This window comes from Ornithodoros turicata, chromosome 8 (genome assembly GCF_037126465.1).
Source record: "Ornithodoros turicata isolate Travis chromosome 8, ASM3712646v1, whole genome shotgun sequence".
Classification (NCBI taxonomy): Eukaryota; Metazoa; Arthropoda; class Arachnida; order Ixodida; family Argasidae; genus Ornithodoros; species Ornithodoros turicata.
In genome coordinates this window covers 17,584,033-17,728,211 of record NC_088208.1, presented here as the reverse complement: position 1 = coordinate 17,728,211, position 144,179 = coordinate 17,584,033, and the positions used below count along the sequence as shown (strand labels likewise).

General features: G+C 45.8%; 1 protein-coding gene across 1 annotated transcript; it reads right to left on the bottom strand.

The window, feature by feature from the left end:
* Window positions 1-52,843: 52,843 nt before the first annotated feature.
* Window positions 52,844-139,016, bottom strand: LOC135366568 (integrin alpha-PS2-like). Its single transcript, XM_064599318.1, has 29 exons — window positions 138,834-139,016; window positions 101,803-101,924; window positions 93,979-94,085; window positions 92,168-92,288; window positions 89,333-89,394; window positions 85,633-85,681; window positions 83,241-83,327; window positions 83,029-83,117; window positions 81,052-81,158; window positions 80,869-80,971; window positions 77,412-77,514; window positions 75,935-76,032; window positions 75,712-75,805; window positions 74,047-74,092; window positions 72,679-72,783; window positions 72,510-72,565; window positions 71,494-71,642; window positions 68,916-69,044; window positions 67,642-67,709; window positions 66,002-66,149; window positions 65,829-65,921; window positions 64,962-65,041; window positions 64,173-64,262; window positions 62,308-62,410; window positions 61,718-61,888; window positions 60,334-60,420; window positions 60,007-60,225; window positions 57,488-57,613; window positions 52,844-55,528 (listed from the first exon to the last, which is right to left on the bottom strand). Exons 1-29 carry the CDS (start codon window positions 139,013-139,015, stop codon window positions 55,415-55,417), a joined length of 3,108 nt encoding a protein of 1,035 aa, XP_064455388.1. The 5' UTR covers window position 139,016; the 3' UTR covers window positions 52,844-55,414.
* Window positions 139,017-144,179: the final 5,163 nt, after the last annotated feature.

Sequence of the window (144,179 nt, the reverse complement as noted above, 5' to 3'; positions counted from 1 at the left end):
GTCTGGTTAGCATGGCCCGAATGGAGCGTTTTTTTGCACGCGAAAACGCGGCAGACTCTGTCGCCGACAGCGGGCACAGCACAGCCGGCATCGGGACTCGAACCCGGATACCTCCCAGTCTCGACGTGGCATGGTCAGCACGCTAACCACTCAACCACTCGAGTCTGGTTAGCATGGCCCGAATGGAGCGTTTTTTGCACGCGAAAACGCGGCAGACTCTGTCGCCGGCACCGGGCACAGCACAGCCGGCAGCGGGACTCGAACCCGGATACCTCCCAGTCTCGACGTGGCATGGTCAGCACGCTAACCACTCAACCACTCGAGTCTGGTTAGCATGGCCCGAATGGAGCGTTTTTTGCACGCGAAAACGCAGGAGACTCTGTCGCCGGCAGCGGGCACAGCACAGCCGGCAGCGGGACTCGAACCCGGATACCTCCCAGTCTCGACGTGGAATGGTCAGCACGCTAACCACTCAACCACTCGAGTCTGGTTAGCACGGTCCGAATGGAGCGTTTTTTGCACGCGAAAACGCGGCAGACTCTGTCGCCGGCAGCGGGACTCGAACCCGGATACCTCCCAGTCTCGACGTGGCATGGTCAGCACGCTCACTAATCAACCACGCGAGCTGGTGTCACCCTCACGTTGTAACATGTCGTACTCTCCGACCAATCATGCGGAAGCGTCTCTGAGGCATTCAAGCCCCCTGTCCCTGTCATCTCAACCTGGACACAACCTGTGCTACGTCTACGTCCTGCGGGTGGTTCGACTCAGAGCGAGTCAGGAAATCCCATGAAAGACAAAAGAATTACAGGACGGTTACGACTCGTGTAACGCGAAATTCACCGTCAGCTGTGCGTGTGGTGAAATGAGGCCGGATGAAAGCGTGTAGACAAATTTATTTAAGCGCGATGAATATCGATTTGTGGTCGCTGAAATGGTTGGCGAGTTGAGTGGTGTCCCGAAAGACAGGGCTGTTCTGGAACACCAAGTCTATGCATGAGCCATGTCTAGTTGTGGGCTGGCGGATGTCGGTGCACAGCGTAAGGTCCACTTGTTCGGATGTGTCACTTAGGAAAGTGGTGTTCCTAACCAGCGAAACGTCCACGTTGAAGTCTGCGACGACTAGAAGCTTGTGCGTGCGGTAAGGCGCGAGTACATACACGATAAAGTCGCGGATGCGTTCCGGCGTGGCGCGAGTGGAGAACTAGCACACAGCCACCACGCGCCCTGTGGGAAGCTGCACGGCACAGCTGACGCTGTAAAACTGACGTACTTTGGTTTTTATCTCACTTTCCATCGATAGTGGTTGTAAACTGGCGGGATTCTCCTCCTTACCCCCAGCGCTGAGCGCACATGCGATAAGAGTTTTGTGAGGGACGGGATCATTTCCCACCTGCAACAAGTTGAAGCCGTGGCCAGTGACGATTGACGATCGAGACATGAAACAGTCTTGGATACCAACGGAGACGAAATATCGAGCAATCAGAATAAATACCCAAAACGCACTGACCCAGGATCCAGATAGCGCGCAGTCGTGATTAGGCAGCGACTGTAATCGCCCTCATTTGCCGACAAAGTGAGTCACGGCGACAGAGATCGACAACGCAGACACTTGTCCCTAACGATGAAAGATGAAGGTCACTGAAAAGGTTAGCCAGCTGTAGGACTCGAACCCACATCTTCTGGATTGCCGGTCCAGGGCTCTACCAATTGAGCTAAGCTAACACGCCTTCTCAGCGACTTCCAAGGTGCGTCATCTGAAGGGACAAACCAGCCACTCTCTCTCACTCATCCTCCTTCCACTCTTACATTTTTGCTCACTGACACGCACATTCATACGACGGGATCGACGCAGGCGGCAACTGATGAACATGAAACAACTGGTGTTCTGAGGCTGGAACAACATGTATTTGTCCCTTCTATGTTGTTCCAGCCTCAGAACATCAGTTGTTTCATGTTTCTTGTCCCTTGTTCGCGAACGTGATTACGCACTTGAAGGAGGGTTGGCGCAGGCGCAGTGGCATTCTTTTACCCTCGCTACTCGCACCGCCGGTTCCGGGCTGTCAAGATGGCGGCTGCCCGGACGAAGAAAACAACATGACGAAACGCCGAAATAGCTGAAATAGCATTTGGTTTGGTATGAGCTCAATCGGACATCTTGAACCAATGTTTCCTTTTGATTCGAAACTTGAGCGGGTATTGTTCCAAGCTCTCGCCAGACGGCGTAAGGTGAAAACCTGGATCACTAACGGGAAGTGCGGACAACGCAGGTGTGTCGAGCGGGATTGTAGCGACAAGGATTACTCGCCGATCCAGATTATGTGCGACAGTGCGTTTTCAGTATTCGTCAATATCACTTCCCGGGTGGCTCAAGCGGTTAAAGCGCGATACTTATATTAATCAATATTTCATTTCCCAAAACAAGTGACAGACGGTAGTTTCCTACCAGGCGCTTATTTATTTATTTATTTATTTATTTATTTATTTATTTGTCTATGTTTAGCCACTATGACTGGTCCTCGTAATCTGAAACAGCATATAGCAGCGTTTTCGACAGACGTAGCGATACATTTTCAAGAGAGTGACAGCCCGGCGTGATAGGAGCTCGGTGAGACTGAAATGTTCTGCTCACTTGAGGATGGTGGGGACAGAAATCACCAGCCGCCGAGAGGGGATTCTGAAATGATTTATTTTCATACTTCCTCTTTTTTTTCAGGGTTAGTTTTGAGGGTCTTGTAAACGGAAAATTTATTGCTGCGACAAGGCAACGAAGCTGACGGGCCCCGCCGTGCCATGGGTCCGTGTGGCTGTTCTTTTACCTGTGCCTTGCAACTGTACGATCAGAGTGGCGGTGTGTACTGCGTTTGTGAGATCAACCTATGAGTACATTACTAATGAAACGCAGTCACGGGCAAACCGTATTTTCGTGGAGAGTCCGCAGAGGATTTCGAACGAATGATTGTCAATCATTTCAGTTGTTGAGGAATGTTTCGTTCTTCGTTTTGTCGCTTCAAAACCTCCAACGGCTGGATTCAGCTATGTTTAAGCTGTATTTTCCGTATTTCTTCTTCCTCACTTCAATTTTCATCAGAGGCATTCGCTTATCAGTTACATATTTTTAACATGCTTCTAAATTTCTATCTGTTTTACGTCGGGACTGGGAGGACCCGGATTCGGACCCCGGTGCCGGCTGTGCCATCTGGGTTTTTTTCCTGGGATTTTTCTCAGAAGCTCTCAGACATAGGTTGGCGCAGTTCCCTTAGAAGTTGGCCCAGGATGCACATTGGCCCAGAGCATCAGTCGTGACGTTGCTCACCTCTGTGAGGCTGACAACGGTTAGCTCGCGCAGCAGTACCACCACCACCACCACCACCACCACCTTTATGTTTCACTGTTCATGCAGAATGTAGCAAAGAAAAGTATCGACCTAGCAGTCAACTGGGTCGTTGAAAACACGCACCCTCTAGAACGGGTTTTCCTAGGCAAGCAGATTATACAGAATAAATAAGTGTGAGAAATGACATCCGCTACTTTCATGTCCGTCCCTCCTCCATCATAATGCGTTAGGTAAGAAGACTCTGCTGCATTATAGGAACAAAAAAAAAAAAAAAAAAAGCTATCCAACATGGACATTTTCTCAGTGGTAGCTTGCGGTTAGTTTTATTTTACCGTCGCTTCATTTTATGCCGCGCTTCGTTCTTAATTTATTATCCTTTTCTTAGTCTCTGAAGAAGACACGCACGATATATATGTACTTATTCAGCACTTTTTTAGAGAAGCGTGGCTCGCACATGTGGGCTGGCTATGTACGCTCTCTTTCTTGCCGTCGCTGTTCTCTTAATCAAAGCGGGCTGACACGTCGTCAAATAGTGACCCAACGTGCAGGTCCCGACGCCCTTCGTGCTGAGCCAATTAGCGCGCCCGGAGCAGAATGAACTTTCAAAGGGGGAGGGGAGGAAAGCCACACAAGCAGTTCTCTTCCACATTGCTATATGACCGGTGCGAAATATTGTTGGCTCTTAATTAACTTAACGGTCGTTTACTTACGCGGCGCCTTCGATTTTTGTACCCACTGCGTCTACGGGTCCTTTCCGTTATATGTAAGAGAGAGAGAGAGAAAGAGAGAGTGCGGTACGAGGTATTTGAAAGCCCGCATGGCGCATGACGTGCGTCTCAACGTTTTCTAGGAAATTCTTTATAAGGTTGGTTATACGCCTACCCCGCAATTTATGAAGCGTCAAAAGAGAGAAAGGGTATGTATACCCCTAAAAGACACGCTGACCTCGATAATAAATTGGACCGCAATTAAGTAGCAGCGCGCACACTCTTAATTTTTTTACACCCTTTAGGGTGTATAAAGGGTGTAATCCAAAAATGCGATAACTCACTCCCTTTAGGGTGTAATATAACACCCTAAAGGGAGTGAGTTATCGCACTTTTGGATTACACCCTTTATACACCCTAAAGGGTGTAAAAAAAATTAAGAGTGCAGGGGACGAGCACACGGAAGAAACGTGCGGCATGCACACGTTTCTCTGGCAGTCATTATTTACAGCCAGCCCGTTTTATTCTTAAATTCCTCCACAAGCATGTCCTGCTTACGACACACTTGTCTGAAATCTTCATTCAAAGGTGCTGCGGTCCGTATATTGGCTTGGCCGCCCAGGAAGGACCTGTATACAGTTATAGGAAGGGAGTTTCCTCAGGACAGAAGCCGCCGATATTTCGAACAGAGACTGTTCTTCTTCTTCTTCTGTTCCTCTTCTCTGTTCGAAATATCGGCGGCTTCTGTCCTGAGGCAACTCCCTTCCTACATCTCTACCGGTTCGCGGGATTTCTACCCATCTGTATACAGTTAGGTTTTTCCGCACACAGTCTGTACTTCTTTTTCAAACCATCACGCACGTATTGTGAGACAGATCTTGCGAGCCGAATGCACATCACCATCGTCAGCGCAATAAACGCTCGCATTTCGAATCCCCACAATTTGGTGGAGGTGCGTTCATCGATCCCTTCCTCAAGGCAGCCCTACTACAGCTTAAAGACGCACCCCGGAACTTCTTCCTGGAACTTAACCTGGAACTTCGAAGCCGACGAGTACTGTCCATGGCCACATCACCATCGTCAGCGCAATAAACGCTCGCATTTCGAATCCCCACAGTATCCGGGTTTGGTGTTACGCGTACTGCGTTGGCTTCTGCTTGTTTACTTATGTGCGTAAACAAGACGTAACGTTATTTTTAGTTATGGAGCAAGCATTATGGCCTCTCGTCTGTACGCGGACGAAACATTTTTTTCTTCTACGGGGGGTCACGTCACGCTCGGACGACGAAAGCAGAAGCCACGCTCAGACGACGCCTACTCGAGCTGCGGTGCTGTAGACTTTTCTCTGGCCACTCTCCTCGGCCCAGTGCGACATCCCACACAGCGGTCTGTGACCAAAGCAGTTATAGTTTTGTTGAGCGATACAGATCTCATGAACAGCCTGTGAACTCAAGTCGTGCTTCATTGCATGCTTCCGGTGCCCCACTTTCTCACCATCGACGCATTAACCTCATGTTTTTTTAAGTCATCTTTTTAACCCTTTTTTCACCGTTTCTTAGTCACCCTTTCACCTTCGTCTTTAATCTATCTCGTCCTCATCTCACCGTTTGTTAGTTTGTCCTTTATTTCCTAATTCATTCTTTTCTTTTTATTCATTTTATTTTTCTATTATTTATTTCTCTTTTTTTTCTTTGTGGAATAGCTAGCCGGGGTCCTGTTTGGCTGACCTTTCCTTTTTTTCCCTTTATTCTAATAAATATATCCCCCCTCCCACTATGAGGAGTACGCTGTAACTAGATGTAGCGGAAAATATTGACGAGGTAATGTAACAGATGCATAACTGAAAGATGAATTCTCGTTAGTGTAGTTTCCCTTTCTTTTATTAATAACGCGTCCTGGAGTAGCCAGTCCAGAGTGGCTCGAGACTACCATCTCCATTTTTTTCTTTTAAAATCAATCAATCAATCAATTCTCGTATACCCTAACTTACAACTAAACAAGTACGGTGCATGGTCGCAACGTGCATCCCTTATAAAAATAAATTATGCCGGTCTATTGACATCCTTCTCACACCCCAACTAATTTATATCCTTGTTCTGGACATCGTCATTATTATTATTATTAATTTTATTATTATTATTATTATTATTATTCACTTCCTTTAGGAAAAGGGATGTACATAGGTTATATACAAAAAAAAAAAAAAAAAAAGAAACTCACGCGGTAAGGGAGATTTGTTTAACGTAAGGGGGGTTTGTTTAAGGAAAGTTCATTGCGGTTTCTTCTCTCAACCTCTTTGCTCGCCATATACTTTCTGTTCAAAATGTAAACTCAAAGCTAGGGGATACAGTTATTTCATTTAATTTGATTCCTTTAAGGGCCTGTAAGTCATTTTATAAGAGGGAACGTTATAGTCGGGCTGCAAAAGATAAAAAGTAATGCAAGAAAAATATAAATAAATAGAAAACTGAAATAGGTGCAGTTGATGACACATTTTTACAAAAGTAGGCTGTGCTATCAGGTAAACAACAACATTTAAAGGCGATGAATTCCAATTACGTATGCATGATAACAAAGGAAGATTACCGTAATATTTACTGTCACCTGTGACTAAAAGGAACGAATAATCGGTATGAGTGGTAAATGGGGTGAGACGAGGAATGTGCTGATGGAGTAAGGAACTAATTACTAACTAGTTTAGCCGTTAATTACTGCTGCTATACTAAGGAACTGGTGTTTCTCTTTACAAAGCGTACGTATAAAATTATGCTGCCAGTACAACTGCTGTCCATAGGTAAGCTGTAGTTTTGCTTTTGTTGTTCTTAACGTCATAATTTCAACGCCTCACTAGCCATATGCTTTTACTCTTGTGATCGCTCTGGAGCAGCTAGTTCCATGTGAAGTGCGGCCTACACATACATATTTTTTTTCGGTAATACCACCTCCACCAATCATCATTATTTTCTGTTAAAGGTGCGCTGAAACGTAAAAAATTCAACACGCGGAACGAAAGCCGCCGTTACTTTGACACCAACGCGAAAGGAACAGTATTAATCGGTTGCGTCGTTCGTCATTTATGATCGATAGAAAGAAACGCAATTTACACATTCGCTCTCCTTCTCAGGAAGCACGACAATGCGAGGAGTCCTCCAATTGGTCTGCTCAAACGATCTCCCGCAATGATTGGACAAATCATTTTGAGGAGACCAATGAGATCCCGCTCCGCATCGGCAGCCTTCTTGAGGAGGAGAGGGAAATCGTACTTTTCGTTTCTTTCTCTCATAATTCACGAACGACACGGTGGATGAATCGCGTTCCTTTTGCGTTGATGTTAGAAGTAACGGCATCTTACATTCGGCGAGAGATAAATTTTTGCACCTCATAGTGACCTCTTTATAGGCACTAAGGTTCCTTGGTATGAGGAGAGACAACTCCTAACAACTGCCAATTACCCGAGCTCGAGCACTCAACAAAAGCACATCACACGTATGTGCTAATCACCAGTCATTCAACCACACACACACAGATTGCGGGGCAAACATTCGTCTCGGAACATCGTTAGCTCGATCGTTCGCAATGCATGTCCTGTCTGACAACAACGACTCCATTGAAGGAGAAAAAAAAAAAAGTGCGCTCATTTAATACTTTTTAGCAGTTGATGAAGTGAGTTGATACTGAGAACGAAATCGATTAATGCTCCTCCGACACAACGCTAATGGTGTCGCTTCAACTGGATACTTCGCCGGCAGTGTTGCGCAGCACCCTCTGTTACCGTGAAATGTGTAGTTTAACGGGACACGAAATTGAAACTTGGCTAAGGTAACCTCGAATAACCGAATAGTCCACAAGGTGTTGTTTTATCAGCGGCATATCTGGCGAACTAGGATTTCTCGCCGAAACGACCACGGAAGGAACTACGTAGGATATTCAAAAGCAAACACACGGGGGTGAAAATTTTCGATAATCCTGTCCCAGGCAGCACAATGCACTGAAAGTCGGGTGCAATAGGGGTGGACGGTATGTGTCTTATCAATGTTCCTTAGTCTCAAGAGTCTGTTCAAGGTCTTCCACCTACTCGTCCACCCCTATTGCACTCGACTTTCAGTACATTGTGCTGCTAGGGGTAGATCTGAATAGAGGTATCTGATAGCAGCGCTGCAGTTTGAGGGGCAAGGATGCTCAGCACAAATACTCACGTGGCTAAATGTTCAGGAATTATAGATAAGGTGCGTGATAGATTAGGCAAAAAGAAGAGGCTGCGGAGCATGCATTCTTAAAATATGAGATTACCAGGTAGTTTTAGTAAGTCAGAAGGAACTCTACGAAAACGATACGATAAGTGAGGTTATCAACTCGAAGATTAGCAACGTGATGTCACCACTTCAAAGAAACAGCGCGATTGGCTTATCTTTTGGCTTGCTTTTAGCGGGTTTTAATGCGGAAGGTGTTCACGATAACGGTTTCGAAAACACAACCTTTTTGCGCTATTAGAGAGCTTTAGCAGACCGTTGATAACGTGACTTGCGTCGAAGCGTATCAACCGGAACCAATCAGTGGATAAGATTCTGAGTCACTCACAACTGCGATTGGTTCCGATAGGCACGATAACCTTATCAACGGTATACTAAAACTCACTATTTTCTTTGTGCCGGGTGATATCACAATGCCAAGCTTGGATTTAATAACGTTCTTTATCGTATCATTTTCGTGTAGATGCACTAAACGAGTTTTAGTGCTTCGGAAGAATTCTACGAAAACGATACGATAAAAGAGGTTATCAGATCGAAGCTTAGCAAAGTGATGTCACTTATTCCAAAGATAGAGCTTGATTGGCTTATCATGTTTTTGGAACTGTTATCGTCGACACTTTCTGATGTAACTAAAACTCCCTTAAAGGACCTATGAACTCTGCAAACCTAGCCCGCCGACTGTGTCGGCTCGAAACGGCGATTTTAACTTGTTGGCTGTTACACCTTTCGTATGCATGAATCCGATTGGTCCGTATCTTCACCCCTTACAGCACGCTGCTAGCCAACCATCATCGCGAATGACGACGTTCTCGCCCATGATTTGTTGATAACGAGACGCGGGACCTATTACGCATTCATTATGTACGGCTACCAGATGGGCTTTCCTCCTCCCGTTTTCAACAAATCAGGGATGAGAGCATTATCATTCGGGATGATAGTTGGCTAGGAGCGTGCCATGTGGTGAAGTTCATTTTCACCATCACTATATCACCACCACTACATTTTGAAGAGTGTAGAGCAGAACGTTATGTGTACCTCCGCGTCGGCGTCTGATTGGGTGCTACAATTCTTCAGATGACGTAACAAAGGATAGAGGTATCTGGATGGCGGTACGTCTACTCGCCTGTATACGAAAAAAAAAGTGCATTTTCGTATTAACGCTGCACACGTTATGAAGGAGAAGTATCGAACAATAAATTGTAAATAGAGTTACGAAACGTAGAAGAACAATATTGCACCTATTGCACCCGTAACTAAATACGTGTAGATAGGAGCTCTCGCCTCTTTTAATACTCGCTATTTAGCCGTCGCCACTCGCCAATACAAGCTGACTATGTAAGGGGTACTGAGTTTTCGAAACGAAGTGGGCATCAACTTAGCAGAAAACAACCGAATTAGCACAAACACGAACAGATTAGGACCACAGTTATAATTTGTACGCATATAGTGGGAAAGTCACCCGTCAAACCAATGCACTTAAAGGGGAGTCGCATATAGGAACTCATCTATGACGGAGATGCCACTATTTGTGCGGCGATCCTTGGGTTATTTTATCGGCCGAAAAGTGCTTAGATATTAAATATACTAACTTTAAAGGGACGGCCTCGTATCCCCTGCCCCTCTCATAAAGTGTACGATTTGTTGAAAATGGAATACTGCGAATTTACCCGACAAAGCACGTCACGGTTATTAAATAACCGAATTAAATTGACAAAGATTGCAGAGCATGCCGCGATCTGTGTTGGCAACAATAAGAACGGCTACGTCGCCCTGCGGGAAAGTCCGTGATAGGATACAGAAATCGTCTGTTTTTGCGCGCGCTAGGGCACCGGCGTGAGCACACGACTTTCAAAAGTGACTGGGGACCGCGGCAACTCCCGTACATTTTCTTTCACTTCCCAGGAGAAAAACGCAGGCGGTTTAGAACATGCTGGTTTAGAACAACTATGTTAACCCTCAGAGACAAGTTAAAAGTCCCGGGGCAACCCCACCCACAATCACAAGTCTGAAGTCGCCCGTCATCGGCGCGCGCGGTCGCCATTACAGATGAAAGATGAAAGTCACTGAAAAGGTTAGCCAGCTGTAGGGATCGAACCCACATCTTCTGGATTACCGGTCCAGGGCTCTACCAATTGAGCTAAGCTAACACGCCTCTCCAGCGACTTTCGGGGTGCGTCATCTGAAGGGACGACAAACCAGCCACTCACTCTCACTCACCCTCCTTTCACTCTTACATTTTTTGCTCACTCATACACACATTCATACGACGGAAATCGACGCAAGCGGCACCTGTTGAAAAAGAGAGAAACTGATGTTCTGAGGCTGGAACAACATAGAAGGGACAGATACAAACAAAGCCTCAAATTGCCTAAGAAATCAACGATGAAAGATGAAAGTCACTGAAAAGGTTAGCCAGCTGTAGGGATCGAACCCACATCTTCTGGAATACCGGTAATCCAGAAGATGTGGGTTCGATCCCTACAGCTGGCTAACCTTTTCAGTGACTTTCATCTTTCATCGTTGATTTCTTAGGCAATTTGAGGCTTTGTTTGTATCTGTCCCTTCTATGTTGTTCCAGCCTCAGAACATCAGTTTCTCTCTTGTTCGCCATTACAGCTCCGACCAAAAATGTATTACGCGCGCTTCCGTTACACTCCCCGATGCACACTGATCATGTTTCGAAATGAAGTGTCGCTGACGGCGAACATGGAGAAGGAATGCGTGTTTCTTTAAAAAACAAACAAAAAAAACGCATGAAATACTGGCGGAAAGAAAACACGTGACTTAGCTTCACCGTATCCGATTATGCGCCACATTCTCGGAGACCCCACAATCCATGCACGGGACTACATTCTCAGCTCGCGGAGATATACGTTTGGGCATCCCCATTTCGAAAGGGGATGACTCAGCCCAAGGTCCTTATGCAGCTTGCAACTGCCATGACAACAGCGATTTACCCGCAGGCCGACGTAATGGGTGACGTTGCATGAGAGTGAAGCGCAGGTTTCGTCGTCTGCTATTACGGCACGTTTCGACAAATTCCTCGAAAACGACTTGGTTAGTCTGAATGAAGCCTTGACGGTTATATGTGTACAGTAGTCGTCAAGATAGTTTTGACAAAGTTTCGGAATCGCCCCGGCTGTACGAGACCGTCCTTTTAAATGTCAGTGCTGCTTCCGCAGCTACAGAAGCTCCGGCGGCAACGACATCAGCGTGACGCCCCTCCCTAACAGAAGGAGTGAGAGGGCGGCGCTCAGGGGAGAAAGGCGCCATACCAGGTCCCCCAAACTCACCTTGTAAAAGCGTGCAACGAAGAAGGCCACCAGTAGATACCCCACTGTTGCCGTTCCGGATCACTTCAGCGCGCTAAGTTTAGCGGCAAAGTGTTTTTGTTGTTTCTGCGAATGAATCTAGTCTTTTTATGTCCAAATAAAACGCGTATAACAACTTTCTGTATCATGTTTCACTTTTCGGTCCCGTTTTTAAACGTGTTGAGCGATCGGAAGGATCTAGTGCACGGCTGCGTGCATCACATAGCGTACCTGTCGTACCAGGCGCCGCAGACGCAGTCGTCCATTCCTCCTTCAGTGACTTGGCCTGGCTTGGATTGTGCTTCAACTGGATCTTTACCGCGCTACAATGCAACGCAAGCCAACGTCTGGTAACAATGGGGTATCTAAGGGCGGCCTCCGGTATTGCACGCATCGGGATAGGAACAAATACATGGGAAAATGGCGACCTTGGAGGACCTGCGCCATACAGACGCCGGCACGGCCGCGGCGTGCCTTTTTTCAAAGCCGTGCTCTGGTTGGCAGTGTATGAAGTAACGTTTTTTGCCCTTTTCCAGACAGGGAATTGCGGCACACTCTCCACATCCCCCGTCTGCTCTTGTCATGTATTGCATCGAATGACTGTCGAGCTACGGCATTGTTTTGCGTAGGACTTCAGATGCTATGGTCTGTATAGCCCCTAGAAATGACACCATAGTTTTGAAATCCATTGGAAAGGATGTGACAGTCCCCATAACTCAGTCTAGGTAGCGCGAGCTACGGCCCGTTACAAATGCTAAAGCTACAGCATCCATCCATCAAGCGGCAAAAAGAAAAAATGTTAATAAAAAAAACATATGAAAACTGTCGAAAACCTCAATAACATGCTAATGTGAGGGATACGGTACAACGCGATAGACGACGACACAAAAAAAAAAAAAAATCGCAATGAATAACCTAAGGACGTAAAAACATCAAAAAGTGCGAGACATCCATCGTCGGATTTTGCCGTCAAATTCGTGCGAAACTCCTGGGAGAACCTTCCATATGGAGAAGGAGGTTTTATTTGGTTGCCTAAATGTTGTTTTGCTTAGTGAACACTGCTATACTTACGTGTTTATGCAGATGTGTGTGTGTATGTGTGTCGCCGTCTGCCACCACCGTCGAAAGGTGTTCGGCAATATTAACTAAATTGTATAAGAAGGAATTTTCCTTCCGAGGTTTCTGGGTTTCGGGTCCATGCGACTTCCGTATATCAAAGTCCGCGTTCGTTCCGGGGTTGTTATAGAAACGACGTGAGCCGCGTTCAGCAAGCTCAGAAAAAAATCAAAGAATCCCTATAGTACAGAAGCTCAGAGTGTATACTCTCATGGCGACCTTTTCTTCGGCTAATACGCGAATATGCCGACGTTGTCAGAACGTTCACGCTTGGAAAACACCGCATGGCATCTATAGATGTCGAATTTTTATACGTTATTACTACACGTTCTCTTGAGAGCTCGTCAACACGGATCGTTTGACACCATATACTTGCTTTGACACCTTTGACACCCCTCATGCGCTACACACGGACAGGTTACACGGTGATGTTTGGGCGACTGGCGGAAATTCCTGCCTTCAATTGCGCAACATACACTCTAAAAAAAAAAAAGAGTAAAACGGGGAGCAATTGCAGCTTCTACTCCCCTAGACTGCAATTACTCCCCATTTTAGTTCCCTAACCCGACATTTAGTCCCGACATTTTTCTCCCCAGGACTGCAAATTGTCACTGAACTTCGCGAATGGATCACCTGAGTGCAGCAGTCTACGTAAATATGTGCCCTTGGTCAATTTGATGGCATAAGGCACTATAACTCAGCCAACGTAGCAATTTTCCAGCCACACAGAGTAAGAAAAAGTTAGCGCATCTTTCTTCGCAAATTGTGCCCTATATATGGCGGGAGATTTTATATCACCCTATATATCGCGGTTGACGGTTTGCTTCAAAGTATTTTCATGCATGCACACTAATTATGTGCCTGGGACTCTTACAACAGCCCGTGAAATGCAGTTTCCGCTCTGTGATATTGACTTACTCCCATGCATGTACTCCCGAAAGCGACTATTCTTTGTGGAAATGCCTTTCGTCCTCAAAAGGAATAAAAGCACTCCTTTTTTTTTTTAGAGCGTATCCCCCTTCCTCGCGCCGTTGCCGCTATCATGCGCATTATCCAGTGAAAGATTAATATCCGTTACTGATACAATGCCACCTCATTCATTCCGACATCTTGAATTGTGTCGAAACTATGGGCGTTTTAAATTAGTTCCAGTTTCGTCACGCGGACTCGCCGGTCAGGACATTTTATGCGTATACCGTAAAGAATAGTTCTACATTAAAACTGCTATACGGCATCTGCTAAAAAGGATGCGCGGAAAAATTTCGGGTCAAGGTCACGGCGTCTCCGCTTCATCGGCAATACGGCGTGAGAACTGAGCCAGTAAAATATCCTTTCCATCTCATGGTCTTTCACATTTCAAAGCACATCGTCAAAAGCACCTCTCCCATTTTCGCTCATTTCCCGTCCTTTCCAATTTGAATAAAACAGTAGTATATTCATTCTAACTTCCGCGCTTACCTCGTCGTCCCGGAAATGAGGACTTCTTTCTTTGCTGTTCGTGGCGTACATTTCGTAGCGTTGTGAAACGAACACCTTCCTCGAAGTTTCGAGTTTGTCGACTGCCGACGAAATCGCTTCATGGACAAATTATAAGATGATGGCGATAATAATAATGATGACATTAATGATGATGATGATCAGAAGAAAATGAGATATATGACGTGGGAACGTCGGACTTTCTACCCCAGGTATACCTACTTATATTTAGTGCAGTAGTACTTTTGGGGACACGGTTGTTTAAAATCTCCAGCCCGTGGCGGAGCGATCCCCTATCGGCGATATCGCACACGAAGGAACTACACCAATACCCTCCCCGAGGGGAGGCCGCGCTGAACTGCTCTCCGTAGCAGACGACGCTGAGGATGCGATGGTACTCTCTCCCGACAGGCGGCGCCGCGTGGCTATACCTCGGAGACTGTAATGGTATAGTTCCTTCGTGCGCGACATCGCCGATAGGGGACTGCTCGGCCCAGGTCCCCCAAACTCACCTCGGAAAAGCGTGCAACGAAGAAGGCCGCCACTAGATACCCCACTGTTGCCGTTCCGGATCACTTCAGCGCGCTAAGTTTAGCGGCAAAATGTTTTTGTTGTTTCTGCGAATGAATCTAGTCTTTATATGTCCAAATACAACGCGTATAACAACTTTCTGTGTCGTGTTTCACTTTTTGGTCCCGTTTTTGAACGTATTGAGCGATCGGAAGGATCTAGTGCACGGCTGCGTGCATCACATAGTGTACCTGTCGTACACCAGGCGCCGCAGGCGCAGTCGTCCATTTCTCCTTCGGTGACTTGGCCTGGCTTGGATTGTGCTTCAACTGGATCTTTAGCGCGCTACAATCAAACGCAAGCCAGCGTCTGGTAACAATGGGGTAACTAAGGGCGGCCTCCGGCATTGCACGCATCGGGATAGGAACAAATACATGGGAAAATGGCGACCTTGGGGGACCTGGCTCGGCCACGGGCTGTAGATTTTAGACAACCGTGTCCCCAACAGTACATACGTAGGTAAGTACAGGAGCTGTATGTTGCGACGGAGAAGGAATACAAATACAAATACACATTGGGGCAGCTTCACAACGGTTCTGCGCATGCTCCGTGACCATGACGGCGCTGCAGAGACTCCCTACATATTCGATAGATGGCGCTGGCTGTGTCTTGGCACGCCGAGCGTGTTTCGGTGGACAGCCGCTAGGATACAACGCGAGGGTGAAAAAGGTCCACAAAGTCACATCTTTAACCTTTGGAAAGGGCCAAATGACGCAAACTGAACTAGGCATGGATTGTATCGGATACAACTTGTAACAGATATCTTCACTCTCTCCAGTTACCCAAAACCACGTTCCTTTCCTAATCAGGTTTTCGTGTTTATTTCTCGAAGTACCCATCGGGGAACTAACGCATTTGACCTTGTTCTATTTTACATTGCATGTTTCCACGACATGCTTAGTTCAGTTTGTGTCACTTGGTCCTTTCGAAATGCTTGAAAGTGCGACCGCATTGTGTTTGTCTTTTTATTCGTCTCCGTCGCGGAACAGAGCTCATGTACCAACCAGTTCAATATGTCTCGCAATAGGTAGGTACACCTACACATGCACCTTTGTTTTTTTAAATTCATACATCAGTGATGTGGAGCAGCCAGCTTTTAGGTTTTGGAGCCAGCATTTCAATGTTTTTTTCTTCCTAAAACTTTCCCTATATCTTACGGGCATAATTTGGGACGGCCTCTGCGAACGAGACCGCGCCGCGCTGGTTGACACCACTGTTATCGCATCGTCAGTTGTAGCATAGTTTTCAAACTGCCTGTGCAGAGGTGGACTGAGCGCGCCACCAATATACGCGGCGGCGTTGAAAACGTATCGCCTTCGGCGCCTGTGCGTCCGGACTGGCTGCAAATGCCACGCTATGGCGGCGCATTCAACTATAAACCCGAACTAATCGCTCAACCGGGCGCAAGTGATAAGGAGGCACGACGCTTCCGTTTCACTCGGATATGAATCGAGCGGGAACTCCGCATTCCGGAATTCTCACAGACGCCATCTACAAATCATTGATTATAAATAGGATGTTTTTTTTTTGTATTCGGCATTCATTTTTACGCACATTCAGAGGGTGTGTTTCGACTTCTATTTACGTATAGGAGAAATTGAACTTTTTTTGTGATATTTCGATTAAGAAATAAAGACCAGGAGCACATGCGGTTGTACGTGTACTCCAACGTTATGAAGGAGTCACAGCAGAACACAAATATACGAGAAATAGCTAGGAAAGTACCAAACCTCGTATACAGAATGCGCAGATTTTGTAGCCAGGGTTGCCAGGTCAAAATTCTGAAATGTCGCCAACGCGCAGTAGGAAAGTAGCCAAATTTAGCCAACTTTTCGTGTACGTAGCCAATGTTGCAGCCAGTGGTGTATATGGCATGATATATCGAATGACACACACACACATAAATTTTCATGTAAACCCAGTCTCTTATGTCCAACAAAGAATTCAGCAAAGCAAAACTTTACGTTGAAGCGTTATGTATATTGTGGTCATTATTATGTCATGTGTTTTTATTTTTTCTTGAAACCAACCAACCAATCATGTATGGTCCCTTTAACCGCGGACAGCCTGAAGTAACCGCCAAAAAGTAACTGGATTACGTTTGACAAGTGACTGTAGCTGAACCGCATTTTGCTTTCAATAATTTTTTCTCTGTATCCCACTTACCTGCTACCGAAATTCACTTCTACAACTCTGGTTGTCATATTACTACTAGTTATTGTTACTTCTCGTAGGCGAAGTACTATTGCTACAGCGCGGCGCGATATTGCAAAGATCTATAAAAAGAACACGCCGTTGTTCAAATATGCAGCTTGTGGATTTCTTTTTCTTTTTTTTTTCAAAAGCGCAGCAAATACTCTCCGCCCCGAAATTAGGACGACGCGCAAACAAAATAAGAGCGAAAACGCTACCGTGCATATCTGAAAGGTTGGAAGAAGCCTCAAGGCCACGGGCGCCGAAGAAACGGGCCTCGACCGCTCGCTCGGATGATATAATAAAAGGGCTCGAGGAAGAGAGAGTAAATGTAAAGCACCTGCGAACGTCGGCACGAAAGGGAAACACGTTACGGCAAACGAAAATGACTTCCTGAATTTTGTCGCCGCGAACGCAGTGCTGCGCCGAGCGTAGATAGGAGGAACGAGTAGCCCAATTGGATCACGTGACCAAAAACCGTTAAAGCGAGATTCGTTACCTCGCCTGAAAGGTGCCGTGTGGTTGTGGGGTAGTCCTCTTTTGTTAACAGTCCTCTAGTTCTGATGAGAGTGTCATTTTGATCATGCGCATTAATGATTTTCGCTCGTTCAGCCGGTTGGTCCGATAAGGAGACTGCGACGCCATTTTCGTGCGCCTATTGCGAAGGCAGTCGGAGCGCATACTGCTCCGTGCGTTTGATACGTCGGGTTCAAATCGTGCGATGTTGTGGCCAGCTCTCATAATCTAATCTACTCTTGATCTTATTTGAGCCTCCCTAATTAGTATTTAATCTTTAACAATACCAATCTTATCCTACATCGCCGTGCATTTAACACGTCATGGTCTATCGATGCGATAGCTACTGAATTCTACAACAACTTTGTCTAATATAAGCTGAATTCTTATCTGTTACAAACTGATATCAATGTTATCCCAAATAATGGAAATAGCCTTACTTCTATCTCAAGAAATGCGGTCTCGTGCACGAAAAAGTCTCGTTATTAATTCAATTCAATTTCTACATATTTTTTAAAATTCACTTATCAACTTATCTCTTTATTAATAAACACTCGCTCCTAACCGTTTGTACCGGTTGTCCTAATATAAAATTATCTCAATCTAACCTAGTGGATCCCTAATCTTATCTGAACTAATCCACACACGGCGTCATAATAAAAACCGCACTTGGTACGTTAGAAAGCCTAATGTGCTTATTGAGGGGAGCTATATAGGGCAGTCAGAACATGGCCCTTTATGAAGCAACATCAGTGATCACGAAAGTTAAATGAGCCTGCGGAAAACATATGTTGACGATTGTTTGCCTAATTCCACAAGCCCCTCCACGTTTATAACGTATAAATATGATAAAAATATGATAAACAATAATGATAAACTCGAGCACTATTACCAGAGATGGAGCTGAGTGAATGAATGAGTGAGTGAATGAGTTAGGGAATTAATGAATGAGTGAATGAGTTAGGGAATGAGTTTATTGTGCCCAAGAATGGCCACAGGAACGTACGATTTACAGGAGTAAAATTTCTTCCAGTCTGAGGAACAGTGGTATAAAGCAAGCAGGTCTACATGGGATTCAAAGGAAGGCAAGAGAAGTCGGATTAGGAGGGAGGCCTAATTTGGCTTTGGCTTTGGTTTTGTTCCATATGCTATCTAGTTGGGCTGTCTCGAAGGAGCTAAAACACAGCTTTGGGCTTGTTTGTAATAGCTAGACATACTTAAAAGCGCAAAACAAAAAGAAAAAAAAAGAGAGAGAGAACGAAGGACGGGGAACATGGACAGGCGTGCGGCACTTTCAACTCTAATGGATGAAAGAGCTAAATATGATTATTGAATGCTCCTTGAATCACCGTCGAATGAGACCCTTTGGCAAGCTGGTCGCTTGCTTTGGTCGCTTCGGTCACTCTGCTCCCTCCGTAAAGGTGTATTAAGAATGATTTTGAACGGAACATATGCAGCGGCCAACCGATTATATAAACACTGTAGTGCACCTGTTACACGGCAAATTGAATATCATTCCCAGCGAATGATAGTCTTACTGAATGGCATTCGAAATGTCAATGCATGCGAATGACATTCGCAGCGAATGAGTTCAAAGAGGTTATCCGCTTTTCCGTCTCGCACTCTCGAACAGACTGCGTACACTAGAGTCACTAAATAAGCTACGCTTCAGAGTATCGACACTGAGCCGCCATGTTGTTTCGGATGACCTCCAGCGCCATCCATTTAGCGCTCTTCGAAGTGTTGTCTTCTTCCACTGCTGAACTTCACCTTCTTCTATTTCTACTGCCAAAATAGAGGTGGGGCTGGAGGTCATCCGAAACAACATGGCGGCTCAGTGTCGATACTCTGAAGCGTAGCTTATTTAGTGACTCTAGCGTACACTTGTCGGCAGAGAAGTGGCAAAAAACAACAAAGACAAACCGTTTGGAGAAATCAAACACGAATGAAAAGCTGTACTCCAACATTTTATCACGGATTTAGTGCCTTTTGACACGAACGAAGGAAGGCTTAAACACTGTCTTTCAAAGAACTACCCTCGTTCCAAGTCGCCACGTTTCCAAGTGTGGTCCAAGTCAGGCTTCTTGGCTTGTGATACTTAGCCAACTGAGCGTCGTCCAAAACACGCTGATTTTGTGAAATAATCTAATGGTTCGTTCGTCCCGAGAAAGAGAAACCAAAATATAACGAATATACCTGTAGATTGTATACAAGGCGTTTCATCTGAAGTGATAAAAAATTCTAACTGGCGACCTACTGGCGACGGAGGACTGTGGGACTTTCGGCAATTACCTTCTGGAATCTTTTGCCGCCAGTTAGGAAGGCTTTCGGCAATTTTTTAGGTCAATTTATTTTTTCAGTCGAACTTTGAAAATTCCCAAGCCAACCGCACTTTTATTTTTACAGAACTATAAAGTCCTCCACGTATGACAGCACACCCAACAAGAACTATGCACAGCATAGCAACATAAATGCCGAAAAAATCGTAAAAGTGCTGCTTTAGCTCCGCCTGCTGGATGGTCGCAAAAAGCGCGCGCGGAAGGTGTCACGAGAGGAGGATATGTTCCCGTCTCTCGTTTTACCTTTCTTGCCCCGCTTTGATATTGATGCTGGTGACGGACCGTCTGATCACAATGAAAGCAAAACAACTGACGACGGGGACAACTTTTTAATCAGTGTGTTGGTACGTCGCCGGACCCATTGTTGATGTCAAAAGGAATGCTCTGTCGCTTTATGTTGGGTATTTAACTGTAAATTGAGTCAATTTTGAACTGCTAGTTGATTTGTTTGTATGATAGGCATTATATTTCTTCTTTCCATTTTTCTCACACTCATTTGGTTATTGTTACAATATTGTTTCCCTTTTTTCTGTACGCTATGATCGTTACTGTATTGTTGCTGTAAATAGTGAACTTTGGGGGAGGAGCCGGTGTCTAGCCTCGTGGGCTTTTTGCTGCTCTCCCAACCGCAAGGAAACAAATTGAAATTGAATTGAAATTGAACTTCCTCGCACAATTCCTCCCGAGAAATTGAATTTTTCGAATTAAACACCGCAATTTCCAAAGACAACTCACGTCTTCTTGTTTCTTTTCTTTTTTTTTCTTTACGGGAGGAGAAAGTGCAGCGCAGTGGCGTTACCGCCTGAGTCAAGTTGACTCTCCTCAATGCTGTCACTGCGGTGCTGTAGAAGATCTCGAGCACATTCTTCTTCATTGCCCACACTACCAACCTTCTCGAACCTTACTCTCCGGATCCCTTACCGGGCTGCACTCTCTCCCCCCCTCTCTCTCTCTCACACACAAATTGCTTGGACCCTGGCTAAATCCAGGCCACCAACGCTCTGCCCTCTCTCTGCTCTCTCAAACTCTCTCGACCATTCTGGATACCATAGGTCTTCGATCCTTATTGTGAAGGGGCTCACTATTTCATTCCCCACATCATCACCTTCAATGGGACAGAGTATCGCCCCTGGCGATGAAACTCTCTATTCATCATCTCACCATAAAGTTGTTGTTGATGTTCATTTTGTAATAAACTGGGGCAAATAAGACACGCACTTTGTTTCCGTGAACAAGAGAAAAAGAAAAAGAAAGGAATACGCGAGGTTGATATGGAAAATGGGAGTCCAATTGGGAAATTGAATGTCTCGCGAATTAGATTCCGTAAAAGTGCTGAGAAGTCCTGACGAAATCTCCCTCGAGATAAATAGCGTTGACCGCATAGTGTTCAGAGAAGCAGATTTTTAATATGATTTTTTTGTAGTAGGTAACATTTTCCTTGAGCTTGAGGAAGGACGAGGACGAACAGCAACAAGACAGGACGAGGCTCAGTTTTTCTTTTTTTCTTGTTGTTGTTGTTTCACGATTTTTTTTGTTTCACGTTACGTGTAACGTCCTGTATATTTACGTATCCCATTCAAGACCAGCCACCAATCTATAGTTGGGCCAACTTCTTCATATTTTTCTTTTTATTCCAACCAGCCAGTCACCATGCATGGGCTTCTCTTCTTTCCATATTACCATGTTTCATAGCTTTACATCCTTGAGTGATCAGAAAGAATGAAACACAGATTATGATAATGAGAGATTCTCAGTACATATCGTTCTGTGTTTAAATACATTCTGTTGGCGGTTGCATACGGATGTGTGCGCCCGTGCTAGGGATGTTCCTTCGTTTGTCTTCGTTCGTCTCTTTGTTCGTCCGTCTTTGTCTCCGTGTCTCTGGTTTTCTCGTTATCGTCATCCACCAGCGTGCCTGCACACTCTCCCTTCTCCTGGTTTCCCTTAGTGCTTGGCAGTCGTGCAGGCAAAGCACGATTTACAGGGGTAGTGGTTATCGTCGCGCAGCAGGTGCTAAGATCGCAATGAGGCCTGTGCAGTGACGTCACGTTCGGTCATGTGACATGCCGCACCGAAGTCAGGTATGCGACGGCATGCGTGTGTTATTGCGGTACGCGTGCAAGTGCGAAGAGGAAATTGTAAAAACACAAGCTGCTGCCTCATTCGGCTCGCAGTATGACGGCTACGACGTATCCCTCTGTCTTCCAATGCCACGTGGTTCGAAGGCTGCGCGTGACGTCATGTGTAGGAGCGTCATTTTGCACGACGACGCTCACGGCAAAACGATTCCGAGAGACATTTCAGCTGAGGCACTGCGCAGTATTGATTCCCAAACAACGGAAAAGCAAAGTGGTTTAGATATCCTCGTTGTTTATTCGTCCGCGTTCCTTCTCTTGTGATGTCATTATGGCAACTTTTTCTCACCATCCGTTACCGTTAGAACGCTGCTTGTTCTTCGGGATGCAGCCTTCGCCACTCAAGCACCCCGCGAACTGCTAATCAGCAAATAGTAGGCGAATGCGGACGAGCACGCCGAACGTGGATCTGGCATGAGCAGATGTTGCAGTCTCAATGGGTGTTTACCCTCTCAATACGGGATCACTCTGCGGAACGTGGAGCAATTGGATGCATGGAGGTAGAAATTTCGAATAAGTCGTTCAACGGAACCCCCATTCTGGGAAAGGGGACTCCTTTGTCTGCTGCACGTCTTCTGAGGTACCGCATTCAGTATACTCAACGTGACTCCAAGAAATGGGAGGTTTCTAGACGAGAAGGTCCGATTGGGTATCAGCGTCTTGAGCAGGAACCTGCGGGATACTGCAGAAGTATTTTCCCCTTCCGTACGCGCAATCGTTCCGCTTCCATACAAACCATGAGCGGTCACGCACGCAGATGTACAATTTTTGAAATCATGTGACCTTCTCGGCGCACTGTGAAGTTTCCGTGCATCTCGGCTACGGTCCTATAAGGGAAGAGTACATGGTGCAGCGGTCATTCATTAGTTGTCCCTCATTTATCTTTTGTTATGTCTCTTGCACATCTTGTGGTTACCTTTGTCTTGCTTGTCAACTTTTTTTTTTTTATTTACGTCTACTCGAGTAGCGTGTCCCGACTGTGTCTGGACTCGCATCATCATATTTTTATTTTTCAGTAAACAAATCAATATGTTTTCATCTTTCTTATTTAAAAAAAATATTTTCGCGTTTTCTGGCACGCTTTTCTCGAAAAACCATCCTCTAGAACTCAAGATGATGATAGTAATGTGATAAATAAAAAATGGGGATGTGAGTAGCGACAAAGTCTAGAACCTAAATTCGCGGGAAAACATGTATAGGACGTTTGATTTTGAGCTCATTTCACTTCGGACGTGAACATAATGACAGGTGTCACTAATGGAAGGACGTCAGAAGATTTAATTCCTGCTTTGTAGTGCCCGGACAGTAAGACAAAGTTGACTGGAGCTATGAAAAAAAAAAAGTCTTGTGTTTATGGCTGGCACCCAAGCAGTACATCTTGGTCCTATATTGGCCTAATATTGACAATACCGGCCCAGTATCGGTCCAAGATTGGCACAACATTGGCAATACCGGCCGAATATCGATCCAAGGTTGGACCAGTATTGGCAATACAGGCCGAATATCGGTCCAAGAATGGCACAATATTGGCAATACCGGCCGAACATCAGTCAACGATTGGACCAATATTGGGCCGGTTTTGCCAATATTGGGCCAATAGCGGGCCAAGATGTTGTGCTGCTTGGGCAATATTTGCAGCTAGATGTCTTAGAAGGGCTGTACGAAGCATTTTGCTTGTGTGACTTGTGTTCCTTGATAAGGATTTCCTGTAACTAAACCTACGAGCATACTATCTATCGAAACATTTTGAGTGCTTAACATGGAACGTGTCATGTACTACATTAACGAAAAATTAGACCTCTACTCAAGAAGCGTCACAGTGACATAATCATGACTTTGGTAGACATAGTGAAACCGAAACAACGCGGACGGAGATGACAGCCGTTTCACAGAGCCGTACGCCTTCATGAGGGCCACGGGTCGCCTCTTTGTCTTAATGGTAAAACACCAATGAGGTCACGTTTTTAGACGCTTTGGTGTCTTCGCCAACATGCACTGATCACCGCGGAAAGAATAGAAGGCGTTACATAAAAGGGGCTGCATCGTCTTGAAAGTCAACGCCGTGATCCTGCACCGAATGTGGTTCGTTAGAAAAGCTTAATTCGCGCCTGCTTGGTAGAGAAACGCCACGTGTACTACTAGCCCGGTAGGCGATCTTTAGGAAGACCTACCGAAACGATAGGGCTATCGGTAGACTGGAGCAGAACAAGGCCATACAACTAATAACATGCAACATGCATGCATTCCCATTTGATGTAAGGAATTACATAAAATTCTTAGAATTTACAATGCTCTATTTTAATATGTCTTTCTTGTGGTTTACTGACTTTTTTTTAGTATATTATAGTTCCCGTTTACCAAGTTGGTGGCGCTGTCGTACCATCCCATTGACGCCGACTGATCCGACGTCATTTGTTTCATTGTTTGTCATTTGTCTTCTTAATCGCACCTAATTCATGTCATTACAATCTATTTGTCTCGCACGGTATTTCGCCAAATATTCGGCCTGGTGGCGACCCTCGACTGCTTGATAAATATGCAGAGAGTGTCGTGCAATGCTAACGGTCATTTCATTGTTTCATTGCTCAGGATTCTCTGCATGTTCCTACACCATAACCCGCTCCAAAGGACGACACTGTGACCATAGTTTTCTTAAATATTTTACTCTTTCTACTATACTTACTACTTCCTTACTTTACTGATAATTTCTCTTTATGAACGCCTACGCATACGCTTCATATTCAAGGGAATGCTCAATGAAGGCCATCTTGCTACTTTACGCCTATTTGTGACTGATTGATTTGTTTTATTGTCTCACCCTTTTCTCACATGATATCTTACATGAATCTTGCATGTTTTCTTACACACAAGGTGTCGTGGTTGAGATGATTGAGAGCCTTTTATCGTGATATTTAACTTCGGCCACATCTTGATACATACGACATAACGCGGGTGATCCCTGGAGGATGTGGTATGGGCAAAACGCTGAGCATTTCCTCATGTTTGAGGCAACACACGAAGACAGACAGGAAACATCTTGCCAGTTTCACGAATGCGTCAGGTAGCTACTTGCCTTATCCTATATTGTTCAGCTGACGAAAAATTCAGTATGTCGAATTGGCAGCCTAGGGCCGAATATTTTTCAACACCAAATGCATACATTACGCATGGGTTGTTCTGTTCTTGGGTTGTTCTGTTGGGTTGTTCTTGTTGCATGGGTTGTTCTGTTCGGAAACACGGGATTTAGGTAAAAATAGTGAATTAACAGCTCGCACCGACTATCAAGTCAACATATGTTTTTTTTTTTTTTTTCAGTGCTTTCGAATACGTTAGCGATATTGAGAGAGCACTTCCCCTCCAGAAAGCACTGACCGATCTTCAACTTCTCATTATATCATAACGCCTGGTCGTGATGGTGGTGGTTGTGAAAGGGCTAGCCGTTGTTGGCCTCACAGAGGTGGGAAACGTCACGACTGACGCCCCGGAATATGCGTCCTGGGCCAACTTCTAAGGGAACTGTGCCGACATATGTTCGAAAGCGTCTGAGGAAAACCCAGGAAAAACCCAAGACAGCATAATTGGCACCAGGATTCGAACTCGGGTAACTCCCAGTCTCGACGTGACATGGCCAGCACGCTAACCACTAAGCCACGCGGACTTTTTTTCAAGAACGTTTTATTTCACACTGTTACAATTCAAGACGTAGATGTCATTTACAATGCAAGACGCGGTATGTGATTGAGAGGGATGACACAAGAATACATGCTTGGGATGAAGTATGTACAAAGTGTGGGTGTCATTTGAGGACCATGAGCAGTCCATTAATACTCCGTGGGGCTTGACAGAACAAGCTCAAGTGTTTTGAGCCAGATAGAGACCTCCGCACTACCTGTTTGGGAGAGGAGAAACCTGCACAGTGACGTCACGTACCTCCTGAAGAATGGCCAGGAGCCGACGGGCATTCAGTGCGTTTGTGGAGGTGGTGGTGGTGATGGTGAAAGGGCCCGCCGCAGTCGGCCGTTGTCGCCGTTGTCGCCGACTTCAAATATAATGATAACGCTCGCTATGTGAGAGTTCATGATCCTGGCCCATGATGAGTTCGTAAGCTGATAAGTAAATTTTAAATATATGGAGAAATTGAATACGGCACCCAACCAGTTCTGCGACTCCCATGAGGTACTAGTCGTCCACAAACGTTCCCTCAGGTCGTGTTGTTTATATCTCGGAATTACACCCTATATAATGCAACGCGCGCGCAGATATATGTTTACTAAACATAGCCCATGCAAAAAATGCAAAGCAGCGTGAAACACTGTGATCTGGCCTAAAGGACTCATTATGACCCCAGCAGCGCCCCCGGACATTCCCACCATCACGATCACGTTCAGCATCGCCATCGCCACTTCGATCATTCCCGTCATTACTCATCATTGTCACCACTCATATTAGACCCCTTGCCATGGGGTAGCGTTCCACTCCTAGAGTGGAAAACCTCCCTACTTCATCATCACAATATATGTGTTGTTGTTGTTGTGATCTGGCAAACAACAAGAACTAGCCAACGCGTAAATTGCATGCGCAGTGCCGAATTTCACACCCGTTTCAACCGTCACGAATATATAAATATAGGCATAGTTGAGTCAGGCGGAAATCTAAAAATGGAATTCGTTCATTCAGACAAGTTCAATTTCGCGCGGTACATAATCCGAAATGCTATTCGTTTTTTGTCAAATATTCCCATAAGGCCAGAATGGATGTGTTCGCTCGCTGGCGAAAAAGCCTAAGCCAGTATACGTATAAGCACATACCGTAGAGATCTTTCTTTATGATTTTTTTATTCGCGCGGATTTATCTTTCACTCTCACGTTTCGCGCGATCACCGAAAATCGGCAGGTTCATTTCCCCCGAATATCTTCGCTGCACGGTACGTAGCATTATGCACGTTAAGGGACACTTTCATAGATATGGTTCGTTACATCATGAACGCTTCGTACGCCACAATAGTTAAGAAGGAAGAGTTATTCTTCAACGTGTCTTGCTTAGCGAGATACAAGCCCTCGAACTCATTCCTGAGCAACGCGCCGACGTCAGAGAGCTCAGAGGTGCGTCGATTCCTATTGGCAGCCATAAGCACGTGACTTCTTCGTGCGCCGCCTCACTGGCAGCGCGTGCGCTGCGATGTCAGAGTGGCATGAGTCTCGGTATTCGCGGTGCCCATTTTCTCCGCTTCTATCACTCTTTTCGCTCTGAAACGTTCAATACAGGTTTACGTTGGTGCAAAGAACAGTCTTTTTTTACGTTTTGCTGGGATAACGTGGGAAGACCTGTCCCAACCCATTTAAATGTGGTAAGAACTCCTGTCTGCAAGTGTTTAGTTGCCGGCGCAATTGGTGTAATATTGTTCTTCTGGGCTTCCCAGTTCTATTTACAATTAGTTTTCGATACTTCTCTTTCATAACGGGTGCAGCGTTAATACAAAAACGCACTTTTTTTTCTCGGATACCTCTATCCGTTTTTACGTCATTTGAAGGATTGTAGTACCCAATCAGATGCCAACGCGGAGGTACACATAACGTTCTGCTCTACACTCTTCAAAATGAACTTCGCCACATGACACGCTCCTAGACAACCATCATACCGAATGACAATGTTCTCGTCCGTGATTTGTTCAAAACGGGAGGCGGCGCCTATTTTGTAGCCATAATACAGTACCTAATAGCTTCACATAATAGGCTCCTCCTCCCGTTATCAACGTACGTATCAACGCCCCGGTATCAACGGTCGTATACGCCTTTTTGTGGCAATTCAAATTGACACAAAAGTGCGTACGCCTCCCGTTTTCAACAAATCAGGAAAGCGAAAGATATAATTCCGCATGGCGGAAGATTCGGGGTGTCCTTAGTCGCGGAAGGACCGGAAATTGTGGCGGGGGCTTGTTTACGTTTACGCAAGAATGTCATGTATATTTTTTATGGGTCGCAGGGAGAGTATGGGGAGCACTGCTGTATGTGTTTACCCTTCATTCTCTACACTTTCAGAACAGAACTTCACCGGATAGCACGTTGTGCGCCAACCACACTCTTAAAAATGAACTTCACCGCACAGCACGCTCTTAGCCAACCATCATCTCGAATGATATCGTTACCTGCCCTGATTTGTTGAAAACGGGAGGCGTACGCCATTTCTGTGACAATTATGAACAGCGTAAGTGTCACAAAAAGGCATACGCCTCCCATTCTCAACAAATCGGGGCAGATAACGATATCATTCGAGATGATGGTTGGCTAGGAGCATGCTATGCGGTGAAGTTCATTTTTAAGAGTGCACTGCCACGAATGATAGGGTTATCGCGCTTCTGATTTGAAGAGACAGAGAGCGGCGTGCGCCTTTTTGCAGCAATTTTCATGCATCCAAATTGCTGCAAAAAGGCGTACGCCCCCCTCGCTCTTCGAATCAGAACCGGTAGCCCTGTCATTCGCGGCAATGCTTGGCGGACAACGTGCTATGCGGTGAAGATCTGTTTTGAGAGTGTATAGTACACTCTTAAAAATGGTGGTGGTAGTGACGGTGAAAGGGCTCGCCGTTGTCGGCTTCCCAGATGTGTTCAACATCACGACTGACGCCCTGGGGGAATGTGCGTCCTGGGCAGACTTCTAAGGGAACTGTGCCGACATGTGTCTGAAAAAGCTACTGAGGAAAACCCAGGCAAAATGGACTTCACCGCATAGCACGCTGAAGACCAACCTAGTGCAGAGTGATACCTCTATATCACTGTTGATTCGTAGAAAGCGTGGCGCGTACGCCTTTTTTGTGACAATTAACATTTCTCCGTAAGTGTCACAAAAAAGGCGTACGCCTCCCGTTTTCAACAAATCGTGGAAGAGAACGATGTCATTTCGGGATGATGATTGGCTAGGAGGGTGCTATGTGGTGAAGTTCATTTTTAACCATGCAGGGGGCAGGTCTTGCTCAACGACCCATCTAATACTTTGCTCTCCCCGACGAACACATGCACCCTCTACGCATCTCCACCCTTCATCCTATATCCTCCATCCGGCCGTCCTTCTCTCTCTCTCTCTCTCTTTTTTTCTATAGTCACGTGACGACGCCCACTTCAGTGTGGCCAACAACAGCGAGCCGATCCTGCCATTACCCCCCCCCCCCTTAATTTTAAGAGTGTAGTCAGTAACAAGTACCAAGGCTAAGGGTAAGTATCAATTCTTCGGAATTCGCTGTGACCAGAAGAATAGAGGCATTCGTATTTCGAGGAAAAAAAAAACAAAAAGAAAAATAAATGGCGGGTATCACCCGCGGAGAAAAATTGCCGTATGGGTCGTTCGCGAGACACTTAATTGTTCTCGGCTTTATCGTTCATTCGACGGACGTTGCTCAGTTATTTCCAAGTGAATCATGACGTCAGCTGCTGCTGACGGCCGGGTTGCTGAGAACTAAATTCTAAAATTGCTATCACATTCACTGCCCCACACTGTCCCTAAATTGTGATTGCGAACGTTACTTTACTTGCGGTGAGCTATATACGGGGTGTTTCTTTTTTTATCTGCAAGAAATTTTCATAAAAAGAGGAATTGCCTCAGGACGCTTTTACTTTTGTCATTGGATTACTCGACTGGGCTGCTATTAGGAAACCGTATTTTTTTATCAGTTAGGGAAATAATTAACAGAGGTATTCTAATCAATTTTTTAATTGCTGACTTTAGGGAGCACATTGCAATAGCAATACTAAAATAGGATGTCTACATGATGCGCTCGAAACACTGATGAAGCACAAAAGTAATCGCAGCGCCCGCGCTACGGACCTAACTATTTGACCTCTGCCATAAGGTTTCCCTACATTGTGTATGACGTTTTCCTGTGACGTTAAGTGGAGGCGGAGATATCAACGTCGCTGCCGCTCTTCCGCAGATCACTCGTGCTTTGCAGCCGACGACAGAGCTGCAATAGTTAGGTCTGTGGCGCGAGCTGCGATTACTTTAGTGCTTCACTACTGGTTCGAGCGGATCATGTGGAGACCAGGCTTTAATATCGCCATTGCAATGGGCTCCCTAAAGCCAATAATTAGAAAGTTAATTAAAATATCTCTGTTAATTAGTCCCCTGATTGGGAAAAAAAATACGGTTTCCTACACTCTTAGAAGTAAACTTCACTACATAGCACGCTCCTAGCCAATCATCATCCCCAATGACAACGTTCTCGCCCCTGATTTGTTGAAAACGGGAGGAGGAGCCTATTTTGTGCCATTATGCACGGCACAAAATAGGCTCCTCCTCCCGTTTTCAACAAATCTGGGGCGAGAACGTTGTCATTCGGGATGATGGTTGGCTAGGAGCGTGCTATGTGGTGAAGTTCATTTTTAAGAGTGTAGTAGCAGCCCCATCGAGTAATCCAGAAAAAGAGTAATCGCGTCCTAAGGCAACTCCCCCTTTTTATGAGAATTTATTGCATATAAAAAGGAAACACCCTGTATAGGAATAGAGTAGGTACCAAACAGATGAAAAGAGCACAGCTTCTTTCCTCTGTACAGGCCAAACGCAAGAAAAGTCTCAGTACATGATGTCGCTGTCAATATTGGAGTCGCTGCTTATACAAACAGGATTTGCGAGACGGAGGAGGCCTGCTATGTATACGTATACTGCCGCTTTTGTTTGACGCAGTAAAATAGTTGTTTGTTCGTTTGTTCGTTTGTTTGTTTGTTTGTAAGGAAACAAAAAAGAAGAAATTGAACTCGTCTCCCAGCGATTCGTCGCTGCTACATCGCGTAGATCCGGAGCTAAAGTCTTGTGCTCCGTCTACGTTTACGGCGCTCTGTTCAGGTGTTTTCACATCGGTGTCTGTTGAATGTACCCTATGGCCGTCATTTTCCTTCGTAAATTTGGAAAAGCCGACTCACCCAATTGTTCGCATTTGTCAACGGTGGAGGATATAGTGAGCATGTTCTAATGCACTGCACGGGGTATGCATAACAAAGAGCAACCCTGAAAGCTACGCTTGATCGACTTGGACAGCCGGTTCTTCGACAAAGTCACGTTGTTGGGACCTTGGGCACTGAACACGAGGGATGCTGCCTTGGCGGCACTCGTGCAGTTTGTTCAGAGCTGTGGGATGGATGATGCATACTATTAGGCTTCTCGTGCGTGCTCTTCCGAAGTATTGTGAAAGCTGCAGTGTTTTATATTTCTCTTGCTACTTTTGCAAAGTGTATCTTGACCCAACCCTCTACATTCTTCAACTGAATAGTGAGCATGTAAGAACTTGTGAAGAGTCAGTTTGCGAGCAGAGAACTTGAGAAGCGGTGAAGCAGTGTCTTTTTATTTATTATTTTTTTATGGGGTGGGTGATGTGGAGATTTATGTTAAGCGTAGCGGAACGAATTAAAATAGTGAAGTCTTCGAAGTGATTAAAGTGAAACAAATTCATAGTGACAAACCTTGGCGCGCATTATGGCCTAAGTTGCTGATGCGCCATAAAAACAACAATCATCATCATCATCATAATCATCATCACTATTCCGTCGAATACCACTACCGGACGAAGATATATGGAAAAGTTAGATGGTACAGATGACCGTGTCGGCGCAACAGAGACGTAGCAAATAGAATCAAGTGAAGAGAGAAAGAAGAAAAAGACGAAGGTTTAGTTGATTCACAGCAAATGAAAGGCGGAGGATTCGAATTTTCCGCAAGCGGCGCTGCCTTCTACAAGGTTGCGAGTGAAGAGTGATTTATCGAGACTCCCCCGACCTACACCCCAACATGTGTGTCAACAGTCGAGTACTTTTTTTTTCGAGCCGAGTAGCTTTACACTAGAGATGGGACGTATCGAGAATTTTCCGAATCCAAGCAACGTTCGGCGAATCCACGAATCTCTAATCTTTCAAATCCTTTCTTTAAAAAACAAAACAAAAAGAAAAAGAAAACAGCTCAGAAAGCGAGGGGAAAGACGCTGGGAAGCCTTTTGAAGCAGAATATAATATATCTATGAAAAATACCTCAAATAATAGTTCACTTTCAGGGGGAGAAAACATACTCATATACTTCTTAAAACGTAATTCATTTGACGTATTGTTCATCGACTACACGAAATATATAAATTTACGAGTCCGAATTGTCTTAAAAAAAAAACAAAGAAACAACTAAGAGCTAGACCATGCTACAGCTTGGGACAAAAGTTTACGGAACACCGGGGTGTCACATTTCTCCATTGGAACGAAACACCATCCGCAAACAGGAGCGGACATGCATACTACGAGATGGATAGAATAGCCGGTCACCCGTTTCTTATTCGATCTCTTCGTGACGGCTTGCAGGAGACCGCTCGGATGAACAAATACGCCGATGCCGTGTTCCGTAAACTTTTGTCCCAAGCTGTACTTGTAATGTAAGAGTTCCTGCCTGAACAAACAAGAAAACATCCGCCGGCCAATCAGGCTTTCGGCTGACTACGCGGGCGCCAATTTTTAAAACTGCAACAAACAAACGTGGTTGGTGGATTCGATTCGCAGTTTTCGGCACTGGGATTCGGGTTCCCGAATCTCGAATCTGTGCCTAGCATTCGAGAATTCGCGGATTCGGTTGGCACATCCCTGCTTTAGTGTGGCCAGCGCCTGTGGCGATGAAACTCCCCACTCTCCAAGGTCAAAAATAAAGTTGTTGTTGTTGTCCCTGCTTTAGACACACGTCAGTAATGAGACGTTTAAGCTGTAATGACGTATGCCAATATCGCCACGTGTGTGACGATTGAAACGTCATAGACTTTGTGGTCAGATATGCCAACGTCATCTGGATGCAGAGAAGCGCATCGGGAAGACCCAAAGCTGCATAAATGCACACATCAGCGAACTATTAATCCGTTGGCATTGCACACTTGACTGCGGCCAACAACGGCAATCTACCTCGACACCCCCCCCCCCCCCCCCCCTCAGTTTTTAGAGTGTACACTTTTAAAAATGAACTTCACCTCATAGCACGGTCTTAGCCAACCATCATCTCGAATGATATCGTTATCTGCCCTGATTTGTTGAAAACGGGAGGCGTACACCTTTTTTGTGTCAATTACTATGCTGTTCATAATTGTCACAAAAAAGGCGTATATGCCTCCCGTTTTCAATAAACGATATCATTCGAGGTGATGATTGGCTAGGAGCGTGCTATGAGGTGAAGTTCATTTTTAAGAGTGTAGCAGTGTCAAAATGGAAAAAGCTGTATGCATGTGTGCGTATCCGTGTATGAGATGGTGACGCCTCACCGAGGCAGAGGTATATGTGGGCATGTAAAGGGTATACAAGAGGGTAAGTGTAAATGGAGGTCAGTTGTTTGAAACTGAACTAGTTGAAGGTAATTAAGAGGAAGAGGTAAGAGTAGGTAATTAAAGGTAATTAAAGCAAGAAAGTTGAGTTTATGGTAATGAATGTAAGATATATACGTAATTAAGAAAATGGTTAAATGAAATTAAAGATTGCCAAAGGTAACTGCAGGCTACCGGAGGTAATTAAATGTAGGTAAAGGTAATTAACGTCAATTAACTGGGAATTGAGTGTAATTAAAGCAAGTGAATGCAATTAAAAGGAATGAAAAGGTAATTGAAAGTAATTAAGGTTAATTAAATGGACTTACATATAGTAATTGAGTGCCCAACCGGAAGTCAGGTTAGACCGGAAGTGTATACCGAAAGTCAAGTATACGGGAAGCGGACAACCAGAATTAGGGTTTAAATCGGACGTGGATATCCAGAAGTCAAGGATGGACCGGAAAAGGCGCTTAATGGTAACCCATTTCTCCCGCATTTCCCGCTATGTCCTGCTATTTTCTTTGGATCACGGTCCCCACCAGGTCTAACGTCAGCGACGAAACATATCATTTTCGCGTAAGTAATGATGGCAACGAGGCGCAATCAAGGCGCTACGTGATAATGATGGCGAAGCGAAAGTTGAAGCTGATTTTCCAGATATAACGATGATATGCTATATACTTACTTTCAGAACAATATGAAAGTAGTTGGTAAAAAAAAAATAAAAACTGTCATGAAATCCTCGCTTCATCGTTCCAAGCAACACCTCCATGATGGGGAAACTTCGTTGTCATGGCGGCCCCATAGAAAGCAGAAACCAATGAAATGCGGTCAAATTTGATTGACAAGTCGAGCCTCTTTTTTTTTGTTTTTTTCGCTCCCTCTGTTGTACACGGGTCTCTCAAGTATATTGGCGGAGCGTCTTCTGGTGCTGCGGCTGGGACGATAAGCCTCACGATGAATTACTATGGTTTGTGTTACCAATTCCCGCAGTAGATCAATAGATTGATAGATAGATAGATGCAGATCAATAGCACAATCAAGAGCACAATTTACTCATAAACAAAATATATATACAAACAGGAAACATCGCAGAAAGCAACATCCACAAACAATTAGTTAACCCCATTTAACTCATCCTCCTTTCAACTTTTGTTACTGTATTTCCGAATTATTTTCTTTTATTTTCCTTCTTTTTGCGGAAAAGCAAGCGGACATACCGTTTGGCTGACCTTTCGTGTTTTTTCCCCCTTCGTTCGAATAAATATACTCCTCGCCCCATTTACAACGTACGTCAAGAATCTCCATGGGAAAGGTTAAAGAAACCAACATCTTCTAGTAAATTTCGATAATACGCTAGCCAACACTGCAAACAAGAATTTCGACAATTATGCGGAACTTAATTGTAACAGAAAAAGAGTACACTCTTAAAAATGAACTTCACCGCATAGCACGCTCCTAGCCAACCATTATCTCGAATGATATCGCTATCTGTCCTGATTTGTTGAAAACGGGAGGCGTACGCCTTTTCTGTGACACTTATGCTGTTCATAATTGTCACGGCAAAGGCGTACGCCTCCCGTTTTCAACCAATCAGGGCAGATAACGATATCATTCGATATAATGGTTGGCTAGGAGCGTGCTATGCGGTGAAGTTCATTTTTAAGAGTGTACGCTTCCTGTTTTCAACAAATCAGGGGAGAAGACGATGTGATTCGAGAATATGGTTGGTTAGGAGGTGAAGTTAAATGCCTTTCCGTTTAATGCATTAAGTTTGCCGTGTGACTGTGGTATAAGTTGACCAACGGACCTGGTTAACTGAGTTCCCGTAAAAGGAAATAACCAACGGTTTGTCAGGTGATGTATCTCGACGGAATTTCCCGGCAGAAATCGACCCTCTTCAGGATCATTCTTCACCCGAAAAATACCGGTTCCTGCGGGAAAGTCCCATCCAAATACGCCCCGTCTCGCTCGACATTCTTTTTGTCAGCAATCGCTCAGTGGTATGCATCTGACGTATTGTTATTTCGAATTGTTCTCATATTTCGAATTGTTCTTATTATATCAGAAAGGAAAGACGTAGCAAGAAGTCGCGAAAGTGAACCATCACATTCTGCGGACACGCATTGAGAAAGTTAAACAATAAGATATGCCTTTTATATGTTCCGCTTAAAATGTTGAAAGTCCCGCATATATTAGCCCCGCAAAGAGCTCCCGGTAATATTACGGCGTACGTGTTCTCTCGGACAAACTGAGAGCCATGTGGCGTTGCACAACAGCAATGGAGATGTACGAAGGCATATTCCTGTAAGATCACATTTGGCACGCAAGCTATGCGGTTCAAGTATGACGCGCTGAGTATATGCTGGTTCAGCGAACCTTTGTAGCCACAATGTGCGCATGTTACTTATTCTGTTTTGCAAACATGGTGGGAGTGAAACTTAGTGGGAGGCTAATTATGCGATTCTTCGGTGCCACCACGATTTTGAGTCTCAAAGGCACGTGCGTGTCGGTAATTTACTGCAAATTAATTAAATTACGTCAGACAGACTAAAGCCAAACATATTCAGTAATCGTATAACTAAAACCCCCGAGACTACACTCTTAAAAATGAACTTCACCGCATAGCACGCTCCTAGCCAACCATTATCTCGAATGATATCGTTATCTGTCCTGATTTGTTGAAAACGGGAGGAGTACGCCTTTTCTGTGACAATTATGAACAGCATAAGTGTCACAGAAAAGGCGTACGCCTCCCGTTTTCAACAAATCAGAGCAGATAACGATATCAATCGGGATTATGGTTGGCTAGGAGCGTGCTATGCGGTGAAGTTCATTTTTAAGAGTGTAGGGGCTACGAAAACAGACACACACGGACAAAGTCTCCAATACGGATGAACTTTACTAGAAAGACGGACAACATTTAGGGAAACAACAATGTGTTTGTTTTCTTTTTTCTTAACTTTTAAAAGTCCGTGTGTGTCTGTTTTCGCAGTCCTTATAGTCTCGGGGTTTTAGTAATATTAATTCTAATCACCAGCTCGCTTGCTTTTTTTAAAGCAATTCTTACTTTCATATTTAGAAACGTAGGCACCAAGTGTCAAATGTTATGCGCCACAGTAGGGCGCTACATGCTACATGCGCTATATGACTCGTCACAGTGGAATCCCCTTTATGTGGTTAAATAGACAGTCCCGTAGAGATGAAATGATTGCGAAGCTTAACTGAAATTACATTCGCAAGAACTACAGATAAAGGAATACATTAGGAACTACATTGAGATTATGCACTTTTCCAGGAATTCGCAGAAATATTCCACAACAATAGCAGACGCAGGATGCTGAGCTCTGTGAAGACATCACTCTCACAAAGTCACGACGCGCGTGACATTAGCTGTCAGCTGAATAAACAATGGACGAGGGCATATGCCGTCATGAATGTCACGTGTGCGTCCGCTGTTCGTCCAAAAATTGTGGAGTTAGAACAATTACGCTTTGTTTCGCTTTAGTTTCTTTTCCAGTGCACAAAATTCACAGAGTATTTAGGCAGTCGTTCGTGTCCTGCCTCAACGTATGACACGAAATCAAAAAAGGAATACAGTGTGTCACAGCGCAAACTGGACTGACTGACTGAGTCACATGCATTCATCTTACCTCGTGCGGCACTGCAACGACAGACGAGATTGAATCCCACGAAGAGAGTCACGTGCAGCAGCGCCCCGCGCGTGCCCAGCCCCAGCTGTCTTCCGAGCGACGCGGTCATTTTCGACGAGCGCCAGTCCACTGCCGAACTTCGTGCGGCCACCACGCACCTCAGATCACTACCGCGCTCTGCACTGTGGACGCGTTCAAATGAAGCCGCCATCGCGAGCGACTAGAGCGCCCCCGACGCCGGAGAGAGTAAAAAGGGTTATATCGGGAAGAATAAGGAGGAAGCGGATCCACTCAGCGTTCCGTTTTAGTTTCGCGCCTAAGCGATAAGTGAGATGGTTTTTGGGGAAGAGCGCGAAGGAGAAATATAAGCGAGAGGTTTCCCCTTCCTGCTTAGTGTGATGCATAAATGGGTTTCCTGCTAATTAGGGGCAGCAACGAAAAGGCTAGCTGTAACGTATTTTTCTTTCCCTCCGTTTCCTCCATGTGGCGCTGGCGTTCATGAAACGTTTCAATGCCGATGAAGTGAGCGCAATGGGAAATCAGCAGTTGGAATACACATCACACTTAGTGTTTCCAGTTGGACTGCACATAGCGATGTATTTGCGCAGGGAGTTTGTGTAAGCGGAAGAAAGCACCTGTGCCTAACCGAGGACAAGGCATCGTACTGAACAAAAAACGAAAATGTAAATAAGTTATTCTTAGCCCAATGGAAGTTAAACCAAAACGATTTTGTTTGTTTCTTTGATTGGGATCAAGAGTGAAACATAATATACATACGCTTGCGATTTCTAGTTTCAGTTGAAAGTGACGTCATCAAAATGCGTAACGAAAAGTAAGTAAACATAAGATCTGAATTACATTCACATGTTCTAAATGGCCGTGTTCATGGCGTCCTTCGTGTAATTTTTAGACTATACTGGGCGGGTTTTAGACAGTTTAATATACTAGAAGCAACATCATCTCATACCTCTAATTTACCGTAACCATTGCTTCAGAACTTGAGCTGAATAGGGGTGCTAGGGGTGGGCGAGTGGGTGTGTCATATTGGGGGATGGCGTGGACTAAAACCCTGCTCAGGGGTCGCGGCTCGGAGCACCTGGGGGAGGAGGAACGGAAAGAGTGAAGGAGGGCGAAGAAGGTGACGGCGGTTTAGAAGATGGCAGGCGTATGCAGTCCCTCTTGCGGTTCACTCTTAAAAATGCGTTTCACCACGTAGCACTCTCCTATCCTAATCATCATCCCGAATGAGAACGTTCTCGCCCCTGATTTGTTGAAAACGTGAGGCGGAGCCTATATTGTATTCATTATGCACGTGCATGATTGTACAATGTAGGCTCCACCTCACGTTTTCACTGATTTGCATGATCACGATTAACACAGCGCGTATGTGCGTTATTGAACGCAAGCAGATAAAAGAAAATGTTAGAGAAGTAATGAGTAAGTCTTTTGTTCTTATAGCACTTACACTCTTAAAAATGAACTTCACCACATAGCACGCTCCTAGCCAACCATCATCCCGAATGACAAAGTTCTCGCCCCTGATTTACTGAAAACGGGAGGCGGAGCCTATTTTGTGTCAATTATGCACGGCACAGAATAGGCTCCGCCTCCCGTTTTCAACAAATCAGGGGCGAGAACGTTGTCATTCGGGGTGATGGTTGGCTAGGAGCGTGCTATGTGGTGAAGTTCATTTTTAAGAGTGTACTTTCTGCGGTGCAGAGCTCGCCACAGGCGTACACACTTAAAAATGGACTTCACCGCATAGCACGCTCCTAGCCAGCCATCATCTCGAATGATATCGTTATCTGCCCTGATTTTTTCTAAGTGAGAGGCATACACCTTTCTGTGACACTCATGCGGTTCATGATTGTCACAAAAAAGGCGTACCCCTCCGTTTTCAACAAATCGGGGCAGATAACGATACCATTCTAGGTGATGGTTTGCTAGGAGTGCGCTATGCAGTGAAGTTCATTTCTAAGAGTGTACGGTAAACGAATCAATCAAAGAAACTAAAGTAAGTTTTTTTACTACAAACTTAAAAACAAGACCCACAGCTGGGGCCCGAACCAAACACCCAGGGACACAAGGACATAAAGCGCATGATCAAAAGGATTAGGAGCATCGTGTAGAGGAGGTGGAGTTCCTCTACATGAGCCCCGACCGGCGATGACGGTTGCCTATCTCCATGTATGGCGGGCTTACTCCATGGCCGCGCCTGTGGAACTTCTTCTTCTTCTACCAATGAGGCCAACTGAGGCCGGTGCTCCAGGCGCGTAGCCATCTTCGTCGTTGTCCACGGCCCGCTGCAATCGTGTGCCACTTTCGCGTGTTGATGGAATGTTGAATGACATGAGACAGTCTTAGCCCTCGACTGGGGTGTCCCTAACACCCTTCACATCGTCATCGCCATAGCGCCTCTAAAACAACAATAATAAAAAGGACTGCTGCACCGTTTGCCGAACACTTTCGGAACAGTACTTCTGATTAGTTCCGGCTCAAGTTCAGTTCCAAGGTGTCAGAAAGTAAAAAAAAAAAAAAAGTTGATTCGTTCTGTTCTGGTTCAGGCAAAAATAGCGGTTCAGTTCCTGTTTTCGGCATCTCCTTTTTGGTGTGAATAAACATATACTCCCCCCCCCCCCCTGTTTTCGGTTGGTTCGGCTCCGGTTCGACAGCGTGCTTTCACAGCTTTCATCTTCTGGTCACTTTACTCAGGCCGGAACCGTGGGTTATCCCACACTCTTAAAAATGAACTTCACCACATAGCACGCTCCTAGCCAACCATCACCCCGAATGACAACGTTCTCGCCCCTGATTTGTCGAAAACGGGAGGAGGAGCCTATTTTGTGCCGTGCATAATGGACACAAAATAGGCTCCTCCTCCCGTTTTCGACAAATCAGGGGCGAGAACGTTGTCATTCGGGGTGATGGTTGGCTAGGAGCGTGCTATGTGGTGAAGTTCATTTCTAAGAGTGCAGAGGAGCAAACAACACGGGCGGGGAGACATAGAAAGCCCAACAGATGGCGCACCTCACGCAGATATTCTTCTACCTAGATAAGTTCCAACAGTTTGGAACCGAACTGCTGAAGAGCTGCTGCCATTTTTCAAAACAGGTCTAATAGTAAGTAGCAACCTGCTGCCTGTTGCACGGTAGCTCAATACCACGTGATACCTGTCCGCCAATCCCGGACGTCCTCCAATGTTTGCCGTGGAGGACGTCTGTGGACGCTGCGATCGCGAAATCATCATGTTTTGAAATTCGTTGGTATGAAAAATATGAAGGATTCAGACGTGATGGCTCGCGTGTGTCGTCACTAGACCCCGGATTCATAAGAAAATGCCTATTTTTTTCGCCTGTGGTTCTAATACTGCCTTATCGATATACAGGAGCACGTACTGGGTGCTGTGGAACCTTCTGTATCGATTTGATAGTGCTTATAAATGCCTATGCCGGCGTTAGTGCCTATTTTGGCGTACATGCTTAAAACTCCGATTAAACATGGAAGAATGCCTATAATTGCCCTAAAGCGGTGGCGAAACACCGTTGTCCAGGCAAAATTGACATGGGTCAGGTTGCACGTCCTTTTGAAGCCATCCATCGCTTCGGAGAAACGAGTATCTCAGAGGTACTGGAATGTAAGCAAAGGATTGAAAATCGATTACTCGCTACAGGCTTATTCGTTCTTTTTCTCCCTTCCAGCAATGGTGTTATTCCGTGGGCCGTTATTAAAAAAAAATATAGGCACGTTTCGAAACGCCTTTGTCGCAATCTGGAACACGCAGCGGTATTGCCTGCTTACATATAGAAGAGTCCCCAAAAGTTTTTAAATTGATTCTCGTTTTTCTTTTCTTTTTTTTTTCTTACAACGAATTTGACACACGGTAAAATGCTGTGGAGGGGGGCGTGACGTACGAAGGTACACTCTTAATAATGATGGTGGTGGTGGTGGTGATGGCGAAAGGGCTTGCCGTTGTCGGCCTCACGTATGTGGGCAACGTCACGACTGACGCCCTGGGGGAATGTGCGTCCTGGGCCGACTTCTAAGGGAACTGTGCCGACATATGTCTTAATAATGAACTTCACCGCATCGCACGCTCCCAGCCAATCATCATCTCGAATGAAATCGTTATCTGCCCTGATTTGTTGAAAACAGGAGGCGTACGCCTTTTCTGTGACACTTATGCTGTTCATAATTGTCACACACACAAAAAAAGCGTACGCCTACCGTTTTCAACAAATCAGGGCAGATAACGATATCATTCGAGATGATGGTTGACTAGGAGCGTGCTATGCGGTGAAGTTCATGCTGCGGTGCGGAAGAAATACCTTGGTCATTGCAGGAACTGTACATCCCAGAAACTCTTTCACGGAAAGATACTCCAAAATTCGCATCCTCGTCTGCTTTCTCCAGGAATCGGGCCTCGCTCAAAGGCTATGAGCCCTGCTCGGACTTCTCATAAACTCTGGCAGTGTCTGCCTTACTTTCGGCAGTCATCATTCCTTCATCTGTTATCACATCTCATCTCATCCTGGCTACAGTCGTGATGCAGCCCACATTCGTGAGGCCAGCAACGGCAAGCCGGTTTACGCCACCAACACCACAACAACCATCATCATTTCTAAGAGTGTAGGTACAAGTCCGGTACAATTCCTACAGTTTAAAATCTCAGGAAGCTGCCCTCCTCGCCGGCAGTCAGGGCCATAGGTACACGAGCGAAAGTGACGCCGCGGCCAGTTTGAGCAGACTTGATCCCCATTATTTGCTACTATTGCGAGCCTCGTGGTAATGCTGCTGAATTATGAGCTGCCGTACGCCTTTCACGTGCCAACTCCTCTTCAAATGCAGACGGCATCACTAATCGGGCCATCCGAAATTTTAGTGATGCGGGTGTTGCTTGCCTGTCTGCTCCATGTTTACAACACGTCATGGAGAAACGGGGAAGTGCCGGCAAGCTGGAAAGATGCGTTAGTTGTCCCTCTGTTAAAGCCGAACAAGCAACCTTCTGATCTCTCCTCCTTTCGTCCTGTCAGCCTGACAAGTTGTCTCGGTAAAGTTTTGGAGCGGATGGTACTGCATAGGCTCGAATGGTGGCTTGAGGGACATGGAGTTTTCCCTGCAGAGAAGACCGGTTTCCGTCGCCATTGCAGCGCCATGGATTCGGTCCTCGACCTTGTCACATCCGTCGAACAAGCCAAGAGCCAGAAGTAAATTGTCATGGCGTTCTTCCTGGATGTCAAAAGAGCTTACGATACCGTCAGTCACCCCTTTGTGCTGCACGCGCTGCTGCAAGACCAGGTCTCTGACAGAATGTTCTTGTGGCTGGCGGATGTTCTGCGCGACAGAACACTCTCTGTTCGCACGCATAAGGGGTCCACGCCGAAGATTGGTTTAGCTCACGGGGTACCACAAGGGAGTGCCTTAAGCCCAATCCTCTTCAATCTGGTAATGGCAGGCCTAAAGTCCTGCGTTGCCCGAAGAGTTAAAATTTCCATTTATGCCGATGACATTTCCATTTGGACAATTGGGAAATCAAGGCCAGCCATACGCCGTCGTCTTCAGCTTTCGCTAGATAGGATTTGGCGGTATCTCACTGAAGAGGCATGGATACCTCGGCTGGAAAAACAGCAGCGCTAGCCTTTACTAAGAAGGATATGCGCCAGTGTCAGCTTTGCATTGGCAATCAGTCGCTTAGACAAGTTAAGCACCACAGATTTCTGGGCGTTATCCTGGACTCCAGCCTGTCCTGGAAGAAGCATGTCGACCACTTAAACACCAAGGCCCACCGGTGGATATCTGTCATCCGTCACTTTGCCGGAGCTAAGTTGGGAATGGATGAGAAGTCCCTTCTGGCCCTCCATCACGCTTTTGTTCGTGGCACACTTGTGCACAGCCTCCCGGTCCTGCATGGTGTCTCCCAGACTCAAGAACAGCGACTTCGGTGTATACTTGCGCGAAGCCTGAGGATATGTCTTGGTGTGTCGAGAGCCGCGGAAACTCGAATGGTGATAGCCGAAGCCCGTGAGCTACCGATAGAAGTCCTACGGCAGATGGAAACCATTCGCCATTACCTGCGCCTCAGAACGCACCATCGTCGTCATCCCCTTCTAGCAAATATTTATCGTGGAAGCCAAAGTGCTGTCTTGAAGTGCCTAATGAAAGTGAGGCCCAAGCTTCCTCCGTTCATAATCCACCCAACAGTTACCACGACCCATCCGTGGTCGCTTCCGCTCCCATCACTCTCCCTATTTGTCCCTGGCCTCAAGGTTCTAAGTGCCACATTTAGTTCTTCAGCAGTTGGCAGCGGACATGATGCACCTTAAATATCCTGACCACACTGCCGTCTTCACTGATGGATCTTCCACACGGGATGGTTCGTCGTGTGCTTTTGTTGTCCCATCAAATGCAGTCGCACGTGGATGTCGTCTGTCACATCGTACGTCATCAACATCGGCGGAGCTGTATGCCATTCTACTGTTTCTACAGCAGATCTCCCAACTTCCTCCCCGCGCCTGGATGGTATACACCGATTCGCGGGCTGCTCTGCAATGTGTGACAACCATGAACCGCTTCGAACATGCGACAACCATGGGCATTAGGAGCCCCCATCGTGGTAGACATTCTCCACCAAGTTCGGCGTCTACATGATGAAGGTCATCATATATCCCTGCAGGGGATTCCAGGTCACCATGGTCTAAGAGGCAATGAGGAGGCTGACAGAGTAGCAACGGCTGCCCACGAGTCCCCGACAGCCGTGCACAGCACATTCTTATGGAATGTTCACTCTACTGCCCGCAAAGGCGGACATTATGTGGTGAGCTGGCCCGCATCAGCAAGAGGCCGCTGACCTTAGCTGCACTCATTGGCCCCTATGAAGATCCTGGGCTCCATCGTCGGGTTCTTCACCTATGTTCATGGACTTGCTGTCGTCCACTGGATTGCTTCAGACGCTTTAGTTCTTTCTTGTGTTTTCATCCTTCCTTTATCATCTTCACATAATATTCCCGTGCAATGGGGTAGGGTACCGCACCAGAGCGGTGAAACACCCCATCTCATCGTCATCATTTATTGTTGTTGTTGTTGTTGTTGCAAACGAAATCCAGAAGGCGAAACTTAAACGGGCTATGAACTCTACCAAGCGAGCCCGCCGTCTGTGTCGGCTCCGAACGGCGCTATTTTAACATGTTGGCTGTGACACCTTTCGTATACATGACATTCTCGGGTAAACATAAACAAGTCACCGTGACAACTTCCGGTGCCGCGGAGACTTCCGGTCCTTCGGCGAATTAAGACGCTCGGAGCCAGCCACCATGCAGAACGATATCTTTCACTTTCCTGATTTGTTGAAAATGGGAGGCGTATGCCTCTTTGTGGCGATTTGAACTGCCATAAAAAGGCGTATACGACCCTCTCTCTCCTCATATCAGAAGCGATAACTATATCAATTGGCATAGTGGTTGGCGCAGAAAGTGTTTGCTGCGAAACCGGATGTCGTTTTGGCAACAAACCGAAAGCGGTGCAGAAAGGCATGTATAGATGAATGTTCTAGGTCCGTATCTTACATATAACACGTTCCTAGCCAACCATCATCCCCAATGACAACGTTCTCGCTCCTGATTTGCTGATAACGGGAGGCGGAGCCTATTATGTAATCATTATGTACGGCATTATGGCTACAAAAATATATAGGCGCCGCCTCCCGTTTTCAACAAATCTGGGACGAAAACGTTGTCATTCGGGATGGTGGTTGGCTAGGTGCGTGCTATGTGGTGAAGTTCATTTTTAAGACGGCAAGCCCTATCGCCATCACCACCACCACCACCATCATTTTTAAGAGTGTAGAGCAGAACGTCATGTGTACCTCCGCGTTGGCGTCTGATTGGGTGCTACAATTCTTCAAATGGCGTAACAATAGATAGAGGTATCTGGATAGCGGTACGTCTACCCGCCCGTATCAGAAAAAAAAAGTGCGCTTTTGTATTAACGCTGCACACGTTACGAAGGAGAAGTATTGAACAATAAATTGTAAATAGAATCACGAAGCGTAGAAGGACAATATTGCACCTATTACACCCGTAACTAAATACATTCAGATAAGAGTTCGTACCTCCTTTAAGGATTCACTGCGACAATTTTCGTCAAGAAAATGGCCGGTGCATTTCAGATTTTCTCCGCGGGGCAGATATGTGGGGGGTACTTCAAATTACAGTTATACGCCCAATTAAAATCTTGCGCCAGGGCTTTCTCGCTAAATTAAATTATCCGGGAAGCCCCATTTGGCGGAGTCGCGGGCCACCATGAATGATTTCCGAAAGCTGTCTTTGCGCGGTGGTATGTAATTCACGCTGATGGATTTTTTCCGGGCGCCCGACCTCGGTGGATTAGAGCTGGCAGCAACAGGTTTAGACATTTGCAAGGACGACTGCGTGCGCGTGCGGACCGGATACACATATCCGGTAGGGGACATAGGACAGGTAAATTACTCAGCAACACCAGACGCTTCTTTTTTTTTTTTTTTTCGATCTCCGGAACCTCACACTGCCAGAAACAGTCGTCACCACTTGTTTGCGGGCTGGGCATGACAATATCGCAACAAAGCTCGGAGTAGTACGAGATTATGCAAACGGACACATGAACGACTCTTAAGAGCCAGCACAAGTCATCGGGAATGTGAAGAGGACAGCACGTTTTTCTCCTTTCCACTACATCTCGATAAGGAACCGCTCCAAATGACAGTTTCTACCCCAGCTCTTATTCTATATGTGAAGTGCGCCGACGAACCCAAAAGCCGTATTTTAGTCATCTCTGTTACATTTCATACGCATGAAGTTTGCCGCGGGAAATAACACTTCATTTGGGTTCGCCTATTCCCGCTATACTCTGTCCCATTACTCGAGGTAGCTCTCTGAAGGATACGATGGCAAGCCTCGCAGTTACTCCGGTCCTTGCCTGTGGACGTCTAGGTATGTACTGTAAGCTTCACTGTGCGACAACCACATCACCTGGCATAGTGGTTAGGACGACAGCTTTCCAGGCCGAGTCTGGGAGGTGACGCGCATTCGAATCCCCGCACTGGCTGTGTTGTGACGGGGTTTTCCCTGGGTTTTCCGGCAGAATTTCCAGACGAATGTCGGAACAGTTCCCCCTGAAGTTGGTCCATTACGCATACTAACCTCTCCCCCCACCCCCTGTCGCCCGCTCCTTCCTGCCGTCCTCTCTCCATCTGTCCAACTCTGTACGGCGCTCATAGCCACAGTTGCTTCGCGGCGCTAACACAGAATAAAAAAGACACTACGACACCGGAACAGCTTTTCCCACTATCCGTCGGGGCTGTCCGGAGGAATCTATATTGTAAACCAGTCTGGCCGGGTTTGGCCCGATTCGGGGGTGTGGGATATGAAGATTTATTAACGAAAAAAGGAAAGGTCAGCTCGACGTTGTACTAACCCTTTAAAGTGCCACTACGGACTAAATCTCGTGTCTTCGGTGTCCTACCGCAGTTATATTACTGAAATCCTCTTGTCTCACTTTACATTCATGCAAAATATTTTGGCTCTACGTGACGCGAATGTTAGAGAAAATGAATTTTTATTCTTGAGAACTGTGACGTTATGTTAGGCTCCGATGGAGGGCGCGGCTCTCATCTGGCAACGCTGTTGCCCTCCGCGTCTTCCGGGGGTGTCACTTTTTCCACCCCGTTAGCGGAGCCCCACGTGACATATCATCCGACCACTCCGACCTTCGAGAAAAAACAAGCAGGGAAGACATCTCCCATTTTTCCCCTCCTTTGATCAGCGTCACATGACTTCTCCTCCACGTGAGCCTCCCCCGGACGCCGGCGTCGTTGCAAGGAGACGAGCGCTCTCTCCAGAGCATGACATCACTGCAATTTGTGGGCAAGACATGACGTCACCTGTTCCTCTCGTCATCGAAACTTGTGGAGGCTCAGCAGTTGACAGAATGACAGAATGACAGAATTTGACAGAAGACTTTGAACTGAAGATTTGGCAGTTGACAAAATTGACAGAAATGCACAACGCTCGCAAACAGCATTGAAATTTCGTGTATGGAATCCTTCAGGTACCTTCTTTTCATGGACTAACTAAGATAAACGCCGTCTTCGGAATTCGGAGTGGGACTTGCCACAACATGCCAGCAACCAAGAATGCACTGACGCAACAACGCATGCCAGATGAAAGGTGTCGTGACCGCGTTCGACCCAAGAGCAGGATGTCGGGCGCTGGAGCGGTACTCCTGGACCTACCTACCTTGAGAGCAGCTACGTATAGATAATACCCCTGTCACAACGGGAAGTCCTCAATGATCATGGAAATCAATGGCCATTGAATATATGCGTAGCGCCACCATGCGTCTAACGCGTCAGCCTGTCATGGAGCATTGGACACAATAGGCTTTGAGTGGTTAACACGTTCCAAAGTAGGTGGCGCTACGCGTGTGTTCAATGCAGTGCCGTGTATTGAAAGGGAGTCTGGCCATTAGGAAGGGCCTAAAATAGAGGCTCTACCTGTCAATTAAGTTGAGCGTTTTTCATTGGCTGCTGTTTCCTATACGGGCCGCGATGATGATGCCAAGATTTTCGCGAAAATGGCGGCGTAGCTCGGAACGACGATACGAGAATTTCATGACAATTTTTTCCCACAAATTACTTTAATTTTATGCGAGGGTGTCTAACCGCAAAAAAATACGGGTTCGGTTCGGGTTCGCGATGCCTTGATTTTGTTCCGGTTAAGTTCCGGTTCGGCCACGCAAAAAATCGAACCGGTTCGCAGTCCCGAGTCCGTTAAATTCACGAACCGGTTCAACGCTCCCATTTTATATGTTCCATAAAAGTGCTTTTATCAGGAAATGCGTGGTTAATAGCTTAGTGAGTTGTCTGCATTGACGTTTTTAGCGGTCAGGTACTCCCTTTAGCGAGAGAAAGGAGAAATGGATGAACACTTGTTGCAAATATAGAGTCCACGCTGATGAAGCAGTGTAGTCCTGCTACTTTCTGTTCCCAAAATCTCTTTTTTCACAGTCACAGTGCCAGCCAGGTACACTTATACCCCAGCCACACGGGCAGCTTTCAATAATTCTTTAATTCAATGATCATTGAACACGCGTGTGGCGCCACCAAGCGTGGAACGTGTCAACTTCGCAAAAAGCATTGGATCCGATGCTCCCTGATAGGTTGACACGTTACGCCCTAGATGGCGCCACGCGCGTGTTCAATGACGATTGGTTTCAATTATAATTGAAGAGTGCACGTGTGGCAGGGGGGATGTGTTTATTAAAGATAAAGGAAAGGGGTAAAGGGGTGTGGCAGGGGTATTAAATGAAGCAGATGGAGAGCGTTGCATAGACGACACACCGGCACACTGCATTCGCAGCGTGAATCGATGTGAAACCGTACTGAAGCATGTCGAGAATGAGCCTGCCACCCTTATTCTGTCCGAGCTCCCAGCAGTGTACTAGTTAATCCACAACACAAAGGCAACGTGTCACGACACAATTACACTACCAATATTTACTTTTCAAACGACGACCAATCAAACAGGTACCGTTCTGTGTACGCTCCTTCTCCACCCTTCATGTTTCTGACTTGTTTAACTTTTACTGCTCACGTGTAAAGGGAAATGTTGGGCGCTTGCTTAATCAATATTAGTCCTATAGAGCTACGTAACGGGCCTACTTCACTCCTGTTTCATTCGCCCGCGTGGCGCCTCGTCTCTGAAGAGTAGGCGCCGCGGCGCGTGCGTGGGGCGCTAGCCGCGGCCCTCACAAGGACAACTGCGCTTCAACATGTTAAAAAGACGCTGAAAGAATACTTACGATACGTCCTCTTGTGACTGCTAGGTGAAAATTTTCGAAGTCCATGATATGAACACGTGATGATGATACCAATGTGTCTTCATTCGCGGATTGAGAGGAACTCTTATGCTGACTTCTTTTGTGTCCGAACCGTTTTGTTGCGAACCGGTTACGAGCTGCTCCCGTTCGAGTTCAACAGTGACATGAAAACTTCGGTTCGGGTTGGGTTCCGGCAAAAATAACGGTTCGGGTACGATTTCCGGTTCGGGTTCGGTTCGACACCCTGTTTTATTCCGTAAGTGTATATTCTGTTGCAATTAGCTTGCAAAGCACCTTGAAATTACGCTCCAGCGGCTACGTTTACACGAAAAGAACATGCCCCGTCGTCCGTTTTTTTTTTCTTTTTTCTTGCCTTTTTTTTTCTTTCTCTGTGGCAACTTGCCGCCCGTCTCGGCAGGCAGAGCGCCCTCTCTTTCTTCTTCTTTTTTTACTTTTTTAGATAAACGATACCCCCCGTCGTCCTTGTTAGGCGTAGTAAAAACAGCGATCGCAAAGCAAATAGGGAGAGAAATTAGCATTTTATGCCGTCCCCCTCTCCATCTAATAGGTCAGCGCATATCCTACAACAGCAGCAACAACAACAATAAATTATGGAAAATCGATGATTAATATCCTGTTCAAACCAATCAAATCTAGTTTCCCGAAACTGGCGGCACCCAGCGAATACAGGTGAAATATAGCTTGGATAGCCTGGGATTCATAACGAACTATATTTTGGCTCGTTGTGTCAAATATAGTTTCTGCATTTTGAAACGTGTGCGATCAATTGACCGCATGTTTCCCCTCTGCGTACGTTATTTACTATGAATTTGGTGAATGGTTGGTGGATCACCCGATACAAGGTGTTGCACGAGAGAGTGACCCCTGATTATTGAAAAAAAAGTCTACGTGAGATAAAAATTTGAAACGATGTGAACGACACTTGTGAAGGTTTTCGCAGCCCAAACGGGTGTTTACCATGAGTGTACCTCATTAATTAGCCTAATTAGCTTAATTGGACTCGAAAATTTGCCAAGAAATTTTTTCTTTAATTAGAAAGCCCATGGTCATAACACACCATTTTAGTCACAATGTTTCCACAAAAATTTGACACCTGAAAACACGTAACAACCGCCAGAACAATCGTCTCGTTTTATGGAGTGCAGAAGACATCAGTCCCAACGCAAGACATTGCGGGCCGCACTAACTCGTCTGGACAAAAGAGCTTTCTCCATAGAGGAGGTCTTGGGGACGTGGGACGCCAACCAGAGAGACGCCGCATTCAAGGCTCTCGTAGGCTTCATCTCAAGTTGTTGCTCTCTTGATGCTCAGTACTCATTCATCTGTACGTGACGCCCTGGTTCCTGTGTGGAGCGATCCTCTGACGGTCATGCGCCCGTGAACAGTGCGCCGTACAGCCTAGCCTAGTCATCTCTCTTTCCTTGTTGTTGTTTTTCGTAGCTTTTTCTCGGAGTAGCAGAACTTGTCAGGTGACAAGTTCAACCTCTCCGTATTATTTTTAGTCCGTCCAACTCCAACTCCAATCGTCTCTCGTGAAGGTGCGCGCTCAGTCAAGTTACCTCGCCTAAAGTGCATATGCATATTTAATTGCCACTTCTATGAAGCGCACCAGACATTTGTGAAAACATATTTCGTTGCAACTTTGCTTGCCAACTTCTTCAACTTCAACAACTTGCCAACTTTGCCAACTTCAGCCGGATATTCATTGGAAGTTGGCATTGTCGGCTGCATGTCGCTGCTTTCAATCAACATCGAGCCGACATTGCCAACTTCAGCGTGATATCTGTTGCAAGTTGGCGTTGCCGGCTACATGTCGCTGGTTTCAATCAACATTGAGCCGACATTGCCAACTTCAGCGGGATATCTGCTGGAAGTTGGCATTGTCGGCTACATGTCGCTGATTTCGATGAACATCGAGCCGACATTGCCAACTTCAGCGGGATATCTGCTGGAAGTTGGCATTGTCGGCACCATGTCGTTTTTTTTTTTTTTGTCGACATTGAGCCGACATTGCCAACTTCTGTCGTATATCGGCCACAAGTTGGCAGTGTCAGAGATATATCGGTCCGGCATGCCCAACTTGCTACAGACATCGGCCCGATGTCGTGTGCTGCCTGGGAGGAAAGGACAACACAGAATGCAGCAAGGAGCCAGGTCCATCGTCCATCCCCTTTCTGCTGCTTCCTTTTTGTTCGGTTCCTTTTATCTGTTGCGTTGAACTCGGTTTATCGGTTTATCAGATTGCACGCGGTCCCCGCCATTTCTTTTTTTATGGTTTTCCTCATGCTGTTTCCATGCGCAGTGCGACTGTGTTCGGGCCGTGCCGATAATCACGGCACTCCGAAATCCGACAGCGCGCTTACAGAGATGGCAGGTATTCGGGGTGTCAAATAATTAGGGAATGGTTGAAGAAACCTTCTATTACAATCGGAATGGCATGTGATGGCCACGGACTTTCTAATTAACGCGAAAAAGTTACCTGTCCTTTGCAAAATTTTGAGTTCAGTCAATATAATTAGCTAATTAATGAGGCGCGCTCGTGCAAACCGCCTGTTTGGGTGGCAGAAACATTTACAAGTGTCACGCAGAAGGTTGCCCAGTTTTATCTCACGCAGATTTTTTTTTTATTAATTACAGGTCACTCTCTCGTGCAACACCCTTTGTAGTAGTTGGAAGAGCGTTACAGGGACACTAAAGCATAAAACTCGACCCACCCCCCTCTCAGAACGAAAAATGTCGTTACCTTGGCAACAACACAAAAGGAACGGGATTCATCGGTTGCTTCGCTCGTGATTTATGCGCGTACAGAGCCGCAATGTTTCTCTTCTTCCCAAGCTGTCATTGGTCACCTCAAAAGATTTGTCCAATCAAAGCGGGATAACCTTCGAAAAGACAATTGACAGGTCGTCCGCATTTTCGAGCTTCTTGAGAAGGAGACAGAGAAGAGGGGAAAGGGGTAAATATTAGTCGTAGTTTCGTTCGCGCATAAATCCTTCTCAAAGCGACATCGATTCAAAGTTCGAATACAGAATTTTATATTCAATCCGGAATACGAATCGAACACAAAATTATTGACCTCGGTATCGAGAAATCGGAATTTTCACGCAGCCCTATTATTTTGCCATTCCTTTGTCTCAGGACCTTTTGTACCCATTTTCTTAATGATTAGGTGTCCTTTTTTTCTTTACTTTGTACTGCACAGGCACATCCGGGCACCTGAAGTGTTCCGTGCACTACCTCACTCATTCCGATATCATGATGTATCTAATGTGTCACATATAACCAGATCTTGTCATCGAAAAGAATGCTCCTGTTCCTGGTACATGAAAAACTCGACGTTTCGTGCCTGTTTCCGACCTATTGGTACCTGTTCGAGTTTTAGTATTACCAGCATTTCAGTATTATCAATTACCGAAGCAGTATTTCGTTTCTGTTTACGTTTCCGACCTATTTTCCATACCGGTTTGATGTGCGCTCACAGTCGCGTATTCGCGCGGATTGGATTGGCTTGCTTGGTATGGGTCCGCTTAAATTAAATTAAAATTCTTTATTAGCAGACAACATGATGAGGATGCTAGAAATGGGGGCCCTACAGCAAAGCTAGACGTGTGAACCTCTGAACGGGCAAAACTACAAGTGTTTCTGTTGGCTTTCTTTTTTTTTCTTCTTCTTCTTCCAAACGAGATATGGTCGTAGACATGCATCTCTGGTCACCATGTAGCAACTTCTCGATACAGTGGCAGCTGGGCGTGCAGCACTCGCTGATTCACCAGAATAGCCGGGCAATTGGGTACATCCAGCGTGCATTTTTCCCAGTCACAGCCTCTTTCTTTTCTTTATTTCGGTTTAACTGGCGAGTACAATTTGTACCCCACTAATTGCTCGCCTATGGTACAGTTTCCTTATACTGATTCATGTGTAGGGAAGGACCGCGCTCTGGAGTGGAGAAAAGCCTCGTCATCAGCGTGTATTTCTTGTACAACGCTACACCGGGTAGTCTTGTATGTACCAGTGACACTGGCAATGCTTTCGAGAAAGTCTGTTCCGCGTTGAATGCTAGTAGTGCTAGTCATCAACCTTCCTTTTATTTATTTCTTTCGCAAAGTAAAGTTTGTGAAGTACAGGATTTATACAGCACAAACGCAAAATCAAATAAGTATGAGTGCGTTTAAATATTTATAAACAGAGGTGGTAAAGACCGTTTGCACCTTGTTAATTGGTGAATGAGTTAATACAGGCTTGCTCATAAACGACGCCTTCAACCTCCCAACCTGGGTTACAAAGTGATTCCTGTTACGTCTGTTTGTCCTATCAGGTCAAAGACTTATTTGAGTAACAACGGCCACGTAGAAATACATATCTTAAATATCTCAGTTAGACAGACAAGGATACCTTGACAAGTCGAGAACAACTGCTAAGTTACAAAACAGTTCCATTTCAATATTGCACAACCGCTGCTATAATGTAATAAATATCCAATTATGTAATCACAGTGAACCTAAGTACTCTATATTTACAGCACCGCGTAGTACATACATATAAAACAGAGAGCCGCCGGCGCACTTGCAGAAATAGTTTACATATCAAGAGCACACAGTTGCAGATACAATGCTGAATGAGAACTTCCGTTCTTGTCTGAATGGTTCTTTCAACATGTGACACGAGGATAGACAGACGTGGTAGCTGTGTTAAGGATCCACGGCAATCATATTGAACAATCAGCTGAATGGAATCAGCCAATAATCAGCTAAGGCAGCGTTCGCACGGGGCAACTTTTTGCAGCAACTATGAGCAACTTTGGAGTTGCTGTCAGCCGGCAACCTCCAGCAACTCGAGTTGCTCCGAGTTGCTGCGAGTCGCTCCCGGACCGAAAACTCGAGAAGTTGCTCGTGCATCGGCCAATCAGAGAGGGAAGCATTGCCACGTGACTCCCGATGGCGTTGTGGATTTCGTTCGTGGGTTCATAGGTTCAAATCCTGGAGGTGCAGCTAAAAAATAACTTTTTCTTTTTTTACGAACTTCACGGAAACATATCAGTTGCCACTTCTGGACGGCAATAATGATCTATTGGAGTAATAAAACTGACTGAAATTTGATAAACAGCAGCTAAAGAAATGATTCCACCAGTTAGATTCGAACCCACATTGTCCGGTCGCCATAAGGTTGCTTGTGGGTGGAGCTACAGAGTTGCTGCGTGTGAACGCGGACTCGAAATTGCTCAAAAGACGTTGGTTTGAGTTGCTTCGAGTTGCTGGGAAAAGTTGCCCCGTGTGAACGCCGGCTAAATCAGCTACGTATAGACTACAGAACACATCAAGACGGTGTACAACTGCTTGTGCTGCAGATAGCAGCTGCATACTGTGTTGCTGCGTTGCGTTGCCCTTCAGTATTTGACTGCATTGTTCACCATGGATGTCACGTGAATTGAGTCGCTCCTACGTTATTCGAGACTACGGATAAATATAGAAACAAAATTTAAAAAACAAATGAGTCACACAAGAAGCTGCTCGTATTGTGATATTCCACGTAAAAGCTGGTGCAAATGGCAAGAAAGGCATATGCTTTCGAAACCAGCGACAAAAGTGATGAGGAAACACTATTTAGTCAGAGCAATATTACTATGAGACTTTCAAACTGCCGATCAGCCGATCGGGCTGTTTAAAAAGCTGATTCGTGAATCGGACACAAATGAATTGTCATAAATAACACTCAAGAGGATTACAGAAGATAGACACTCGGAACATGTCCAAGAACGGTAACGATACGTCGCGACGTTTCGACGGCAGGTGCTTATGAAAAACGCTACGGGGAACATTACTGTACGCTGTATAATTTCGCACCTTGATGTCGACAAAGATGATATTGATAAATAAATATTTAACGTTGACTTTGATGGATCTCCTTCAGGCCTGATGCGAGTTTGTCATGAGGTGAAGAACAAATCTCGGACGCGTTAAAGGGTTAATTGAAAGCGCATACAAACGTGAAGAAACAAGCACAAAACGTTTGTAAGAAACTAGCAACGCGTTTACGCGTGCGTGACACTACAATCGTGGAAGCTGAAAGTGTGGCAGTGGAAAATGCACATTACAACGCTCAACACGATCAGGATAAACGTAACAACATCAACTCGCGTTTCTATAACGTTTTTTTTTATGACTTAACCGGCCAACTGTACAATGCTTCTTCTATTTTTTACAGCGTCAATGATATGTATCGCATGTACGAACGTAAATTTTCGTTCGTGTTCTTTTTCTTTTCTTTTTTGACTATGTTACGAATGGTAACGAATGATAAAACGAATCTCATTTGGTGTCCTGCTTGTCAGGCATACTGCAGGCAACTTTATCGTATTTCGTTTTGGTTGCACGTACTTGCTTGCATTTTCTACGATATATTCTTATATCTTATCTTATGTCTCGATATCATGTATATAGGGTTTCTCTTCTTGACTACATGTTTCCTTGCACTAAGTGGTAAGGAACGATTGTTTTAAAGTTGCTTCCTAACTTACTAATGCCACGTGTTGATGATAACATGCTCCAGCTTGCCTATAGCTGTGAGACACAGGCTTTTAGAATAGTGTTACATAATGAACGTATTTTAGGCCCGATAGAATTCCTGCTACTACAGTAAACCTTATAAGGCCTCGTCTCCCTCTTTGTACCGATAGCCGTTCTGTTCTTGGGGAGTCTTCTGAACTTGATGAAGGGGTTCTTCATCCTGAGGACGCTTCCTCTTGAAGAAGCCGAGCTAGGAGTGAAAGCGAGACATATCGTCACTTGTCGAACACATCGCATCGCCACATACAACACATCACAGGGGATGAAAAGCAGCTACATAAACAGGCAGGAATCTGATACGTATTTTCAACGCAATGCAACACGCGAGACAAAAAATATATACGCGCATAAAGGCCGATACGCATAGGACGTTTTACGGACGATTTCACGACACGCACGCGCTCAGCGTGCGTGTGACCTCGAAAAAAGAAAAAAAAAACGGCTTCCCAATGCGCACGGAGGGTATACGCCAGCATCTGTCGACTCGCATCAGCGATCCGCGCGCGTCCCGAAGTGGACAGAGACATGGCCTACGGTGCTGCAGACAAAGTTGAGTATGAGTAACGAAAAAAGTTTTGAGACAATCGCCACCACACTAAATTTACTTCTACACAACAACGACATCTGGAACGAATGAACGCAGAAACCGTAGAAAACAACAATATCGGCACACTCCGAGAAACGCTTGTTGTCGACGAATAAGGCAATATTGGGGCGTGTCACTCGCTGCGTTTCGGGTAGGTCGTCTCGCGGACGTTTCTTCGCCGCGCATACAAGGCTACGGCGCGCGTGCGACGTTTTGACGCTCGGAAAACGTCCCGTGCGTTTCAGCCTTAATTGACCCAAACGTTGGTAGCGCTTTAATGACGAATTCGCTTGGTCAAAACGTAGCAAAACAGCCGAAATTGCTAGCCTTTTACCCGCGCTGGGTCACGTGACAGTTGCCACCCGATCATGAGTTCCAGGAATCTAGCGATTTTAGTCGCTTGGCTCACGCGAGGGGCATCGCGCTCGCTCGCCTTCGGATTTCGTCGTCTGCTAACCCACGTGAACTTCGACATGCGGGCCAATGCGGGACCTTGCCACACTCGCAGCGCGGGTGTGACGACGTCGGATATAGTTGGGCAACCCGCTGCAGGTTCTACCCCGGTTGGACGAAAAAAGTGCTAGCAGACAAATTCCTGACGCTCGGAAAACGCCACGCGAACATGCGAGATTGTTGCGTTCTGACCAAGCGAACATGACTGTTCGGGATCTGGTAAAAAAAAAAAAAAGAAGAAAAAGAAGTTGCACGAAATGACTAGAGTCACTAAATAAGCTACGCTTCAGAGTAGCGACACTGAGCTGCCATGTTGTTTCGGATGACCTCCAGCCCCACCTCTATTTTGGCAGTAGAAATAGATGAAGGTGAAGTTCAGCAGTGGAAGAAGACGACACTTCGAAGAGCGCTAAATGGATGGCGCTGGAGGTCATCCGAAACAACATGGCGGCACAGTGTCGCTACTCTGAAGCGTAGCTTATTTAGTGACTCTAGAAATGACCACCCGAATTCGCATAACTATGTATTTAGCGCACCTGGTTCTAAAAACACCTTGGCTATCTATATAGGAACTAGTGTATATGTACGTGTCTATTCCTGACGAAAGCAAAATGTCCCTGACAAGGCGCAAGACGATACGAGCCTTGTCAAGGGAAGATCCTCAGCACGCGAGCCGTCAATATTTCGAACAGAGACAGCCCTGTGTACTGTTGTGTTCTGTCCATTTTCCTGTTTCTCAAGCCCATGGATACCTTGCAGTATACAACAGGTCGCGTGCACATTACTTTGATGTTTCATGTCTATTTTTGTACTGTCCGCATCTCCGTCGCTACTGGGTCTTTCATGATGTATCGTTACCAACAACCTCGTTCTCCAGCTCGAGTAGTCTGAGAACATCAGCTGGGAGGACTCGGAATGTAACGATCGTTGGGGGTATCTGAGTGTTGAGGCACAATTTTTCCTCGCGTAATTGACGCACTCCCATTTATGGCTCAACGTGTTTAGGTTATAAAAAAAATATGATAATTATTCGAGCAAGCAAGCGAATATCGTGTGCACACGTTATGCGTTAATGCGAAATACTCGAGTTTTGCCACGGCTGTTAATTACCTTCCAGAGAAGAAGTGCAAGAAGACCGAGAAGTAAAAGTCCCCCACAGACGGCCAAGAGTATGATCCACCAGGCTGGTCCACGGACACCACTTTCCAGGCCCTCCAAGATCACCGTCGTCGATACCTGCGCCAAAAAAATACGTATGTGTCTGTGTCAAGCCATGAAAACAAGATGACATCACGCGCGATTACGTGCGAATTACGCGCGATGAAATTACGCGCAAGATGAAATTACGAGCACACAGGTAGCACATAAGTATAAAAAAAAACTGCCTTCGACATGCCATGAGTTCTTGTTTAAAGAGACTGTAGAGTGAAATACAACCACCATGCTTTCATGTACCACCATGTAACACTCTTGTGACGGCACACATTAGTTTTTCATCCTTTGCATGAATTTTCGAAGATTTGATTCCGCGCGCTCTGCTCCACCGCCCAGAGTGTATGGATGCCGTGGATAGATGGCGTTACTTGTTCATAAAATTCCTTTGAGGCATCTCGCGTAGAGTCCCGGCAGTGTAGCGAATTCAGCTTGCTTCGAGTTGTGTTGATACATTGTTGTGTGTTACGGTATATCCATACAGCACAGGCAAGGTATTGGTAACGAAGACAAACTACCGGACACGATTATAGTTGAATTTTAAAGAATATGCTCCGCAGGAATGTTACGCTTCTGGAGAAACTCAGAGCGAGAGTATCACAACGCAGAAAAGATGTTTAGAAAGATGTTCGTGAAAGACGAAATGTTATTCTGTTTCAGACTCCAATTGATTTCGTAAAGGTATTTTATGTGTATCACGAATGCTTCTTCCATTCATGATCTCCGTCTTAACTTGGACCACGGCCGAGTACAACCTGATGCACTATTCATTAGCTTTGGGAAACTTAGCTTCGGGATTCTGACCGCTTTATTATCAACGCTTTAGCTTCTTCATTATGTTCTTTAGGGAATTAACAGTTTTCTAATTGCTTTGAATGATATTGTGTTAATTAATATCTATCCGAATTCGCGGACGTCATCGTCATGACATATCGTATCACTGATAGCATCCTTGACAGCGACATCATGATACTGTTTCTTCTTGGTACTCAACATGATTACTTCTTCTAGATATTGACTAGTGTCATTGCGTCACCATTTCGGGATCTATCCAGCAGCCTCGTCGTCAAGTGCATTCTGCTTTATCTTATTAGCATCGTTGCTTGAATGTTTTCCTAGGATGTCACGCGCGCTAACCATATTATATCTGTTGCTCCAAATGGTAATGCAAAAGTAAACCGCAGACGTCACAAAGCTCAGAGTTGCGTCCATTCCCATTGGGAGCTGTACGCACGTGACTTCTCGTGCGTTGCCTCACTGGCGGTGGCGAGGGTTGTGATGTCGGAGCCGCACGAGTTTTGGTACTCGCGGTGCCCATTTGTGATGTGATGTGATGTGATAGAAGAATAAGAAGAAGAACAAGAAGAAAAAAAAAGAAAAAGAAAGAACGAAACGCAGTCGGTTCTGCTTAAGGTTTCGTGGTGCAGATTTTCTCCGCTTCTATTACCCTCTCCGCTGTGAAACTTTCACTGCATGGTCACACAGGGGCGGACCTAGAGGGCGGCATCCTGACACCTCCTCAATTTTTGCCTTCACGTAGTGCTTAATTGACCTGGATCGTGTATCTGCCACGCTGGCCAGGGCTAAACCCCGCTCAGAATATCCTGCATCCACCTCTTGGTTCACATCGATGCAAAGAACCGCGTTTTCTGCGTTTAACTTGGATAACGTGGGATGACCTGTCGCAACCTCTTTAAGGTCCCCTCTCAGCGCTTCGTAGTCTTTCCTCACGTCGTAAATTTTCTTACCTGTACGTGTTTCACAAGGTTTTCTACAACCCTTCGTCAATCGTCAATACGTCGCCCTTATATCTTTGAAAACGCTCATATTTCTTCTTGACCAGGTCACGCGAAGAAAAATAAAACAATTACTCTCTAAATACTTTTCCGAGTCCTTCTCTCTCTCTCTCTCTCTCTCTCTCTGTGTGTGTGTTTGTGGAAACCACACGTGACTGGCATGATCTTCCTTCACCGCTAAGGCTCATCTCTGGTCCACAACAGTTTCACCATTGTTTGCTTTCTGATTGCATTGGACCAAAAAAATCATAATTTGTGAAAAGGGAGACGATGGTGCAGCGTGGCATAACTCAACGCAACGTGACATAAACTCATGGCACCATGGGCCACCGTCAAACAAGCACACGACAGCAAATTTTCAAACTGTTGCTGAGTTTCAGAATTTGTTGTCCGTCCTTTTTTGACCGTGTCTCCCGGTGTCCTTCACCATCAATGTAATTTGTGTTCATTATTTCAAGCTATACCGGAGTGTACTACCGTTGCTATATACCCTTGTGCCCTCACGTACCTAATGCCTTTGGTAGGGCCCTCGATACGTGATAATAAAGAACCAAATCAAATAAAAGGCAGCCTAAACCTCTGCGTCAGGTGCATGGAATCCCTAGTGGCATGCGGACTTACGTAGTGAACCTTGTACGGGATGAAGTCCGGTCGAAGACCGTACTGAAGCTGCGTGACCCGCGACACCATCTTGGAAGATATCTGAAATTTCTCCTGCGACATCTTGGCGATTGTTTGCTGCCACAGACGCGAATTGACTGTTAGCACCACCACATCACCAGCGGTGAGGTTGTGCGCCACGCAGCGAAACACGGCGCATCGAGGGAGTTCTCCGCAATCCTGAAATGAAAGGCATTCACGCTTAACTACGGCATTCTTGGCAATATGTGCTTCCCCGTTTCCTGGACTTAATGAAGGACAGCAGATTGTGAAGTGCAAGTGTCCTACCTGTTCGCTCTGAAATTCCCTATCTTCCAGGTTCCTGACGTTGCGACGTGGAACTTGTTCCAGTTCACGACGTGGCCTTGCCTTCCTCTGCAGATAAAGCCGAAGGGAAAGAGGTTGAGAAAAGAACTCTCACCGGAAGTGCTTGATGATGATGATGATGATGATGATGATGATGATGATGATGATGGTGGTGGTGGTGGTGGTGGTGGTGGTGGTGGTGGTGGTGGTGGTGGTGGTGGTGGTGATGATAATTCGGGGCTTTACGTCGCGAGACAACTGTGATCATCACGTGCTTAATGCAGCGTTTGCAATATTACAGTCCATATATTGGATGCACAAAATGAGTCTTGTCCCATAGCACGCTGTCTTTGCAATAACATTTAAAAAAAAGCGTTTTCCGAACCTCGATAGGTAAAGCGCAGCCCCAAACAGGGAATTTACCTGCGGAGGAGTAGACAGTTACCATGGCAACAGGTACGCCTCATGAAGGGGCGCGCGTCGATCTGAGTGATTGATTGATTGTTTTCTGCCATAATACGTATTATATTTGTGGGGAACGGGGGGAGAAAGCGAAGACCTGGGATTGCATAGGCATAGGACATTTCTGGTATATTCCGGATTCAAACCTCCGCATCATCAAAATGCTTCTTTCAGAAATGCGAAAATCGTTCCTTCACAACCGTATCAGCCGTCACCTCTGCGCACTTTGTAGAAACTTGTCTTATAGTGTTTTCGATGTTTTCACAGCTACGTACGTGATCAGGAATCTGTTGGGGTAAATTCGTGTTTTATTTATTTATTTATTTATTTTTTATCAACATATTAACATTCGTGAAGGCTCGATCTGTTTACCCTATCCCCGTTCGACCTACCGTGTGGTCTCACTTAGTTACTCTTCTGAGGATCTATGGAATTGTCTGCCTTTACACATTCGCAAGTTTTCGTCGCTTTATCTATTTAGGCGTTGACTTGTCGTGTTTTTTGAAACAGACTTTAATTTGAGCCACGTCAAATGTGTCGAGCACTGGCCCATATTTGTCAAATATTTTTTTCCTGACTTGGCTGTTCATTGTTGACACAGTTGCATTGTTTATAGTTAAAAATGTGTCTTAAAACCTCTATTCTATGATCAGTATGAAACTTTCAACCTTTGAGTTCATTTACTTTAACTGGATCACTGAAGTTTCTACATTGTTCGCCAACAGCGACATCTTTCATCTTTCATCATCTTTCATCTACAGTCTGCCGATCTTTTTCCGCAACTTGAAGTGAGTATGTTTTCTTTTTTGCCCAACAAGGTGAAGCGCATCATAATCAATCTATGCCTTGAAGGATTCCTATTGAACTATTTGCCAGTGTCGAGGACAAACCTAGTTATGCCCACCTGTATATGTCTTGGGTTGAGGATACCCTCACGAATGTTTTCGCAGTGGCAGTTGCCGCGCACTTGCGGGTAGTCAATCAAGTACAGTAGAGGATCATCGTGGATGTTGTGTGTAGGCCACATCAGGAAGATCTCTGCTTCGCGTACCAAGCTTGGGCCTCGGTTAATGATCTGTAACGAAGGTCGCCGTTAATATAGGGGGATGATATTCGTCCCGGTGAAGCGACGAAGTAAGGTTAAGGAAAAAAGGGGGTCTCGCAGGCCCGCTAGAAGGTTCAATTTTTATCATTTCCGGAAGATTTTACTTCTTTTCACTTTCACTTACGACCTTACAGGAAGACTGGAATGACATTTAGGAGTGCCCTAACCCATTGTTGTTATTATTTTGGCTTAGGCGGGTCATGTCTGTTTTCTTGTATTTTCTATGTTCCAGTTTAAATCATTATCTAGTTACTTATTTCTCGTGGAACCCGCCGAAGCACAAAAACGAAAAATTTGGAGTCCTTCAGTGCTCCTTTGAGAACTTTGTGCCTTTTCTTTTACTTCTTCTTCTTTCTTTTTTTTTTTGAGATTATTATTCACATTCTCACCTCATACACGTGCTTGACTTCTGGTCCTATATCGGTATCGTACACAACTTTTCGTTCTTCAATTCCTGACTGGTTGAAAAAGATCTGCTGTGGGAACGATGTTCTGCGGAAGAAAAACAAAGGAAATCAAGTTTGAAGGACACGGTTCTGCATAACATAACTTTCTTCGATATGCCGTTCGATAAAAAGAGGATTTTAAAGGGACGGTCGCATCCGGAAAGGTATATCTATGTTCGACATCGGGTGACAATCTACTTGGCTATTTTTTTGCGCCTGAAAAGTGCTTACATATAAATATAGAAATTTTAAAAATCAGCACTGCTACGGCAGCTTCAGAGGCTCTGGCGACAACGACATCACCGTGACGTCATTCTCTAGCAGGAGGAGTGAGAGGGCGGCGCTCGGAGAAGTAGTGCGCCGTCTAGACGTCCGAACGGCCGCGGCGTCCCTTTTCTCGAGGCCCTCAAGGCCGTGCTCCGATCGGTGGTGTAAGCAATGACGTTTGCGCCTTTTTCCAGATTTCCGGCATACTCTCAACATCCGGCATCTGATATTGTCACGCATTTCACCGTATAGCGGTCAGAAAACGCCACTATATTTCGCGTGATGTTTGCGATTGCGTCGGCAATGGTGAACGAGGAATAAAATTACAGCATAGCTTCGAAATCAACTGGAAATAATTCCCCTTTAATGATTATTCTTGCCAGAGCCGTTAATTAGGAGAGTTTGGCCATTGGGAGGACTTTGTTTTAAAGCGCGTCATTTGACGTCACACGACGGGCGGCGCGAAGGCCAGTGCCGCCATTTTGGAGCTGAGCTACTGCTTTGCCCTTGCAGCCCGCCATTTTTGAGCGGAGGCGCAGCATTGAAATCGCTACATACCACCTGGGCTCGTCACTCGGCTCGCCTTCCATTCCGGCCAAGTGGGCGGAGCGATGACGGGTCTGACGTCACGGCGAGCCCCAATCTCTGGGCTACAAAACTATATAAAAACGAATGGCCAAACTCTCCCCATAAACGGCTCTGCTTCTCGCCAGAGCCGTTTATTAGGAGAGTTTGGCCATTGGGAGGAGGCCGTCTCAAAGCGCGCACTTTGACGTCACACGTTAGGCGACCCCAAGGCCAGTGGCGCCAATTTTGGATCAGAGCTGTCAACTTCAAATTTCAAGTTCCGCCATTTTGGAGCAGGAGGTACAGCCTTGAAATTCCCGCGTGCCGCCGCGGCTTGCCTTTCTTCCCGGTCAAATGGGCGGAACGATGACTGCTCTGACGTCACGTCGGCTCCCATCTCCGGCAAAGATCAAAAGAATGGCCAAACTCTCCTCATAAACGCCACTGATTCTCGCCAGAGCCATTTATAGGGAGAGTTTCGCCATTCTCTGATCTTTTGCCGCCTCGTGGGTGGAGCCTACTTTGACGTCACAATCGTCATTGCGCCGCCCAAAAAGCCTGAATCCAAGCAGAATCCGCTTATTATCCATCTGGTGCTCGCCATATTGATGCTGTCCGTCAGCTTTGTTGTCGCAATGAATGCAATCTGCAGGGATAACCGGCTTATGACCCACAGCCGCCTCTGATAAGGAGAGTTTTGTTGCCAAACTGAAAGAGTTCAAGGACAAAGGGCTTTCGAAGGACAATGTACGCACGTGTCTTCTCTCCTTGGATTGTAAACAACGATCAGCATCAATATGGCGTCGGCGACCGGCTGACAACGGAACAATAGAGCACGGCAAGGGAGGTGGCTTAGCCGTGACGTCGCATGACGCGCTTCAAGTTAGGCTCCTCCTAATGGCCAAACTCTCCCTATAAACGCCACTGATTCTCGCGTACAATGAGCGCCATCTGTCATGCGTGGTGGGACTCACCCGCGAATAGTCATGTTGACCTTCACGCGCACTGGTAGCTGGAATGTGACGCTGTTGTCGGCAATGGAACTCTCGTTCTCTGGGTTTGTGCTGCGTTTAGAAAAAGAAACAATCATTAGCTCTGACACACATCATGAAAGACAGGACGGTAGGACATTTGAGGATCGATTCACACGATGCAACTTTTTACTGCAAATCGGTTCCCGCAACATTTGCGCGCAAAATAGGGGACGCGTGATTTCCGAGGTGGCGCGCCGAACACTGTGGCGACAGCACCCAAAGTGGGAGAATTTAAACTCTCCGGTCGCTCCCTGCATCGCCTTTTCATCGCTGCCGACTTTCCCCTGGCCCCAGGTCCCTTTCACACGGTGAGCAACTCGGGATGTGGTGGTGGTCACCGAGCTCACCAGATGGCGCGAAAAAAAATCATTGTCATCATTTTCGTCCAATCGCACTGCGACTTCAATCCTAAAGAAACGTCGCCTAAACAAAACAAGCCTAAACAAACGTCGTCGCACGCTTTATCGTTTATCCAGCTCTCTGCTTCAGATCTGTTTCGGTTTCGGTCTGTCTACCAACGTCAGGATGACGTTTCTGTAGAGGTCTATACAACATGTGAAGTCTAGACTGCCATGCTACTATAGTTGCACTTCCTTCACACGCCCCATCCTGCACCTCTCTCTCTCTCTCTCTCTTTCGTGGTCGTCGCTTGCTCGTATATAGAGATAACTGTTTTACATGTGCGTAGTGGTGTAGCACAGTATATATGTAATGACGTACAACTCATACCTGTTTACGAGGAGGGTAATGTTGAGGTCAGACGCCGTTGGGACCAGGCGGGCAGGCGAGAAAATTACCTTGAAGTTCACCTGAGAAGGAAAGATCCGTGGTTACTTTCGCTTTCTTCACTCCCGAGTCGATACGATTTGTCATATCAATTAACTAGATAATGAATTATATGCCGGGATAAAATATGAAGGATAATCACTTGTAATGTGTCACCGTGGTGCTTGCTTCTCCGTGTCAACAATCGGAAGACAAAACAATATGATTCTGACTGCTACTTGACCATGAGCGCGAGGTTTTACACATCGATCGATTGATTGATTGAAAAAAAAAGCATATGTGAGACCCGATAACGTCTGGTCAGCCTACTCCAGGACACGTGAACGGAAAAGAAAGTTGAGAAACAAGTCCCAAGATGCCCGAGAGGCACGAAAAAGAACAGGCAAGGTCCAACTAATGAATGTGTTCAGTAAAGGAGATAATAGTTCAAACGACCCTAGAGACTAAGTACACCGATGACCTTGAACGTACTGCACAATGTACTCTGTCCCTAAGACAGTACGTAGTCGAGAAGCACAGAGACTTCAGAGAGTGTCGAGGAGGTCACATGATTTCTAAACAACTGCGTGTATGGCCTGCACTTTGCACTGTAAACTTTTTCACACCTTTAAAGGTGTGAAAAGATTTAGAGTGTGTGATCCACAGGCGGGCACCCGAGAACTTTTTCGGCGCTGCAAAGGCGGTCATCCAGGTGGGTCAGCGACGATGTGGCCAGTGCGATGCGGTTTTACACATCATTCATAGCCACTACATGGATTTGGTATTATACACTTTCGGCCTAAAAGGTTTATCAAGAACCTGCTGCGTTACCTTCTTATTGGCTGGCAAAGGGTTCTCGACATCGCACACCACTACACTGCCTCCCAAGGAGCTCCTTTGTGCTCCACCACATGTGATGGAGTCCTGCAAGGTGACAAAATTACGCTCTTCCAGACTGTCTTCGCCAGAAACTATTCCAACGAACAAGGTGAAAGTTATCTTACCAGCTTGCTCTTTTCCACCTTTACGTAGTTGAGGTCAGAAGGGAAGTCAACGTACATCATAGCTTCGAAGGCGTCTTCGCCGCGGTTGTGAATGCTCACGTTCAGCTCCACGTTACCCGTACTTCCAATCAAGTATTCGTCCATGTTTCTGGAAGATGGGAAAGATGGTGTTACGGCCTCACTAAGTTTTTTTTGCCGCTTTTAAAAACTTAAAAATTCAGTGGCGACCTAGCCGTAAATGCGAGAGAAATACGGTAGCATCAAACGCCTTTTCCGGTCCGTGCTTGACTTCCGAGTACCCACTTCCGACCTAAGCCCATCTTCCGGTTGTCCACTTCCTGTCTAAACACCACTTCCGGCTGTCCACTTCCCGCCTATACTTCCGGTATCTACTTCCGGTTCATCACATCTGGTTTAACCTGACTTTCCGTTCGACTCCTTCAATTACTATATGTAAGCCCGCGTAATTAGCCTTTAATTAGACTCAATTACTTTTATGACTCTCTAATTACCCAATTCCCATTTAAATACATCCGGTAACCGGCGGTTACCGTCGGTAATTTTCCTTTAGTCTTTCTCTTGATTACATGTATCTTACATTCATTGCCTTTAAACTCAACTTTCTTGCTTTAATTCCCTTTACCCATAATTACATTCAATTACTCTTATCCCTTACTTTGTATTATCTTCGGCTACTTCAATTTCAAATCATTTGCCTCAATTTATATTTCCTTCTTATATCCCCTTTAGATGTCCACCTATACCGCTGCTTCCATGAGGCTTTACAATACAGCTTTTCTCATTTTGACACGCCTAATGCTAAAGCATTGAAACGGGGGAGGAGGAATTGGGTGTAAAGTGAACTATAACTTGACATGGTTGATACAAACAGGCTTCGCTCCGACACAGGGAAAGCTATAACCCGACTCCTCACGCCCATCCCCCGCCCCGTATGAATGAAGCGTGTTGAAGAGGGTTGCCACACTTCGATAGATGTGGTGGGGGGTGGCGGCGGTGCGTTATTTCCGAGCGATCTGCCTCCCGGCGTGGATAGGAGTGGTTCATTGCTTTCGGAAACACATTGCATTACATGGCGGAGTATTAAGGAAGAAAATATTATTTGACGTGTCGTGCTTTTCGAAATAGAACCCATCCAACTTCCACGTGATGTCGGAAGAGCGGGAGACTTGGCCAACCCCACTGGCTCTCGAAAGCACTTCACATGCAGGAGGAACAGTCCCGAGGGCCTTTGAAGAATACGACCCACACGGCCCATTCTCTTTGTGTTCGGAGTCGAGGAATGGGAGTCCTGTTCGGCGCTGGCAGGGAAATATCGGTGCAGGTCTCCGTGAAGTCGGACCGGGACGCTCAATCTCACCCCCCCAAACCCCCGTCCAGAGTAAACTCACGGAGTACAAACGTGGAAACGTACAAACACAAACAAACAAACAAAATGGCATAGATGCGGGATAACTGGTGGACGAACTCCATAATGTAAAAGCCTTTGAGGCTGTTCGTGTCGTCCCTCTGTGTGTGCCCAGACTCAGGATTTTACATTATGGAATACATACGTACATACATACACATACATACATAACACACGTGTACGCGTGTTTAGTCCTAGAATAGCAGAAACTTACGGCCTTGCCAGCAGATGCAAGTCAGGGACGCAGACATCGTCATCTCCACAGTTCTTCTTGATGTGTACCTGGAACACGATTGTGGGCCTTCAACAACTTCTCTAGAACCAGCATGCCAGATCTCGTGATATTGGGAGACGAAGCACTAAGTACCTGCTCTTCATTTTGAGGGCGAGAGCAGTAGTATTTTTGAAGCGTGATGTGGACAAGCATTGCACTTGTCCCATGCTACAGTTTCCTCCATAGCTCCAATAAACACCCAGTTAAGAGCAGAAGAGGCCAATTTGCAATACAAATAGAAAGCCACCAAGTAAGCAATGCAAGAAAGCGTAGCGATAAGGAAATGCGATGTGGGCAAGCCTAATGTCTTGTCTTGTCTTCAGGTTGCAATACAAGCTTCGTGTCATGCTACGGACAACACGCTACAAAGCCATCTTCGCCCTGTAACACGCTGCCCACTCAGGTGTTGTTCTCTAGCCTGGATGTTGAAAACGGGAGGTGGTCGCCTTTTCTATAATACTTTGCACATAGAGTTACAAAAGCGGCGTGACAGAGATGGAGCGATGTCGTTGTAAATGGCGATTGGCCTTGATCGTGTTACGCGGTGAAGTTCTGCGTTTAGATTGCAGGCCTAAGTATTCGGTGCTATTTTGTTTCCATATTTCCCGGACGGGACGGGGGATTTATTGGCGAAAAGAAAAGAAGGAAAGACAAAACGGGAAATGTACCCCGAACGGGGGATGCTGTGGCCTATGCACTTTTGTAGCTAGCTTGCACCTTCTATGCCAAGCTAGCCTAACCAAAATTTCTGCATGTGTAATAGTAATGGTGGTTGTGTGTGATATTATGAAGTAAGTCCCACTGTGTACGTAGAAACTATATTTGACTGCTATTTCGCCGCCGTCCAACTATCTGTTCCATAGTTCCGAAGACACGATGCTTCACGTACTCATGTTGTCACATTTTTTTGTGTGTGTCGGGCTATATTAATACGTTCCTAATCTATGAATCCAATAAATTACGAATTATTTTATATCCCTAGAATCAGTCAAGCGACGACGAAAACCAATGTGGTTTCTTACCGCAGGGAAAATCCTTAGCGACTATTCCGTTCACATAGGTTTCGTGCTCGAATTGTTGTTTTGAGCGGCCTTCGCACCTGATGTACATGATTATTATACCGCTCTATACTAAATATCATTAGGTCCAAAGTGACGTACAAAGCAAAATTCTTCACACGCACTTAGTTAGCTTTTGTACACACATACACACACCTGTTTGGTAATGTTGCTGGGCTTCGTCCCATTCAGCACTGGCGGAAGCAGCGAATGAGCAGAGGCAGTGTCTTGCAGCCTGTAGGTAAGTTCGACGTTGATTGGGGACAATTTATCCCGGATTCCTATCTGTAGTGGAAAAAAGAAAGAAAAAAAATTTCAAGTGTTAAGTTCCAGATATCACGAAACGGCGACACACGCGAAAATGACGTGAAGGGCAAGTACAGCACAGAAATGAGAACCTTTCGTAAGCAGGAATTCCATGTCTCATTTGCATCATGAAATTCACCAGTCTATATTGCGCCAGGGAAAGCACAAGAAAGCGTAATTCCCGTGGCTGATGTCAGTGAAAAGAGGTGCATTACACACATTGCCGTTGAATTGGTTACGAATGGCCAAGAATCTCCTCGTTCCTCAAATGTACAAATGGCGCTCCGCGTATGCGACCAGGTTCTGGGTGAGATCATCGCGGTTGCTCACGGAGGCTCAGAATGGAAATGGTGAAATGGGAAACGGAACTGACTTTTTTCTTTTCTATTATTTTCAGACAAACGCATGGAACGTTTTCGCAGCGCCGAAACGTCGCGTGCACGCCGTGGCCTTGCACGCGCGTCGACGAAACGTCTGCGAGACGACCACCCGGAACGCATTGGACGCGCCCCAATGTTGCCTTATTCGTCTACCACAAGCGTTTATTCGATTGTGCTATTGCCGTCCTCTTCTACGGTTTCTGCATTCATCCTTCCCAGTTAGCGTTGAAATGTAGAAGTAAATATAGTGGGGTGGACATTGTCCCAAAATTTTGTACGAGGTACTCATACGACACTTCATCTGCCGTACGGTGGCCATCGGTCTCTCCACTCCTCGGAAAATGCGCGGCAATATATGTAGTCCGTAGACTCCGATGTGGACTCTCGCGTTAGAAAACTTGTTTTTCCGAGGTCACAGCGCAGAAGTCAGACGCCGAGCGCGCGTGCATTGTGAAACCGCTGGAAAAACGCTCCATGCATTTCGGCCTCAAAGAAAGACCTCCCAAGGATTCGAAAAAAAAAAAAAAATTGGTGAGCATCCCACCGAACACGATCCACTCCCTCGATACCGAATATAACATTCGCATTCATTTTCGCGAGTGATTAATTCGTAAATGATGACAATAGCAAACCGATACCGAAATGCGAAGAGCAGAAAACAGAGCTCCATGCTATACCGTGACGTCTCCCAGCATTGTCGTCTGCTTCGCAACCTGCATTCTCCCTTGCCGGATGCCGGATGACGACAGCAGTGCGTTGCTTTCAGTGCCCTCTCGCTTCACAGAGGCTAAGCGCTCGCTTCGTAATAAATCCGTTTGAATCAAATGTACGCAGTTTTGGAACGAGATATTCCGTACACATGTTCCTGACATACCAAAGGGCACGGGTGTACCACAACTTTTGTAGTGATTTTGTTGCGGAGTCCCACTTTAAAGGGACTATCGAATCGGGAAACGTGCATCTGAGAACGCTACCGTCGTGTTGGGAACCGCTTCACAGTGTATTTGGCCAAGTTTCTCTTCCGAAACCAGCTTATATATAAATGAACGAATTTTAAAGACTCGCGCTCCCTCTGCATCTAAGGAAGCCCCAGCGATAGGAACATCATGATGACGTGAGCCAGGCACACGAACGGGAGCGAAGCGCGGCTGTTGTTATGCATGACATCAAGTGGCACAAAAATTACTCCAGTAATTCGCGTCGGATTTTCGGCGTTACAGTTTCGGAATCGTACCGGGAGGGATGCGACAGCCAAACACGAACACCACCGACTAAAACAGAAAAAAAAAGAAAGAGATATTTTTTTTTTTTTTTGCATTGTAAATTAACCTCGCTCGAAGGCTCGGTGCGCAAAACATAAACATCATCAGCGAGTATTACGCCCTTGCACAAATTTTCGAAAGTACCCGTGACGCTCCATAGTTTCGGATTCTTCAAGAGTACGTGACGTCATTCAGAGTTGGCGTCTTTCTCCTATCAACAGCGCGACAAGACATCGGTCGTCAGAAATTTTTGTCCATGATCTGCGATGGGCTGCAACTTCACCGCATAGCACGCTACGCGCCACCCATTATCACGAATTAAATTGGTATAGCTTATTTTTCGAGGAAAGAGAGAGAGGGGGCATACGCTTTTTTGTGTCAATTTTGACACATGATTATTGATACAAAAAGGCGTACGGCCCTCTTTCTCCACGACTCAGAAGCGATAACCTTATCATTCGTGGCAATGGTTGGCGCACAGCGTGTTATGCGGGGCAGTTCTGGTTATAGGGCGCGCTTGACGAATTACAGCATGCACCAATTCTAAACGCCATTTCCTTACCCTGTTACCATTGATATACGATCTAGTTTTTGTATCAGCGAATCGCTCGTGTATAAAACTCTGTTGTCGTGCAGCTCAACACTATGTACGAAGCTTTTTATACTACTTCTTCTTTGTAACAGCGTTGAGACTTGAAAATGCCCAGTCCACAACATTTAAAGAAGTTATAGAGGGCTACCGTCAAGCGAAGCTTGCAAGCTTCAAAAGATATTCCGGATTCTTACGGAGACGTATGCGTAGATGGAGTTGCAGTATTTGGCTCCTTGTCGGAGGGGAATGTCCACGTTCAGTCTGTATTCCTGTTCATTCTCCAGAAAATAAGCCCTCGGAAAGCTTTTTCCTCCGGCGTCAAGAACCAGCTGGTAAGCCACCCCTGGAAATTGGAATAGGATTTATCGTTAACAGTAGCGAAATAAGTCACTATATATGTCGTAAAAGTCATTACATATAAAAGTCATTAAATATGGCAGCGCAAATATCCGGCGAGGCACAGTGCACAGTTCGCTGCTGCACATACGCCAGCAAAGGTCATTCGAAGCGTGACATCGAACTTGCAAGACGTGATGAATACCATCTATGTGCGTGACCAAAGGCAGGACATTTCCAAGAAAGCAAAAGGGGCTCTGCGCTGCGGATTTGGGTGTCGGATGAGTTGAAGCAGAACAGACTGCGGTTGATTTGAGTGTAACGAAAATAAAGTAATTGAATTCGTCGCTTGACGAATTCTGCTACGTTCGTAGTGAGCCCATGCTTACTCATGTTCAGTCACCCATTGCTCAACTCTCCGTTTGCTCACTCATCCGCATAGCTCGGTCGTCCGTCTGCTCGCCTAATAAGGCGTGAGCATGCGCATGAGTGAGCATTGCCGAGTGAGCAGGCAGGTCATGTTCGTCAAGAACACCATGTAACATACGTGTAGCAGCTAGGCATTCTCACTGCCTAGCTGCTACACGTAGAAATGCTGCAGCACGTTGTGAAAATGCCCACCGCAGACGACGTAATTACAGCATATATGCGCGCTTTTAATCGAACTCGTAAAATATTCGCGATAACAAAATACGTGGATCGGCGTCGGCGCCATCTTCTCCCCCTGAAGTTCTGTTTTTAGAGTGTAGTATATAGTTGTCCTGAGCGAGGCGCAACATGAATGTCATGGTTGATGTGAATTACGGACTAAGGCAGAAATCGTGTCTCGCACTTTGTTAACAGTGTGAAAATATTCATTCTGCGTTGTACTTACCAAGAGCGGGCGATGTGCCAATACCAGAGTACTTCATACAGATGGTGGCCACAAAGCTAGGAATATTCAACAAGGAAGATTTCGTAAGTGTTGTTTTGGTCCCCATCGAGTACAAAGAGAATGGTTAAGTGAAAAAAATGAAGTGAGAGGCTGCTTTGAAGGAACTTACCAGCTCACATAGGTGCCATCCCTGAGTTTGCAGGTTCTGTCTTCCAGCGTTATATTTTCTCCGTCGATCTGCAGGGTGGCCTCGACGTCAACCACGGGACGGCTCCTTCAGAGCAATCACATTAGTATTTAGTGTAAATATTCGGTGGTCTCAATATACAAGGGTACTGGTTTACAATGTTGTACGAAACTTCGCCTAATCTCAATCGAAAATCAGGGATAGTTGATGAAACATTTAATTTCACATTTCAAACTTGCCAGCGGTAAAAAAAGAAGAAAAAAAAGTCTATCATTGGTGGCAACTGCAAGGACATGCTGAAGACGGGGAGGTGGCGTGTTCGATTCTTACCATCGGTGGTGCGGTCTGAATTTTTCGTGTCTGTTTTAATCGTAAACCTTCACGACGGATGTAGCACAGTTATCACTGAAGTCGACCCAGAACGCGCAGTAATCCCTTAGAGGGACTATCTCATCCGTCGCGGCTGATTCCGAAACTACAGTGCCATTTTACTCTTTGTTTATCACCGACAATGACGCCGGAAATCCTACGCGAATTAGTGCAGGCGTTTCTGTGCGATTTGATGTAATGCACGGCAAAAGCAGACGACGGATGTTGCGTCATTCGGACGCAGCCAATCAGGGAGCGCCAGAGAGACCTGGGCGTCCGACCGCCGGGCGAGAGTGATGGCGTCTGTAGGTCGCCGAGAAGTCTGTGATCGACTCGTGGAACGCTGTTTCTGGTTAGCATCGTACGTGTTTGTAAGGTCAGCACTCACACTGGTAAGCGAGAGTCGGCGTATTTAGCGAGGCCTTTTCACTTAGTATGTTACGGTGCCAACGCGAAGCAGACGACCTTGGAGACAATCTCCTGCGCTGCGCTCCCATTCGTGTGCCCATTCTGACGTCATTTTGGCTTAGCTGCAGAGGGAGTGCGAATATTTAAAACTCGTCTATTTAATAAGTATGCTGTTCTCGGAAGAGAAACTTGCCCAAGTAGGATGGGAAACCATTCTGTACATTATCGTATCGGTCTGACTTAACCTAACCTAACCTGACTTAACCTAACCTAACCTGACTTAACCTAACCCCTGTCCCCCACTCCTTCCTACAGTGTTTTCTCCGCCTCCCAACGTCCACACGTCACTTAAAGCCACAGCTGTTTCGTGGTGTTAACCGCAGAAAAAGAAGAAAAACATTGGTAATGTCACTCTGACGCGGCGGAATACGTTATGCAGGTGCGGAGACTACGCAGGTTTGCGCAACTTTGTAAACCATACCGACAAAAAAATCGGAAAATAACGAATGTCACGGTCATTACGAATAAGGTGTGCTCGTCAGCACAAAAAGTGCCATCAATATTCAAGCTCACCTCAAATACACGGCGGCGTCAGACTCGTAAGCACCAATAAGAAGGTCTGCAAGAAAAGCGTATCGTAAATGAATGTTGATCCAGTTCTCGGTCTTCTTGATATTTTATACCCCTGTCACGTGGACAGTCTTCAATGATCATTGAAACCAAAGACCATTCAACATGTACGCAGCGTAATCTAGCGTGAAACGTGCTCACCTGTCACGGAGCATTGGCTCCACTGCTGTCTGAGAAGTTGCAACGTTCCACGCTGAGTGTCACTACGCATGCGTGCAATGGCAGTTGGTTTTAGAGTTATGCGGCGAATATTCGATATTTCGAATACGAATAAGAGATGGGACGAATCTAGAATATTTCGAATTTCGAATGCGAATTCGAATTCAATGAAGGTTCTGCGAATGCACGAATATTACGAATCTCAAATATTTCGAATCCTTTCTTTAAAAAAGAGTTTAAAAGCCACGAAAAAGCTATACGACTGAAAGGTATTTTGAAGCAGAATTTGATACCTTTGTTTAATGAAAAACACATTAAATCATAGCTCACTTTCAGGAGAAAACATAGCCGTATACTTCTTCCTAAGTGTAATTTATTGAACATGTTGTTCATCGACTACAAGAAGTATAAAAACTCTCGAGTCTGAGTTCCTTCCATAAAACGAAGAAGGAATCGAAGCAAAACCGTGTTACTTTTAAACTTGTAATATCGGAGCTTTACGTTGTGGTTGTGGCGTGCCCCGGGGACCGCCGGTCACGCAGTTTTTCGGCGCCAATTTTAGAAGAAGAAAAATAACAAACAAACGAACGAACGAACGTGTTTGATGTATTCGAAAGATTCCATTCGCCGTTTTTTTTTGTTTTTTTTTTTTGCACTGGGACTCGGATTGGAGAATATCGAATCCGTGCCCAGGATTCGATGATACGCGGATTCGATGGGCACATCCCTAACGGATACTTCCGTTATTAGTTTCGTACTCGACTTTTGTTCTTCCAAGTTTTCAAGTATCCTAACATTTCCGAAATATTTTGTCTCTTTGATACCAGTACAGCTTGGGACAAAAGTTTACGGAACACCGCAGTGTCACATTTCTCCATTGGAGCGAAACACAGTCAGCAAACAGTACCGAACACGCATACTGATGAGAGATGAACAGATATAGCCGGTCAGCCGTCAGCATATCTCTTCCCGACATTTTGCAGGAGGTGGCTCGGATGAAGGAACACGCCAATGCCGCGTTCCCTAAACTTTGGTCCCAAGCTGTACCGAACCGCTGCCAACCTGCAATGCGGCTTCACCTATTTCCAAGTGAACCTTAGGTGAAGCAAACTTTATACTGTAGCCCTTCTGCGCACATGTAAAGCAGGCTTCACCTAACGCTCTGGCTGTGCGGCTAAACCGACCTGCAGAACAAGACGGCGTGGCTTGGCGGAACATGGCGCCGGAGATAAAAAATAAAAAAAACGTACATATCATTTTGGTACAGGAAAGTTCAATTTTGTGCTACTTCCCTTGTGCTACGGCTTACGTTTGCTCCATCAGAGTGCGCATGCATTATTTCATTACGAAAATTTAACGACGGTAAAATTGAAAAAAAAACAAAACAAGTACATTCCTTATTAATCCCGAAGAGACACGTCATTTAAAAATTCTACGTATGTTACAAACCAGGATACTCGTTGTTGTCCAAATCTAGTCCTCCACTTATCGAGAATCCGAAGGTCCTGAGTCCGGGTTCTCTCACTTCCTCGGCATAAATGGCCTAAAAGGTAAATGAAAGCAAATGTTAGATGCCGATGAAAATCAGTGTCACATTATATGTTGCATGTACGCACAGACTTTTCTCTGTAACGAACATGAAGTAGCGAGAGTGGAAGGAAATGAGACGTACTTGCGAAGTTTCTTGTAGAACGCCGTTTGGACTACCATGATATATGTAGACTATACCATGGCCATTTTCACCAGCATACGGGGCACCAACAGCAAAATCTGAAACGAAACGCCCGTATGACGCTCTAATCACCGTCGAACACCGCCAAGCTTCAAGGGCAACGTGTTCAGGCGATTTTTCGCGTGTATGCAGCTGCATACGACACCGTATCTAGTCATCGTACGGAAGGCACCGCCAAATTGGGCACCGGCACATGCGACCAACCGACCAACCCAACTTGAATGTCCAAATGGCCATAGTTTCCCCGTCAATTTATCTACGGACGTGGTACCTACGGCAGTGGTAGACCCAGTGTCTGGTAGCTCGGGGCTACAGAAAGTTGGAAGGGGGGTCATTATTACAGACACCTCATAATAGGTTAACGTACCATTTCCAACGTGTCATATTAGGGGTGAAATAGCACTCAAAAAATAAAAAATAAAAAATAACCGGACCCAACGGCCAACCAAGAATGGTGTATTTTTGGTTGGCAGTTCAGTGTGACAGTTTGTCCTTTTCTCACCCCAGCGTTTTTTTTTTTTTAAGGCACTCTCTTATTGCTGCCTTGTGAGCCGACAGACACATGGTCACGTGATTTCTCTAAACTTTACCCGCCCCTCTGCCCAGAGCCAAACTGTCATAGCGCATAAGGTTTTGCAAAGAAGCGACAGCCGAAGGAATTTTCGCTTTTGAATTTAGGGTATTTCTATACATCACTTACCGCCATCTCACTTTTTCTTCCCAATGAAACTGGGGTAAAGTATCTTACAGCTCCATCCAGATCAAAGAATGTCAATAGAAATAAATTAAGATAGACGAAGCAGCGATAAATCAAGCACTGAGTGGGATCATTGGTGCTTTATCCCTCTTCAATTAGTACGACTTTCACTTTCTTTCGGTTAGAATTTCCAGGTATACAGCATTGAAGTGCACAATGTTTCTGCTTCAGAATAAGTTACTTGTCACATGTAACATGTGTATATACTACGCCTTGAATTTCTTTCCGGCTATTGTACATTGTTTGCACAGTGCTTACAGGAGGAGGAAGGAGCGTGTTCAAAGGTCACTTGGGGGGGGGGGGGGTGCCAGGAGTAAGTTTGCATCGGCACAGCACTGCTGCACACTACCGCATATGCCGCTTCCAACTATCCAAATAGAAAATTTTCTCGCGAATGCATGCAAAAGAGATGAAACGAATTACATGAGACATCAAAGAGTGTCACATGTATTCGTTTGTCTGTGGTACTCGTTGTAGATTTCGCACAGTTGAGCCTTTCGTCCTGAGTGAAGCGTGCTTCCGCTGACCGGTGCATCTTATTTCGGAAACGTACATCGACGTTCCTTTAACTACACTGCTACGCTGAACGTGCCAACACCAAATGGAGGTAACAGGGATAGCAGAATCCTACTGTCAGTCACTCGATGATCAATCACTTACCGTTGTAACCATCCCGGTCAATATCACCGATGTTCGCGACAGACATGCCGAACCTGCCCTTGGTATGTTCACCATCCAAACTCGTAAAATCTTCGAATCTGTGCTGCAAAAAACGTTCAAGCACAGTTACCAGTATCCGAGATACTTTCTCGACAGTGCCTGTCATGAGGACACTATTGTGAAGCATGCTGGACGTTGGTACTGTGACAGATGGTTAGGACGACCAGAGAACGTCAAAGTTAAACAGGGAAGACCATGAGACAAACTAAAGATTAAGATATAGGTGATGCGATAAAGAAAGGTCAGTAAGATAGGAATAAGAATACATTGAATGATTTGGAGACAAGAACACCCGTACAATCCACATGCGCAACAATTACGAATAACATAAGCTGTTAGAGTGCAGTTGCGAAGCACTATAGACCTCTCCCTGTTTGTAAACAAATGACGTCACAGTGTTCGACAGCGATACCAATTTGGTAGAGTTGAACTATGCTCGAAGCTAGGAGCGAACAAGGTCGCGCTCGAAAGCCACGGTCTTGCTGGGATTACGATAGTTTTCTTTCAATATAGGAGGCAGTGAACAAGTGCCCATTCGTGGAACCCGGCCCTCCCCTTCCGATTTGTTTCGGTTTCAGTCTGTCTACCAACGTCATGACGACGTTTCTCGGGTAGAGGTCTATTATGTGCTTGCTAGTGATAAAACAGTCATTCCTGTGTCTCGGTGTGCTGTGCAACCGCGACACTGACTCGATGACGTGCATCGGAATTCTTGCAGTTACCTGGCGCATGCCACAAGAAAATACAGAGAAAGAAAACAGAGCTGTCGACAAAATTGCACACTTTTTTTGTTCATTCTCCGTTAGCGCCGCGAAGCAACTGTGGCTATGAGCGGCGTAGAGACGTGAACAGATAGAGGAGAGCAGGAGGAAAGGGGGACAGGGGGTTAGTATGCGTCCTGGGCCGACTTCAAAGGGAACAGTGCCAACATTCGTCTGGAAAGTCTGCTAAAAAAACGGGGAAAAACCTCAGGCAGTACAGTCGCTGGTAGTATTCGAACCCACCACCACCCAGGAATTCCAGACTGCAGGACGGAACCGCAAAGGCAAGCTATATTGTTCTCATGCAATGTAGTGTGTCTGTGTAGGTTTGGAACCAACGGTTTCTGCCCTTTCAGTAACTTCAACTGTTGTTGTTCTTTCCTTTTCTTTTTCTTAAGTCGAAGACTTCCAAACGTCACGAGGCGCAACGTGAACTTCGTTGTGATGGGCCGGGATTTCAAATGAACGTCGGGACTGGTAGGGAGATATTGCTGGAGGGGTTCACCGGGAATTTCGTATGGGGGAGAGGATTTCACACCGGTATTCAATCTCCCAAATGCACAACCAGATGTCCGATTTCAGTGCGTGGAAGGGTGGGGGTTAGGTGATTACGCCCCCAGGGTGCTGGTATGTATTCACCCTCGTCGTTTTCTTTGCTTTGGCCAACGTGACAACGAGGACAATGCACGAGGGTGGCGTGTCACGTGATCTCTCGCTCACGGATTTTCGCTTATAAGCGTTTCAGGCTACTCGAATCATGAAACTGGGGTCGGATTCACAAACAAGGTCGTAAGTAACTATAAAATGCGCCTAAGACGTCGCAGCTTGTGACGCGCGTACGACGGCGTCGTAACCGTTCGTGAGCACGATTCACAAAGCTATTTTATTGGAGAGGGTACCCCTTTTGCCGAGGAAGGGAGAGTTGCTCATTTTCTGTCACTTGCAACTCGGTGCGAAACATTCAAGGGGTCCGAGACTACCTTTTCACTATGGTAAATCCTATTTATTATTTTTTTCCTCAACATCAACGATGACGAAAATCTGCAATCGTACCAATAAGAGTCGCCCTGTTAGAAGAAGAAGCAGAAGTCGTCCGTCCCCAATTGTTTTGTTGCTATACGTGCTCTCAGTCTTTGGGTACCCAAGCTTCATAATGGGTGCCATGCAATCACAGGCGAAACGCGTTCGACGAACCAATTTTAAAATGCGCGAAATTGAAGCATTCGTTGAAGGTTATATAAAGCAAACAAGTGCGCCATTCATGTAGGGAAATGATCCGCAGGGGTATGAGGCAAAGTGCAATGCGTGGGCACGTATTACGGAGTCTTTGTTTGCTGTTTCCAAATCCACCGCTGCTAAACTACGCCGCCATCTTTCCTCGTAAGACCGCTCGGGAGCTCTCGCAGGATTCCGCCGTAACCGGGTATCCGTTCGAACGACTTTTTCGGGCGAGATCTCGGCGGAGGCGCGAGGGTGACAGGAGCGGCGTCATAGTTTTTTGGGTGCACGTGAGCAACGTCACGTCTTCTCGTGCAGTCGTCTGCCGCCGAGAGATTCTGTGCGCGCTCCACAGAATTTCTGCGACGAGAAACTGAGTCTGCCAGCTGCGCTGCGTTCAGCGCCGTCCTCCGTCACGTGTTTGAGTAACTTCTCCACCGTCACTTCAGACGTCGTTCGGATGCGCTTGGCATTTCTTCCGCGATATCTCGTTGGAGCGTGCTTTCCTCCTCGCTCTCCTTTGCCGACATCTCGCCAGATAAAGTCGCTCGCGCGCATACCCGGTAAGTTGCGAGGGTTTTGCGATGCACCGCCCTTCGTGAATCTGGACTTCGTCGTAGCTTCCTCGCACGACAGAGTTACGACTGATTGCGTCGTACGAGCTTTCCTCAGTGGGTCCTGAAACCCAGGCACGACACTACGCAACAGTGCTTAATCTCCTACACATCTTCCTGGGTTTCTTCCGTCTTCCTGGGTCCTGGGGTTTCCTCAGATGCTATCAGACATTTGTCGGCACAGTTCCCTGAGAAGTCTGCCTAGGACGCACATTGCCCCAGAGCGTCTAGAGAGAAATATGCGACCGTTTTGTGCTTCATTTTGTTTTCCCCTTTAGTACGCGGGGGGGGGGGGGTTCACTACTCGCAGACGACAGTGGCTCCCCATCCGGCTGACGGTGGCTCGTCTTCATGGCTACGACCACTGAAAGCACGTTCGTGATTGGCTAATGCTGTTGAGAACACGATCCTGATTGGCTGAGTCCCACAGCCCACGGCCCTGAGTGGCCCACATATGTGAGGCCGACAACGGCGAGCCCTTTCACCTTCACCATCACCACCGATTGGATGAGTCTTAGTTGTTACGTCATGTCGAGGGTTACGGATACTATCAAGGTGCTGTTGGCCATACACGTGCGCTGTGACGTACCGTTCTTGACCGGGAGACAGAACGATTTTGTTCTGAATTCTAACGGTTGGTTCCGGGCTGTGATATGTGGCGAGGTTCTGTATTAATACTCTAAACGTACGCGAGGAAACTTGCAGAAGTAACTTAACGAGTGCTTATGAAGCGTGTCGTGTGTCGTTGTAGACGCTGTGCGAAACGATGTACCAGAGGAAGCGTAGTGCAACAAGAATTCTTACGATTTTGCTTTGCTGGTACACGTAGACCCGTCCTCGTTCATAGCTCAAATCTTTCAAGCCCGACATCGTGTAGAGAGGAGCACCTATCACAAGGTCATCTAGGCTGGAAACATAGGATGACGCAAAATGTCATTATAGCACGAAAAGAAAATGAGTATGATAAAAGTCACCACACTTACGTACCCGTCGCCGTTGATGTCAACACTGGCGATAGAATAACCAAAATATGCTCCCATCTGTTCTCCAGTGATGTTCAGCAAATTTTGCATGGTTGATGTGTATAGTACAACCTAACAAAGAGACAAAGAGAAGAAAAACAATTATTGATCCTTCATATTATGTCTTGCATTTGTCTATAGAAGGTCTTGCTATAGCGGAAATTCGGAACTTTGCGTGCGCAGTGAAATTGGGGGAGCACGGTGCGCGCACAAAGGACAAAACGCCGCCGTAATCTCGCTCAGCGCTTCGAGCAGTGGCTCCATGGGACTCTTCCAGTAGCTTTAACAATGCATTGGGCGCGCGCGCGCTGCGCGTGCGGAATGCGTTATGCCAAAGCCATTGGAAGGGTATCTCGAAGCGTTGGGATATTCCTCAGGGCTGAGCGATAATACGGCTGTAAAGAGTTTTAGAATAGCGTTTGTTGGTATCGTGCGCAATTGCTCGCGTCCGTCGTTTGGAGTGCAGTCCCTTGGAGTGCCCTTACGTCTGGAAGTGTAGACTTAAAAAAGAATGGAAAATCAAAACCACAGAATGATTACTTTTTCTAAGCATGCTTTGTTGTCCCTAATAAAAATATATGCTATCGCAAGACAACTCCTCCCACGTTCAGAATGCTCATGCATTCTCTCTTCGGCCGCGAGATCTACGCAGAGCCTCAAAGCCCCGGTACTCTGTAGAGCTTGCGGGCGATGTGGAAAGCGACTTGCGTAGATTTCGCGCGCTGCTGTTGGAAGCTTTGTTGGCTTCAGCGGGGAATCACGAATCGCGTTGTCTTTGGCAATTTCGCGTAGTAACAATTTGCAGCCAGTAATCATTGCACTTTGAAACACCTAATAAAGGCTGGTTCACACTGCTGCGTTTGCGGCGGATCATTCCGGAAAGGCAAAGGAGCAGACAAGACGCTGTCCGGAAGGTCGCTTCACCGTTGACCCAACTAGTACTCTTTCAAGACAAGACAAGCCCGAGCCATGTTCCGAACCGAACATGACGAATAACCGAATGCGCGCCGGAATGCGGGAATTAGAGCAGAAAAACGGAGCAAGTTCGAGGAACGCAACGCCGGAACGCGAGACATGAACGCAGCGAAGAGTTCAGAAGTGTCAGCCCGTTCCGCGAGGAAGCGCATGTGTGAACAAACCGCGGCGCTGAACCGCAAACGCAAAAATGTTAGCCTCCCATCGGCGGGGTTGGATTGCGGGCCGCCAACCCTTTGCGTGCGGCATACGCAACAGACTCGAATGCCGTATTAACATATGTGCACACTAAAAGCAGGGCGCTAAAAGCTGGCCCAATGATCAGAATGACAACCTTCTCGTTCCTGATGGGAGACCTACATGGTTTTGTCACACTTGTGCTGTTCCGTTAATTTTCTCGGAAGGGCGTACGCCCTGCGCTTTCCACGGATCAGGGCTGACGGCAGTGGCCATTGTATCCTGTGCAATAGTTGTTATGTCATGAAGTTCTGTTTTGAGAGCGTATTTTTCCTTATTAAAGGGCCACTAAAGAGCAAAACTTTCTCATCGCTTCTTCAGCGTGCTTCTTCTGGTCAGGTCCAATAGTACATCTCTCTGTTTGTAAACAAATGACGTCATGGTGTTCGACAGCGCCACCAATTTGGTAGAGGTTAACTATATGCTCGAAGCTAGGGGCGAACAAGGTCGCGCCCGAAAGTCACGGTCTCGAGGGTGGATTACGGTGGTCTCTGAAAGGGACGTGACCTTCGGTACTACTTTTCTTTCGATAGGAGGCAGCGAACAAGTGCCCATTCGTGGAACCCAGCCCTCCCCTTCCGATTTGTTTCGGTTTCAATCTGTCTACCAACGTCAAGACTACGTTTCTCAGGTAGAGATCTATTGATGAGCTATGGGCAAAACAACCGCAAGCCGATGAACATCGCCGGAAGTAAACCCATTACTCCCATATGCGCGGAAGAAGTATTACCTTTCCTAGGAGGACGTCCCCACGAGGCTCGCCAACAGCGACGTCTTCGTCATCGTCTCCAGAGAACTCCCCGACCGCCATTGAGTAACCTGAAACATATCACATCTCCACATGCACTCTACAAACTTCGCACAAGCTCGCACAAAAGTTAGTGCGTCAATGCGCGTCGACGGAGACGACGTGTTTTACTCCACCACGTGGGCAACACTCACCCAAGAATTTGTCGTCTTCGGACGGCGGGTCTTCCGAGGTGTTGTAGTGATTATGTAGTTGGACGAGATCTTGAGAGAATACTTGCCCTGCAGAAGAGTTTGCTACGTGTTGTTATCTCTGTCTACATGCACGGCGTGGCGAAGGAAAATAGTTCGAAATATGGCTGTCGTCGAAAACGCCAGGGAGCGGCGAGAATCGAAAGCACGCACGGCGCTAACTACTACGCTACGCTTGCAATGGCGTACCAACGACGTACCGAGGGGCCTCACACAACGAACGGGACACTTTCTTCACATCCTCTCCCATGTGTTATCGCTGGCGGTACAGTATACTGTTAAAACGGAACTTAACCACATAGCACGCTCCTAGCCAACCATATCATTCCGAATGATACCATTATGTGTCCTGATTTGTTGAAAATGGGAGGAGGCGCCTGTCTGGGACACATTATGCATGGCCCAGATAGCCCCCCCCCCCCCCCCCCCCGTTTTGAACAAATCAGGACACAGCATGATATCGTTTGGAATGGTGGTTGGCTACATAGGAGCGTACCATGCGGCGAAGTTCAGTTTTGAAAGTGATATGGGGTAAGTGGTATATCACAAGCGTGGGTTCCGGTGGAACACGCAGAATAGTCTAAGCGATAGTCCCGTTATTTGCTTTTGTCGCGATGCAACCTTATGATTTCAACTAGTATAACAGAGAAAGTGTGACACATTTGTGCTCATTGAATATGGCTTCGAGGCCATTTTCGGGGTGACACGCGCGAAATCACTTATCTGTGAGGGATATGTGGAAGGGATATGGGGAATCACTGATCTGTGGTTAGACGTGGAAATTCTGTAAGGGCAGATAGCTTACACAGTTGGCAACGTCAACTGGTAGAAGTAGTCTAATCTTTCGGCCACTCTAAACGTAGCTTCTGATAATGCATAGTGGATTTCATGTGACAGTCAATTCTATCGTTCTTTTCCAGCGTGTTTTCTCCCGATAATACTTACGTACTTACTCTATCGTTCTTGTGCCCGGTGTTGTATTGCCACCTGTTGGTTGGGACAAGCGCAATGTCTACCCACATCTCCATCAAAAAACAGTGCAGTCACACTTCTTTAGAACGAACGCATTTCCAACGAAAACATCATTACAACGAATTTTTATTCGCGGTCCCGTCAGAGCCCCCATAGGACATGGCGGACAATCTCCGCCACTCCGGACTCGGGAAAACGGCACTCAGAACATCGATTGGCATGATGTTTATCTTATTTAGTCCGTGAAAAGAAGGTACCTGAAAGATTGTATCCGCGATATTTCATTCCTGTTTGCGAGCGTTGTGCATTTCTGTCACTATTTGAAGATCCTGCTGACCTCCACGAGTTTCGATGACGCGTGGAGCAATTGCAGTGATGTCATGTTCTGGGGAGAGCGGTCGTGTCCTTGCACCTTGCATTGACGCCAGCGTCCGGAGAGGGTTACGAGAGGGGGGAGAAGTCACGTGAGACTGATCGAAAGAGGGGGAAATAGGAGAGATTCCCTTCTCCTCCTTGTGTTTTCTCGAAGGTCGCAGCGGTCGGAGGATATGTCACGTGGGAGTCCGCTAAAGAAGTGGCGAAGAGCAACAACGTTTCCAGATACGGGCGCTCCGTCGGAGCCTAACATGACGACACAGTTCTAAAAAATAAATAAAATTTAGTCTTAAATAATTTAATTTTATTTAAAAAAATAAATGTTCTCTAACTTTCGCGTCACGTAGAGCGAAAATTCTTTGCAGGAATGTAAAGTGAGACAATAAGACTTCAGTAACATAGCTTTGGTAGGATTCTGAAGACACGAGATTTAGTGTGTAGTGGCACTTCAGCGAAGTGACCTTTACAACGAATTTCTGTCGCGGTCCCCTGAGTTTCGTTGTAAAGGAGTTTGACTGTACTGCCCTTAACCTAACACAAAGATTTTTTATCAGGTATTTAGGTAATTGCATTGACAACTGTAGGGTGGGACAGGGTATGTAGGTGTTTATTAGGTTTTTTTTTAGATCCCTGCACGTGGCTGCTCTAACGTGGGTATATGGGAGCGTGGCTGACGATTCTGGCATATGTTGAAAGAAGGACAAAAGTCCATTTCTGAAAACCGCATCGGTGATGTGAACTGAAGAAAATTCCGGGTGTTCCCTTCGTGCTGTTCGTTGATTAAGGTCTTGATCACGCCTCTTTGCGTAGCTTTGCTGATGGTGTGTATATACATGCTGTCGTTGTAATAAACTTCCTTAGTTGCGAGTCTGCACGCGCATTTGTCACTTCGTTCCTAGCTCTGTTTTGTCGTGTCCGGTACCGCGGTTTCAAAAATGATTCTGACATAGTCAATGATGATAAAACAAAGGGCGTCGTGACAACTTACCCTGCCAGTAGAAACTCCCTACAGCGCCCATGTAAAGGTAGCGACCATCCTGAAATGCACGGCACGCCTCACATTACAAAAATTAGCAAAATGTTCATCTACAGCGTATAAAAGCAGAACTTCACAGCGTAACACGCTGGAAACCAGCCGTCATTCAGAATGGTACTGCTCTTTTTCTTGATTTCTTCAAAATGAGAGGCGCACGCCTTTTTGTGACAATTTGGGTATATGTCACTCGCCACAAAAGGGCGCATGCCCTGCATATGATTTCTGTATTCGGAAAATCCGGATATTCACACAGCCCTCGATAACGGTAGCATCCAGCGCAATCTTTGGCCCAGAGCGTGCTATGAAGTGAAGTGATGTTTTTAGAGTGTATAGCATGACGAAGTGCCGGTACAGAAGAACGGAAACTGGACGCTGTTGAATATCGCTATGTAGGTGGTGTTGAGAACCGGAGTCTCGATACGCGATTTTTACGTAAATTTGGATTCGACTGACCCATATTTTCTGCAGCTGACCCGTGAATTTGTCTTAAGAGCACATTTTTAACAGTTAAGAGTTCTGAGAGAACATAAGAGCTACAGACGCGCAGGTATTGCTTGCGACACACTTGTCTGAAACAGCACCCCGAGGCTTACCCCATTGGAATATCCAGGCATTGCAAGACTACTTCCCACGAATACCAAACACGTGCAACATTACAGGGTGTCCACGCTAAGTGTGAACAGATTTTTTTAAAAATATATATAACACTTTTTCCAAGATGAAATCAATTGCAATATAGCATATGCTGAAGGGCACTCCCTAGCAGGGCATTAGCAAAGTCCAAAGGCAATGTCTTAATTAACTTTCATTAATTAACTTTTTAATTATAAAAGCTACAAAGTTGTCCCAATGAGAACATCTGTTCCTTTCGGTCACCTGATATCGCAGCCGTTTTCAGAACAAAAATCCGTTCGATAGATCGCCCGCAAAAAATTCGTGAAGGAACGCCATTTTTTTCTTTATTTTGTTCCTTGCGCTTCTTAGAAGACGCGTATTTCCTTCATCCCCAACTGGAGAGGGGGAAGGAGCACAGTGACGCCTGATGCGTCGAAGATGAGCTTTAACTTGCGGAAACAAAACAAAAACAAATGGATCGGGTGACTATCGGAACTGGCCTTATCTTGGGTTGCATTTTCTGTTTCCTTTTAATCCTTTTCCAGGACGCGAGAGGCGATAGTGTGCTCTTTCTCCCTCTCACATTGGGGGTGAAAGAAAGACGCGTCTTCTAAGAAGCGCAATGAACAAAATAAAGAAAAAAATGGTGTTCCTTCACGAATTTTTTGCGGGCGATCTATCGAACGGATTTTTGTTCTGAAAACGGCTACGATATCAGGTGACCGAAAGGAACAGATGTTCTCATTGGGACAACTTTGTAGCTTTTATAATTAAAAAGTTAATTAATATAAGTTAATTAAGACATTGCCTTTGGACTTTGCTAATGCCCTGCTAGGGAGTGCCCTTCAGCATATGCTATATTGCAATTGATTTCATCTTGGGAAAAGTGTTATATATATTTTTTAAAAATCTGTTCACACTTAGCGTGGACACCCTGTATATGGTCCACCTTCAAATGCAATACTGCTACAGCACCTTCGTAAGCAATCAAGCAAATATGAGCTCTACCGACACTCGATCTCAGACAAGTGCGTCGCAAGCAGTACATCTCCGCCAGCAGGTAATGTAGTCCGCAGACGGGAAAACCGTTTCACATGTGTTGTTGGAGCGGGTATTTTACGTGTTTCCTTCAAAATCATGGAAATGGGCTCTAAATATGCCGTCCCCGACGAGCTTTCTCGCAACATCATTGCGTGAGCAACAGCTTGAAGCATATGCGCGCGCACTACGTTGTGACTTGGAGGCGTCATTCGCTCGTCTAAGCCAATCGCGAACATCTTTAGATTTATGGGCGGAGTTCACCAGCAGGAGTTAACTTGTCCCGGAGTATAGAACAAAATCATACCGCATGCGTGTTTGACTCTTTCCAGCGTACTGCCCATGCGTCTACAACGAGTTACTAGAGGAGAAATATAATGAAATCTTGTCCGCATTGCAATATTACTTTCACGCCGTTGCTTTTCTGAAAATGGCAGCCGAACCTCTACTTTTAGTTACCTACAATCAGGGAAGGATAACCGACGTATTTTGGTTACCGTTTTCATTTTCGTTACTGCTATATTTTCGTTTCCGTTATCTATTTCTGATACCGGCCTTTGAATTTCGTTTCCGTTTCGTTTCCGTTAGTGTTTCCGGTAATGGAACGGTTGCTACAGAGCTGGGGAGGACAGCCCGTCCGGCTCTACCAGCTCCCTGTTTTGGCCAAGTACACACAACACAAGTAATTTTACGTCGTTGGGATGCGCACAAGTTGCAGGATAATATAGGATAATATATATATATATATATGCACATGTTTTCAGTCTTCAGACACTCAGAGTCCAGCAACTCAAGACGGGCGTAACTTTCATCCAATGTAGCATTCATAAGCGGACGCTCTCAATAGTAAATAATACTGCCATGGCCACAGTGAAAAGAAAAAAAGTATAAGATTAGTAACTGAAATTCATAGGCTGGCATCCTCGTGCTATGGTGGAGTATAGTCATGTGTTGATGCCATGGAGTTATGAGGACTTGGGCGTCGTAAGTCAGGGATGCATCCTCGAGATCCAATTTGCGCTTTCTTCCCATGCTCTCGTGTAGTATTTAGAGCATTACAGGGAATGGAGTCATCAAAATACAAAAGCAAAAAAATAAAAGTCACTCAAATGTCATCGCACAACAGGAATAGCACTTACCCGAATTCAATACCGGACGATAAATTCGTTTCCGTTTCTGTTTCCGGTAATGGAGGACCGTGGTATGCGTTTCGATTTCCGTTATCGTTACCATCTCCAATTTCGGTAACGTACTGTTTCTGTTTCAGTTACCATTACCGTTACCCTTCCCTGTCTACAATTATCATCGTTGCCTACAATGGTTCAATTTAACTGTGTGTATATCGATAATGATTATTTTCTTTTTCTTTTTTTTTCGGTAACACTTCTTCGCCAGAAACGTATCGACGGTATATCATGATGGCTCCTGGGTGCGCACGGTACTGGAACGGCTATCTAACTTCACGGTTCCCGGTGGACTACCACACGTGCTTGGTCGACCCCAGAAGTTTTTTTCGTGGAAATTGCAATAGGGATAGCGCGAAGGTTGCGTGCAAGAAACAATGCTTTGAAGTGGTGTCCGCCCATTTCATCGAACGCTGTTTCGGAATATTGTGTTCGATGAAACGTCCATTTTCGATGAAATGGCGTTCGATGAAACGGCGTTCGATGAAATGTCACGGCACCAAACACAACAATAACAATAAATAAATGAAGGAAACAAAACAACAACTTTATTACGGGATGACTGCTGGGAATGTGATGATGACATGACCGGTAACTGTATTGTTCCTTTCGAGTTTCTTGAAAGGCATCCTTCGTTTATTTATTGTTTGTCGTTGTGTTTACGGTATACTACTTTTGGGTCAGTATATAGAGTGTAGGAACAACGCTTCGACGAATAATAAAAATGGGTGTAAGGCGCGAGAAACTTTGAGAAACACAGCGGTTAAAGGAAGTACCACTCGCGCTGTTCACAAAGATAAGCTATTGTCGCTTACTTGAGTGATGGCGGCAGAAAATCCAGCCTGGCAGTAGCCTTGACGATACCTACCCCAGGCACCTGTGGAAGGTAGAGACAAATTTGCATCAAGTTAAACAGCCATAGCATACACACGTAGCACGCACCACTAAGAGCAACACACGTCCAAACTGCCACAAAGCTAGGAGTACGACTCCCATTTTCGAGAAATCAGGGACGAGAGGGATATCATTCTGAACGATAACCCGGCTCCGAGAGTGTAAAGGGCAACCTCCATGGAGCGAATGCACAGCGAAAAAGCTGCGAACTTCGCTCAGCGTCGCATGACCTACTACTATACTAGAGACCTGGACAGCCGCAATGCTCCCAGCACCGGGGTAGTAGTTCTGGCAATCGCCGCTTGGCTATGGGATTTGGCGCTAGCTCGCACTATTCGTTACCACGTGACTTGTCGAAACCGCGGCGATGTATGGTAGGCCGTGTTGACAACGACGAAGCAGTATAAGAGAGATAATAGCGCGTGCTTAGCAACAGCCTGTGTATCCCTGCGTAGCAGACTAAAGGCGGTGGCAAGGGTGATTCTCTCTCCCCAATAATGCTATGTGGCGCTTGCAGCGGTCACTAACGTAACTAACCCGTGACCCGTCTCTCCCATAGGGGATCGCCAGCTGTCCAGGTCTCTAGTATAGAGTAGGTCGTGCAGCGTCGGACGCCCTGCGCGAGGCGTCACAAATGTGAGCATCCGCCGCCGATCTGCACATGCCAGATATTTTCGCCCAGCGTCCGCGATTCCGGAAGCGTCAACTGCAGATGAACCAATCAAAGTGCTCTTCCGCTACGAATCTAAGCCAGATCGCCTGCACGTGGTCGTCTGCTCTCGTGAATCATCGTCATCGTCCTCTTCTTGCAACTGGATGCTGTCGTCTGCTCGCTGTTTCGCCAACTGCATCGTTAGAACGTGAGGCATTCTCTGCCAAGAAACATGTTTTCTTTTCGCAGTAGTGAATATGCTCTTCGGTACGTTACTGGGCGCATCTTTTCAGACAGATGTTGGATTTAGTTGCAAAATTTGTGACATTAAATGCACTTTTTCGAGCAATTGATTTCACTAAGCTTTCACCTTATACCCTGGCAACAGTGACATCACAGCATGACTTCCCGACGCCGTCCGCTGGTTTTTCGCTCCATGGAGCAGGTGCCGGCGAACAACTGACGGCGGAACGCGCGTGGCAGTCTGCCGCGCGAACTTCGTTGCAAAAATTCGCTCCATAGAGGTTGCCCTTTATACGCCGTGAAACCGCGACCATCTCTATAATACATCTGTATAATAGAGATGGTCGTGGGTGAAACACGGAAACAAAACAAGCTGAATGGGAGTCCCTTAGAAGTTCCCGGTGCCGGCTGTGCTGTCTGGGGTTTTTCCTGGGTTTTTCTCAGACGCTTTCGCACATATGTCGCCACAGTTCCCTTAGAAGTCGGCCCAGGACGCACATTCCGCCAGGGCGTCAGTCGTGACGTTGCCGAACGCAATGCTATGACGAACCAAGCCAGCGTATGGAGACGACGCAAAGCACGAACGTACGTGTATTTTCGTGTTGCCCATGCCGTTGCCCCTGCGCTTACGCTATATTACCAATCACGAACGCAAGGGCTTCAACTACGTGATTTATATCTGTGGCGCAAGCATTCTTTTTTGTGTGCTGCAGGACGAAGGCGGCTTTATTTTATCGTGTTACCCTAATAAAATGCTAACTTTTTAAAATAATAATTTGGTGCGTTGCTTTTGAGGCATTGCATATATATTGAGGATTTTTACTACATATTTCGAAGATGTTCAGTGCATAGTTGCATGTGAATATTTGACTGCGCTCTAATCACTGTTCTTGTTGCTCCTTGTGCTTGCTTCTACTGTGTATTTTCTACATGTAACTATGTGCGTCGACACCATGACCTCCGCGACGGTTATCATGTGTAACATTCTTATTACTGTTATTAAACTGATGCACGAATGACCACGTACATCACCTGTATGTTGTGCGCAACATTACTCTCTGAATTCGGCGAAATTAACTCCGCATTGATTTGGCTTGATTTGTATGGACTGCATGCACGACAGCACAATACACTGAAAAAGTACGATGGGAAACTGCAAAAAGCAGTGTGACACTGGCGTTCTCTTGCACATACCGTGCGAACTGCAAACGTTTCCCTGATGCTCTGTGAACATAATTCACATTACGTTTTGTACTACTGTAACCCTTGAACGCAAGCTGAACCATACACTGTAAACTTTTTCACGCCTTTAAAGGTGTGCGCTATGCACATTCAATCTGGTTGCGTAACATTGCATCTCCAGGATGATATTTAACAAAATTCGGAAAGCATTACTAAAGATCAAGTGTCAGTGCAAATCTTGCTTTCATGATGTCTTGGATATCGTATGTACGAGCTAATGCATATATGCATCGCTATGGATAATCGAGCACGCGCAAGTGTCTAAAATACTGTTGAACAATGTTGAGATGTTGCAAGACTGAATTTTCGGAGGACAGACAACACTCGAGTAAAGAAAATTTGTGCGAAACTGTGCTCCATTATGATGTTACCAAAATTACACCTAAAAAGGCGTGCGCCATGCACGCTATTACACCTTTAAAGGTGTGAAAAGATTTAGAGTGTACCTCTCACGGCGGGATATCTATTCAGGGATAAGTTGAAGCCTACTTTAGCGCAACCATATACAACGATAGCACCTTTCCTTGCTTTGTATAAGGATGAGTCAGTTTACATTAGGCCTACCTGATTAAATAACACTTTTCGCCTTGCCGATATGATACTGAGAGAACCAACTCACTTGTCCGACAGGGCGAATACTCTCGGAATCCAGCAAAGTGGTTATCGGAGACGAAGCAGTTGCCCACAGGCTCGCGGCGACGCAGGTTCACCGAGAAATAGACGTAGCGTGGCGCACATGCCTGGAGGGTGAGGGATAAAGAATGTCATCATGCAGACCGCGTATGCACTGGGACATTGCATACAACTCTTTTCTGTCTGGGAAGAGCTGAGCGATTACCATCTAGGAACGGAGCTTCACCGCATAACACGATCAGAACCAACTGCCATTCATAATTAATTTAACTGTGTCACAATGAGGCGTACGCCTTCCGTTTCCAGCAAATGAGAAGATGGCGGGATCATTATTGGCTGGGAGGGTGCTGTGCGGTCGGGTTCTCTTCTTAACTTTCGGCCGTCGTCATTCCAACACATTGTGCAATTTTAAGCACATGTTTAAAAAAAAATAGGATATGGGAAGTGCTGACTGGTTGAACATGTGCAGTACCCAATATAATAATTGGGGGTTTACGTCGCGAGACGACTGAGTGCGGAATACACAGCACAGTGTAATGTTTATTCTGGCAATGTTAGTATGGTTCAAGAAGTGGGAAATGTTGCACTACCCTTAATAACATCTGTTGGGCCCAGCAAACAGGAAACACATACCCTGATCTGAAGACACTGCACTCAAAATCAGTATGATATCGACCCGTACGTGTTTATTTGCGAAACTATTATGAATGAAATATGGCCTGTGTGGTATAGAACAATGCGCACACTCAGTAAAATTTTTTATCACCTTAGGTGAAACAGCCTGTATATTATGACACATATCTCACTTGAGTGCGGCTAGAGCACCAACTCCACTTCCTGAGAGGCACATAACCTATGAACAACCTCTGAATTGTTGGGCTATATCAGCGACGAAAAAACTAGGGAATTTTTTCTTCCTCTCCTCTTTTCTTCCTTTTGTGTTCTTCTTTTCTTTAGTGGAGTAGCGAATCGACCTTGCGTATACGCCTGAGCTTTCCTCTATTTCTTCTAATAAACACAGATTCCCCCTATAAGACAAAGTATACATGCACACGCTTATATGCATGTCTCTCAGAGACAAGGTAGACAAGCGGAAAGAGTATTTTAAACTGCGGGACCGTCTAACAACCTGGGACCACCAACGCTGTACATCTCTCTAGTTCCGTCGATTCCCCATTTCTACACAATCCTTACAGCTTTTTTTACTATTTTACATTACTAAGCAATGAAAGAACCCAAATCTGATACATGTATTACAAGCGCTTCTCTAACAACCAAGAAACCTGTACAACTTAACTCAACACACGCATCACATAGATCGTTTCTTAAACGGCTCCATTCCTCAAACATGTATCAAAACCAAATTTACTACCACATTTCATCATACCAAACCAGCGAGCATGTTAACGGAAAGCCACAATAGCCATGTTGGATTGAGAATAACACTACTTCCGGTTCAATAACTATTAATGTAGTGTTTTCCTGAAATTGTTCATAAAAGAAGAGTTTATAGCATAAGGTTAGACCGTTTGACTGGGCTCCATAATTGCTTTTTAATGAGGGAACTTTTTATGGGAAGCGATTTCTTATTGTATATGGTAATCAGGAATCACATTCAATTATGCCAATTTTATAAGACTGCGAGGCATTCCTTTCGCATAACATGTCGTACGCCCTTTGAATACAACGTCATTGCTCTTGCCTAGCAGAATGCATTGATTTAGCCTCGCCTGGTTTGGTTTGAAGAAGTATACCGGGATCTGTTTGACACAGCTGCGCCACATGTGTGCTACTTACTACAATTTTTCCGTTGTCTCCGGAACTGTACAGGGTGGCACCGAACCATTGGTGCGATTTGTTGTCGGATCGCACGTAGGTATCACGAACCCTCTGTTGACTATGTCCTGCAAAATCAAGAAGGATTCGTCATGAGCCACTTACGCATTATCTGCACGCTAACAAATGAAGCGGTGTGAGAATGAACTCCATGACCGTCGCTCGGGGTGTAGGAGAAAAGGTCCCCTGAGAAAAAATCGAATAGGGAGAAAAAAGGAAAAGTCGTCGAAAAATCCCTGGTGCCAACTTCCTGCGTGCCGAAGTAGTCGTCGCTACAATACAGGCCCCCTCTTTCCATGCTCGGTAGCTGAAAGATTCACGCTGCTTTTTTTCCCCCTTTTTATTCTTCAACCTACGCTCTTGAAAAAGAACTTCACCGCATAGCACGCTCCTAGCCAACAATCATCTCGAATGATTTCGTTATCTGCCCTGATTTGTTGAAAACGGGAGGCGTACGCCTTTTTTGTGACACTTATGCTGTTCATAATTGTCACAAAAAAGGCGTACACCTCCTGTTTTCAACAAATTAGGGGACAAAACCATATCATTCGAGATTATGCTTGGCTAGGAGCGTGCTATGCGGCGAAGTTCATTTTTAAGAGTGTACACTGTTAAAACAGAACTTCACCACATAGCACGCTCCTAACCAATCATCATACCGAATGATATCATTCTGTGCCATGATTTGTTCAAAACAGTGGGGAGGCGCCTATCTGGGACAAGATAATCTGTCCCAGATAGGCGCCTCCTCTCATTTTCAACAAATCATTGCACAGAATGATATCATTCGGAATGATGGTTGGCTAGGAGCGTGCTATGCGGCGAAGTTCATTTTTAAGAGTGTACCTGCTACATTCGTGCAGAACTCTTCTAATGAGCCCCATTTGTTTCTTTTCTTTTTCTTTTCTTCTTTTCCTTTCCTTTTCATTCACCTGCTCTCCTTTTTTTCTCCTTTTCTTCTTTTTCTTTTCCTTTTCTTTTCTTCCCCCTTTTTCCATTTTTTTTTATTAGCAAACCGACCTACGTCTGGCTGACTTTTCCTTTCTTCCCCCCTCATTTGTTTAAAGACCATAATCGTGTTTCTAGCGTTCAAGTAGAAGGCCATGTCAAGAATTTAAAAAAAATGACATGAAAATTTACGCTTTAATAGTCACTGATTTGAGTTATGAGCGATGAAGTGTAACTCCATGGGACGGACTTTTGAGGGGACCTTTTCTTCGGTTCCCGTCGATGAACAGCAACCAGAATGGGTGTTGCAAGTTTTCGACAGTTCAGACAGTTCAACTCTTGCTAGATTTGTATGTCCATAGGCATCGAGAAACGTATAGGCGGCGCTGCTGCGCTTTGCGTTCTGCGTCCTGTGCGGGATGTTCTGTCGGACGCTGCAGGAGGTGAAGTTGGCGAAGTGGCGAAGTCAGGTGTGTTGTACATACGAGTGCGTGAGATGGAAAGTCGTATCGGTATGTTTATTACACGTCCAATTTATTATTTATTATTATTTATATTACACGTCGTTTATTACGTCCAATCTGTCAGAAGAGGGGGAGCAGGAGGAGCATTCTCTACCACTGTGTGGAGGAGAACAGTATTTTGGATGAGGCAATTAAACAAGAAACAAGAGCCTTACGGTTAGTTCCGACCGATCCTTCACAAAATCCTCATGTGTTGAATACGTTTTTCGTGCTTGAATTTTCTTTTAAATAAAATCAGTAAATTTTTATGTTTTCGGCGCAATTGTTTCGGCAGTTAAGCGTTAGCGCATTTGGTATAGTACTCTTACTGAAAACCATGTCACGCGCCCTGAGAACACGATTGGGAGCCTATTCACTTCGAGATCGAACAGTGTAGCCGCCATGTGGCTGCTCCGTGAACTGCCCTTAGTGGGGATGCACAGCTTGAGCCGGTACTTTCGCTGTGCTCATCGTGCTCGAAAACGTGCTTGGAAGGCTCAGCTTCCGAACATTTGAGCTTTTAAAATCGCTTTAAAATGAGTGAAAATGACTTAGTGGACAACTTTTTTGAACTTGTCTAATTCCCTGCACCAGCGTGCTTAGCAGGGAAGAAAACTATAGAACGTGCATATGTTCCAGTATGTGGATTCCACTCGGCCTTTTTTTATTATACTGCCACTACGGTTCTGTGTGACAAACAAAATGTACCGAGAGCTACCGTCAATGTTGAAACAGCTTTCTTTTTTTTTATCATAAATATATAACGATGCCACAGTTATTTATGGTTTCCGTGCTAGCTGTTCGAAGTTTCTTCATAATGCTTAGATATGATATTCTACGCGCGCTAAACACAAGTTGCATCGAATGTATGAATATATACGCGTGGAATATATAAAGGCATGAATATATGTACGACATGGGTGTCTTTAAATGTGTGAATTTCAAGCTTTCATCTCATTTCACCTGACCGTACGACTGGCTTGACTTTTATCTAACACATACGTAATCATTGGAACACACGCATTCAAGGTAAAATGCTATCACCATTCCCGAACGTTCTTTGTAAAACATACATGTTTTGTGGGGTGTGAAGCACGTGTACAACAGCGTGTTTCAGAATATACCTGCCGCTAGAACCAAAAGCATACTTTATATGTAGTTATTACCTGACCAGTAGCACCCCACACAAAGTCAAGTGCACCACACAGGTGTGGTAATCCCGTACATATTTTAGCACCATACCATGAGTGCCTGCACAGGAGACGAATCAAACCTCAAACGTACCTCCCCCAGACCCGCACGACCTGAATAACCACCGCTGTTATACGACGCAAAAATTATAGCGAGCGGCTTCCATACTGATCGGGCTATTCTGCCCTTATGCTATATTCTTGCACACTTGTACATTTAGATTGCCAAGACCAGTGGAGACAGGAATTTCGACAGTTGTCTCGATGTAAGATGAAAAGGTGGAGGGAAAGACAGATGTACGAGGCGACGAATAAATATTCGAGTGAGAACAGCAAAAGACATAAACGAAATATCGCTTGGAACAGGCAGTGTTTCCCTTCAAACGCACACAGGAGATTTTCTTTTCACAACTTCGCGACTTCAGCGTTTCGCAGTGCAGCACTTTTTGTCTACCTTGACACCTTATCAGCGTTCTAAGTAGCGCATTTCAACACATCCTCGATATGTGAGGCACTGACAGCGGCATTTCATCCAGAAACACTGTGATACCCGCGTAGTAAAGCATGTGCCTGCCGCGCCAGATCATACCGTATCCTCCACTAGAGCTCCGCCGCAGCGCCACCTACACTTCGATCACGAGGCGACATTCGCAAGGGAGCTGGCTTCGTGAACGTGGAAAGCATCTTCAGAAGCTTGTTGGGGTACTTGCACACCTACCACTGCCAGAATGGAGGCGCCGACTGTTCGCTATACAGCTACCAGACCCGAATATCTCTTCTATTAGTTTATTTTTACTAGGTCTTCTTACTCAAAACCCTTCTTTTAGTAAACAATACTGATAATGTCTGTCTACTACAGACAAACGATAGGGCAGCATATTGAATAAACCAGTGTGAGTCACGCTGATAAAAATACTGTAAAGGCACCTCAGCCATATTGCCTGAAGAATGGACATCTCCTATTGACAATAAGTTCCTACCTTCTTGGACAGTCAATTCCACAGTTACGGGAGCTCTACTTTTCTAATCTTTTGTCAGCGTTGGAGGTTACGAATAACAATAACTACTTTGCAGCCATGATGTTATCTGGTGATATGAACCTACTAGAAATGCATTTTTGATTACAAATACTGTTGCCATGAGTGGCTGTGTGAGTGAAGTGAAGAGTCCTATCGATTCAGTGTCCAACAGTATAACTCCTTGTTTTATGTTATCCACTGCCATGCGTGGTATTCTATTCATTCTATTATATTCATGACTTGGTATTTTATTTTAAACAAAATAGGGAAACGACGACTGAAAATCAGTATGCAAAGAAGATACATGAAAGACGTCGAAAGACTGTTGATGATGCTGCGCTCAGTGTGAGCTTGTTGAGGAAGAGCAATAATTGTTTAGGCCCCTGCTCGTCACACTTCGCATTGCAAACGAAACCCTCAATAGGTGGCACGACGTGTCAAATGCCGTTCGTTAGCACAGCAAACAGCACGATCAGCACAACAACTTGGCTCAATATTGTTATGCCTAATGTAAAACCCCGAGACTAGAGAACACGAAGGGACAGATACAACACGAAGTCTTGGTGTTGTGTCTGTCCCTTCGTGTTCCGTAGTCTCGGGGTTTTACATTATGCATCAACTTCACCAGCTCGCTTGCTTCTTGGCCATCTTTTCATTGTTAATATTGTTGCTCACCTATACGTTATCATAACCGAAATGTATCGACCGGTCGAACTACGTACTTCACCAATCCGTTATATTGACATCCGCAGCCGACCCGTAGTCATCCATCACACCACAATGGCTCTTAGCACTTTTATCCGCGTCTACAATTATTCTGCGAATATCCGCCGATAGTGCAGGGCTCCCAGTCACAGACAACCTTTCCTCGGCTCATAGATGGCACACGGCGCGGACGGAAGGCACGTCGACTGGGGCAATTAGGCGGCCGCGTCTTCCGGGAGCATACCCCATTGGCTACGTCTCATTAATGACAGTCGGTGGCGGCCGACACAAAGGCATCCCACGTCTGACCTCGTCCCTGCCATATGGACCGTCGTCACCGCGGCTCCGGAGACGTCTTTGTATTCGCCAGAAAACAAAAAGGCTTGAGGCGATTTGTCCATATGCGCGCGCCAGCATTGCTGTTGCTCTCTCTGCTGCTGCCTGCTTTATCTGTTATTGTTGTTGTTGCTGAAGAAATTTGTGGTTCTCGTGTGTGGTCCCCATAAGTCATGTGGTGTTATGGTCACGCGTCTCGCTCTCTGTCTTGAGGTTACCGTATTTTCCGGTGTATAACGCGCGCGTTATACAGTAAAAAAGCGCTCTGAAGAGGTCCTGCGCGTTATCTAACGGTGCGCGTTATGCACGGAAATATTTTCCTGTAGAGTTCCTGTTCTGGTCGTACAAATTCTAGCCTCTTCCAAGGTGTGCTGGGAGTTTCTGACAAATCTCTTAGGGTCTGTTGACAAGGCCGCCGACAGGGCGCTGGACTTCGTAGAAATTAATGATGCTAAAATAGTGCTATAATAATAATGCTAATTAATAATTCTGCTATTGAGCAGCCAATAATCCTGAATTCATTTCAGAGGGCTGGCGTGATTGAGAAGGGACGCGAAACTAAATACGTGCCAAATAAAGCATATGCATATATTATACACCGCCTTGGTTTATTGTGTATAGTGGTGGGGTGTAGGGAAAAAAGTACCCGGAGAAGAGGTACCCGGAAAAAACTAGTTAGTTTACGAGCGACACTATATATGTTCTGTTCAACGAAACCGGCGATATTATTCCTTTTTTTTAAATTCATATCTGTTCCATAATAATGTTTTTATTATTATTATTATTATTATAGCTGAAGAAATCGAAATACCCGATTTGAAAGTCCAGAGGACGACGCGTATGAATACATGCTAACGCACACCATGCGTTTAGCAGTGAACGAGATCATTCTATAAACCGTTACACCGGGAGTACTTTCTGACAGCGCATAATCATGGCATTCAAGTTCGTTCCAGGAGTGAAGAACTTTGTACCTTACTGAAAGCACCTCATAGAGGGTATATTTTCAAAGATTTATTTTGAAGGGTTTAATTTGCTATGTCTATTTTTGCGGGTTTATTTTCAAGCCGTGGATATACATGATTTGTTTATAAAAGTTAATTGTGGAAGTTGGGTTTCTAAGAGTTTTTTTTGTTAACGTTCTATTTTTATATGGTTTTTACGTCGGCGTCACCCTACTCAACCGAGCGGATCATCAGATTACAAATGTCCTGCCAATAGGGTTGGTAATCCCGGGCCACTTTTGCATCCCGGGATTTCGAGGTTTTCCCCGACTAATCCCGGGACGGGATTCCGAGATTGATTTAAAACAGAAATAACCAGCATGCACAGCCTTTTTTGTGTAGTAACCCTGATGATTCCTGTGTGTTTGTCTCCTCAGCGTACTGTCACTGTTAATTAAAACATTCGTGTTTCATATGGGACACTTTCTATCCAAAAATTGATAAGGCCTGTTTTATGTTCTCCTCAGATGAATGGCTTGTTTTTATTCGCGGTTGTCACGCATAGCGCCCGCCAATTCATTTCAGGCTGTCACCAAATACGAATCGAAGATTTCGACTTCCAAAACTGCACCACGAGGTATCAAAACTTGCCAAGTAACGGTAAGTGAATGCCCCCGGCTGCTTTATTATTATTATTATTATTTATTAAGATGCCCGTAAACAGCTCAAGGCCTGCACATGTGGTGCATCGCTCAAAACAACAAAACAGCCACTAAACCACCAATGCAATGAAAATGACAGTTAAAACAGAAAAAAACGACGATTAAATGAAATGCGATTAAAATCAAGCACTGTCAGCCGAAAGGAAACACAAACATTTTCAGAGAGGGCGCAAACATGTTAATGCTGAGGAAAAGACTCGTTTCCGAAACCACGTATTTATTCATCCTTCTTTGTACCGTTGTTCCTGTGCGCACCCCTATAACGGTGGTTCGACGCCGCCGATACTTCGCAAACGATGAAAGCAACGCACTAAGCTCCGGCGCGTGTGTCACAGGCGTCAACAATGAAAACCTTCCTACCGCCACTCCCCCAAAAAATGAAATCACATGAAATGAAATGAGATCAGAAAAATGAAATGAAGGGATCGAAATCCCCGCTGCAAAATAAACTGCTGGAAATACACGGTATTTGACTATAAAAAGCACAGTCGCGCGCGTGAAATTGCCAACAGCGAACTTGATATACAAATACGAACACCAAACCTGAACAAACCTAAACTAGCCAACGCGGTGTTCCGACGTGTCAGCCCTGCTAAGCCTAACGGCCGCTAAAACTTGGCTTTTGTTCGCTAAAACGATTTGGACGGACGTCGAAACCCGTGAATTGGCGCGGTTAAATAGTGATACGGTCTTTTTTTACACACGGCATACCATGTTACGGAGCAATCGAGCATTCTGCTTGGTTTTCCTTGGTTCCAGATCGGGGATTTCGCAACCGGGAATATCGAGATCCACCCAATCAGATGCGTACGCTCAAAGACTGCTTAAGATGCAGCTAAAGACAAAGAATTGTCATTCGAAACACATGCCAGAAATTAAATAACTTCAAATTGTTACACGTTTCTGCGTCGCGAGTGCTCCAACAGTACTCACCTCAAACCCCAAAATCCCGGGATTTTTTTTCGAAAAGATCCCGGGATTTGGGGACGTGGAAAAACAGCCGGCCATACGGGGATTTCAGAATTCGGGATGTCCCGGATCCCAACGCTAGCCCTTCCGAAGACCTTCCTACTTCACTGATGTATTTTCTTATCTTTTACTGCTCGATTCGTTTCTCGCCTTCACGAACTGTAGGGATTTCCTTCCCTCGTCATCCTTTCATGTGAACCTTTTTGGAATGGGGTAGGGTCCTGCACTCAACGCAGGGAAACATCCCACATCATCATCATCCATTCATCTATGTTGTTGTTGTTGTTCGTTTCTCTGATTCGTTTCGATTCGTTTCTCATGTCATCATCACTTCTTCATTTATTGTTGTTGTTGTTGTTGTTGTTCGTTTCTCTGAACTGGTCGAATTTGGCGTAAGATAAATCTGGCATATGTTCACGCAACTGATTTGCAAACGGAAGCAGCCTCACCTTGCTTGTCGAAAGGCACTTGCTGACAGCTGTTCGCAACTTCCGTGTTGCATCGGAACACTGCACCACCGCGTTCAACAGCCGGTTGGTCCGTCTCCGCACTTGGGGCGCCCACCAGCAGCCTGCAAAATAAATGGCACGGCGGTCAGAAAATAAACAAAGTACCCGACTGCTTCTTCTGTAGCCACATTCAAGAGTCGATTGGCGAGGTCCACGTTTGTCGCCGTATAGTGCAGAGAGTATTACAGTATTCAGTGCAGACATGTACAAAATGCCGCACCTTAGTAATCGCTTTCATGTACGAGCTCAGGGTGTAGTCATCCCTGCCAGCACCCGAATCTCGAATGGCCGCTACGACACCCCTCAGTTTCATCAAAGCATGTATTAATGAAATTGTCAAAATGTATTTAAAACAAGATACCAAATACAGAGAACCGACTGTAATTAAAGTATACAGGTTAAAATAATTGAAAACAAAAATATTTAAAATAGAGTACCAAATACTTCAAAAGGTATTTAATATACATCAAGTACTTCAAGCGCTTCAAGATACTTGAGCGCTATAGGTTGTAAATAAGACCCGTGGATGTCGTATACTGTCATCTCGAGACCTAAGCTCCCGTGGCTCAGTGGTTAGCGTGCTGGCCTTGTCACGTCGAGACTGGGAGGTACCCGGGTTCGAATCCCGGTGCCGGCTGTGCTGTCTGGGGTTTTTCCTGGGTTTTCCTCAGACGCTTTCAGACATATGTCGGCACAGTTCCCTTAGAAGTCGGCCCAGGACGCACATTCCCCCAGGGCGTCAAGTCGTGACGTTGCCCACATACGTGAGGCCGACAACGGCAAGCCCTATCGCCATCACCACCACCACCACCACGAGACCTAAACTGAGATATCGCCAAGGACGTAGAAACGGCTGCTTGGTAGACTTCATGCTGCAATCTGATAATGTAGACGGCCCGAAAGACCCTGCCCAAAATTAACCATGTTGGACGGTGGCCTTATATCACTCATAGACAAAATGGACAAAAAAACAAGAAACGAAACTGTGAAAGGCTGCGAGAAGCTGGCAGCATGCAGTGCGAAGACAATTCACAAAGTAATTAGAGTACTGTGTAGAAAATACAGAAAACAGTATTCTAGATAGAGTACAATATACTCGACAAAAGGAAGAGGGCGCAGACTAACTGGTACATGATGAAGAAAGAACGAGTGACCGAGAGACACGGGACATTTTGAGGACTTTTCGTCTTTCTCTGCGTGTCCCGTGTCTCTCGGTTATTCGTTCTTTCATTACAATATACTCATTAGCAAAATTGATTCGTAACATACTAAGTACCGAAAAAAGAAAGTATTTGAAATACAGTATTTTAAGTACAATACTTATAATGCGTATACGAGTCTGCTTCAGTGCAACGTGATGCGTTGCGTTTCATTGGTCCTTCCGTTCGCCCTTCGTTTGTTTCTACGCTGAATCTCTGCCCTTGCGCACCTCTGTGAGGACGACAACGGCCAGCTCTTTCAGCACTACCATCACCACCACCCTTTCCCCTTCGTTGTTCTTCACAGATAAACATACCCCTACACCACCCACGCACCCGCCCACGCACTCACACACACACACACACACACACACACCGGTCACATGAATAACAACAATCATTTTTGCTGCGCGGAGAGAAGATACCAATGATGTGGGATCGAACCCAAACGATGATACCAGGAACTTGACAGACAAAAGCATGGAACAATGGCGGGAGCAAAATCGTGGCTGGTTTTATACTCTCCTAGTGGACCTCTTCTATGTACATATCGCCACTGGTGTCAACATGGGAAACGTCGTATTTTAACCCCAAATGAGCGAGGGGCACTTTCCGGACTTGGCACGTCGCGTGGGAAAGGGTTCCGTGACATTTCATCGAACGTCATTTCGTTGAAAATGGACGTTTCATCGAATCGGTGGCCGCCGCTTTTTTATGAATGAATTAATTAGTTTAATGTGCTCAAGAACGGCCGCAGGAGCCGTGATGTTGCCGCACTATCAGATTTTTTTTTTTTAATCAAGAAGCTATCAGAATTTTCTTGCAACGTGTGAAATACGTAAAAGGCTCTCCTGACCTAACCTTGCTCAGGCGTCGATGAAACGGCATTCGGCGTAATGGGTGGACGCCGTGGGAAAGTAGAGCAAGAGAAGATTCCAAAAAGAAAAAAAAAAAACGCGGAAAAAGTGAAAGCGTGTTGTACTGGTTACGAGTACAAAGCGTCGATGGGTTGGGCGACATGTTTGTTACAAATCACATTACCAATCATTGTTACATATCATTCTTAATTTCTTATTGCACACAATACGGATACGGAACCTTCTGTCAGCGTCTGTGCGCCCAGCGGTGACTTGAAGCTGAAGGTTCCGCAAGGCAGGAGGCGCGCAGCCTCATGGTATCTTCCACTGGCGGTATACCAATGCTCTCAGTCAGAGCGTTCCGCTCCGGAGGAAGAAAGAAGATGGAAGAAAGAAACAACTGCCGAAGCTGCTATCAGAGCGTTCCGTTTTGATCAGTAGAAGATAGAGCGCTCTATAGAGCGATCGGTGGCTCTCAGTCGAAGATGCCATCAGAAAATATATCAGTTCCATATAGCTTGACCCTCAGCACCCATGCGCCAGCACTGGTACGAGTATCGGACCCGCCTATCTTGCGCGAGGGACTTTAAATACGGTGTGCCGTGTGCTGAGATTTCTGTGCACGTTTATGAACCTTCAGGTGAGCGAAATTAGTTCACAGAACGGCCACTGTGGGCGTCGCTCGCGTTCACAGTTGTACGGTGACGCCAAGCCACGATTTATCGTTAGGTACCCTTACGTGGCAATTTTCGTGCCCTGTAGAGTCGTTTTTTTTTTTATAGAAAATTCATATTGAAAAGTGCAGGCACCAGTGCGCCAAAGTTCACGTTGCTGGTCAAGTGCGGTGTCAAAACTACAGTGCATATGCATAACACTTGGTCTAAAACGAAAAAAAAAAGAATAAAGAAAAGAAAAGAACGTCGGCTATGCGTGGTTACGCAGCCAACAGGAGCAGCAAATCATTCTCCGGCACTTAGATCACAATTGGTTCACAAATTGGAAACTATTTCCCACCAGATGTCGCGCTTTTGCCGAATTTTTCCCAATTTTGCTATCAAATTAAAGAAAATTGTGCTAGAAAAAAACAAGAGTGCCCACATTTATAACATCTTGAGACAGAGTAGATTAGATTAGATTATATCAGAAGTAGAACGAAAAAATAGAAACGTACTCGAGAAACTATACTGCCAGCATAGACAGCATGTCTGTTGCCTTGCCGCTATAAGTCTAATCAAATTGTATATTTGGTACACTTTTTACTATATACGCGTAACGCGCGCCTTATATATCAGAAGATACGGTTATTTGTGTTTGGCTGCCACTTTAAATGCATGGCGTACGGTATATACTGATAAGCAGAGAGGCTCGAAGTCAACGGCCCCGCTTAAAGCCCGTGACGCGGGAGTACAGCGTATAGCGCTTGACGACCTTTTCCCAGTGACCCCACGAGTCGTGATTGCGAATGGGCGTGCAACAAAGGCAGAGCGGCTCCCACCTCTGACATTGAGAAGGTTCCTTTCCAATCTTCGGTTTGACACGCCGCGTCGAACCGGGGTCTTTAAAATGTGCCGCGACAAGCAGTTCCCTGGAATCGCATTCGTCGCGGTGTAATATGTAATGTCACGGTTCTTGACAATGACGTTGCGAAGATATATAGACTGTTTGTTCGCCTCCCTTTGTTTACACTGACAGCCGTTTCGTATATAGCAGGGTCTTTCATTCTTGGACATCGTTGGCCACTGCGTTTGTACCGTTTATAACCCAGAGTACACTCTTAAAAATGAACTTCATCGCATAGCACGCTCCTAGCCAACCATAATCTCGAATGATATCGTTATCTGCATTGATTTGTTGAAAACGGGAGGCGTACGCCTTTTCTGTGACACTTATGCTGTTCATAATTGCCACAAAAAAGGCGTACGCCTCCCGTTTTCAGCAAATCACGGCAGATAACGGTATCATTAGAGATTATGGTTGGCTAGGAGCGTGCTTTGCGGTGAAGTTCATTTTTAAGAGTGTAATTAGGTCAATTGCTTATTGGGTGTACCTCGAAATAAAGTGGTCGAAATCCCGGCTGCAAAATAAACGAATGGAAATAAACGTTATTTGACTATAAAATGTACAGTCCCGCGCGGGAAACTGCCAACAGCGAACTCAGACTAACCTGGACAAAGTAATGCAAACACCAAACTTGGACTAATCAAATAGTAAAATAAACGACGTGGTGTTCCGTCGTGTCTTGTTCGCTAAGCCTAACGGCCGCTAAAATTTGGCTTCCGTTCGCTAAAAGGACTTGGAGAGGCATCGAAAACCCGTGCGTTTGAGTGGTTAAATAGTGATGCAGTGTTTTTAAACACGACATATGCTATCTTACGAAGCAATCGAACATTCTATTTGATTTTCCTTGTTTCGAGAACGGGAATTTCCAGATCGGGGATTTCGCAACCGGGAATATCGAGGTCCACCCTACTTATTCTGGAGTCTGTTTTTGGCAGTAAAATATTCTGAACGCATAACTCGCCATGGAGTTTATTCACTGACGTCACCCCTCCAGAGGGCACTACGTTCGAAAAGGCGAAATCGTGGCCGACTTGATGTAGGTTTCTCGTAGTTTGGTCCGGGTTTTCGTTCACTGCCATGTGCTACTTAGAGGACTATTAACGTTGACAACATGGAAATTACTTGGAACATGGTACAAATAATATGCACACGTTACAATAACTTTGAAACACCAAATATGCGGTGAATGCGATGTGGATGAAGGTCTGGACGATCAAAACCTGAGGATCTATATTATGGTGGCAGATCTTCTAGCGACAGTGGCGCTCTCCTGTGGCTGACGTCATGTAAATAAACCTTATACATCTACATTTTTGTTTACACACTGTGTACAGCATGGACAGTACGTATAAAGTAGATTGATTGCGATTGGTTGGTATAGGTGAGGCGTGTTATTGTGAAGTGCTGTGGTGGCATGTTCCTCGGCAGAAAGCGTGCGTCCTGGGACGACTTCGTGAGGGTCTGTGCTGACATTTTCCTGGGATACTGGAGGACGAACCCAGGAAAAATAGCCGGACAGCTCATCCGGTGCCGTGATCGGACCCAGGGGCACCTCCCGGTCTCGGCGCAGAAACTTTAAGAGAAACTTCACTACATGCCACGGTCATGGCCAATCAGCATTGGCGACAATATCGACAATGGCGACAATAGCTATATCGATCTTGCAATGGAGCAGGTAGCACCCATGGTGGGTTGCTGAAAGCTCCAAGGTTTACTTTACTTTACTAATTTATTAACTAACTAACTGCTGATCAGCAGCGCAGACTACATTTCCGACGATATAGTCTCTCTTGATTGTTGCAGAGAGGAGAAGCCGTACGCCTTTTGTGGCGCTTTCACGTACGCGCGAATTTTTACGAGAACGGCGTACGCCCCTTGTCTCAGGAAGTCAGGACAAAGAGCAGAGTTTGAATGCTGGGAGCTTTGAGCTTCTCACGGGGCAAACTTTTGTTTCAGAATGTACGTTGCGCACATTTACTTCGGTAAAAATTCTTCAAAGGCACGGTCAGTGGCAACAAAGGTATCAACATTTATAGGCACAGAAAGAGAAATTGTTAAGACAAGTTGTATAGCAGCAGGGAAAATAATCTGGACGCGCGTATTGAGATGAACGAGCTTCAACGTTGGACGAAGTTATGTGTCTCTTTTTTTTCTTTTTTTGCAGCGGCACAACAACAAATCATTGCGGGCAAGTTTTAGTGAATCGTTTCATACAAATTGTTTGCGAATGGTACCGCGGAAGGCGAACGAGAAGAGAGAGTGGCTCAGGAGGGAATCCACTGGTTGGGCAGCAGCAAAATCGTTCGCAAATACAGTGAGCCCTCGTTAATATGACCCCCGATAATCTGACATACGCGCTTTACGACCATACCCCTGGGGAACAATGCAGTGAAACCTCTACAAATCTCCCCCTTTAATATGACAATTCCGCATTATGACCAAAATTTTCGGGAACGACCATGGTCATAATAACGAGGGTTCACTGTATTTCAGTGAAAGCGATTCACTAAGACTCCATATTGGACCTCCGCGGTACTTTTCGCGTTCCACTTGAGTGAAAACGATTCACGAAAACTATATAGCTCATATGTTGGCTTCAAGCCCGTTTTACTACCTCGCTTACTTCCTGCTCCTGTTCTTTTTTTTCTTTTAACTGGATTTTAAAAAAAAACAGAAGAAAGAAATCGCTGTTCCGAGAAATTCGTTTTAAAGGAAATGCCTCTCTTCTCGTGTTACCGGAAACCGCAACGGAGAAAGACACGTGCGACAAACGCGCGCTGCTTTGAAATTGTTCGCGGCATAAGCGGCGCGAAACGGACTGCGGGAAAAAGGAACGCGAGTGCCTTCAACGACTACGACGGAGTGGAAACGCGATCGGAAACTGCCGTATATACGGCCGTGACCTTGACTCTAAAGACGCGGCATGGTGCATGACAGTCTGTGCTCCGTATCGGTTTCACTCAACGACCCACGTATAGATGCGACAAAAACATTCGTTCGCGCTGTCACCCCCCCCCCCTTTTTTTTTTTCTGTCCGTTTCTTCTTTCTCTTTAATTGGTAGTGACGACAAGTCTATATTGTAGACGCGTGCTCTATATGGCGCGTGCTCAGAGATGCCTCTGCTCTCGTGGGTGTCTTCTCTTTTTGTTGTTGTTGTTGTTGTTGTTTTCAAAGACGCAACATGCCTTCCCTATGGAATGGATATGAATAGCGTTTCTGCTCGGAAATTAGGTTGTCGCAGAGCCGTGTCAGCTTCTTACTGGAAGAGGACTCCTGGGTGCAGATAACGTCTGAAACGCTACGTATATACAGGGTGTTTTATAGTTAAATCCCCCGGGCTAAATAATTCGCGAACGGGTGCACCAATTGAAGAACTTTCTGTTTTACAAGCATATATCCGATACCGCCTACAGGCTGCGCACCGTGTGAATGAGTGGGACGCACTCATTATTTAAGTAAAAGTTCAAATGAGTTTCGTGAAAAAACATAACTTCTAAAGCAAGGCGCTGTCGGCATTAAAATGATTACTACCCCTTTTGGGAACTTCAGAGGACACCTTTTAGAGAAAAATCTGTCACCGAAGCTGGTCATTTGTTGCAGTAATTAATTGGTTTCGGTTTGCATAATTTTTGCCGCGGCTGGTCGCGGTGAAGCTCAAAAGGACGCTCTTTCACTCCCTTATCCACCAGTGAAATACGTCCTGACACCAATGAATTAGAGCACTTAATTACGTCCTTTTGCGCTTCGCCGCGACCAGCCGCGACAAAAATACGTAAATCGAAACCAATTAATTACAATAACAAATGACCCGCTTCGGTGGCAGATTTTTCTCTAAAAGATGTCCACTGAAGGTCCCAAAAGGGGTAGTACCCATTTTAATGTCGACGGCGGCCTCCTTTAGAAGTTAGTTTTTCACGAAACTCATTTGAATTTTTTATTTAAATAATGAGCGCCTCCCACTCATTCACACGGTGCCCAGCTTGTAGCTGGTAGTATCGGACAGATACTTGTAAAAAAGACAGTTCTTCGATTGGTGTACCGTTAGGAAATTATTTAGTCCAGGGATTTAACTGAAACACCCGTATAAAACTGACACATTAAAGTTTTGGATTCACTCGTGGGATGAACCGAAGAAGTACGCCGTTTTTTTTTTTTTTTTTTTTGAACGATCGTCGTGTGATATGTATGTGCGTCACAGCATATAGTAAGTTACATATTCTGGGCACGGGGTATATATGACTGTGCGAATAGTAATTTTAAAGGAGCATTGAGGTGAATCCCAAAAATATATTTTTTTTTTGTGGTGTCGCGTTCTGCAACGAATAAAATATGCTCCAGCGAAAGAACAACGGGTGGAGGTGACCTATACAGAGGGCGCGCGAGGCGTCTGTTCCGCAAACCTTTAAAATATACTCCACTCGTGAAAATAGCCAATCGGAGTACGTCATGACGTAACGTGGACACCGGACACGTGACTCAAGACGTAGGACGGCACAGCTCAGGCAGGTGTAAGTAGCGCGGGAGCTGAGACGAAAGAAACAAAGAAGAAAAAAAAAAGGCACGGGGACTTCCCGACGTCACGCGAGGAATCGTGTCGTCCGTCCGCGGCCGCTTTCTACGACTGTTTTTTTTTTTGAAATTTTATTGCGCAGTCATAATACACCGCGCAGAGAAATTATTTTACACGGTACCTCCCGATGGCCCTCTTGACGAATGAGACAGGCATTCGAACGATGTTAAATGTCACCTCATTGCTCCTTTAAAACCGATGTTCGAACCCCCCTCTCTCACACACACGCGCGCGCGCGCACATACACATGGTGCCTAAACATTTGACATAACTCATCTCTTGCACTGTGTACACGTGCTAAATGAATGAACACATCCATGCAATGCAACACACCTCATGTAGGTATACATCTCGGCTGATCAGTGCTATGCCTTTATAGTCGGCTATTGGTGTTTTGATGCTTGCGTTTATCGAGCAGAATGTTGCTGTTCCAAAAACAAAAACAAAACAAAAAAGAAAAGCCGGTGTGTTGGTCTGCATGCTGGCGTAGACCGGCTTCGTGAATTACACGAATTTCACAGAAAAAACGGCGCCTGGAAAGCCGCCGCATATGAAACTGGAGACACATCGACCTCCCGACCTTCGAGATGGAAAGGGGGGAGATTTTATAGTTACGACCGAGGCGCCGAACGACGCATCACAGAGGAGCTACATCAAGCAACAAGGACTGAAGTGGCTTTGTGCGGGACGGGGAATATTTTACCCCAAAAGGATGGAATTCAGGAACGGAGTGCTTCTTGTATTTACTCTTCAGCTGGTCTAATCAAGCGACTAAGATTGACCAACTACCTGGCCACGGTCGTTCTAGAACACGACCGCGGCTGTAATTAATATCAGTAGGCATTTAATATAAACGAGACCCTTCACCCCACCACGAACATTCATCCTACCCTTAGTTTCAGACGACGTTACTGTCCCTTTTGCTGTGTGTTCTACTGAACTCCTACTTTTATGTTCCGTCTCAGTCTCCCCACCTTTAATAATAGCACCACCAGCACATATAGCACCCTCAAACTCAAATGACTCGTAGAAACCTTGCCTATGGACAGACGCATTATTTTAACATGAAAGAGAAAACTTAGTTTTAATATATCGTACGCTGTCATCTTTGCATATGTAAGGGGCAGCGTGGTGGTTCTACGCAATGCGCAAAGCTCTGTTTATGTCTTGCGCGTGCTCAGAACGTTTGCGTGCGCAACGCTATCCTGTACGTACGCAAAGGCAATAACGTACGATATACTAAAACTCACTAATGCTTTCGTGAATCTTACACCTGACACACCTGTACGCTCAAGACACCTTTGAAGTTTCAGTTATTCGCTGTGTATTCATATCTTGTATGGTCCGGACCGGACATGTTCTTCAATACGCCTATTTCCCGTGCTTGGGCAGTCCATTTGTCCGCATGTACGACGCGCACGTTATCCGAGATGAGGTAGCACATTGCGTTCCCGAACGTTTTTGCAACTTCGCATAAGAATATGGCTCGGCGCGCCTATGAATTTTGCGGTCAAGTTCCAGTCCTGAATGTGTAGGACACATATAGCTCGCGCCGTGCTGGTGCTTTTTTTTTTTTTTTTTTCTGTTCTCGGCAGTCGCTGTTTCTCTTAACTCTGGGACCACTGATGTCGTTGATCACTGAGGAGGATTTTCCACCCGAACAATAATCACGAAAATCAAGAAACAAGCGGTACCGGCTTGCCTGAATCGAAACCAACGTGGAAGCTCATCCGCCTGAAATCGAAACGCTAGGACCCAATAGTAAATGCTGCGCTCTTAAAACGGACCTTCACAACATAACACACTGAAGATAAACTCCTCGTCGACCATATTACTCCTCATGCGTGGAAAACGCATGAGGGACGGGACAATTAACAAACCACGTCAATTTAATTATCCAGTTTAGTTGAAGATAAGTGTCAGAAAAGGGCGTGCGCAACTCATGTCAACAAATTAGGGGCGGGCGCGATGGTGGTAGTGGTGGTGGTGGTGGTGGTGGTGTGATCTTGGTAGACAGGTGGTGTGATGTTCTAAGAAAGAGGAGTGAGGTCTGCCTGCTGCTGTCACTCGAGATTGCGTTTGGCTAAGAGTGCTATGCGGTGAAGTTGCTGTTTTAACAATGCGGGATGAACGACGTGTTCCGTGGTCAGTCCTTGCAGAAAAAGTGTTCTTGCGTTGAACAAAAGAAAGAAAAAAAACTAAAATCGACCACCATATAGACTGCAGTAAAGGAAAGAGAAAAACACAGCATCGCCACATATAAAAAAATTATAACGATCATCAATGAATCAACTTATGTGACATGTATATGTTACGTAGATGGGTAGAAATCCAGCGAACCGGTATAGATGTAGGAAGGGAGTTGCCTTAGGACAGAAGCCGCCGATATTTCGAACAGAGACTGTTCTTCTTCTGGGCACCGTCCTCATCATTGGCATGTAGATGGGTAGAAATCCAGCGAACCGGTAGAGATGTAGGAAGGGAGTTGCCTCAGGACAGAAGCCGCCGATATTTCGAACAGAGACTGTTCCCAGAAGAAGAACAGTCTCTGTTCGAAATATCGGCGGCTTCTGTCCTGAGGCAACTCCCTTCCTTCATCATTGGCATGGTATTTAAAGGGTTAGGTGTGACGTGTTTAAAGGTTCATGCGAATTGTGGGTCAACAGCCCGGAGGGAAGAAAGGGTCCGTACGGGCTTCTACGGCCGGAGTGAATGGCTGCTTTGTTAATGGCTGCTTTGTGAATGGCTGCTCTAACAAAGCAGCCATTCACTCCGGCCGTAGAAGCCCGTACGGACCCTTTCTTCCCTCCGGGCTGTTGACCCACAATTCGCATGAACCTTTAAACACGTCACACCTAACCCTTTAAATACCATGCCAATGATGAGGACGGTGCCCAGAAGAAGAACAGTCGAATATCGGCGGCTTCTGTCCTAAGGCAACTCCCTTGCTATGTATATGTTACGGTCATCCATCATGTTGGTAGTTTTGTACAAGTCAAGAATGTTATTTCCCAATCTTCGCTTCTTCTATATCGCTGTCTGCATGAGGAAAAACAAAACAAAAAACATACAATGTAAGCGTAGCAAACCTCAAACCAGAAGCTCCTCCGTGCTGTTCAGAACACGCTGGCGTTTCGAACCGAGAACGAACTGTAAAACTCATGATGTCAAAACAATAAATTGCCTGGATGTAAAATACAGAAGAAACGGCCATCTTAACCACTAGGTAATTTACGTCACCCGCATCCCCAAAAACGCATCTCCCAGAGACGAGCTTCAAAAGCGCCGCAAGCACGCAGTTTCCCCAAACTGCATTTTCGAGCCACTTCTTTTCCTGAATGACAATTCTCTCTCACGCAATTTACGTCCCAGATGGCCGTAAGAGCCAACATCAAGTACCGTAAACAAGGCGCTTATTCCAGCGGAACAGCCCCAGCGGGTCGGCCACATCTAGCGAGAAACCAGATGGCCCCCTCCTCTTGCTTCCCCGGCTGGATTTAACTGCGTCCTCTCCGATTCCGTCCGCAACACTGTGCGTCCTTGGTGGGAAGTTTGTTTTTCTTAACGAACACAGGGGGATCAGTTCCCGAGGAGGTGACATGTAAATGAAGGAGGAGGAGGGACCGGCGACTCGGCGGCGTCTTCATCCTTCCGCGGTCTGTGTACAGAAGAGGTCGTACGCATGTTTGTATGATCGGCGTCTCGTTGCAGCCTCTTTGTTGACGTATGACAGAGGGGGGGGGGGGGGCGATCAGTCATATTTCGAGGATCTCCGTTGCTGCACGTTTCATTCATCGTTCGCGTCAGTAAATTATCCGCATAGGCCCGCGTTCAGTAGAGGGCTTGGATAAAAAGTAAGAGTCCATAAAAAGGATATATAAAACAACCCCCCTGTTCACTGCGTCCGTCTTGTTTCTCCCGAACCACTCGGCATATATGCTCCGTTAACTTTGCTAGCTGACAGCTCTGTTAATTTACGTTGAGAGCCGAGCTCTATATAGAGCGGAATTTAATGCGATATCTCGGTTTCATGGGAGCAATTATATATACCTTTTTTTTTGTACTGTTGGTTCTACACTCTAAGGAAAAAAAAAGGAGTAAATTGGGTAGCACTTGCAACTTCCAGTCCCCTACACTCTTAAAAATGAACTTCACCGCATGGCGCGCTCCTAGCCAACCATAATCTCGAATGATATCGTTATCTGCCCTGATTTGTTGAAAACGGGAGGCGTACGCCTTTTTGTGACACTTACGCTGTTCATAATTGTCACAGAAAAGGCGTACGCCTCCCATTTTCAACAAATCCGAGCAGATAACGATATCATTCGAGATTATGGTTGGCTAGGAGCGTGCTATGTGGTGAAGTTCATTTCTAAGAGTGTAGATTGCAATTACTCCCCATTTGAGTCCCATAACCCCGACGTTTACTCCCCAACACTGGAGATTGTCACTGAACTTCGCGAGTGGTCCTCCGAATGCCACAGTCCACGTAAATATGTGCTCTTGGTCAGTTCGATGGCATAAGGCTGTAAAACCCGGCCAACTTCACAGTTTTCCACCCGCCACAGAATAGGAAAGAGTTAGCGCTTCTTTCTTCGCAAATTGTGCAATATATATGTCGCTAGATTTTATATCACTTCATATATATGACGGTTGACGGTTTGATTCCAAGCATGCACACGAATTATGTACCTGCGACTCTTAGAACATACCGTGAAATGCAGTCTCCACTCTGCAACATTCATTTACTCCCGAAATGGACTACTTTTGTGGCAATGCATTTAGTCCCCAAAAGGAGTAAAATTACTCCTTTTTTCTTAGAGTGTATGAGATCAGCCACAAAATATTCTTTCCTCATCTTCCTAAACTTTCCCTATACGTTTAGCCCGCTCCTAACCTCGTTTTTTTCCCCGTGTTTATTCTTTCAATAAGTTCGAACATATTGTTACGTCATGTATACATTTATGTATTTGCAGCATTTTTCTTGCTTTCTGTACACTCTAAAACACTATTAGCGTTGTAGGAGATCAGCAGGGACTGAGTCCATTCAAACAGACCGTTTGATGCCGTGACGATGGATCGAATGAACGAAGCATATCGCATGTAGATAATGTCACACAGATGATGTACGAGCCCGGCGCCCTCTTCATCGTTTTCCAACAAGCGTATTAGCCAATTAAAGTTAGCGCTGTTCATGGCATTGGAATGTTTGTCCCGATCTACTACAAGTGACCAGTCCCGAGAAGTAATTTAGTTATAAAGTCGTCACTCACTGACCAGTTAAACAGTAACTCTAATACATAAAGTATATGTAACTGCTTGCTCTCTTGTTAGAGTTACTTTAGTTTTTGATTCTTTAATTTGGCTCCGTGACATTTCCTCGAACGCCGAACGAATTAAATTTAGCGGTGTTCATGGCATTGGAGCGTTTGTCCCGATCTACTGCATTTCGCCATTTCGTCGAAAAATGGACGTTTCATCGAACGCCGTTTCATCGTATCGGTGACTGCCGTTTTTTCTTGCGGGAACGTGTGAAATACGTAAAAGGCTTTCCTAACCTAACCTTGGTCAGCCTCCCCAACGTGTGAAATACGTAAAAGGCTCTCTTGGCCAACCTTTGGTCAGGCGTCGACGAAACGGCGTTCTATGAAGTAGGCGGACACCCTTTAATATCAGAAGCTAGTCGCATTAGGGTGCTTCAGTACTAGCTCCCTATAGAGGGAGCTTGTATTCAGGTACCCCAAGTCGCATCTTCGTTCTCTCTACCGACTGGTGTTCATCATGAAAGTTTGTGTCAGAGAAAGAGTTACTATAGTTGCAGTTACTGGTCAATTGGTGAGTGGCGGAGGGAGGCGAAAGGGAGCCGGTCCTTCATATTTCGAGAAGGGCCCCTTGATAACGCGGTCCGCCCCCGGGTTGGCCGTGTCTTGGAATGCGCGGCCCGTAAAACGGTCGTCGGGGCAACATCGCTTGCGGTGTTGTTTCCGGGAAGATTTTTTTCTAAAGAATTGGTGAGTGAGTGACTACTTGTCCTGCGTTACTTCCTAAGACTGCAAGCGACTTTATAAAACTGGGATAGCAGTAAGCTGAACTGTGCACATTGTCAAATTTTATTCAATACTCATACAGCTATGTTAATTGGCACACAAAGACGCGAGCGCGATCTCTACAAATCAGGAGTGATAAGAGTATCATTCTGTGCAGTGGTCGGCCTTCTGCGTGTTATGCGGTGAAGTGTTCTCGGATTCGAACCTGGATTCAAATCCGGACGCCGGCTGTGCTTGTCGGGGTGTTTTCCTCAGACGCTCTAAGAGAAATGTCGGCACAGTTCCTCATGAAGTCGGCCTAGGATAAACGATCCGCTCCTCTTCGATAGTCCTGACTACGTGGCCGACTACGGCAAGCAGTTCCATCGCCACCACCACCTTATGAGTGGGGGTCCCCTTCACCCGTCAGGGTTGAATACCTCTCTCGCAGGGGAGGACTTCAATGATCATTGACGTCAATGGCCGTTGAACATGCGCCTAGCGCCATCAAGCGTGCGACGTGTCAACTTCTCAAAGAGCAGTGAATCTAATGCTACCCGACAGGTTGACACGTTACACGTAGGGTGGCGCTGCGGACATGTCCAATGGCCGTCGGTGTCAAAGATCATGAAAGACTGCACGTGCGACAGGGGTTTAAAGCACGCACGATAAACATACTCCACAGCACCGCGCCACATCTGTTTGCAGAAACCTTCCGGTAGACTGCGCGCAGGAACTGGGTTAACACGAAACAAGGCAGGAGGCAAGGTTCAGAGCCGGCAGGGCGTCTCGCTTCCGGAAACGTTTGGCAACCTTCCTGCTCCTCTGCCCTTCCTTGAGTCATAGTTACCGACAGAAGCAGCTGTTTCCCCGCCCCGCATTTGCACCGCAGATTGAAACGCACGGCTCCGGCCCATCGTTTCCACACGGGCAGGAGGAGCAGAAAAAAAGCTTGTTTCCGTCAGGGACTCATCGAGTGACACCAAAGATCACTATGGAGACTCTGCGGTGGCCACGGCGTTCGGCGTTCCCTCGAATTAAGTGCTCTGTCGTTCTTTCTCCTTCTCCTTTGTTTGTACGTGAGAAGCAACAATAAAGCAGCATTGTTGGGCTGCCTTCCTCGTAATGTATGTAATGATTTGTGAGGACTTCAGAATCCCTATTTCTTACACTGTAAACTGAAAAACACCCTTATGGGTGTAAATGGCTTGTCCTATAACTGACACCTCTTTTTACACCATATGGTCTTAGAACACCCTTTTCAGAGGGTGTATTCTGTGTAAGACACCCTTTGAAAGGGTGCTTTTCCTTGAAAATGCTTTATTTTGCACCCTTTAAACACCCTTCTAGGAGGGTGTAAAGTTGTTAAACACCCTCCTAAAAGGGTGTTTAAAGGGTGCAAAAGAAGGCATTTTCAAGGAAAAGCACCCTTTCAAAGGGTGTCTTACACAGAATACACCCTCTGAAAAGGGTGTTCTAAGACCATATGGTGTAAAAAAAAGGTGTCAGTTATAGGACAAGCCATTTACACCCATGAGGGTGTTTTTCAGTTTACAGTGTAGGGGTGTCTGTTTTCTTTATGGGGGTAGCCGAATTTGTCGTGTGACGAATTCAATCTCTCCTTATTATTATTTTTTGGTCAACAACAACAAATTCATCCTTATTTTTTTCTTACATGAACATAGTTATGTACGAGAGCTAACGTTAGCCTCAGCTCATGCACATACCTCTCTTCTTATTCTTTCCATCCGATATTTTTCTTTTCTCCTTTGATCTCTTTCTCTCATCCCCCTGTCTTTTGTTAGTTTATTAGTTTCTTTCTACTTTATTTTGTTTAGTTACTGTTGCTTACTTTATGTTCTACTTATATTCTTGCGGAATAACAACTCGGCACAACGTTTGGCTGACATTTTTGCGTTTTCTCCTTTCTTTTTCTCTTCTAATAAATATATGCCCCACAGTGTTAGAATTTGGAGTGCGTGTACCTGACGGCAATTCAGAGAAGTATATTCGTATGAGACGAAGATAAAGAAAATCAGATGGTAGACTCTCTATGGCGGGCTAGAAGACCATAGACTCTCTATAGCTCATGAAGAAACTCCAACGAAGCTGCTAATACATTAAAGCTTTCCTCAGGAAGTTATCCAGCACGGCGGTGTCAAGATGTCGTACACTAGCTCTCATTCGCTCTCCTCCTGAATACTGAACAGAACTGAACTGCACGGTACCTCCAGAGCTCATCGTATTATGGGTTCGGAGTAACAGAGAAGATTAATGTACGGCCCTTGTTCCCTTTATTCCTTCCCTTTGTTCTTTATTCATCCTGTCTAATCCACGAGTAGAACCAATGAAAGAGACCCTTAAGCTCCTGCGTACGCAAGCCTATAAGGTGTCCTTACCTGCTACAAAACAAAACCTGAACGTGCTCAACTGACGAGACCCTGACGAGGAAGCCTAACAGACAGAGTTCCAAAAGCAGATCAAGTGAGGAGATCCCACTGCGAGAATGACTAACCCGTGGCTTCCCAAAATTGCACGGTGAACCATGCTCCGAAGGTTCCAAGCGTGGGTGTGCCGACGTCCTATTTTGTTGTTCAGTTATTTCTGTACATTGTTATTTTTGACGGCAACAGAGGCGTTCAGATTTTTCCTTCGGGTGCTGTCGGCTGGCGTCCTCAAATACACGTTCGTATACTGTTAAACGTTTCTTAAGCAAAACTGACGTAATAATAATACAGTCGACCCCCGTTTATCCGGACTTCATTTATCCGGATCCCGCGGCATCCGGACAAAAGGCACGGGAACTGATTTTCCTCCATGTATTTTTTTCTCGTTTATCCGGACTTCAGCTTCCGGAATCGGACAAGAGTTCCAGGGAACGAAAGTAGAAAATTCTTATATCCAGCTTCAGTTATCCGGACTACCGTGAGTAAGAGGAGACGCTGACCAAGCTTCGTCACCCTTTTCGCTGTGTTGGGGTTATTCCCGTCACACGTCAGGGACCTACATTCCTCCGTAGGGGAGACAACCGTGCACGATGACCCCCTTTTCCATTTGTGTGCGTTGGGTCACGTTGACCAGTCGAGTAATTTGGAAATATCTCGAGCAACTGTCCGGTTCTAGAGGGGGGAAACTCCAACCCGAGGGCTTGCTGCTTACGGCCCGTTGGCCGATGAAGACATTCCCCTAGCTGAGCTGCGATCGCTGATGCAGAGGCTCACTGCGACTGCCGTAGATGATGCTGCGGTTTCTGACTACGTTGACGTTGATAAGGATGATGACGCGTGTGCAGCTATGACTGATGACGGTGGTATTGCTGCTGTTGCCTCCGATGATGTGCAGCAAGACGGTGCCGATGACGCCAGTGCAGCGCAACTGCGTGGCTCAACTCTATGCAATTAGCAAAAGTTTGCAGGAATCGATTGCATACACTATGTAACAGCTGTCATTGACGAGATTTCTGTGTTTTAATTAAACCTTGCTCTGTAGGACGTTTCTATTCGGTCATTTCATTTATCCGGATGCCCCGGTATCCGGACGATTTCACCGGGAACGGCACCGTCCGGATAAACGGGGGTCGACTGTAATAATAATAATATGCTAGTGCCATGCGGCCTTCCTTTGACTATATAGGCTAGGCAAGTTTGTTTCTGCGCAGCGTAGAGGGTAAAGTTAGAGGAAACCACGTGACAAGGTGTGATCAGTCGCAAGGCAGCAATAAGGGTGCACTCTTAGACTGGCATAAGTCCACAAAACAAACCAGACGTCGTAACCAACGAGAATTGGCCGAGGCACACCACACTTGTAGGGACGACACAGGCATCCTTTATTTCACTGAGTTGTTTGAAACCATTCGTGCCTTAACCTTGAAATGTTGCCCCCTTACTTGGGGACAACATTAGTCCCTATAAAGGGACTAATGGGGCAGCTGTAGTAATCATGCTTGCAGCGCCCCACAGCTGTGTCAATAAGAGGCCGCGCATGTGCCAGGAGCAGAAGTAAATGCTACCAGTGGCTGTCGGGTAAACAAGGGAGAGAAGGAAACTGGGGAGCTGAGCGGACAGCTCACGTAGTCACATACCGTATTTACGACCCCGACTCTCCCCGTGGCCTGCAATCGTATACAGAAATAGTTACTCTCCTTTTTTTTTTTTTTTTGACACGTTGGTGTGGATTGATTACGTTATCGATTGGAGGGAATTGGAGTCTGCACGAACGGTGCCCTAAAGGATGCAGTGCACCCCCAGAGGTAGTACTTTCTCCGAGAGACGCATGAGAGCGCGGCATCTTGGACTAAAAAAGAATGGTTCGGTGAAAGAGAGGTCCCGGAAAAAATGGTCCCGGAGTGGTCCCTCAATGTACAGGAGCAAAAGAACGACCTCACGCACCAGCCTGCGTGGCTCAGTGGTTATCGTGCTGGTCATGTCACCTCGAGACGGGGAGGTAGCCGGGTTCGAATTCCGGTGCCGGCTGTGTTGTCTGGGGATTTTTCTGGGTTTTCCTCAGACATTATCAAACATATGTCGGCAGAGTTTCTTTATGGCGAATCCGAGTGGTCGTTTCGTGGCACAAGGAAGCCGGCCTAGCACTCGGAAATTGGTAGGACATCAGCCCGAGCTGGATCACGTGAGCATTGCCAACCGAACATGAGTGCCAGGGAATCTAGCGGTTTTAGCCACTTGGATCACGTTAGGGCCCACCGCAGTCGCCCGTCTTCGGGCTCCGTCGTCTCCTAAACCACGTGAACGTCGGTGTGCGGGCCAATGAGAGCACTCGCCACAGTGCAGCGCGGATGTGACGTCACTGGATATAGTTGGGCAACCCACTGCTCGGTCTTTCCGAGACTGGGCGAAAAAAAAGTGCTAGCTGGCGCTTTTTTTCTGGCGTTCGGAGATTTATGGGGCTCGGAAAGCGCCACGCAAGCATGCGAGATTGCTTCGCTTATGACCACCCGAATTCGCCATTAGAAGCCGGCCCAGGATGCACATTCCCCCAGGGCGTCAGTCGTGACGCTGCCCACCACTGTGAGGCCGACAACGACAAGCCTTTTCACCACCACCACCACCACCATCACCACCCGTGCACGCCAGCGGCAGCATCTAGGTTGCTTGATTTTCGCGAAAACGTAACAGTTCCCCATTTTCCCTATATGACGTTATTTTCTGAAACCAAGTTCGCTAACCTACGCCCCAATTCATAGATGTGACTTGATCTCAACTTGACTGGCAGCTGCCTTGGAAGGGTGTCAGTGCACTTCAGAGACCCCTCCTCGGCTTGAAACGTTATTAGGCAACGAGCTCGACTTGACACGTATGGTGAAAATTTCAAGCCAGCGCTCGGGCTACCTTGAACCCCACTTGGGTAGAGCTCCAGTACAGGAGCTTCGGGAAGCCACATGTCACTCAGAATCTGGCCTTGCCTTCGCTTTACATTAGATGATGCGTCATCAATTTGTTTGCAGTAAACAATAAGCACTAAAGTATAATAAACAATAAAGTATTTGTTTGCCCTGTAAACAAATTGACGACGCATACCACCAGCAAGGAGACAGAACCATGTCATTCGGGATTATGTTTAGCTATCGATATGTGCTATGCGGAGAAGTTCTGTTTCAAGAGCGTATATCCTCAGGAAAAGTGAACAGCTACCGCAACACTGCCTTTCTCTGCCTGTCGGTGTGCCATTTCTGTGGCATTTCATCGAACGTCGTTTCATCGAACGCAATTTCGTCGAACATTTCATCGAATCGGTGGCCGCCGCTTTCTTGCGGCAACTTGTGACATACGTAAAAGGCTCTCCTGACCTAACCTTGGTCGCGCGACGATGAAACGGCTTTCGACGAAAAGAAATTTTTTTTATATTTCTTTTATTTTTTTTAATTTTTTTAAAATTCCGTGTTAGCGCCGCGAAGCAACTGTGGCTATGAGCGGCGTATAGACGGGGACAGATGAAGAGAGGACAGCAGGAAGGAGTGGGGGACAGGGGGGTTAGTATGCGTCCTGGGCCGACTTGAAGGGGAACTGTGCCGACATTCGTCTGGAAAGTCTTCGGAAAACCCAGGGAAAACCTCAGACAGCACAGCCGGTGACAGGATTCGAACCCGTGTCACCTCCCAGTCTCGGCGTGGAAAGCGATCACTCTAACCATTATGCCACGGGAGCTGGTCTTTCGACGAAAAGGCGTCCGATAAAATGGCGTTCGATAAAACGGCATTGATGAAACGGCGTTCCATGAAATGGTCGGACACCCGGTCTGCCTGTTCGCCTGATCTGTACCTGTCGATGTAGTGGACCTCGGCGACATCGTGTGTCGTGGTGGGTCTGCTCCATAGGCAACCGCGCCGAAAATGTTGACACGCTGTATTGATGAACGCGGAGAGGGTCTCTAACTAGTGGGAGAGTGCAGACGTCGTCCTCCGCACGGCGCGAGGCACCCCCCGCCGGGCGACAAAGTTGGCCTGTTGCCCGTCTCGTTGCAGGAATAGCGGCCCCATCTCCGGTTACGCGCTTCCGTCGAGGAACCCTCAAATCACCGCGTCTTCCATTTCCAAGCCATTGACTATCGCAGGATGACCGCAACGCCGTCTCATGTTTTCTTTTCTTTTTTTTTTCTTCTCATTTCGTTTTCCTGAGTATATTCCGAAAGAGTTTAAAACCCCCATTGAACATGCTGTTGGTTTTTGTGGGTGTGTCGTGGTTCAAACATTGATCGAACTCCACTACCACAACGCGACGTTCTTTGTCCGCGGGAGTTTACGACAGGGAAGTGTAAAAAACAACCTACCCGGCACTCATGAAACAGAACTTCACCGCATAGCACGCTCCTAGCCAACCACCATCTCGAATTATATCGTTATCTGCCGTGATTTGTTAAAAACGGGAGGGATACGCCTTTTTTGTGACACTTATGCTGTTCATAATTGTCACAACAACAACAACAACAACAACAACAATAAATGAAGAAGTGACGATGACATGGGATGTTTCCCCGTGGTAGCCACAGGACCCTACCCCACTTCACAAGTGGTTAATATGAGAGGATGAATTATGGTGAGAATGAAGGCGACGACAGGCGACAAAAAAGGCGTACGCCTCCCATTTTCAACAAATCAGGGCAGATAACGATGCCATTCCAGATGATTTTTGGCTCGTGCTATGCGGTGAAGTTCATTTCTAAGAGTGTAAATCTACTCCAATGACCCACCTCCCTACACTCAGGAACATTCTCCCTGCACTCACAGAAAGGAGGTTACATTGACACACCACACGAGGGGGGAAAGGGTCACAAGCCGTCGGGTGACCTCTTCGGTACACCGGTTCCCTTCTTTTTTTTCTCTCTGTGTGCGTGTACCTAGCAGCCCTTTTTGGATTTTCGTTTTCGATGAGATAGCTCTGGTTCCCGCACTCACCGCGCGTGTTTGTTCCGTGGGTAAGGCTTGTAACCTTTCCCCCCCTCGAGTGGCGTGTCAATGTAACCTCCTTTCTTCGCAGCTTTGCGCTCAAACTACGAGCCGTCAAAAACGAGACGGAGCCAAGGGCTCATTTTCGGCGAATTTATTTCGGCAATTGCCATTGCATTACGAGTGGGATTATGTGTTATACTGAGTAAAATGACCACGGGGAACCCATTTCCGCAAAGAAAACGTTAGGTTGCCTTGGGAAATTTCGGAGTTAAATTCCAGAAATTAACTTTCCGTGAACTGAAACGAAATAACACACACACACACACAGATAGAGATACGATGATGAGATGGGGCTGATGCCGGCCAGCAGGCTGGGCGCTGCCCCAGTGCCACTTGTACGTGATGAGAGATGATGATGGATATGATAAGGGGTCCGGTAATCAAAGCAGGGTGGAGAGGCCTGTTGATGACATGAAGTCCCAGAGGTGACGCAGACCTTGGCGTGTATGAGCTGAACTGGACCATGGGCCCAGCACCTTGCCTATAGTAAAGGGGCGATGATCGATCGCATGCAGTTCGAAATAAAAATGTTACCAATATGTGGCAAAAGTTATTGGCAGAAAAAATCCTTTGGCCGCATGGGCTTCTCCGGGGCCTACGTTTTTTTGTTGTGAATTTCTATCATGGTTGGTGGACCACCCTGTATATTTAACGTGTGTTCATCCGAACCTTGAGTACTCCTCGGCAATCTGGCACCCGTCACAGTCAACCCTTTCTGCATCTTTTGATGCCGTGCAGAACAAAGATATCCGCATCCTCGGGCACCATTGCTCACGTCCCAGTGTAGCACAACTTTCTTAAGAACAGTTGAAATATGGCGGTCGTAGAAAGAGCCAAACGGCGTCGAGATTTGAACCACCAACCCAATTGGCCCAATTGGCCCACTATTGGTCCAATATACCCAATATACCCAACAAAAACCCAGTGTAGCACAACTTTCTTAAGAACAGTTGAAATATGGCGGTCGTAGAAAGAGCCAAACGGCGTCGAGATTTGAACCACGTATCTCTCGATTACCGGTCGAGCGCGTTATCGCGCATCGACAGATCCGTGGTTGAAATCCCGCCGCTCTTTGGCTTTTTTTGACGACGGCCATATTTCAACTCTTCGTGTTCCCAGGCACATTGAAGTTGTGTTCTGATTGGCCCTTTGTATGTTCCAGCCTCAAAATAATTTTACTTACTTTATTAATTACTTTCCACACTTTCTTAAGGAATTCCATTGACCTCCTCCGTTTATCAACTCGCCGCAAGATGTTCCGGCTAATGCTCCTTTTTTTTTTCATAAAATATATTGCCACAACGAATCGTTCACATCTGTTCTTTTACCCACTCGCCAAATGATGCGTCCTTACGTCCGTTTCTGTCGTACGTACGTCACCCCAAGCAGGACAACATTCGTGGCCCAGTATTAGTCAAATATTTTGCAATAGAGACCCAAGATTGGTCAAATATTGGACCAATATGGGGCCACTATTTGCAACAGAGGCCCAAGATTGGTCCAATATTAGCAATAGAGGCCCAAAATGTGTCAAATATTTGCAATAGATACCCAAGATTGGTTAAATATTGGACAAATATTGGGCCAGTATTGGCAACAGAGGCCCAAGATTGGTCAAATATTGGCCCAATATTGGTCCAGTATTGGCAACAGAGGCTCAATATTGGTCAAATATTTGCAATAGTGACCCAAGATTGATCAAATTTTGGACCACTTTTGGCAACAGAGGCCCAAGATTTGTCAAATATTGGCAATAGAGGCCCAAGATTGGTCAAATATTGGCAATAGAGGCCCAAGCTTGGTCAAATATTGGACAAATATTGGGCCAAGATGTGCTGCTGTGAATGGTGAATATCTGTGTTATGCATTGAAGTTCTCCATTCGAAGTATAGCCAGTATACGCTCCCAAAACAGTGGGTGGGGGTGGAGGGGGCGCTGCTGAAAGAGCTTGCCGTTGTCGACCTCACAGAGGTGGGCAACGTCACGACTAACGCTCTGGGGGGAACGTGCGTCCCGGGCCGACTTCTAAGGGAACTGTGCCGACATATGTCCGACAGCGTCTGCGGAAAACCCAGGAAAAACCCCAGACAGCACAGCCGGCACCGGGATTCGTACCCGGGTACCTCCCAGTCTCGACGTGACATGGCCATCCCAAAACAGAGGGGGGGGGATAATGGCAGGATAGGCTCGCCGTTGTATCCCAAAACAGAACTTCACCACATAACACACTTTGATCCAATCATTGCGTCGAATTATGCAGGGTGTGCACCGGGGTGTAGGAAAAAAAAACACTGTGCGTCATAAGAGAATGGAAACTGCAGAATATTGTGCGAAGTCGCGTGTTCCACCCGCCTGTATTTTTCGTGATGGCTGATTAATTAATTAGGCGCAATTAAGTAGAGCACTTTTTAATTGTTCGTCTTAGGGCCGATATGTGAGTAGGGTAGTTGTAGAACGCGTCGAGAAAACCCATCGCAATTATTTCCTACAGCGTACGCGTTGCGCATATATATATATATATTTTTTTTTCCTGACTCCGCGAACTCGGAAGTGTACCACGAGGCGAGCGCACCAACGCGCGCGCCTCGGTTTCAGAGCTCTCGAGCGTACGGAAGAACTACTACATAGACCTTCACCCGAGAAACGTCATCATGACGTTGGTAGACAGACCGAATCCGAAACACATCGGAAGGGGAGCGCTGGGTTCCACGAATGTGCACTCGTTCGCTGCCTCCTATTGAAAGAAAAGTAGGACCGATTAGGGACCGTCGTAATCCCCTCAAGACCGTGGGTTTCGGGCGCGACCTTGTTCGCCCCTAGCTTCTAGCATAGTTGAAGTCTACCAAATTGGTGGCGCTGTCGAACACTATGACGTCATTTGTTTACAAACAGGGAGAGGTCTATTCCTTATCTGCCGAGAAGCGACCTTCTTTTTCTCTACGCTTGAGAGCTCTGAAATCGAGACGCGCGCGGTTGGTGCGCTCGCTTCGTGTCACGTGGCACGCTTTCGGGTTTCACGGAGCCAGGAAAAAAAAAAAAAAAAAAAACTCCACACAAGGCGTACACTGTAGGAAACATTTGCGATGGGTGTTTCTCGACACGTTCTACAACTTTCCAATTCACATCGCAGCCCTATAAGACGAGCAACTGAAAAGTGAGGTAATGAATTGCGCCTAATTAATTAATCGGTCAAGGTAGAAATATACAGGCGGTTGGAAAACGTGACTTCGCACAATATTCTGAAGTTTTCGTTCGGCTATGACGCACGGTGTTTTTTTTAGGCCCCGGGGCACGTCGGCCTGGACACCCTGTATGGCCGTGGCTTGTGATTCGAGAAAGAGGAGGGGCGTATGAGACTTCGTGACACGTGACAGATTTTTCCAAATTGCCACAAGAAAGGATACGCCTGCAATTATCTACAGATCAAGGGAGAGTATGATATCCTTCTGAATGACAGTTGCTTCTCAGCGTTTTATTGCGGTGAAGAATCCTAGACCGCAAGGTTAAAGGGCACCAGTCTCGAGTCTCTATCTTCGAAATGCAAGCGTGAACGAGCAATTGCACTTGCCAGATAATGATTTTCGCGTGGTGTTGCACCCGTTAATGGCAACATATTTTACTTGTGGTGGACTGGGCAAAATCAGGCACGACCTCCCACATTCTGGCAAGAACACGTTAAATCAAGTATACTGTTCAGTTTATCACTATTACAAGTCTATAAAGTCCCTTGTAGCTCCCAATATTTCAAGTTCCAGGACGACGAATATCGTTAAAGTAATTTTGCTAATACGGTTCCCCTACACGTTTCGAGAAGCACACTATGTATATCATGCTGATCCCCCGACGTCGAGAGGTCCCCTGATGTCTGAGACCCCGCGCTGATCACCCGACGAGACGAGGTCATACGCGAACAGGTGTACTGTAAACGTGGACGTACACCTTGGCTCGCTCCTGGTAATGTTCTTGCTACAAGGCGAAAGCTGATACCATTCACATTATTGTCACGGAAGGTGCAACTTTGGATCCGAATCCAAAGCACCCCTGCAAGCACCCCTGCAAGCAATCTGACACCCCTTGTGCGAAGCCCAGCGATTCACTCTAGGTCCCGGCAATGCGTGCATTGTGGGTATATGTGAATGTGAACAAGAAAGAAGGACGCGCGACTTTGGGGGCAGACAGCTGCACACGTGCAATCACCCGTCTATTTCAGGAACTGCCGGCGGAAACGTGCCCTTTCCATTTCGGGTCACCACAGCACCTCTTCCCCCGCAGCTGACAGGGCGACGCATGGGACCTTCGACTTGGAGTTTACCAGACACAGACATGTCATGTGCACGACAAGGCCACAGAAGACAGCGAGAGACGTAGTCCATAAGTAAACAATGTCCTAATTAGTCCCAAGACCATCTAAACCTTAGCGGGTGAGAAGCCGAGGGAAACCCTCGGACTCTGTGAGCTGGGCCGACTAAGTCAGAAAGGTGTCGGCATGACAGTGTCGCGCCATTCTTATGATGGATTTAAACATGACAACCGTTTGGATAACAGAGCCTCTTTGGATTGGATTGGATTGGTTACATAGAGGAAAAAGTAAGATGGTGGTTTCACAAATGTGGAAGTCGCTATTCACAGGGACGCTAAATAGCTCATGGCAAAGCGATTGAATGCAAACAGCTCCACCTAAAACAAAGCGTGCTGCAATAAACGACATGACGTGACAATTAAGAGTCCACCAATCACAACTGTGCTCTCGCCAGACGCGGCCATGAGCCGCATGGGCAGCCACTGGTAACCACAGAATGCCTCTATTTGAAACCTCTATCAGAAGCCTCTCCACAGTGATTGGCAGGTATCCTGACTTCACAAGCCTATACGTACGAAGTAGTGAGAGAAGGCTCTAAGAAGACCTCAGCTTAAGCTCCACCTACTCAGCTCAGTGAGTAGGTTGCGTCTGCCTAGGCATGTGGAGGTAAAGAGAAAGGGGAAAGAGTGGAAAGCGAAGAAATAATGGAAAAGTGAAAAAGCTTTGCGAAGCTATATGAAAGGGAAAGTGTAGGCACAAACTGAAGCTGTAGAAATGCTGTCACATGATTGCTGATAGGACTTACTGTCACCATGCAAAATATTTCAATTAAAGCCACAGCCGATTATTTATCACATATATAGTTTATAAAATAGTATTACTAATCGTGACGTCAGCAGATTCGAGTTTTTGTTCCGTAAAGCTGTCACGACAATACTCGCCACTGATTCCACTGACGTGATCGGCCATTCACCGTCGCTATGGCGTATACACTGCCCCATTGACCGAAGGGAATTCTAGGCAAAACGTATTTTAGTTATTTTATCTCTGTAAGTGCGAGACAACTCAGACAGTAGTCGTGACGTCACTCCCCGCTCCCCAATTTGTGTTCAACCCGCACTGACGTCCAGTTGGAACATTATTCTATTTTCCCCCTCTTTAAGTGTCAAGAAAGTGGTCTTGTTATTCAGATCTGTTGGTTTGTTGTGAGATGCAGAGTGACTATTTCCCGTCTCTTTTCAGTTTACAGCGTGTGGGAGGGGCGTTTCTTCAAATAAACATTTTCTTACTTTCTTTCTTTGCTCCGTAGACGCAACAGAAAGGTATAGTGTTAGAAAAGGTGTTATGAGATTTATGAGATGACCCATCTATAATAGTGTTGCAAACAGAATACAACGTTCCCCTTTTTCTGAAATAATGTTTCCTGCCTAATATACGCTTCCCCTTTGCGATGGTGCTTTATAGATGTGTGCAATTGGACAAGATGTTTACGTCCGAAAAAACTTGCTGTGTACTTTTGAGTTCTTCATAACATTTCGCTCAGTTGCTCTGTATAATATATTTCGCGCGTGTATGACCATGTAAAACTGGATGCAAAAGATGCGAGACGGTCACTCCGTCGCCGTCCATGCCCACCTTTCAGAATTGAGGATAGACCTCTATCCGAGAAACGTCATCATGACGTTGGTAGACAGACTGAGACCGAAACAAAATCGGAAGGGGAGGGCTGGGTTCCACGAATTTGCACTTGTTCGCTGCCTCCTATTGAAAGAAAAGTGGGAACGAAGGTCACGTCCCTTTCAGGGACCATCGTAATCCCCTCAAGACCGTGGCTTTCTGGGGCGACCTTGTTCGCCCATAGCTTCGAGCGCAGTTCAACTCTACCAAATTTGTGGCGCTGTCGAACAGTATGACGTCATTTATTTACAAACAGGGTGAGGTCTATTGAAATAGTCTTCCAGCACCCATTACAGTATTTTCCAAGTGTCACATTTCACACGTGCGGTTACTGAGGTCATGTTCTTGTAGCTTTGTAGCATTTTCTTCTTGTAGCATTTTCTTCATTTGAACAAATGTAATGTAAGAATGTAACAACAAACGCAATATGACTAGGTATATGGGGAGCTTCTTCGCGGCATACCCTATCCCATTTGCAGTTGTGTTGTACGACTGACATGAAGGCGCGTGGAATGTATGTATACGTGCAGATAAGAATCCAATTAATGACCCTATAGAAATGTCCAATGCTTAACGGGCAACGTCTCTAGGAATATAAAAAGTATAATGGGAAATATGATCGGCTGCCACTAGTACAGGTCAAGGAACATGACCTGCGCTGTGTACAGCCGTAGGATACACACGACCGTTTCGCTTATCGGATGGTTTTACTTATTTTCAGAGACTACACGTCAGAAGAACCGTAACTCGTACCGATATCATTTTGTCTCTTGACGCTTTGCAAGTGGTAGTATACCGTTTTTTGTTACATCTAGCTCTCTCCTCAGAAGGAGACGTGCTCAAAGTTGTAGTGTTGCTTTTTGTGACACCTAGCTAACTCCTCACACGGTTACGTGTTAAAAGTTGTAGTACTGCTTCTTGTGACACCTAGTTCTCTTGATGATGATGATGATTGATGATTGAAAGAAAGAAAAAAATGGGGATTGTAGCCCTCATCACGAGGGCCGGCTACCCCAGATCACCTAAGGAAAGGAAAGGAATTCCAGACACCTCCACCATCACCCACTGGACATGTCGCGAAGCGGCGACGAACGCCACAGACAAGTCATAGCCCATCTAACAGCTTGGTGTCCCTTAAAAAGTGTGTAACGGCTCGCAAAGCTGGCAGTTGAGTGCTCATTGGCCATGGGCGCAGCACCTTCTGCACTCCGAAGGGTCGATTGTCAACCCGGCCTAACGCGGCTACAACCTAGTTCCCTTCTCACAAGGATACGTGTTAAACGTTGTAGTACGGCTTTTCGTGACTTCCAGGATCTTCTTCCTTACTTGTTTCTTCTCACTAGGATACGTGTCAGAAGCGGTAGTACGCGTTTTCGTGACACCTGGCTCTCTCCTCACAAGGAGATGTATGTAAAGTGGTAAGGCTGTCATTCCGTGCCCTGCTCACGACAGGAGTGCGAAGTGACCGAGTGAGGTTCTATTATTAGAACGTACCTTTCTACTGGAGTTGATATTCCTTGAGATTGAGGAAGACCAAGGAGCAAGAGTACAGGTCTCATATGCACCCTACTTTTATGTTCAACAGTATACCTTCCTACGCTGCCTCGGGACAAATCGCTGCTGTTTCGTTGGAAGTCGAGGTGGAACAGACGCGATATTGACCTGCGGTGTGGGGAACTCGGTATTCTTCTTTCTTGTTTTTCTTCGCTCTCTCTTCTTTTCCTTTTTTTTTTTTTTTTTTTTTTTGCACGACCGAATTTAGCGAATCTTCAAATCAGCCTTTTCTGGAAATATTCTCACGACTTCATTTTGCGAGCAGAGTTTTGCAAAATGAGCGGAAGGGTATGCCATACTCTAGTGGCAGAGCTTCACCGCATAGCAGGCTTGTGGTCAACGAGAAATCATCTGCCGACTATTAGCGCCAACGGAAATTAGATTAGATTTTTTTTTTTTTTGCGAATGTCGGCACAGTTTCCCCTGAAGTCGGCTCAGGAAGCATACTAACACCCCCTGTCCCCCACTCCTTCCTGCTGTCCTCTCTCCATCTGTCCATATATGTACGGCGCTCATAGCCACAGTTGCTTCGCGGCGTTAACATGGAATAATAAAAAAGAGGTTTCACAGTCCATTTCTGCTCGTTTGTGCGTTTGATGGATTGAGTGATTGATCTGAATGAAGAATAAATATAAAAGGAAAATTTTGCTTATTTGTTTTCAGATATCATTGTAGTACGGCATGTACGTACTTTGCAACAAGGTAAAGTTAATGTGTAAGAGTAAATGTGACATACACCATACACCTTTGTCTCTGGCTAAAAAAAAAAAAACAGATAAAACACGATACGCTCACTTGACAAATTTCTGACGTTCAGTTCAAGGAACGATATTTCTTTCGATGAACTCACCCACTCTACCTCTTTCCTGTCTGTTTGTTTTCTATTTTTTCTAGCTCTGTTGTTCCACCCACAAACGCGTTTTGGAGTAGCCAGTCCTGACTGGATTCGGATTAACATCTCCATATTTTTCTTTCATTTCCAATCCAATCCAATCTTTCGAAGAAAATCTGTTCAAATAGTTTATAGTACGTGGCAAAAGTTTCCAGTCTACTGATCACTCCTGTTGTTTGCGTACTTGTTAGTAGCGTGCTCCGCTTATTAAAGCTTCTTGACAATGGTTACTGGAACAGCCTGCACTCTTAAAAAGAACTCAACCACGTAGCAAGTCCCAGACAAGCATCCTAGCACATGTCACTTTTTCTTCCTTGATTAATTTAAAACCGGTGGCGCACGCTTATTTGTGACGACTGAGCAGCAGTCATGTCAATTTCCACAAAAAAAGCTACGTTGTAAGAGTGCATGCATAACTTGAATTAATCACTTCACAACAACAACGACAACAGCCAGATGGGCGACTATGGGGTGAAGGACCACTCACTTCTTGAACGATTTCTCGTAACCTCTCCCAAAATAGAACTTCACCTCGCAGCACGCTGAAGGCCAACTGATGCACAGTATGATATTATCTCTCTTGACTTGACGAGAGAGCAGAGCGTACGCCTTTTTATGACACTTAATATCAACGTAAGGTATCCCCAAAATGCATATGCCTCCAAGTTTCAACCCTGAGGGTATCGCAAGTAAGTCAGTAAATAAATAAATATATGTATATGTATATAAACAACCAATTGGAGAGAACGGTGTCAGTCAGCAGGATCGCTGGCGAAGCTATTTTATGACTGTAGGAGAAGCAGCACGACAATACGTAAGACAGGAGAGGGGTCACATGTCGTCTGTGGCAGACACTATAAATAACTCATTCGTTCTCAAACAAAGAAGCCACGTTAAGAAATGACTCCATAGCTTCACACATTATTTACGGCTTCTCAGTGTTGTTGTTGTTGTGGTCCCGGGCGCAATGCATGTCAGTAAGGCTGGGCGCGATCCATTATGTGATCCAGCGTGCTGGGGCGACTTCATGAGAAACTCTGAGAGCACGTTTTCTCAACGCAACTTCTCGAAGCTTACTAAGCAATGGTTTTCTACGTCTTCTTCTTTTTCTTAATTTCCGGTATCTACGCGTCAAGCTTCACACCTTTCTTCGGCTGTTTTGCAGTGCACCCCGGGGTGCAAGATGTCTGCTACGTGTCCGTCATGTCCTTAGGAATGACAGCCACGTTCGGGACGCGGTCCTCTGCCCAGTCCCAACCGAACACGGTGTGACGAACCAATGGAAAACGCGAAGGGCAGAAAATTCAGCTGGCGATATTTTGAACAGAGGCTGTTCTTCTTCTGGTTGCTCAGAAGAAGAACGATCTGTTTTCGAAATATCGCTGGCTCTCGTCGTGAAGCACTTCCCTTAACAATGAAAAGTTGTTCTTCATAGTGGGTTTTAACGGTCTACCGTTTAAGGGACCACTAAAGTGCTAGAATTTCTGCGTGCGCAGTATGAAAGAAAGCCACTACCTTAACATCAACACAAAAGGATCGGGTTTAATGGGTTCCGTCGTTCGTGGTTCATGCGCGAAGTCGCAATTTACGCTTTCCCTGTTCCTCCCCTTCTCAAGAAGGCCAACAATGCGGAGCGGGCTCTCATTGGTCTCCTCAAACGATTTGTCCAATCATCGCGGAGGATCTTTTGAGGAGACCTATCCCAGGTCTCGCCGCATTGGCGCGCTTCTTGAGAAACAAAGAGAAATCTTACAGTTCGGTTTCGGTTTCGTTGTGCTGGGGTGGCCAGCCTATACTTAGTCGCGAGTCAACACCAAGTTTTTTTTTCTGTCCTTCATCATCATCATCATCATCATACAGAACATCTATTTCCAATACATCACAATTCAGTTAAACTTATCTTATCATCATAATCATCGGTTTCTTTCGCTCATCAATAACAAACGGTGCAACCGATGACTCCTGTTCCTTTTATGTCGATATTAAGGTAATGGCATCTTTCATTGCGCGAGGACATATTTTGCGCTTTAATGCCCCATCATGTAACATTGTCAGCCTTTTTGAACTGTTGGCTCATGTTTCCGCGGCAGCGCATTATTTTCTTGACTTGTAAGGCAAGAAATACCAAGTAAAAAGTAAGTAAGTGAGAGGGAACTCAGTACGGAAACTCAACACGTCGTGCTCCCCTATCTGAAACCTATCTTGTCAACGCCACAGCGATTCATTTCGATGGACGTCCCGAACACACCGAGGCTCAGCTTAAGCTCCTCGCTGAATATTTCCGTTTCCGCACGAGTAATTTCCGTCGAAGCGGAAACAACGTTTTCCAGCGTATAATCTGCGTTGAGTTGTGGCTCGTTGAGGGCGTTACCGCTTGAGACAAATTGATTCTCCCACCTGCTGCCACTGTGGTGCTCTTGAGGATCTGGAGCACATTCTTCTTCATTGCCCTCACTACGAACCTTCCCGAACCACACTCTCCGAGTCTCTTCGTCAGCTGGACTCTCGCCCTTTCTCCCTACCGAAATTGCTTGGTCCCTGGCCCAATCCAGCCCAGCAACGCTCTGCGCTCAAAGCCCTTCTGACATTTCTGGACACCATCGGACTTCGATCGTTATTGTGAAGGGGCTCGTTATTTTATTCCCCCCATTCCACCCAGCAATGGGGTAGAGTATCGCCTGTTGCGATGAAACTCCCCACTCTCCAAGGCCGAAAATAAAGTTGTTGTTGTTGTTGAGTTGTGGCTCTTGTGTGTGTGGTTGCAGCGTCCTTTGCGGCCCGGTGTCCACACTCCATATATATTTATTGAGGTGCAACAACATTGGAATATTGAATATCGATACAAATCGATATTTTAAATAGAATACAGGTAAACAGCGATTATAATATCAACTTAAAACATCGATACTTCATCGGTACATATCGCCATTCAGTGCCAGATTTGAGGGGGGGGGGGGCAGACGGGGCACTTGCCCCGGGGCCCCCACCACAAAGGGGCCCCCACCAGAAAAGGTCTTGTCCGAGGGAAATCTGTTTTGCATGCCTGAAACGCAACACTGGAACGGAAACTTGGTAAAAATCTGTCGAACATGAGGGATCTCATGTTCTGACCGGTAATCAAGAAGATGTGGGTTCGAGCCCTACAGCTGGCTAACCTTTTCAGTGACTCCTATCTTTCATCGTAAAAATCTGTCCTCCGTCTACGCATATAGACCACGAATGACACATTGAATAGACATAGAACACACGAGGGAGCCCCCCGCCACTGTAAATCTGGCACTGTCGCCATTGTATACCGATAAAAAACAGATATCCCACAAGGGATCGATGATATAGGTGTTTTGTCGATATATGTACCGATATCCACAAGAAAATATTGATACTCTATTATACCATCGATGCTTTCAGAACGTCGTTATCTCTCACGGCTCAAGCTCTCATGTATTCGGTCGACCCAAATTTGTCGTTTTCTTTCGCTGCCCGTTTGTCACGCCACCTTAACTCCCTTCTGCGGAGACACTCCACAATTCAAGCGCATGATCAGACGCTGCGACGCAAGCTTGTGTTCCACCTGCGGTGTTGTGGCGAACACCAAGCACATTCTTACGGAATGTGCGCTCTACTGCCCGCAAAGGCGAATACTGTGTGACGAGCTTGCCCGTATCAGCAAGAGGGAGCTCAAATTAGCTGCACTCATAGGCCCCTATGAAGATCCTGTGCTCCATCTTATGGATCTTCACCTGTTCATGGAGTTCGTATCGTCCACTGGATTGCTTCCAGACGCTTTAATTCCTTCTCGTATTTTCACGCTTTCTTCATCATTTTCACATGATGTTCCACGTACAATGGGGTAGGGTACCCCACCACCGACGTGGAACACGCCATCTCGTAGATATCATCTATTGTTATTGTGGTTATATCTCTCGACTAGGAAATATATCGGTCCTATCGAAAACAATGGCAATATGGTTCCATCCCTCGCATGTTAGTATGAACAAACATGAGCAAACATGGCAATATATTAGATTATCATTAGTTCTTTTGACATCCTGTCATTTCAGGTGTTACTGCGCTGCTGCTCAAGTCCACTAATATCCTTGCAGAAATCTTTACGCTTTGCCTATTTATGATTAATTGCTCCGATTCTTCAAACCTCAGAGTGTACAGGGGACGTACTTATTCCGTACCCATTGCGAACCGTACGACGTACCCATTCTGTACCAAATTCTCTGATTCGTTAGCTGATCGATTAGCTCGCGCACGAGTGAAGAGTAATATTTTCGTAACTCAAAGGATAAATAATCCACGTTTGCAGAGCACCAGTACACCAACGTGGGTTTCACACGCATTATGTATCGGTACATCGGCACGAGCCTTACCATTCATCTCCAACGATGTTTTTTTTAGTAAATTTGCACTCACTTACTCGCTTTTCAATATTTTATCGCTATCGCATACCATAAATACATGGCTTTTACTTTGAGAAAATGCAACTATATATGCCCCAGGGTAATGTCAGATAGTTTCTAAGCTCTACGATATCTTAAATAGCATTTAGACTATCTTTCGAAGGAAAGTCAGCTCCATGAGCTTTCAAACTTTGTAACTACCGTTTTCGACGGTTTTACTAGCTCATTAACTGAAATTACATTAGCTATTTAAACTTTATGAGCGCACATATTCTCCATCGAGTTGGCGCTCTTTGGTACGTGTAGGTGTTACCGCCACTAAACACTTAATTACATACGCACACATTTACACGCAAGTACCAAGCAATACACTCTTAAAAATGAACCTCACCGCATAGCACGCTCCTAGCCAACCATTATCCCGAATGACAACGTTCTCGCCCCTGATTTGTTGAAAACGGGAGGAGGAGCCTATTTTGTGGCCATTATGCACGGCACAAAATAGGCTCCTCCTCCCGTTTTCAACAAATCTAGGGCGAGAACGTTATCATTCGGGATGATGGTTGGCTAGGAGCGTGCTATGCGGTGAAGTTCATTTTTAAGAGTGTACGTGTATGTCGACATGCAGCACGTGCCGCTGGGTAGGACGGCGGATAATTTCGGACACCTGGAGTCTAGTGACCTGCGCGGGAAACCTCCGACACATTATACTCGAAGCAAGGTTACACAACGTGTGTGTACACGCGATACGGCTGCCTTTTAATTGTATTTGCCAGCACTGGAGGACTATACATCACCTGTCATGTAGCAGCTGAACAGACTGCTCTGTCGAGCGCATTCTTCGAATTCTGGGACGCTTATGAAATTATATTTTACAGCTATTACAACCATCGATATAAAGCGAATGAAGAAAGCTGCAGGACGGACAGGACGCAATCCTTCCATGAAAGTGGCATAGGCACATTTCATGACGGCAAATAAATGATGACATGCTGCATGCTCCATGACATGATGACATGAAGTGCTTCACCCCTTAGGTACGGTACCCTCTACCCATTACACATAATGGATATTATATGAGGGGTGTGACATTAGTGAGGGGGGGGGTATATTTATTAGAACTATAATGAAAAAAAAAAGGAAGAAAGGTCAGCCCAACGGGACGTCTGCTATTTCGCAAAAAAAAGAAGTAAGAAAGAAAAGAAGAGAATTAGGAAATAAAGGATAAACTAACAAACGGTGAATGACGGATGAGACAGATTAAAGACAAAGATGGTGTGTAGGCCGTACAGAATACACAGCTCAAAGATTATGATCATGCTCGTATCGCTAAACCCGAGGCTAAGCTCGGTTGGTGTGGTTTGATTTGCTTCAATGTCCGTACAAAATCGCGATACACTTTTAGAAAAGGTGTATCAATGGGGAAGGAGTGAGAGGGGAATGTTCTCCGTTGAAGTCTCTTCCCTAATGAGTGAGAAAGGAGTACTAATGAGCATGCAGATTTCGAAGTACTGGCGCCGGAAAGTATAACATCATGGTCTCGCGAGGACACTGATCCCCATCAGAAGCGTTCCGACTAATTTGCCTAATGATCAAATCGTAGACGGGGGTGAAGAGTATACTGTGGCAGACGCAAAACACGATTGCACTCTAAGCAAAGAGCGGGGGAAAAGGGGGGGGGGGGTGTCTCGAAGCGAAAAACTACACTACGTCATGTGGTAAGTACCGATATCGATAAAGTATCAATATGTTTTAGTTGAATGTCTATTGATATGCAGTTTCGAATATCGATATTGATGAATACTCAATATCGCTATGTGTCTTGATCTATAGTACTTGTTTCCAAAAGTTGCGAACCCGATTTCTGAAAACGTGTTTTGGCGAATAATTTATGGGGCTTTCTCATCGTCTACAGTGACCGACAAGTAAGATTCACTTAACGTTTTGTCGTTACGGTTTGCTGAAAGGTTAGTTAATTAAATTAATGTACATATAAATCTATAACCTAATAATGTTATGTATTGAAAGACCGAAGTTGGGATCGAATGGCTACGGAATTGTAGTGAAAGTTGAGAGACATAGGAGACTGAAGACAAAAGTCAAAAGTAGGGATAGCAATGAAATATGTCCCGACGTCTACTTTGCGGCGGAAGGCCCCCCAACTATATAAATGTTATATAATAACGTATTGTATATAATATAAATTGTATATTAAATTAATAATTAAGTATAAATAATAGCTCAATGAATTAACTGCTTTAAATTAAAAGTCACCGAAATATATTCTAGATCTAAGACCTCACGGATCTCTCTACCTGAGAGAGATTCCTTTTTTTTTTTTTTGTTCACCTTCATCTTTATCAAATAAAGTCAAGGTTTAGACAAATTTCGAAAACATTACCAAGGAAAGGAGAAACGAGAACACACAAGAGTTGACCACATGTCCGCGTGAGCGCACACTCACCAACTAACCCCTCGCACCCGATGCTGAGAAACGGCAAATCCAAACATGGAACCATGGGGCCCCCGATGCACCAGGGCAGTTGGCAGGTCCACGTTGAAGGCCCCGGTGAACGGACCGACAATCCACAAGGCCACGCACATCACCAGGCACGCAGGCATGGCAAAGTCAGAGCACCACCGCATCCCAGAGCGCTATTTTAGCTACTGGTCCCCCCCGAATCCAAGACTTGGTAAGATCCTCTCCCCCACGGAGAGTGCCCTCTCTCTCCCCTCCCCCCTTCGTCCTCCTCGTTGCTTCCTTTCGCCCCGTCTTGAGTTTCAGTCTTTCTTCTCCCTCTCACTCTGGGGTGTCGCAAGATGGGTGCTAAACAGAACTGGGAAGTTACTCAAACGACGTAATCATGGGAGTTCTTGGTAACGTTTCGCTGAGACTCCCATGGGGTGATAGTCACAAACAGCTCACCTACGCAAGCCTGCTTGTATTTTGTTTATTTGTGCCGCAGTTGTGCTGCGATTAGAGCTGCGTGACTTTGAAAGTAATCAAGGCGATGGAAAAGTTATTGAAAACAAAATGAAGTGTAGGACAAAAGGCCACACACCCTGATAAAGCCCCATTGCATTGCAGTTACAGCAGAGTACAAGCAATAATAGCCTTCATATCCCACCTCTGTCTGTGCGCCGTAAATTGAGTCGCCTGAACCTCTTTCATAAAATCTATCACCACAACCCTTCGTTGAAGGAATCGCTCATTCTCCCACCTCATTACATATCGCGTCGCGTCGATAATAGCCAGAAAGTGGGTATTCATCGCTGTGCAACTACAACGTTTTCTGAGTCCTTCATACCTAGAACATCGCTTCAGTGGAACCAACTGCCATCATCATTAACATCAATAACTGACGTTACACTCTTCAAGAAATCAGTAGCAATTCATTACTCTGCCAGTGATTAGTTTTGCTAGGCCACCTTGTCTGCGTGTTTTCTTTTTCTTTTTTTTTGCATTTTTATGTTATGATTAAAATTGCCTTGTATGTGCCTGTCGTTTCTTCTTTAGTTTCTTGTCCCACTCCCCTCTGTAAAGCTTATGCCCTGAGGGTACCAAAATAAATAAATAAATAACTTAGTTAAGCTAAGTTCAACAATGTCATAAACATTTGCTTACAGTTACAGGTTACCACTTACCCTCTCTTCCATATTTTTCTTCGCGTATACGTCAGTCCAACCATCCGGTTGCAGGGTCGGTGAAGTAGGGACACAATTGGAACAAATAACAAAAACCAGTTTATGTACCTGACAGAGCTAGGGAGAAACAAATAAACACAACTTTATTTTAAGAACCCAGGAACGAGAGATAACGTAACATACCGGGTGTCTCAGTTAAATCCCCGGGCTAAATAATTCGCGGGTGCACAAATCGGAGAACTTTCTAGAGAGAACTGATGTTCTGAGGCTGGAACAACATAGAAGGGACAATCACATACAAGGCCTCAAGTTGCCTAAGAAATTAACGATGAAAGGTGGAAATCACTGAAAAGGTTAGCCAGCTGTAGGACTCGAACCCACATCTTCTGGATTACCGGTCCAGGGCTCTACCAATTGAGCTAAGCTAACGCGCCTTCTCAGCGATTTCCATCTTTCATCGTCAATTTCTTAGGCAACTTGAGGCCTTGTATGTGGTTGTCCCTTCTATGTTGTTCCAGCCTCAGATTGATTGATTGATTGAACAGAACATCAGTTCTCTCTTGTTCAACATTTGCCGCTTGCGTCGATCCCTGTCGTATGAATGTGTGTATGAGTGTGCAAAAATGTAAGAGTGAAAGGAGGATGAGTGAGAGAGTGACTGGTTTGTCGCTTCAGATGACGCACCCTGGAAGTCGCTGAAAAGGCGTGTTAGCTTAGCTCATTCGATGTTACTCATTGGATCATGTCATTCTTGTACATAACACCATTAACCATAATAAAAAAAAAGTGTTAGCTTAGCTCAATTGGTAGAGCCCTGGACCGGTAATCCAGAAGATGTGGGTTCGAGTCCTGCAGCTGGCTAACCTATTCAGTGATTTACATCTTTCATCGGAGAACTTTCTTTTTTACAAATATCTCTCCGATACCGCCTGCAAGCTGCGCACCGTGTGAATGAGTGGGAGGCGCTCATTATTTAAATACAAATTCAAATGAGTTTCGTGAAAAAACATAACTTCTAGAGCAGGGCGCCGTCGCAATTAAAATGGGTACTACCCCTTTTGGGACCTCCAGTGGACACATTTCACAGAAAAATCTGCCACCGAAGCGGGTCATTTGTTGCAGTAATTAATTGGTTTCGATTTGCATAGTTTTGTCGCGGCTGGTCGCGGCGAAGCGCAAAAGGACGTAATTCGTTGGTGGACAAAGGAGTGGAAGAACGTCTTTTTCCGCTTCACCGCCGACATATGTCGGCCCTTAGAAGTCGGCCCAGGACGCACATTCCCCCCAGGGCGTCAGTCGTGACGTTGCACACATCTGTGAGGCCGACAACGGCGAGCCCATCACCATCACCACCATCCGCGTCACCGCGACCAGCCGCGACAAAAGTATGTAAACCGAAACCAAATAATTACTGCAACAAATGGCCCGCTTCGGTGGCAGATTTTTCTCTAAAGCCCGAATCCCATAACAAGCGATACGCGGCAGATATACGCGAGAAGCGACAAAATCGACGTCACTGCCGCCACACGAGCGTCAAAAAAGCTTTGTCGCGGCTCAATATTTCTGCATCTACTCCCAGTAGATATTTGTAGCATGTCGCTGAGTTCGTTGCCTGTTGTTTGACAAAACCAGCTAGATTTGGCGGCGTGAAACAAGAACTGAACGCGTGGGCAAGGAAGAGGGTGGAGAGGGCAAACAACAAAACTAGCAGACGAAGAAGTGGGCGGGGCGTTGGGTACTTCAACCGCAGCGCCACTGCGTTACGGCGAATATTACATAGCACCTTCATTACAATTTCTCCTCGTTTTGACGAATGAAATACTATTTTTGGTATATTTATGGCAATTTACAACTTAGCTCGAATAAAATAAGCATTGCTTCTCCAAAAACATCATTTCTCGGTGACGAAATGTCGCTGCTCAAATGGACCAGGAAGTCGCGCCATGACCAGACACGACAGCGACAAATTCTGCAGCGCGTCGCGTGTCGCTTGTTATGGGGTCCGCGCTTAAAAGGTGTTCACTGAAGGTCCCAAAAGGGGTAGTACCCATTTTAATGCCGACGGCGCCCTCCTTTCGAAGTTATGTTTTTTCACGAAACTCATTTGAATTTTTATTTAAACAATGAACGCCTCCCACTCATTCACACGGTGCGCAGCTTGTAGGCGGTATCGGAGAGACACTTGTAAAAAAGAAAGTTCCCCGATTGGTGCAACCGTTTGCGAATTATTTGGCCCGGGGATTTAACTGAGACATCTTGTATATAGATAGATAAAGTTGTATAGTAAGAGCAGCACAACTAGAAAAAAAAATTAAAATAAAAGACAGGGAAGCTACCAAAATTGGATATAGCTTATGTTACTAATATGAGTGCGAGTGCTAACGCGCATTTATACTTTTGAGGACATGGGGTTTGATGAATGTGCTTGCCTGCATAACTAAGGTAGTATGGCCTCTGATAATCAATTTTTTTTTCATAGTTAGTTATTACCGGGGGCGATAATGAGGGTTCTCTAGTATCATAACGAACAAATCGTACGTATTGGTGTCTGTTAGTTGGAGTCCGTCGTTGCAGTCGTTGCAGGAAGTTGAGCCGACATCTAATAGATTATATTTGTAAAAAGTGCGGTAAACAACATCTTTATTTCAATGATTACGTTTGAACAGTGCGGTAAATCAATCTTAGAAATTCACATTCTCTAATGGTAATAGGCGTACCGGAAAATAATAACCGCAAAACAATATTTTGGGGAAATATTATGTGTGCTGCAATTCGAGTATAGGATTTCTGAAGACATAACACAGTGGATGTTATCATTGTTGGTGACATCGTCTCCCCCACAGGGGTGGCATTCAATGTATTGCTCCGTAGACGAAAGCGTGCTGGGCGAACGCAATGCATCCTGGACAGGTCCTGGTCGTACGTCACAGCAAGCGTCAAGGCACACGTGACCTTAAAGATGGCGGCGCCCGTGATCGGCGGCCAAACCGTTTGTAAACAATGCGGTTGTTGTTTCTGGACGACGTTTTGGATGTTTTTCGATCACGGTAATTATTTCTATCGGATAATATCGCAGTAAAACGCACAGTTTTACACATAAAGCCTCGTATTGTTGACAACTTCCAAAGATGTGATGACGACCGCGCGTTAAGACTTACCGAGCCTATGCGATGTACTTAAACTAAGGTGAAATGGGCTACCATGTTGCGGAAGAAGCACCGCATACTTTACGCTGGCTAAATACGGCCATCTCTTCGTGTTAAGACGGTGAAAATATGTCGGTAAGCGGCAAAACGACATGTAAACAAAGTCACATGACCTTAAAATGACGTTTTCTATGACGTGCGACCAGTACAAGATGGCAGTTTTGCCAAAAGCACCCGCTTGAGGGTAGTTACAACAATGGCGGGTTTACGGGGAGACCCTGTGGTCTCCCCGCTTGCCATCTGCTCGCCTGTAGAAGTTCGTGGGCTTTCTCAAGCCTGCGGGACGGCGGCTGTCATGTGATTGACATGAAAGCCATAAAACTTCAGAGATCCATGTGTCTTCGCGCTGTTCAGTACAAGGCGAGTCGACTGAAAACAGATGTCCCTGAAACGCGAAGCTGGCCTTTTATTCTCGAATGCCCAAATACGCTCGTCGTTTATGGGACGCAGATGCATATTCTCAGGCGCACGTGTGTTATAGCCTAGCCACACGGCAGACTTAATGCTTTAAACGGAAGGGCAGTAACTTCACCTCCTAATCAGCGATCACCTCGAGTGATATGGTTCTCTCCTCTGATTTGTTGAAAACAGGAGGTGTACGCCTTCCTTGCGACAATTATGCAGGACACAATGGGCATTTCCATATTCTCGTCGCCCCTAATGCCGGAATGTCGCGGTTTCATGCCAGTAATCATGGCGGCCGTGCGGTAAACTTCAAAGAGCAGACAAGCAGAAAGAGCGAGAGTGCATTACGATATTACGAGTACAAAGCATCATCAAATCTCGGTCGCAGGCGTCCTTGAAACGGATTACTTCATGCCATCTAACATGGCAACCGCCTGCAGATGGCTGCGCATGCGCATACGCATACCCGGAAAAGGTTCACTGTAACAGAAAAGGCGTACGCCTCCCGCTTTCAACAAATCAGGGCAGACAACTATATCATTCGAGATGGTGGT

What these genes read in the sequence shown, in the direction of transcription:
- LOC135366568 (XM_064599318.1), bottom strand. Translation starts at nt 139,015, where the DNA reads ATGCGGTGGTGCTCTGACTTTGCCATGCCTGCGTGCCTGGTGATGTGC. An exon ending in GAGACAACGGAAAAATTGTA is followed by an intron (nt 92,289 to 93,978) that starts GTAAGTAGCACA and finishes CTCACCCTCCAG; the next exon opens with GCATGTGCGCCACGCTACGT. An exon ending in TTGCACTTCTTCTCTGGAAG is followed by an intron (nt 55,529 to 57,487) that starts GTAATTAACAGC and finishes TTTCACTCCTAG; the next exon opens with CTCGGCTTCTTCAAGAGGAA.